This window comes from Arachis hypogaea, chromosome 10, assembly GCF_003086295.3.
Source record: "Arachis hypogaea cultivar Tifrunner chromosome 10, arahy.Tifrunner.gnm2.J5K5, whole genome shotgun sequence".
Lineage (NCBI taxonomy): Eukaryota > Viridiplantae > Streptophyta > Magnoliopsida > Fabales > Fabaceae > Arachis > Arachis hypogaea.
This window is the reverse complement of record NC_092045.1, coordinates 866,360-1,007,487: the sequence shown is the minus strand read 5'-3', so window position 1 is coordinate 1,007,487 and position 141,128 is coordinate 866,360. Positions and strand designations below refer to the sequence as shown.

The 141,128-nt window shown below is 33.5% G+C and overlaps 17 protein-coding genes across 29 annotated transcripts in view; 12 read left to right on the top strand and 5 right to left on the bottom strand.

The window, feature by feature from the left end:
• LOC112714405 (pyridoxal 5'-phosphate synthase subunit PDX1.3) overlaps positions 1-1,706 on the top strand; it is a 2,220-nt gene extending 514 nt beyond the window's left edge. The window contains exon 1 of the mRNA XM_025765993.3: positions 1-1,706. This exon is cut by the window's left edge and continues 514 nt beyond it. Coding sequence (XP_025621778.1) covers positions 455-1,384 — 930 coding nt within the window. The 5' untranslated portion in view covers positions 1-454 and the 3' untranslated portion in view covers positions 1,385-1,706.
• Positions 1,707-8,559: 6,853 nt separating this feature from the next.
• Positions 8,560-10,241, top strand: LOC112714406 (aquaporin NIP1-2). 2 transcript variants are annotated; one of them, XM_025765994.3, is made up of 4 exons: positions 8,560-8,746; positions 8,823-9,245; positions 9,528-9,589; positions 9,815-10,241. In XM_025765994.3, the coding sequence occupies exons 1-4, from the start codon at positions 8,645-8,647 to the stop codon at positions 10,017-10,019; spliced, it is 792 nt and encodes a 263-aa protein (XP_025621779.1). In that variant the 5' UTR covers positions 8,560-8,644; the 3' UTR covers positions 10,020-10,241. The 2 variants fall into 2 exon arrangements, with proteins under 2 accessions (XP_025621779.1, XP_025621780.1); XM_025765995.2 differs by lacking the exon at positions 8,560-8,746 and having other exon boundaries at positions 8,817-9,245.
• A 529-nt stretch (positions 10,242-10,770) lies between these two features.
• On the bottom strand, positions 10,771-13,785 carry LOC112714404 (seipin-2). The gene is made up of 2 exons (XM_025765992.3): positions 12,493-13,785; positions 10,771-11,522 (listed from the first exon to the last, which is right to left on the bottom strand). The coding sequence occupies exons 1-2, from the start codon at positions 13,645-13,647 to the stop codon at positions 11,025-11,027; spliced, it is 1,653 nt and encodes a 550-aa protein (XP_025621777.1). The 5' UTR covers positions 13,648-13,785; the 3' UTR covers positions 10,771-11,024.
• An 897-nt stretch (positions 13,786-14,682) lies between these two features.
• On the top strand, positions 14,683-19,421 carry LOC112714400 (uncharacterized). 2 transcript variants are annotated; one of them, XM_029289500.2, is made up of 9 exons: positions 14,683-15,614; positions 15,869-16,018; positions 16,311-16,451; positions 16,694-16,816; positions 16,929-16,991; positions 17,082-17,159; positions 17,256-17,363; positions 17,653-18,200; positions 18,659-19,421. In XM_029289500.2, the coding sequence occupies exons 1-9, from the start codon at positions 15,050-15,052 to the stop codon at positions 19,268-19,270; spliced, it is 2,388 nt and encodes a 795-aa protein (XP_029145333.1). In that variant the 5' UTR covers positions 14,683-15,049; the 3' UTR covers positions 19,271-19,421. The 2 variants fall into 2 exon arrangements, with proteins under 2 accessions (XP_029145333.1, XP_025621774.1); XM_025765989.3 differs by having other exon boundaries at positions 17,079-17,159.
• A 2,403-nt stretch (positions 19,422-21,824) lies between these two features.
• On the top strand, positions 21,825-27,126 carry LOC112718413 (uncharacterized). 3 transcript variants are annotated; one of them, XM_072205639.1, is made up of 8 exons: positions 21,825-22,505; positions 24,155-24,304; positions 24,900-25,031; positions 25,222-25,269; positions 25,377-25,490; positions 25,600-25,761; positions 25,842-26,191; positions 26,261-27,126. In XM_072205639.1, exons 1-8 carry the CDS (start codon positions 21,962-21,964, stop codon positions 26,876-26,878), a joined length of 2,118 nt encoding a protein of 705 aa, XP_072061740.1. In that variant the 5' UTR covers positions 21,825-21,961; the 3' UTR covers positions 26,879-27,126. The 3 variants fall into 3 exon arrangements, with proteins under 3 accessions (XP_072061740.1, XP_072061739.1, XP_072061741.1); XM_072205638.1 differs by having other exon boundaries at positions 25,839-26,191; XM_072205640.1 differs by lacking the exon at positions 24,155-24,304 and having other exon boundaries at positions 21,826-22,505; positions 25,839-26,191.
• Positions 27,127-27,173: 47 nt separating this feature from the next.
• Positions 27,174-29,852, bottom strand: LOC112714402 (26S proteasome non-ATPase regulatory subunit 14 homolog). The gene is made up of 6 exons (XM_025765991.3): positions 29,238-29,852; positions 28,926-29,103; positions 28,734-28,815; positions 28,016-28,192; positions 27,724-27,891; positions 27,174-27,542 (listed from the first exon to the last, which is right to left on the bottom strand). The coding sequence occupies exons 1-6, from the start codon at positions 29,368-29,370 to the stop codon at positions 27,351-27,353; spliced, it is 930 nt and encodes a 309-aa protein (XP_025621776.1). The 5' UTR covers positions 29,371-29,852; the 3' UTR covers positions 27,174-27,350.
• Positions 29,853-32,617: 2,765 nt separating this feature from the next.
• Positions 32,618-39,516, top strand: LOC112714397 (probable LRR receptor-like serine/threonine-protein kinase RFK1). Of its 5 annotated transcripts, none has more exons than XM_025765983.3 (24): positions 32,618-33,042; positions 33,488-33,662; positions 33,954-34,025; positions 34,133-34,201; positions 34,293-34,364; positions 34,452-34,523; positions 34,606-34,677; positions 34,767-34,838; positions 34,936-35,007; positions 35,093-35,164; positions 35,288-35,359; positions 35,707-35,775; positions 35,984-36,049; positions 36,139-36,201; positions 36,301-36,348; positions 36,423-36,466; positions 36,553-36,941; positions 37,012-37,210; positions 37,515-37,658; positions 37,751-37,869; positions 37,960-38,170; positions 38,279-38,516; positions 38,600-38,750; positions 38,906-39,516. In XM_025765983.3, the coding sequence occupies exons 1-24, from the start codon at positions 32,949-32,951 to the stop codon at positions 39,302-39,304; spliced, it is 3,054 nt and encodes a 1,017-aa protein (XP_025621768.1). In that variant the 5' UTR covers positions 32,618-32,948; the 3' UTR covers positions 39,305-39,516. The 5 variants fall into 5 exon arrangements, with proteins under 5 accessions (XP_025621768.1, XP_025621767.1, XP_072061738.1 ...); XM_025765982.3 differs by having other exon boundaries at positions 32,632-33,042; positions 36,298-36,348; XM_072205637.1 differs by having other exon boundaries at positions 32,637-33,042; positions 34,319-34,364.
• LOC112714401 (dynamin-related protein 4C) lies at positions 39,202-43,392 on the bottom strand. The gene is made up of 2 exons (XM_025765990.3): positions 41,134-43,392; positions 39,202-41,014 (listed from the first exon to the last, which is right to left on the bottom strand). The coding sequence occupies exons 1-2, from the start codon at positions 41,626-41,628 to the stop codon at positions 39,488-39,490; spliced, it is 2,022 nt and encodes a 673-aa protein (XP_025621775.1). The 5' UTR covers positions 41,629-43,392; the 3' UTR covers positions 39,202-39,487.
• Positions 41,797-44,784, bottom strand: LOC112714399 (heat shock 70 kDa protein). The gene is made up of 3 exons (XM_025765986.3): positions 43,987-44,784; positions 43,508-43,911; positions 41,797-43,403 (listed from the first exon to the last, which is right to left on the bottom strand). Exons 1-3 carry the CDS (start codon positions 44,603-44,605, stop codon positions 42,015-42,017), a joined length of 2,412 nt encoding a protein of 803 aa, XP_025621771.1. The 5' UTR covers positions 44,606-44,784; the 3' UTR covers positions 41,797-42,014.
• A 2,104-nt stretch (positions 44,785-46,888) lies between these two features.
• On the top strand, positions 46,889-49,464 carry LOC112714396 (uncharacterized). Of its 2 annotated transcripts, none has more exons than XM_025765980.3 (2): positions 46,889-47,791; positions 49,268-49,464. In XM_025765980.3, the coding sequence occupies exons 1-2, from the start codon at positions 47,039-47,041 to the stop codon at positions 49,319-49,321; spliced, it is 807 nt and encodes a 268-aa protein (XP_025621765.1). In that variant the 5' UTR covers positions 46,889-47,038; the 3' UTR covers positions 49,322-49,464. The 2 variants fall into 2 exon arrangements, with proteins under 2 accessions (XP_025621765.1, XP_025621766.1); XM_025765981.3 differs by having other exon boundaries at positions 46,932-47,815.
• An 8,718-nt stretch (positions 49,465-58,182) lies between these two features.
• On the top strand, positions 58,183-62,487 carry LOC112714395 (MACPF domain-containing protein CAD1). 3 transcript variants are annotated; one of them, XM_025765979.3, is made up of 6 exons: positions 58,183-58,731; positions 59,860-60,098; positions 60,407-60,602; positions 60,798-60,981; positions 61,128-61,282; positions 61,594-62,487. In XM_025765979.3, exons 1-6 carry the CDS (start codon positions 58,441-58,443, stop codon positions 62,233-62,235), a joined length of 1,707 nt encoding a protein of 568 aa, XP_025621764.1. In that variant the 5' UTR covers positions 58,183-58,440; the 3' UTR covers positions 62,236-62,487. The 3 variants fall into 3 exon arrangements, with proteins under 3 accessions (XP_025621764.1, XP_072061736.1, XP_072061735.1); XM_072205635.1 differs by having other exon boundaries at positions 58,204-58,731; positions 59,527-60,098; XM_072205634.1 differs by having other exon boundaries at positions 58,234-58,731; positions 59,517-60,098.
• A 1,564-nt stretch (positions 62,488-64,051) lies between these two features.
• Positions 64,052-73,264, top strand: LOC112714394 (protein NRT1/ PTR FAMILY 4.5). Its single transcript, XM_029289473.2, has 6 exons — positions 64,052-64,191; positions 64,456-64,603; positions 64,863-65,080; positions 66,212-66,655; positions 66,803-66,930; positions 72,137-73,264. Exons 1-6 carry the CDS (start codon positions 64,189-64,191, stop codon positions 73,017-73,019), a joined length of 1,824 nt encoding a protein of 607 aa, XP_029145306.2. The 5' UTR covers positions 64,052-64,188; the 3' UTR covers positions 73,020-73,264.
• A 387-nt stretch (positions 73,265-73,651) lies between these two features.
• LOC112714392 (oil body-associated protein 2A) lies at positions 73,652-74,865 on the top strand. The gene is made up of 4 exons (XM_025765976.2): positions 73,652-73,938; positions 74,021-74,103; positions 74,184-74,298; positions 74,371-74,865. Exons 1-4 carry the CDS (start codon positions 73,677-73,679, stop codon positions 74,625-74,627), a joined length of 717 nt encoding a protein of 238 aa, XP_025621761.1. The 5' UTR covers positions 73,652-73,676; the 3' UTR covers positions 74,628-74,865.
• A 1,181-nt stretch (positions 74,866-76,046) lies between these two features.
• On the top strand, positions 76,047-79,006 carry LOC112718412 (receptor-like protein EIX1). The gene is made up of 2 exons (XM_029289498.2): positions 76,047-77,825; positions 77,897-79,006. The coding sequence occupies exons 1-2, from the start codon at positions 76,047-76,049 to the stop codon at positions 79,004-79,006; spliced, it is 2,889 nt and encodes a 962-aa protein (XP_029145331.2).
• Positions 79,007-82,185: 3,179 nt separating this feature from the next.
• LOC112714391 (serine/threonine-protein kinase 12) lies at positions 82,186-86,903 on the top strand. The gene is made up of 12 exons (XM_025765975.3): positions 82,186-82,837; positions 83,461-83,535; positions 83,631-83,726; positions 84,140-84,225; positions 84,307-84,427; positions 84,555-84,634; positions 85,005-85,067; positions 85,193-85,299; positions 85,479-85,564; positions 85,794-85,915; positions 86,157-86,268; positions 86,465-86,903. Exons 1-12 carry the CDS (start codon positions 82,511-82,513, stop codon positions 86,570-86,572), a joined length of 1,383 nt encoding a protein of 460 aa, XP_025621760.1. The 5' UTR covers positions 82,186-82,510; the 3' UTR covers positions 86,573-86,903.
• A 19,310-nt stretch (positions 86,904-106,213) lies between these two features.
• LOC112714390 (floral homeotic protein AGAMOUS) lies at positions 106,214-113,913 on the top strand. 2 transcript variants are annotated; one of them, XM_072205632.1, is made up of 9 exons: positions 106,214-106,421; positions 106,858-107,121; positions 112,423-112,504; positions 112,592-112,653; positions 112,809-112,908; positions 112,997-113,038; positions 113,221-113,262; positions 113,339-113,550; positions 113,647-113,913. In XM_072205632.1, exons 2-8 carry the CDS (start codon positions 106,883-106,885, stop codon positions 113,546-113,548), a joined length of 777 nt encoding a protein of 258 aa, XP_072061733.1. In that variant the 5' UTR covers positions 106,214-106,421; positions 106,858-106,882; the 3' UTR covers positions 113,549-113,550; positions 113,647-113,913. The 2 variants fall into 2 exon arrangements, with proteins under 2 accessions (XP_072061733.1, XP_072061734.1); XM_072205633.1 differs by having other exon boundaries at positions 106,248-106,387.
• A 25,238-nt stretch (positions 113,914-139,151) lies between these two features.
• The window catches only part of LOC112714387 (GDSL esterase/lipase At5g45670), a 2,037-nt gene continuing 60 nt past the window's right edge, over positions 139,152-141,128 (bottom strand). The window contains exons 1-5 of the mRNA XM_025765971.2: positions 140,864-141,128; positions 140,667-140,791; positions 140,339-140,584; positions 139,925-140,171; positions 139,152-139,668 (exon numbers count right to left, since the gene is read on the bottom strand). The exon at positions 140,864-141,128 is cut by the window's right edge and continues 60 nt beyond it. Coding sequence (XP_025621756.1) covers positions 139,385-139,668; positions 139,925-140,171; positions 140,339-140,584; positions 140,667-140,791; positions 140,864-141,107 — 1,146 coding nt within the window. The 5' untranslated portion in view covers positions 141,108-141,128 and the 3' untranslated portion in view covers positions 139,152-139,384. The remainder of the gene's footprint in view (positions 139,669-139,924; positions 140,172-140,338; positions 140,585-140,666; positions 140,792-140,863) is intronic.

Here is a 141,128-nt window from a genome sequence, read left to right as displayed (position 1 = left end):
AATTTGAATTTAGATCTTTTAAAAAAAATCATTATTATAAATTTATAATTTTTATCATATATAAATTTTATTATCTGAATTAAAAATTTATTATTTTATCAATTTGTTTATTTTAAAAGCGTCAGCGAATTGAGTTCAAACACTGATAATATCCTAATATTTTATAGAATTATAAATGAATATATAAAAGTATATAGTAAAAAAAAAAGGTGATAATTATGATGATCACATATATAGAAGGAGAGGAATGCGTGGCCATGTTTGATTAGGCAGGGTTGAAGGCAAATGAGGCATCGAGATACGTGATTGTTGAAACACTACTTAAACCCCCCAAGGCCCCAACCCCAACCCTTCATTCGTTACCCTTTCAGAAACACACAACACACACACACTAACAAGATAAATTAAAAGAAACACACACAGTCTCTAGCCGTTTGTTATTTCTGCGCAACCAATGGAAGGTTCTGGTGTAGTAACCGTTTACGGTAACGGCGCAATAACGGAGACCAAGAAGTCCCCCTTCTCCGTCAAGGTCGGCCTGGCCCAGATGCTACGTGGCGGCGTCATCATGGACGTCGTTAACGCCGACCAGGCCCGCGTTGCCGAGGAGGCTGGCGCCTGCGCTGTCATGGCCCTTGAGCGTGTGCCCGCTGACATCCGGGCTCAGGGCGGCGTGGCCCGCATGAGTGACCCTCAGTTAATCAAGGAGATCAAGCAGGCCGTCACCATACCCGTCATGGCCAAGGCCCGCATCGGCCACTTTGTCGAGGCCCAGATCCTTGAGGCCATAGGCATCGACTACGTCGACGAGAGTGAGGTTCTCACTCTCGCCGACGAGGACAACCACATCAACAAGCACAACTTCCGCATCCCCTTTGTCTGCGGCTGCCGCAACCTTGGCGAGGCCCTCCGCCGCATCAGGGAAGGCGCCGCCATGATCAGGACCAAGGGAGAGGCTGGAACAGGCAACATCGTCGAGGCCGTACGCCACGTGAGGTCCGTCATGGGCGACATTAGGGTTCTGAGGAACATGGATGATGATGAGGTCTTCACTTTCTCCAAGAAGATTGCTGCCCCCTACGATTTGGTGATGCAGACCAAGCAGCTTGGCAGGCTTCCCGTTGTGCACTTCGCCGCCGGAGGTGTGGCCACGCCGGCTGACGCCGCGCTCATGATGCAGCTGGGATGCGACGGGGTTTTCGTCGGCTCCGGGGTTTTCAAGAGTGGTGACCCGGCCAAGAGGGCGCGGGCTATTGTCCAGGCCGTGACGCATTACAGTGACCCGGAGGTGCTGGCGGAGGTCAGCTGCGGGCTTGGGGAGGCCATGGTGGGCATCAACTTGAACGACGACAAGGTCGAGAGGTTCGCCAACAGGTCGGAATGAAAGTAAGTTAGGGTTTGCTGCAATTGGATCTTTTGAAGAAGAAGAAGAACAAAAAAAAAAGTGTTTTACTTTTTCTTAATTAATCTTTTTCCTAGTGTTGGTAGCTGTTGTTATTCTTAATTGTCATGATAATAAGGTTATTATTGTGTTTGTTATTGGGAATTTGATGTTTGGGACAATTTTAGGGGGGGAAAAAGAATGCAATTTGGGAGTTGTAAGAGGGGATACTTGGTTGGTCTGAACGTTGGATGGTAAGGTGTTTGATCAAGTATGTCTATTTACGTTGCTGCATAAATTATAAGCATTCTTATTTTGAATGTTATCTTTGGTGTTAGCCTTGCTCTGTTTATAAATTATTCTTTATGAACTGAACTGAGCTGATATAGAACTGCTTCATTGGTTAATTTGTGTGGTTGATGAGACTATGAGAGAATGTTTGAACTTTGAACCATATACAAAATGAGTTCATAGTTGAATTGGTTCAGCTAGGGCTTGGCTGGGTTATAATGTGTAAAATTATTGGTTTATTTTAATTTAGAATGGTTAAACTAGGTTGTAAGTGTGTAGGATGGTTGGTATCTCTGGAATTGTGATAGGGAAGTGAAGTTTTCTGTGTGGCGGCTGTGGAGAATGTTGGATGCTGAAAGCTATGCTCCTTAATGACACTTTACTATGTTGTACAATCTGACTAAATTCATGTTTTAACAACCAAATAGGGTGTTTTACCCCAAAACATTTAGCATTTGTATTTTATGATTATAGCTAATTGAAACAAAATACCAGATTCTCTGTTCATACTTCATGGTAGCTTTATTAGAATCATGTTGATCTAATGTTAAGTAATTATAGCTTCTCATCTTCCTAACTTGTATTCTTTTGGTAATGTTGAATTCATCTACCAAATTTTGCTGTCATTTAACCGAATTTGGGAGTTATGGTAAAATATTTGCTAAAGTTTTCTACTCTACCTGTTCATTACAGAAGCTTTTGGAGTTTTGGCTTCTTAATCTCCCTTGCATTTGTTTACTTTTATGTTACTTTTTTATTTGGTCTCTTTATATCTGTTACTTTAATAGTTTAATTGCATTCGATGTTTTTTTTTTAATTATAAATCATAAAAATATTATTATAAAAACATTTTGGGTCATAAGTGCATAACACGTTTCAATCTTAGCCATTAGTTATAACTATAGTGTGCCTTGATTCTGAATTTCTGAGTATACTATAAAATAAATTTATGTGTGCTAAGGGGATTTTTCTGAGTATACTATAAAATAAATGTGTGTGTAGAGTTTTTGCTTGTATCCTACAAAGACAAAGGTTATGAGTCACATAATTAGCTGTGGACAACATCGGCAACTAGACCTACAAATACAATTGGTAGCAAACTTAGCAGCATGAAGATAGAAACCCGGATAAGATCTAGTACCACATGCACAGAGCAAGTAGTGCATCTAAACAAATTGCACACTGACACAAATTATAATTTGTATATATATATATATATATATATATACTTTGTCCAAATATTAACTAAAATAGGCATGTGGGTATTCATAATTGTTACAACATCATTTAGGTGGAATTGAAAAACAGGACAAGGGTATTTTCTGGGAACGATGCAGAAATTTCTGAGAATCGAATTACTTTGAATGTATTTTATTTAGTAAATTTTATGATACTAAATATATTAGATCCTGATAAATTATTATTTTTCTATGGCATCCCAAGTCTTATAAATTTTTATGTCGCATACAAATAATTGAAAAATCCTGCATAATTCATTATTTTTGTTTTTGGTCGATCTGCATAATTTTTTTTTCCTACATGATTTATTATTTATCTGAACCCGTTAAGCTAGTGGTTTAGCTTCTTACTAGAAGCCCAGAATGGTTTGGACTCTTATTAATGCATTGTATATATTATACAGTCTCAGAATTCGACAGAAGGTAGGAAAGATTGGACCTCTTCCAAAGTAGAACTAGGTTGGGTTGGGCCTATTTAATTAGTACCGATGAATCCATTTGGCCCAAAATGATAGCACTTCTTGTACTTCTCCTTTTTTTTTGGTATATTCTTGTACTTCTCCTTTGATACCATTTTTTAAGTCCTAAGCAATACATCACAATGACTCATGCGAAGGCTAATTTTGTTGCATATGAGACCAAGTTTGGTAAAACGCTGGGTTATGAAATTTATGGGAGTTTTACACTGTTGTGACGGCATTTAGGTGATGAAAAAAAATCAGACGGTCCAATTTTTTACAGCTGAGAGGGGACATAAATTAGACCGTCTAATTTGTGGCTGAGTGCAAAGAAATTGGACCCACTAATTTCATGCATGGATGGTAAATTTTTTTGGTCCAATGAAATCGGACTCACCAATTTCTTAGCTGCAAGACAAAAATTTGGCAAGGCACTCAAATTGGACCTAGCGATTTTTGGGTTTTCTTTTTTTGGGCGGGCCGTTCACTAATCGGACAGTCCGATTTTATTGTTAAAAGAAAAATCGAATCACCATAAAAGCGGTCGGACGGTCTAATTTCAATTTGCATCGGACTGAGATATTGAATTGGAAGATTACAAGTGATAGTGAGAAAGAGTTTAAAAGTAACTATGAGGTCGTTGATCCGAGTATATATGAAGATCAAGCTTACAATACTATGGTGGCAGATATGGCGGATGTGGCAAATGCACTAGCAAATTAGCAGTCGTTTGTGGAACCGACTTTCATGCGGTCGTTGGATTTGGAGGCCATGCATGTACCGGAGTTTTCTCAATATGTAAATGCAGCCTTTTGGAATGTGTTAAAATTTAGAAGGTTTAATATTAAATTGTTCGATTTTACTTTTACTTAAACTGTTTTTTAAATTTATATTTTAAATTTAAAAATATTAAATCTATTTAAATGTATTTATTTTAAATTTTTTAAATTAGTGTAATTAAAAGTTATTTAAAAAAGATAAATTTAAAGAATACCTAGTCGTATTGATAAAAAAATTTAAATTTAATAACGTACACTAAAGATTAATATCCTTTCTTCGTTTCGTTGCAATCTTTCTTATTTATTTGGTGGTTTCCATGCTGTATATAATTATCTTATTATTATAAGCTGTATATAGACTCAAAGAGGGCATTATGAGTTCTTTTCTTTTTTTTAATTTTATATATATATATATATATATATATATATATATATATATATATTATATGGATTTTTCTAATAAAATTTTTCTTTGACTATAATAAAATGTAGGTTGTACGTAATCATTAATCTTAGTTATATTATATTGTTCCGAATTGATATTTTGGATCCTATCCAATAAACTAGCTCGAACATTAGTATCAGATTTGGCTATATGATGCAGTAAGCGGGCTAAATTAAAAAGCACGTTACTTTAAGAAATACAGATCAAATAAGAGTAATAATATCTTTTTAAAATTAAAAATGCAAAATTTAATGAATAAAGTGTCATCATATATGATCCCGTTATGTATTAGTTCAGTACTTCAGTTGAACCCTAGTATAATATAAGTTCGCAAATGATTATACTATCAATTTCGGGAGGAACATATTACATATATTTAGTTTCAGGTACATGATCATAACTCTGTATTACAATCCTGATTATTTATGCTTCTGCATGTACTAAATACTAATAATGTTCTCATATGTTAATTCACATCTCTAACTCTATTCAGTATTCACCTCAATTTCGATTAGGAATATAAAAAAAAGATTCCTACCCACAAATATTCGTGATAGAAATAGTAATATAACCCGTAAAATTTTTATAGGAACAGGGTTTTAGGGTTTCGCTCTCGACAAGAGCCAAAATTGAAGCACCTGTAAAATATAATTAGATGTTTGATCACATATTTTTTTAAAGTAATATTCTATTAATTTTAATATTTGTTTATACAAAAAAGACTTAATTACAAAAATTAAAAATAATATAAAGACTCAATTAAAAAAATATAGAAATTTAATAAAATTATAATAACTAATAAAATAATTAAACTTATTTTAATTTATACGTTAAAAATTATATATATATATATATTATGTTAATTTATGTTTGAATTGTGTTTAATTTAATATATTTAGTTAAATTATATTAAATTTTATTATAATTGTGTTAATTTTATTTTAAAAATATTTTATACTTAATATTTACATATACCCCCGAGTATCCACCTCTTTTGGCGAAAAAACAAAAACAAAAATTTGTGAGAAAAATAAAAGGAGGACGAAATATATTTTATTGAATTTAGATTCTTTAAATTTTAAATTTGTATTTTAGAGAGTAAAATGTGATCTTTTATTTTTGAATGATTTTTTTTATATTTATTAATAATTAAGAGCCTTAGCTTTTGGCATACTTTGACTTCTTAGATCATAATTGTTCTTGCTTTGTCAAGTCATATACAAAATAAAACCATATAATAATGATGAAAAATCAATTCAAGATCGAATCCCTTGTCCCTTGATATTAAAGGTGATGAGTGGCCGCTCATGCTACATTAATTTTTAAATGAAAAATGTTAAAACCATTAAAATTTATTATTTTTAGTTATTATTTAATTATTAATTTAACTTTTTTTAATTTAATTTTTTTAATTTAACAATTTAATAATATATTTTATTTTATATTTTTAATTATTAATAATTAAAAATAATAAATTTTGATCATCTCTATTTTTGTTTCTGAATTCGGTAGCTAGAGAAGACGTCAACAATTAAATGCAAACTAACTAGATCCCCAAAATCCATAACTCAAGCTGTTACAACTTACAAATAAAGATTCCGCTCCATTGATATATCTTAATGTTACATAAAAATGTTTATTATCACTCCAATTACATAAATTTAATCTTCCATTATGAATTTATATTTTTTATGGAATGATTATGTAAAATTATTTAGAATATCATTGTATTAAAATTATATTTTATATACTCTTTTTCAATATGGTATGTATTCTAGTGTCTCTGAACATATATATATTTAAAATAAGTAGATATTTTAATAAAAATTTTATAATTGTTTTTATGTAAAAATTCTTTTTTTTAATCATTAGATAAGGAATTAAAAAATTAGATTTTAATATATTATAAAAGTATTATTTTTATTTAAAGCGTGATCAAATAAATAAATTACACTTAAAAAATATTTTTAACAATTTTATTTGAGTAGCTCCCTTTAAAATCTACCTCGTTCAAGTGTGACTGAAAGTTTTTTCGGTCTTAAACATATAAAGTGTAACTATAAAAAGCATTCTCACCCTTAAATCAATAAAAAATATAAATCGGTTTATATGTGAAAAAGAATAAAAATTTTCTACCTCTTGTTTTGTAAATTTCTGTTCATTTTATAGAAAGATTATTTTAGGAATTAACATGTTTTGTAATCAACTCATTTATCTATTATTCGTTATAATTTAGACATACATTTCTGTAATTGTTAATCCGACTATTGCTCAGTAAATCAGTATGAATCTTTGCTAACAAGTATTTTAATGACATTTTTTAAGAATATTAAAATAAAAATTTATATTTTTTATATACTGAATTAGAACTTCGATTTTTTTTTTCAATTACAAAATTGTTCTAATAAAAAAAATTACATTTATATTATTTTTAAAATTATATTAATATTAGGAGAATGGTAAAAAATAATAAAATTACTTAAATATTATATAAATATTACAAATTAAATATCCTGTGATATATGTAAATCAAAAATAATTCCGTCTATACTACACTTGCAGTACATAATCAGTTTTAAATTCAGATAAAAAAATAAGGTTGTGTTAGGCTTTCGACAGTCAACATAAAAACTTAGTCAAATTTTTATGACATGGATCAAAAACGTTATTGCGCTAAAACTAGGTCGTTGCCTGAAAGCAACGCTTTGTATGGCTCGAGTACAATATCAAATGAGCAAGAGCCGCTGCATCGGTGTCTGGGAGTAGTATTAAATGAGTAAGGGTTCTTGTGTTTTCGTGAACGGACGACAGTAAATAAGCTAATTCACAAAAAAAGGTAAAGATAAAAGTCAAAACGACAGAAGGTTAAGATTTAGGATATAAAACATATGCACTCTAACATGAAAATTCATAGAGGTGGTGGATACCACGACAAAGTTATGTTTTATGGTACAGAAGGTTAAGATTTAGGATATAAAATATATGCACTCTAACATGAAAATTCATGGAGGTGGTGGAGATACCACGACAAAGTTATGTTTTATGGTACAGAGTGTTGGGCAGTCAAAGAGGAGCATGAACATAAGTTAAGTGTGGCAGAGATGAAGATATTGAGATGAATGAGTGGTCATACGTGATTAGATAGAATAAGGAACGAAAATATAAGAGAGAAAGTTGGAGTAGCACCTATTATAGAAAAGATGGTAGAATCGCGTCTTAGGTGATTTGGACATGTGAGAAGAAAACTAACAGAATATCCAATCAGAGGGTGGATGAGATGGAAGATAGACAAAGGATGAAAGGCAGAGGAAGACCTAAGAAGACGGAAATGGATCCTTTCCATTTTTTTGTCACTGGAGGGAATAAAGTGTAATCTCCCACCTTTAATTCTATAAGTGGGACCAGAAATAAATGAGAGAGAGAATGCAATGAAGAGTGAGATCTTCCACTGGATATCATCCAATTTTTTTTTTTTTACTGGAGAGGATCCACTCCCTAAAAAAAACTATCCATGAGGTAGTTAAACGAGATTTACATATAAATGCTCTTTTTTGTAGACATGATACATAATAAAAAAACATAATAGAACTCAATAACATCATTTGATCCATGTAATCGACCCTAACTAGTGGGAGAAGGCTTCGTTGATATTGATGTTGTTGTTGCTGTATATGCAAATCAAGAATATTTTTATCTATCATCAGCTATATTACAATAAATTTTTATGGACACATGCAAATAAGTAAAATAACAAATATTTCAATTTAAATAGAAAGAAATAGTTTTAAAGTTGATTGAATCATTAGAGTCGAATCTTGTTTCCATCATATATCCTTTGAAGAAATGGAAAAGCCTAATAATAACAATAATAATAATAATAATAATCTCATTATTTTCTATCAGTACAGTGACTCTGTCCATTGTTCTCTCTAGCACTTTTGTGTTGCTATAAATTGCATTGGCACACACAGCTTCCATTGACGGATAGTGTTGCTTGTTTCTGCCCTTAGCTTAGCTTGTTAGTTCTTCTCTCTTGGCTTTCATTCTCAGTCATGTCAGATAATAATAACAATAATAACAGAGATGTTGTAATGAGTGTTACCAATGATGAAGATGAGTCAGACACCAAGGTCACTGTGCCTCTTCTGCAAAAGGTATGTATGTATGTATGTGTGTGTGTTGTTTATTTATTTGCCTCTTTTGTCTTGAATGGATATGAATATGATGCAGATGGTAGCAGAGGCAGTGGGAACGTTCTTCTTGATATTTGCAGGGTGTGGTTCATTGGTTGTGAACCTCAACAACGACAAGGTGGTGACACTTGCAGGAATCGCAACAGTTTGGGGGCTGCTTGTGATGGTGTTAATATACTCTCTTGGACACATATCTGGTGCTCATTTCAACCCTGCAGTTACCATTGCTCTTGCTTCCATCAACAGGTTCCCTTGGAACCAGGTTCCTGCTTATATCTTCTCTCAAGTTCTTGGATCCACACTTGCAAGTGGTGCTCTCAGACTCTTATTTACGGGCAAGGATAACCAGTTTCCCGGAACCGTTCCATCTGTGACTCACGTTCAAGCTCTCGTTATTGAATTCATAATCACTTTCTTTCTCATGTTCGTCATTTCTGGGGTGGCCACTGATAACCGAGCGGTAACATTTTCTTTCGGTTTGGTTCTAGTTAGTATAATTAATGGTGAAAACTCAGGTGAAGTTGATATCTGAGAGCCGTTAGATAAAAATTTAGTAAAAAATCAGTCAAATCATCTAACGACTCTCAGATATCAACTTCACGTGAAGTCGACTGCAACGGAGTTTCCACCATAATTAATAGAGGTGGTAACTTACCCTGCCAAATTCTCTATCTAAAGGAGTGAGTTATGAGGATTAAACACTAGTATCACAATAATTTCATTTGAGCTTTAAATTTTGCAGATTGGTGAATTGGCTGGACTTGCAGTTGGATCTACTATTCTACTAAATGTGCTCGTTGCAGGGTATTAACTTAAACATTAAGCCTAAGAAAAATTATATAATATAAATTTGAAATAAGACATGTTTCATCTAGAAACAAAAGATAGGTGAAAACTCAACTTCACGTGAAGTTGATAATTGAGAACCGTTAGATTGAAATTTAGTCAAATCATCTAACGGCTCTCAGTCATCAACTTCACGTGAAATGCACTTAAAGTATAAAATTGACTTCAACTATTTTTGAATAGGCCATTAACGGGAGCATCAATGAACCCTGCAAGATCATTGGGACCAGCTATTGTGCACAGTGAATACAGAGGAATATGGGTGTATTTGGTGTCACCCATTGTTGGAGCTGTGGCTGGTGCATGGACCTACAATTTCGTTAGGTACACAAAGAAGCCGGTTCGTGAGATCATCAAGAGTGCCTCTTTCTTCAAGGGGAGTAAATAGAGATCAGATATAAGCAAACATGTTCCTAGTCTTCAACATCACACGTTGTATGGTTTTTCTTAACACAGTTCAGTTTTCTCACGTGGCCTTTCGTTGTACTTATATACACACTTCACTCCCAACTTTCTTCTAAAATATAAAGTTTGTACTTTGCTGTGTATTAACGAGTATGTTATTAAGTCCAACAGAATTGTATTTTATGTTAAAATAATCTTTCCGTTTTTTCTTTCTTCCTTTTTAAATATTTTGTCCACGACCGGAATATGTAATTAATTCTTTGTTAACTTATCGTTAGTTAATAGTTAGGCACTTTAATGACTAGTCCAATCGAATTAAATTAATTAAAAGTACAGTATTGAATAAGAAAGGGAAATGAGCCCAACCATGTGGTCACATGATGAGCTTGGAAGATGACCAATCACTTTCTGACCAGAAAAAAAAAAAAAAGATGACCAAACACTTCAGCTATAGAAGTTCAATAATTTGTTTGGGCCTTAAGCCCTTAACAAAACTCGTAGCAAACCCTGTTTCATATTTTCTATGGGTTTGTAAAAAGGTGTCCAACGACTCCAAACAACAACATCCAAGGTATGACAAAAACAAATAACATCCAAGGTTGAAAAAAAAAAAAAAAAACAAAAACAAAAACCACCTTCATCCACGAGGTAGGTAAATAGGTAATCAGAAGTGTCAAAATTCCTTGAGCACATTGCATACAAGTTTGTCATAATAGTATACAAGTCATACAACATTCCGAAAGGAAGCTGTTTATTGATAAAAGTATACAAATACAATTACATTAAATGAACAGATAATACCCAAAAAATATATGTATATATCAAATGAACAGATACAGGAACGATTAACCATATACCTCATTAACAAATTAACAGGCTACACAAAATTACATTATACATCGCATGTAATTAAAAGACTACATTGTGACTGTAAAGGAATTTAACATTAAAATGAACATTAAAATAAAAAAAAAAAGAAAGGAAAAAGTTAGAATTTAGGATGCCTTGCTAAATTTTGTACCTGATGATTATTTTGGGTTGCAGGTCTGCTAACTCTTTGCCTTGTTCTAGGAATAATTACAGGTCTACAACACAATAGAACAAAAAGTAACTGAATTATGAATACCATCATCGTGATCCATATGAATATGCTCATCTTCCAAACCCAAATAATCCTCTTAAAGAATGGAAGTTGGGACTCAATAACCACAGATGCATCGTATATCTGAGGAATGCCAGCGCCAGGTTGATATTCAGCTCGCTGCTCAAGTGTCACCTTCAGGCACGAAGTAGGTTCATCCCCTTCAATGAAACCTCTCATATGGACGTTCAGAGTCTGGGTTTCGGCCATATAACCAGTTACAAGAGGAGCAATCTTGAGGAAAGTCATGATCAATCGTATAGGCTCACTGCTGAATCTTAACATGCAAGGTTTACTTGAGCTTGCCATGGTTCTACCATCAGCCGATAGGAAATCAACTCTGGCCTAGAAATGAGTCATAGAAGAAACTCAAAAGAAGGCAATAGGAAAACTACGCACTGTAGTTATCATAGTTAGTTCTAACAGTTTTAACAAAGATGCTTCAAGAAATATACAATTAATCCACTTGTCATAGGTAAATAACACGTCAAAGAATCATTTCACCTAAAAGTATGAGCTATTAAGCAAAGGCCTTTGAAAATGTTTTTGATATCTTTACACAAATTTCACGTTAAGTCTACATTGGCTTGAAATAATGAAAAAGATTGCTCGAAGAACTCAACAATACATTTGGAAAAGGGCATCAACAATCAGACTCCACTGATCTCGTCTAAAATTTCAATAGATGTGACTGAGACACTGCAAGAAAAGAGGCCTTTGAACTCCTTTCAAATGAGACACATTCTTAAAAGTCTATGATCACGTTTACAACAAAAAATTCTTCTCCGTTTTTTGATAAATCATTTACCAAAATTTCTTCCAACCACACGCCAACAATACTAAAGTAATACAAATAAGAAACTAATGGGAGTTGGAAAGGGAAAGGTTTAATGAAACTTCAGAGTTTCCACACAAAACAATGTTCAAAGGTGAAAACTCATGACTGCAAATAGTATTACCCCACACCAAAGGTCCTTATTCTTCCATAGTAACATATAATACCTCATTCTTACAGTGTATCCTCTCAACTATAAAAGTGAAACCTATGACAAGATCCACAACTTTAATAATGTAAACAAAGAAGAAAATCAAATTCTGTAGTTATTAATTGAAGAAACTGTAATCAGAGTAAGAAAAATGAAAAAAACAAAAGAAAAAAAAGAATACCCTGCTAAATCACAATCACTTCCCCTATGATTACTAAGCTCAGAGTGTAACAGAACATACAAAACTTGCTTAGAACTAAATCACAATCACCGAAATCACAAAGCAAAACAAAACTTGCAGAAAAGGAATCAGATAGATTTATATGTACCTGAAAGACCCCAAGATCTCTGTTGTATCCTGACTCAGGAACTGTCAACAAGAGAGTGACTTGCACTTTGTGCTTATAAGGTATAAAACGTTGACCCCTCCACTTGGTATTGGTAACACCAACGTCGTTGTTCAAATTCTCAGAATATTTTCCACCAAAAACAGCATCACACGAAATTATGGGCACATAAGCCACAGGGCTATGCTTAGTGAAATCAAAGTTCAAAACTTCCCTCGTCCGAATCGGCTTCTCCACAAAGCACTTCATCAAAAGCCCACTCACCACAAAAGAATTAACCAAGAGCCCAAACAAGACGAAACAAACGTAGATCGACCACAACAAACCCCACCCGCAACGAAGCGCCAAGCTCCAAACTGAATCGTTCTCGTTGAACCAACCCTTGAAGTAATGCCCCACACGACCATAAACAGCGCCACGCACTCTCGCCAAAACTCCTGTCACGAAAGCCTTGCCCTTTTTCGTCGTCCCCAATGGGTCCACGCAAAACATGCAACATTGAAACGCGAACAATAGCGGATACGTCACAAACATCGTGACTAGCTTGATTTCGAATGCGATCGCCTTAATTACAAGCCCTGCAACTAGTTCGAGGAAACTCGAGGACGAGTTGCCGTGTTGAATCGGTGACTCGGCTGAATCCCCCGGCGAGTCGTCTTTCGAAGCTGAGGTAACCGTCGACTCCTCGTTGTTCACATTGTTATCTTCTTTCACGGAACTTGAAACTTGAACTGCGCGAGCGCGTTGACGTTTTGCTTCGTTCGAATCGCATTTCTCGGCAGGACTTTCCTCTTCCTTTGTTGATGTTCGAGGGCCTCTGTGATTTCGGGAGCTGCTTTTAGCGCCATTGGTGAAATCGCTGCTCTCGGAAGTGAGGAAAGAATCGGGAGCTGAAATTTCCGGATCCTTGCCCTGGGAATCACGATTAATTTTCCGGCGGCGGATTCTGGCGGCCGGAGAAGGTCGTTGGGGATGCGAAATTGGAGGTTGTGATGAAAGGGATTGAGGATCCGAAACCGTAGAATTCGAGGTAGAAGGTTCCTCGGCGTTGTGGAAGACGGCGTTGGAAGAGGAGGAGGAGCAGTGATTGAGGCGGACGGCGTCGTTTTTGTGGATTGATGAAGCTGGCGAGTCCATCTCGGAGAGGGAAGACGCTGGAAGATTGGGTTGCCTTTTATTTATTTATTTTTATTTTATTAAAAAATAAGGGTAGAGAATAGAGATGAGTATTGTTCATTTTTAGACATAATCCAACTCGTTTTGCATGAAAGCATTAAAATAATATTAGGAGTACTTGCGTAAGCAAAAGAGAAAAAACCCAAAATAGCTTGATAATTACTTTGAAAAACAACAAGGTTTTTCATAAAAATATATTTTATTTTTATAATATCAATTAATTTTTTTATTAATATTTTTTTATATTAATAGAATAAGTCTATATAAATTAATGAAAAATGTTAGAAGGTGAATAAATTTTATAATTTATAGTCATTAATTAATTATTATTGATGATTTTAATAATGTAAAATTTTATTTAAAAGTGTGTAATTACTCACTTTATTTTTGTCGGTTATGTGCTAACAAAATTTCAATAAAACTGTTGAATCCTAGACTTTTTTTTAAATTAATGTATCTAACAAAAACAATTAAAATTTTGTTGTCTTTTAAATATAGTTATTAAGATCGCTTAATTTTTTATTCTTTTTTTAAAATACATTAACTAAATATATATTGTAAAATTAAAAAATATTAGTAATTTTTAAATTATTTTCATGATAGAAGATATATTAAGAATTAACCTATGCCATACTCTTAAATGTAAATGTGTGTCAGCAAATGAAGAAACATAACATTTGACGTTTGAAGGTTAAACTAAATGATAACAAAGTCCTTTAATTGTATTCTATAATCGTCGTCGTGAAACACGTAGAAAAGATGCAATTTGTGACTTTACTTGGAGAGGAAACTCAGCACAGATACTCACCAAAAGCAACCAATCCATTAGCAACAAATAAAACATTCCAGACTTTTACTGTACCTGTATGTGTTTAGAATTTTTTCTTTTTTTTTTTAAATATATTATAATCAACAGGATTACTCTCAAAGAATTTTCTTTTGGGCAAAAAAACAGTTCCAATTAATATAAAATCCAAATATGTTGGAATCTCTCATACTCAAAAGCAGTAAAATCAGCCTTGTTTCTATTTTCAATTCAGTTTTTCAAAGTTGCTGCCTGCACTTTTTTGCTTCCAACCGAACGAACGCTGTCAGATAAAGAAAAAAAGGAATTGAAGAGACTTAATCGAAATAAAGAGCTGCAGATTGGAGATCCAACAATGGGAACAAACATGAACATCTCCACTTTATATGGTAGGATCGGATAAAGATAACTTCATATCCAAGTAATAAATAAAATAGAAATATATTATTCAAATGCATAAATACACATTCATAAGCTTTGATCAGTTTCACTAATCACTATAAAAAGTGCTGCTGAATGCTGATGATACATAGATTATTGAGTGAGTGAGAAGTAGTTATGGGAAATGATGATGATAATACTGATCATATTGAGAGTGTGACGTGTAATGAGACGATAAAGAAACAAGAGAATACGAAGCAGCTCTTCCAAATCTGCATGGAAGGTAGATGGAAGGAAGTTGTTGAGATCTACGAGAAGGAGAAGAGAGCTCACACGGCAAAGATAACGAGGGGAGGCGAAAGCGCGTTACACCTGGCAGTCATCGACGGCCAAGAGGAGGTGGTTTCAGAGCTTGTGGATCTGATTGTGAAAGAGAAGAGTAAGAAAGAGGCTCTGAGAATCCAGAATAAGAGGAAGAACACGGCATTGCACTTTGCAGCTTCCATGGGGACTAACAACATGGTTCGGGTGATTGCTGATGCTGATCCCGAGCTGGTGAGTTTTCGAAACGTTGATGGCGAGACCCCTCTTTTCCTTGCTGCTTTCCATGGAAGAAAAGAAGCTTTCATGATCCTTCATTATATGTTCCACAAGGAACCAGGGACTCCCGTTAACTACTCTAACTGCAGAAGAAATGATGGTGACACCATTCTTCATTCTACAATTGCTGCCGATAATTTTGGTAAGAGCAATGTTAGGGGGCAGTAAATTTTGTGATTTGTAGCCATCAAATAGCTATCAATGATGGTTTTAATGGTGTGAGATTGGTGTGAGATTTCATCAAATGACTCACTTTTTTTTGCTGGTTATATGCTGGCCAGAATTTAACAAAATTGCTGGTCCCCTAGACTTTTCCTTTTGGTAATGATGATAGAGACATGGATTGGTTTAATTTTATTTCTTGATCTATGTGTGTCTAATTGAGCTGTTTTACAGAATTAGCATTCCAAATAATTCAGTTATATGGAGATCTTGTGAATTGGGTGAATGAAAGGGGAGCCACTCCTCTCCATTTCCTTGCAACCAAGCCTTCTGCTTTTAAAAGTGGCAGTCGTCTTGGCCGAATAGAAACATTTATTTATCACGGTAACTCTTATTAATTATATTCACACATGTGCATGCATACATACATGCTGGAAACTTAGGTGAGTCGACTTTACGTGAAGTTGATACGAAAGAGCTGTTAGATGATTTGACTAATTTGATTAGATTTTTATTTAACGACTCTCAAATATCAACTTCATATGAATTCGACTCCACCTGAGTTTTCACCTACATATATAGCTGATATTATAATTATTTCACAGTATATTATAGTATAATACTTATACCTTTTATCCTCAATTTCATTATTATAACTGTTATATATTTTTGGAAGGTATACGTGTAAAGCAACTGAAAGCTGAAACTAATTACCGGCCACAAACTGAAATGAGAGACAACAGCAAAACTAGATATCCAAAGAATTATCAAGCATGCGTGGACTTTATGACCCTGATGAAAAATGCAGCCTGGGTTGGTATGCAAAATAATCAATCATATCCTCTTCTGTTCTCTCTCGATCTCCTTTGGTAGATTATATAAGTTTGATTTTGATATAGTTTATACTTTACTGTTATTGTAGTTTATTCATCGGTACATATAAATCAAGTCATTGAAGAATTATATTACTTACTATTATTAATTGCAACTGATGTGATTTAATTTGAGTCTATGTACCGCAAAAGGAATGATTTGATTCTATAGTTATGTATCCACCAGCTACCACCAAATTCCCCGTGGTAACCTTTCTGATTGGAAAATGTTCAAGAAAAAATCATAATAAAACTCAACGAAGGGACCTTGAAGCACAAGAAAGAATTGCTTCTCAGACAAACCTCTTAGGTAAGACCATATATAGGGCTGCATTTTAGTGCATGCAGAACAATTACCATATGTTATGATTTGATATAACAATTTTATTTTGTTACAATATTTGAAAATTAAACTACTCTAGGACGGGACTCTAAAGCACAAGAGAAATCTACTGTCAATGAAATTGAGACAGACTCTTCATCAGGTGAGGGATGAACTATTAATTAGTGATACACATACTCACATGTATACTTTTAACTAAAAATGTTGCTTCAATTTTTGTATGTAAAAGTAGTATATCTGAAAACTCAATTAGAACAAGGAGAGGATGGTGAAGCACAAGAGAAAACTAATGCTGACACAAACTCCTTAGGTGATGTCTACATATTATTATTATTATTATAAAATGTATTCGAATATACTCAACATAGATAAGAATCTAATTAGCAAGATGTAAATAATTGTTTAGGGTCGGAATCTGAAGCTTGGTCGCACCCCCTATTTCCAGAAAATTACGAATGCTGTGCTAGCTTCCTCGCTTTTATATACACGGTCATCTTGGTAATCTTTGGAAAAGGTATGTCAAACATATATATAGGGCGTTGTGGATTAAGGAAAAGTCTAGGAAGCCAGCAACTTTATTAAATTCTGGCCAGCATATAACCAGCAAAGAAAAGTAAGTCATTGGATGAAATCTCATACCAATCTCACACTATTAAAATCATTATTGATAGCTATTTGATGGTTACAAATCACAAAAGTTGCTGTCTCCTAGTACTCCTCATAGATTAATTCATGGTTGACATAATTAAGGGATTAGTGTATTTTTTAGTGATAATGTGATATATATGTTGTACTAATAAAAGGGACAAACATATTCAAGAGGATAGGGCGAAAGAAGGAGAAGCACATATGGTCTAATCAAGTAATGAACGAACTTCTGAAGCGAGTGTCCTTGTATGAATATGATGGCAATGGCAGCAGTAGTGGACCTCAAGAGCAAGATCAAGGGACATCTCCATATAATGTTTATAATAATGATGCTTTGGATAGAACCAGAAATGAGCAGCATGGTTCCACCAGCATAGCTACTAAGGAGATGGAGACACCAATATTAATAGCAGCAAGGAATGGGGTAATAGAAATGGTGGAGAGAATCCTGGAAATGTTTCCAGTAGCAGTGCATGACATGGATTGCAACAAGAAGAACATAGTGCTGTTGGCTGTAGAGCACAGGCAACCGCACTTGTATGAGTTCCTGCTGAAGAAAGAAAGCATAAAGGAAAGTCTATTTAGAAAAGTGGACCATGAAGGCAACAGTGCGCTGCACTTGGCGGCCAAGCTTGGTGACTATACGCCTTGGATCATTCCCGGAGCAGCCCTGCAAATGTACTGGGAACTCAAGTGGTATATGGTAAGTACGAAGTCATCATTCAGATACAGTTATCTTCGTATGAAGTTAATATTATATTTAAGAATCAGTAGATGATTTGATAAATTTAACTAAATTTTAAGTGGTGGAAACTCAGTTGACTTCACGTGAAGTTGATAACTAAGAGTCATTAAATGATTTGACTGATTTGACTAAAATTTTATCTAATGCTTCTCAACTATCAACTTCACATGAAGTCGACTGCACCTAAATTTTCACCATCTAAGTAAAAATTTAAGTACAGTCGACTTCATGTGAAGTTGATAACTGAGAGCCGTTAGATGATTTGAATAATTTGACTAAAATTTTATCTAATGCTTCCCAACTATCAACTTCACATGGAGTCGACCGCACTTAAGACAACTACACGTGAGTCTTTATCTTAATTAATTTAGATATTATTATTACAAAAGACTAATTAATATGATGCACACAAACAGTTTGTCAAAGATTCTATGCCACCACGTTTCTTTGGTCGATACAACAAAGACTGCAAAACCCCGAGAGAGGTGTTGGTTGAATCTCACCAGAAGCTCGTCAAAAGCGGCGGGGAATGGCTGAAGCAAACCTCGGAGTCTTGCTCCGTGGTGGCTGCTCTGATTGCGACGGTGGCCTTTGCAACCTCCACCACAGTACCTGGTGGAGTCCAGGAAGACACGGGCGTGCCAACGTTGGAAGGCACGGCGGCATTCAAGGTGTTCGCCATGGCATCACTTGTTGCTCTTGCATGCTCTGTTACCGCGGTGGTGCTGTTCCTGTCCATACTAACATCTCGGTATCAAGAGTATGATTTCGGGAATAATCTTCCTCGGAAGCTTATATTGGGTTTGACAGCATTGTTCATGTCAATTACGTCGATGCTGGTATCTTTCTGTGCTGGCCATTTTCTTGTGCTTCGGAACAAGCTAAGGGATGTTGCACTTCCAATATATGCAGTGACATGCTTGCCAGTCACACTTTTTGCTCTGGCTCAGTTTCCATTATACATTGATCTTATATGGGCTACGTTTCGGAAAGTGCCACAGCGTAGCTACAAAGCCACTAGGCTTTAATTAATTATAACATTTCTTTTTTTTTTTGTGTGTTTTATTTTAGTTACATAAGGTGGTAGAGAAAAGGTTGTTAATATGGGAATTGGTGAATGAAGTGTGTGATTTACGAATTGTACTATATATGGAATGCAAGTTACAGAGTTGAATAGAAGGCAAGCTATTTATAGTAAAAGCAACAGATTCTATGCATAACAAGAAACTATTCTATACATATCACTATACTGTTCAATATATCAGCACCTAATACACATACTCAGCTCCAAGTAACATAATCCTCATTATTCCCCTAGTGAAACGTTTAGTTTAGCTTTAAATTTGTCAAAAGATTGCAGCAGACAGAGGCTTTAGGAAGGATAATAATAATAAAAAAAATATTCTGACTCTCAATCTTTTTACTTTCCAACAATATGATATCTCTGTTAAAAAATTTGTTAAATAGTAATAATTTTTTTGTTGAGATTTTATTTATATTTTGTAGGAGTTTAAAATCTCTCACAATTTTTTTTTAATAATATGACTAATTATAACCACTATTACCACTACTTTTTTTTATCTTCATCATTATTATTTCTACCTCTATAGTTTTTACCATAATTATACTTTATCATCATCCTTATTTCCTCTATCGTCATCATCACCATTCACCAATACCAATATCATTAACATTAATATTCTCTTTCTTTATTTCTTATTCGATGCTATTTGTTCTTCGTACTGCAATTATTTTTTTTTCATCAATAGTTTTTGTCCACTTAATTATCACAAGTGAAGGAATTTTTTTCACTTAACTATTACTAGTAAAAAAAATTTTTAAAAATAAATTTATTAATAGTTTGTGAAAATTTAAAATCCCAAAAATTATAAATAAAACTCATACAAAATTAATTTTTGTTATTATTTAACAAATTTTTTAATAAAAAAATTATATTATTTTAAAATAAAAAGAATTAAAGGTGAAAATGTTTTTTTTTTAAGAAATCATCTCATCCTTAAGAAAAAAATGGACAAAGACTCGGTTGGATATTTACTCCAAATATATTTGCCATTTGTTCTGGTTGTATGAATGTCCTTTTATACAACTTTGGTAGTGAAGCCTCTATATTCGGCTTGGGTACTGAGAGGGATTAATGATTTTATAGAACGTAAGACCTTGGTAGCATAAATGGTGAGATTCTATTAACAGCATATACAACAAACAGCTGGTCTAGTAGTGCAAGCATACTCAAGAGTGACTGTCAACAAGAAATCCAAAAACGCAGAGTCGTACAAGCTTCAATTCTACATAGTACATACACTATATATGGCGAGGGACGGATCCAAAATATTATTATGAGAAGTCAATAACATATATAATATTAAAAAATTATACAAAAAATTATATAATATAAAATGTATTACAAAAATATACTGATAGAAAATATATTTTAAAGTACAAAAAATATTTATGTACTTTTTACTAACGAAGTGGTTGATTTTTTATATCATAAAATTCATGTCGAATTTTTCATCAATTTTTTTTCAATATAATTAAAAGACAATAAATAAGAAATTCATCTTTTATTTTATTTTTGAGTTATTCTTCACAATATTCATAACTGAAAAAAAATCTCTAATAGTTAAAATAGGGAGTTAATATCAAATAAATTAAAAAGAACGGTCACAAAAAGAAAAAGAATCTACTTTATAAAATTTAAAATTTTTTATTTAATTAAAAAATATTAATAATAATATTTTTTTAAAATCTTTTAATATTATTACTTACTTATTAGATATTAAAAATTATTAATATTTAAGTTGGATTTGATTTTTATTTATGTTAAATTAAATAATAAATAATTTTTTTTTAAAATAAATTATACCTAATAATTTATTACTATTTATTAAAAAAAAAAGGTTGGAAGGAGGCCTCCTGTCACGGCCTTGGACACACTCCAACGCTACGGTGTCGGCACTCGGACTTACTCAACCTCTTGAGTTAAGATCAAGTCAGCCTAACCCTCAATACTTAGCAAGAAAGCTAAGAATACAAGAGAACACAAGAGAAATGAAGTTTTGGTGGAAGAATACTTTATTGCTCAAGTGTGGTTACAAATGATTCCCACACATCCACACTAACTCTTACCTCCTATTTATAACCATCCACCTCCTCAATGGATGGTTAGGATTAAATCTAAGTAATGTTCTAGATTAATCATCTAGAACCTTCTTTATAAATATCTATCATACCACTACTTTCTAAATACTTCTAGATTGTTCCATACAACTCTTTATACTTTTATATCAATTCACACTCTTCTAGAATATTCTATGATCTTCTAAAGTCTTCTAGAAACTTCTAGGGTATTCCGGGACCTTCTAGAACATTCTAGAATGTTCCAGAACCATTTAGAGTATTCTCAAATACTCTAAAAAACTATATAAACACTGTTAAATCTAACATTCTAAAAATTTACCGTGACACTCCGCTCCCTCCCCTTATGTCCTTCCCTGTATATAGTTGTGAAAAACGTTAAAAAAGGTGCAACTCATATATGGCTTTGCTTGGATAGGAAATTTAGCACTGATACTCACCAAAAGTAACCAACAAAGACAAGTAACTAATATAATAGGATCGGATAAAGATAACTTCATATCCAAGTTGATCAGTTTCACTATAAAAAGTGGTGCTCAATGCTGAATTGCTGATACATTATGGAGCAAATGAGAAGTGAACAAGTTATGGAAAGTCGTTATGACAGTTCGGCGCGGTGGGATCATGAGACGACAAAGATGTTGTTCGAAATTTGCATGGAAGGCAGATGGAAGGAAGTGGTTGAGATCTATGAGAAGGAGAAGAGAGCTCACACGGCAAAGATAACGAGGGGAGGCGAAAGCGCGTTACACCTGGCAGTCACCGACGGCCAAGAGGAGGTGGTTTTAGAGCTTGTGGATCTGATTATGAAAGCGGAGAGTAAGGAAGAGGCTCTGAGAATCCAGAATAAGAGGAGTAACACGGCATTGCACCTTGCAGCTTCCATGGGGACTATCAGAATGGTTCGGGTCATTGCTCATGCTGATCCCGAGCTGGTGAATTTTCGAAACGTTGATGGCGAGACCCCTCTCTTCCTTGCTGCTTTCCATGGAAGAAAAGAGGCTTTCATGTTTCTTCATTATACAGGGATTCCCAACTACTATAACTGCAGAAGAAGTGATGGTGACACCATTCTTCATTCTACCATTGCTGCCGACAATTTTGGTAACATAAACTCTTTATTTTGAGAAGAGCAATGTTAGAGTCATCAATATTTGTGATTGGTAGCCATCAATTAGCCATTAATAATGATTTGATGGTGTGAGATTGGTGTGAGATTTCATCCAATAGCTCACATTTCTCTTGCTGATTATATGTTGGTCAAAATGCAATAAAATTGTTGGCCTTAAACTTTTCCTTTTGAGAAAGTTTTGTGCCTTATTAAAATTTAGTCAATATTTAATTATTAAAAAATATATAATTTTATATTATTAAATATAATTTTATATCATTAAAAATATTAATAATTACTAATTGATGATTTTATAAAAAATGTTAGTCTTCTAATACAGTTGGGTTAAAACTGAGGTGTAATTAATTTTATGTGTAATTAATAGTTAAAAACAGTTAAATAATAATTTAGTTAAATCTGTTAAATTATTTAATAATTTTTATCTATCAACTTCAAATAAAATTAAATACACATGAATTTTTATAAAAAATTTTAACTATTACTGAACTGAACTGAACTCTTATGAAATCATTTGAAAAAATTTTAAAGAAATATATTTATTATAAAAACTAATTTTAGTGATAGCTGTAAGTATGTTCATCAAGAGTATGTGCAAGTATGCTCGTATAAATTTCGCTTTGTTGCTTTGGCATAAATATTCACTCACTTGCTTACTTTTCTTAATTTTGCTTATATATATTATTAATTGAAAATTTTTACATAAATATTTAATTATATTCATTATTTAAATAGATATTTTAATACCATGTATGATATATTAATTAATAATAGTAATTAGTCAATTTTATCATATTAGTGCATTAAAATTTTGGTGAATACTATAGTGTCTAAAAGGTAGTGTTTATTTACTAAAAAAAATAAAAAATAATATTTAATTTAAAAATATAACAATAAATAATTTTTAAAAAATCAAAACTTACTACAAAAAGTAAGTTAGACAAAATTTAGACACCAACTCATAGGCACCATAAAATTGGCTTAAAATTTTATTCATTATATATCTAAACACACACCTATGGCAAGCAGCTTTTTTTCCTTCTTAAAAAAGTAAAGTTTAAACATATGTATATTATATACATAAGAATTTAATTTTAATGTCCTTTCAGTATAAAATTATTTTATACATACATCTATCACATAACGTTATATTATACGAAAATAATTATTTTTTATATTGACTACATGAATAATTATTTTAAATAACGAATATAATTATACAACTATATAAAATATTTTTTACTATTAATATATTAAAATTAAACCATATATATATTTATCTCTCTTTTTTTATAAATACTTTAATTTACTTTTGAATTATATGTGTTCTCCCATTGTGAGATATATATATATATATATATATATATATATATATATATATATATATATTACGAATTTAACAGGATATATATGTATATATCTTCAACCATATTAAGTATACATTTAAATTAGCAATTTATATAAATATATAATAAAATATAAAATATGAATTATAATTTAAATTATATATACATATTTATATACAAATACATAGCAATAACGTTGACATAGTATTTTTTATATATGATTCTAAATTTAGTTTCTTGTTATCTCTAATGAGCTACTTATTAAATTTGTTTGGCAGAATTAGCACTGATAATAATTCACCTTTATGAAGATCTTGGGAATTCGAAGAATAAAGAGGGAGCCACACCTCTCCATATACTTGCCTCTAATTCTTCTGTTTTCAAAAGTGGTAGTAGATTTGGCCTAATAGAAAAACTAATTTATCAAGGTATATCATATTAATTAATCCACGCATACATATATATAGCGGATATTATAATTAATTGATGTTATTTTTATAAAAAAAATATTTAAAAGATAATAAAAATTAATTCAAAGTAGTCTAAATTTTTTTATCTTGTACTCTCTAATTATTATTAAAATAAATAAATAAATAATTTTAGATCTAATAAATACTCTATACATAAAATTATTCATGTTAAATCAAATAAAATAACTTTAAATAATTATTTCTTTAACATTACTTAATTAAAATGGTAGCCGATTAGAATAAAAAGGAGATTACATCCTAGTATAGTACTTATATAGCCTTTATCCTCAGTTTCATTATTGGTAGAAGAAGTATAGGGAGTCAATGAAGTATATGTACAATATGTACAATGGGGTTTATGGATGTTCGATTTAGTAGGATATCAGATGTTTATTTTGGATAATATGATGTATTGTGTTTGAGAAATTAGTAGTATTTTATTCTGGATGTTCATTTTTTAACTCATATTAGACCAAATAAACAGCCTATTGTTGGCTCCCTAGAGGAATTCTATTTATTATTATTATGTTAACAATTGCATTATTTTTGGAAGGTATAAGCGTAAGGAAACTCGAAGCAGATGAAAGTGATTATCTGCCTCCCTATGAAACGATTGGCAAAACTAAATATCCAAAAAATTATCAGTCATGCATGGATTTTATGAAACTGATGACAGTCTCATCCGGTATGCAAACTAAAAGGAATCGTAACCTCTCTCTCTCTCTCTCTCTCTCTCTCTCTCTCTCTCTCTCTCTCTCTCTCTCTCTCTCTCTCTCTCTCTCTCTCTCTCTCTCTCTCTCTCTCTCTCTCTCTCTCTCTCTCTCTCTCTCTCGGAAAACATGTTAAGTTTAATTTTGATATATATTTACTTTTAGGGAACCTAGAAGCACAAGAAAGAATTGCTTCCGGGACAAACTTTTTAGGTGAGGCTGCATTTTAGTGCATGCAGAAAAAATACCATATATTATGATACTAATCTGTAGATAAATTTTGATGATTTTGTAATATGGATCTATAATTAATTTTTTAGGACAAGAAGCCGAAGCTTGGACGCTTCCGTCGTTATTTCCCGCCAATTACAAATGCTTTGCTGATTTTCTCAAGTTGGTATTTATGATTATGCTGGTGATAGTATTTGGAAAAGGTTGGTCCTCGTCGTAAACATCTTTGATCTTCAATATTATTTGAGCTTACTAAATTTACGGATTCCCATATTTTACTGAATTATTATTTAAAACTACACATGTATAAAGGTACACTCGAAGTGATACGTGAAAAGAAGAAAAAACATTTGTGGTCCGTTCAAATAATGAATGAACTTTTGAAGCGATTCTCTATGTATGAGTATGATAATATCCAAGTGACAACAGACCCATGGGACCAACTGATAGAACAAGATCAACGGATACATGAGGGTATATTGTAACAAGATTCCTGTTAGGCCACTTAATTGTTTAGTTTTTTGGCATTAACATATTATCTGAAATGTTAGAAGAACGGAAGGTGGAGATGGAGAAGACGGAGGCAGTGATAATAACAGCAGCAAAGAATGGGGTAACAGAAATGGTAGATAAAATCCTGGAAATGTTTCCGACGGCTATTCATGAGTTGGATTCTGAAGGGAAAAACATAGTACTATTGGCCATAGAGAATAGGCATATCCACTTGTATCAGCTCCTTCTCAAGAGAAATATGGTGAAGGACAGCCTACTGGCAAAATTGGATTACCGAGGAAACACTGCCCTGCACTTGGCAGCCAAGTTGGGAGCTCCAGGCTATACTGATCTCTCTCGCCGCAATCCCATCGCCGCTCTGCAAATGCACTGGGAAATCAAATGGTACAAGGTAACAAACTCTTATTCTACATGTTTTCCAAAACATGTCATGTAAAATCCTGATCATGATGTGATGCAGTTTATTTTAAGATCCGGGCCGCCACGCTTCTTTCTTAGATACAACAATGCTAAGCAAACTCCAGCACAGATCTTCGCCGAAACTCACCGGGAGCTTGGCTGGGTAGGTTGTGACTGGCTGCAGATAACCTCTGGATCTTGCTCCCTTTTGGCATCGCTGATTGCCACGGTGGCCTTTGCCACTTCTACCACCGTTCCAGGTGGTGTGGGCGATGGAGAGGATGCTGGAATTCCAAACTTTATAGACAGGACAGCGTACAAGGTCTTTTCCATCTCATCACTCATTGCTCTTGGCAGTTCTATCAACTCACTCGTCTTGTTCCTTTCAATACTTGCATCTCGATGTCATCCGTCTGATTTCGAAAAGAGTCTGCCCAGGAAACTTATCTTGGGTTTGACATCCATGTTCTTGTCCATTATTTCCATGCTGGCTTCTTTTTGTGCTGCCCATTTCCTTGGAACCAGCAGCAAACTCAGGAATATTACTGTTCCTATATATGCCCTGTCATGTCTTCCTCTGACATATTTTGCCTTGTCTCACTTTCCACTATACATCAAACTTTTCTGGTCTACCATTCATGACGAACCACAGGATACGTTCGACTACGCTCCACTTTAGTTGTGAACAAGTGTGCCCTCAATCTACCAAGCTTTAGCCCTTCATGGTTCATGTTCCTGTTTCAAGCTTTAAGAATTAAGATCATATGATATAATCAGTGAATAAACTTCATACCTTGCACTTTTGCTTAGTAAGAAACTACTGATCTTGGTGGATGCTTGAGTATATCGTACATGTAATATTAAACGTTTTTTTTCCTAACAATAGCAATCTTTCCTTTATGTAACAATGATGATTGATGAGTTCAGGTATCGTAACTCCAAGGACACACAGTAAATAGTAATGCTATGGGGGGTCACCAGAAAAAATATGAACTGTTTTAATTTCTTGACCTCTTCAGCTCGTCCAAGGAATACATCTGTCTTCAAATATGGTTTTGGGATAATTGTAAAACTACTAGTGAATAAATTACCAGTTTTCTAACTAATTAGTAATCACAATAGAGAAATTGAAAGATCCGAAAATAACAACTCTAGAAGACAACGGTATCAAGCATCATTCCTAGAGTTTGAATGATGTTGGAAGACATCAAATTCGAGACATGCTCTTCAAGGTGCTTCTTCGCATCTTGTCTTCCCACATTTGCTATCGCAAGCTTTTCCGGGGGCAGCTCATCTTCCTCTTGGACTGCCTTGTTGTATTTCACGGCAAGGTTCAGCATCTCCTGCAATTCCAAATTAGTTGAGATATATCACCATCTAAATCTAATCTAAAAAATAAACCGGACTGGCTTTCAAATCTTAGAAAGTTTAAACAGCAGCATAATTGCAAAATCAAACACTTTATTTGAGTAAAATAAAACCCGGGCGGCATTCAACCTTACACGCTGAATTCCTTGAATTTACCTGAACAGTCTGCTCATTAGTCTTAGAATGTGTATCAAAGTGCTGAAGTGTCAAACCATCGGTCCATTTCTTCTTGTGAAGATTTAGCAACATCTTCTCCTCAAGTTCATTCTTCCTGTAGTTAATGGCTATGGAATAGTAATGCCTGTTCAATCCATGGATCAACGCCTAAAGAGGGCAAATATTAGTCAGAAGCTGCTACCACGAGTTGGGAGAAAAAAAAGACAGTGATCACATTGATGGCAAAAATAAAAATGAAGAATAGAAAAATGAGAGGCATTGAATAACGCACTTGAATGGATGGTTTGTTCAGGTGCCCCAGATTGGAAGTCGTCTGCCTCGGTTCTTGGCCAAGCATCATAGTCTGTGGATTGATCAATCTGAAAGCGTCGATCACTACTTTTCCTTTAACACTTTGTATTGGATCTACGACAACGGCCACGGCACGCTGATTCAAAGCCTCAAAACTCTGCAAAACACCAAATTCAAGAGCAAAGTTATCCAATAGCAAATGTCTGCAGCACCATACTAATAAGAATTGATAATAGTTAGTACAATTACTGCACTTAATTGTTATGCTGGGATACATCCTGAACTAAAATCATCAGCAACTCAAATTTCACATTTAATAAAATAGACAATAGTTGGCACTTGGCAGTGCAGTCCACCACAGTATTTCAATCACAAGAAAATAGTCTGCTTCCATTGATAATCTAGAAATATTCTATCTCAAAATGAAGAGTACCCTTCTCAGGGAATCTGAAAAACAGAAACATTAACTTTATTCACCCCAACATAACATCATGAACCAATCAACCAGCCTAAATGAAAGTAGGGCATCCAACTTTAGTCCACAATTTCCCAGGTGATTAAAACTATAATAACTTGGTTAACTGCAACATTAATCCTCTGGATAAGCTAGTATACTCAGAAACATGGTATTAAAACACAAGGATGAACCAATGCACGATCCAGACAAAAATAACCGAAGAAAAAAGATAAACTTGAACCTGTTGTGTATTGATGTCCACACCAGAAAGCCAACATCCAAATCCAGGATGTGAATGGTACCACCCAACAACCATCTCTGGTCTGCCAACACAAACAAACTAACTGACATTGATGAATTCATTCATTCATGAATTAAACCCAACACAAATAGTTAAAAAAGTTTTTTTTTTTTCAAAATATATATTAAATACCGTCCAGTCTGTTTGAGCATATCAAGCATGTTAGTTTGGAAGACATGATCAACAGCTTCAACACTAACACCAGTTCCACTCTGTGGCATCGCAAACACATCAACAACGCGTACGGTATACTCATCCACGAATTCCCCAAGCATCAAACCCATCACTTCCATTGGAACCCCAGCTCTTCCTATAGTAAATAGCACCCGAATTCAGCTAAAATAATATTTTTCTTAAGAAAAAAAAAACCTAACTTTGAAATTGAGCTGAAACAAAAAAAGGAAAAGCAGAGATTTGATTGGGTTAAAGGTTGAAACTTTTTACCGTGCTTGAGCATCTTGAGGAGGGCGAGCGAAGAGATATAGACCTGCTCGGAAGAATCGAGTGTGGGGGAATCTGGTGGTGGGTGCCCTAGCGCCCCTCCTGCACCTGCAAACATTCTCTGAAGCCGCTCCATGATTCTCAACTCTCTCGAGATTCTCTCTTCTTTTCAGATCTCAATTGATTTGGACTTGAAAGCTTGTGTTTTAAGTCTTTGATCTCAGCGAAAGTTGAAGTCTTGAAGCTGAATTTGTAGCTTAGCACAGGAATGCCATGAAATTTTATCCTTTTAACCACAGATTATCACCCTTTTAAGAATAATATTTTTTAAATTACGAGTAAATTGTAAATTTTTATTAAGTAACAATATCTAATCATTTATATAATAAAAAAAAAACTAATTATTTATCATTATTAAATAATTTTATTCTGTAGCGGTGTCATGCTATTTTTATTTTCAAATTTAGGCTTTCCTCAACTTCTTTCTCCTGCCACTTTCATTTTTGGAACTCTCAAATTCGGTTCAAAATAGTATCTATTTAGTTCTGTGAGCAAATAAGAAACTCAACTTTGACCTTCGTTTCCAAGCTAGATCATGGGTCTTAGGATATAGAATTTAAAGGATTTGATATATCATGAGTTATAGTATAAGAAAAAGGGTCAAATTTTTAAAGTTTAGATATATTGATCTTTAATTTTTTATGTTTATTTGGGTCAATCAGATTTAATAGATAATTAAATATAGTTTTTATTATATTGATTTAATCATTACAGATACATACTTGTGGAAGAATTTTTAATTTGTGTCAAATTAGACGAATCTGTTTAAATTTTAAAAAAGTTAAAAATTTAAATGTATTTTTAAATTTTTAAAGACTTAAAATATTTGTAGACTAAAAAATTAGGTATTAATTTATCCTTTTTCATAGTATAATTTATAAATTTGTTTGTAAGGATTTGTTTGGACATCATTTTCGAAAAAAATATTTTTTAATAATATTTTTTAAAAAGATCTTTTATAAAAATAAAAGTGATTTTATATTTAGATATCTCATGTAAACAAATCTTTTTATTTATCAATTATGTTTAGATAAAATAAGATAAAAGTATTTTTTGGTTCATTTATTATGTGAAAAAATTTTTTTATTTTTTTTAAAAGATATAAATTATAATTTTTCAAAAAAAATATTTTTTATTTATTTTTTAATATTTTTATTTCTATTATTAAAAATTTGTCAAACATACTAAAAAGTAAAAAAAAAAAGATTTTTTTACCTAAACAAAGATTACCTATAATAAATATGATTAAGTAGATATTAGTTAAAAGCATATGAAACAATGTTTAAGCACAATTTTATTTTAAAAGAAAAAGAAAAAACTAAATGAGTCGTACAATATAATCTCTCTATGAATATGGAACACAAATTTTTACAAACTCAATCTCCAAATGTGGTATAAGAAGAGCTCTGTTTAACCTAGACAACAATCATACACGCATTTCTCTTATATTTATGAGATAGTGGTTGTTTCGAATTTTGTTTGATAGTGATACTTCCATTCATGACACATTTTTAGCCTTAATTTGATGGATTTGCACATACAGAATGGGTTTAAGAAATATTCTAACCTTAATTATTATTTTATTTCACTTGAGAAATATTGTTACCTGAAAAATCTAGCACATACAGTAGTTCAAATCATCCACGTCGAAATTAATTAAAATATTGACTTAGGAGAACAAAGTGATGACAAGGGCTGTCAACCTGAGGAGACATTTTTGGCATTGTGAGAATGAATCAATGAAAAAAAATAATCGTTAGGGGTGGCAAAGCGGACCGTCCCGCCTAGATCCGTCTCATAAACGGGACGGACCAAGTAAAATGGGTTCAAAATGTTAGTCCGCCCCATTTTATGGCGGGTTGGCGGGCTAGCTCCCTTGACTCTTTTTTTTTTTGAAAAATAAAATTCATTAAAATTAATAAAAAAATAATAATTAAAAAATAAAATACAAATAAAAAATAATCAAATTATAATATAATTTATTTATTATTTTTTTAATTTTTAACTTCAATAAAATTGTTCAAAATAATATTTGTCAATAAAATCATCTTTATTTTAAAAAATAAGTCACATAATTTGAGCATATATACGAAATTGTAAAATAAAATAAATAAAGTTAATAACTAAAAGAAGAATAAAAATAAAAAATGAAAAAAAAGTGTTTAAAATTTTTATAATTATTAATTTTATAATAGTAACCACTATTTTATTTAATAAAAAAAAGAAAAATATAAAGCTTCGGCCCGACGGACCGGCCCGCCCCGCCTCGCCAAAACCCGCCAATTTGGCGGTGCGGGTTTGGCGAATTTTTTTAATTTGGCGGGCTCGAAATCCTAGCCTGACTCGCATTTTTTAGCGAGTTTTGCAGATCGGCCCAACGGGCTCGACCCGTTTTGCCACCCCTAATAATCGTTTTATTGTATCAACATAGCTACCCAAATAAAAACGCTTAAAACATTTTTTTTAAAGATATTTTTTAATAATTAAAATTCAATATATATAATCGATTAAATCATGTTGTTTTTATTAAAATTAGATCAGATAAATTAATTTGGCCGAAAAATTAGTAAACTAAATTTTGAACCGGTCTAAATTAATATTTTTTTATAAAAAATGACTACAATAATCTTATTATAAAAAATAACTAAAATACTCTTATTCTTATTATTTTATATATATTGAAAACTCTAAATACTAATCCTTCTCTTCTCTCTACACTCTGCAGTGTCATAGAATTAGAATTTATTAGAAATCTCAAATTTTATATATAAAATAATAAGAATAAGAGTATTTTAGTTATTTTTTATAATAAATATATTATAGTAATTTTTATAAAAATATTAATTTAAATCGGTTTAAAGTGTAGTTCACCAATTTTTTAGCTAAATCAATTTATCTAATCTAATTTTGATAAAAATAACACAATTTAATCAATTATATGTATTGAATTTTAATTATTAAAAATATTTAAAAAAATATTTTAAATGTCTTTATCTAAATAGTTTTCTTGTATAAATTAATTGTAAAATTTAATTTAGGAATCTTTGTAAACTTGCCTGAATTATTATTGTTATTAGTTTATTACTATTATAGATAAGACTAAAGTAAGTCCACTAATATACTAATACCTTAAAGGGGAGTCTTTGACCACAACACACTAACGCAATGTATGCATATGCAAATTGACCGAAACTTTACGTGCTCATAGTATGAATATTTTTCCATTGTTTCAGCTTTATTTATTTTAAACTATACACAGGTATGACATTAATGTAAAATAATAGTATGACATTAATCTACCTGCTGCCTTAAAAGTCTAAACTGACAGCAGAAATGTTTGTTAAACAAGCAATAATATAAAATTCTGCAAAGAAATTCAACTATTCTCATTCAGAGGGTTTCTGGATCTCACTATCTAGTTAATCCAATTTTCATGTTTGTCACATTCATTGTGTCCCTTATTATTGTACCGTGCAATAATGCAATAAAAATTGTCACTGTTTGGTATTTGACCATAGCAGTGCAATATGCATAATCTCTATTATTCACTAATCTAGGTTCCTGCAAGGCAAACACTATTAAGTTGATGATACTTTGAAACCAAACTCAGCTTTGTAGCAAAGATCAGAGTTTCTTAATACTTGTCAGAGCAACATGCAACTTCTCAACTTCTTTGGCTTCTTACTTGTTACACTTTGTTGCTTCCAGTTGCTGAGAATATCCGAATCAAAATTGCCAAAAGAAGAAGGTAACTCTGAAACTCATCTTTCCAGGTGATGAAATTCTTAGTTCAAAACATTTCATTAATTGTGGGTTTTAGTGACCTAGCTCCTCATTTCCTTAGCTTCCCTTTGAGAGATTTCTGGGAAGAAAATGACCAAAATGAAAAACAAATGAAATTGATGTTGTCTCATTCAATTTGGAAACTCCAGTATTTGAAATTATAGAGAGTACATCAGGATCTTGGCAGACCCTACAGACTTATAATTTTTTTTTTTTTGATTATTTTCTACTTGCTTTCACTTGCCTAATTAATAGTTATGTGACATATAGAGGAATTCTTTTAATGATAGCCATCAAGTTGATATTGGACTCACTTGTAGTGGGTAAAGCTTCAAATTTCTTTAGTTACTGAAATGAGCATTCTAATATTTTAGAATGATTGCCTTAACATGATTATGATTTCTATTCAGTTGAAGCTCTCAAAGAAATTACCAGTACAATGGGGGCGGTCTATTGGGAGTTCGATAATGATTCCTGTGACATTATAAGGGTTGGACTAACGCAAGAACCTCCTGACGAATCGGAGAGAAGCATTGTTTGTGACTGCAGTTTTGAAAATAGTACTGTCTGTCATGTTACTAAGATGTATGACTACATAATTACCCTTTTTTTTTAGTTCCTTGAAGCTGTATTTGGTGTCTCATGATGGAAATGCAGAGTTGTGTCTCATGAAAATTGGGCAGATTTTATCCAAGACAGACATTTTATGTGGTTTCTTCTCTGAACAAGTTTGTGTTTCTGGTTTCTTTGTATTTCTATCCTGAGATCAAATGTGGCTTAAGATTTTTTGTGTGCTTGGCCACATTTTCTACAAAAATCTTATCAGCATTTTATGCATCCTCAGTAAGAACACTGAGCATTGTCTCTATGCTTTAGAACCCTCAAGCGCCTTAGTCTACCTGGAGCACTCCCACCTCAACTGGTCAAGCTACCTTTTCTTCAAGATATGTATGAGCAGCTTAACTTCTTTGCTTTGTTCCTTTTATATTCTTTCTAAATGTTCTATGCTTCTTGACTTTCATTTTTTTTACTGATAGTTTTCCTTCTATCAACAGAGATTTTGCATACAATTGTTTAAATGGCACAATTCCAAAGGAATGGGCTTCAATGAATTTAACTTCCATGTGAGTCACCTTGAACTACTGAATCTCTGAACATAATTTGTCATTATATTGTTCTTATATTTGATTACATATTTCATATAACATGATGCAGCTCTCTTCTTGTGAATCGCTTGTCAGGGGAAATTCCAAAGCATCTAGGAAATATTACTACTCTCACATACCTGTATGTTTTGAGCTTTTAAGTCTATTCATTCATATAGTGTGCCTTTTTCAATATTCACTGAAATGGTAGTTTTGAAACATTAATTAGGATGCTGGAAGCAAACAATTTTTCTGGAGTTGTTCCACCTGAACTTGGGAAGCTGATCAACTTGCAGACCTTGTAAGACTACTTTTTAATGATATGATTTTTTCTTGATTTTAATTATTTCTTAAAATATATTTCTGAAATATTACCATTGAAGGGTACTGTCATCAAATCAGTTGACCGAGAACTTACCATCGGCACTTGCTGGGCTGCAAAATTTAACAGACTTGTGAGCTTTTCTGTTGTTTCTTCTCATCAGAACTCAAATACTAATGATACTGCCATACTGATGTTTGCCATTGTTTTGTAACAATGCAGTAGGATAAGTAGTAACAACTTTACAGGAACCATACCTGATTTCATAAAGAACTGGCAATTTCTCCAAAGACTGTGAGATTCTAATTCCTTTCCTTGCTAATATATTCACAATACTAAATATTTATATTGTTTTCTAATTCTATATTCTTATCAATGTAAATTAATTAAGAGAAATGCATGGAAGTGGACTAGAAGGACCGATTCCTTCGAGTATATCTCTATTGAAGAACTTACTTCAGTTGTGAGTATAACTATCTTTCTATAAAACATTTGATGATATTTTACTTCAATTTTGTCTGTCCTCATGGTAGCACATCTTTCTACAGAAGAATCAGTGATATAAAAAGTCCTAGCCAGGTTTTTCCTTCACTGCAGAGCATGACAGCACTAACTACATTGTATGTAGGCTGCTACTATTGAGAATATAATAGTTCCTTTTATTATTTTTGTGAAATATGATTCACTTGATTTCTTCGAATTGTTTTCCATAAGTTTAATGTGATTCAGTTTTTGCACTCAAGGGTTTTAAGGAACTGTAACCTGTCTGGGGAGATACCTTCATACATATGGACCTTGACAAATCTAGCAACTTTGTAAGTTAAGCATGCTCTGCATCTGTATTAATAATAATCAATTTATACACTTGAAATTGTTTACTATGAAAATGTTAAAAGAAATGCTTTCTTTGGATTTTTGTACATGAGAAAGTTAAGAGCTTTAGATTACATCAATAAATATGATAAGCCTTACTTGTCAGTGAAGAAGTTATGAATTACCTTTGTATTAAGCTTTACTTCATCTGATATGAGTCATTATACTATTCTATTTATTGACTTCCTTTGGTTTTACAATATGCTTAAACGATCGTACGATTTGTTTCTGTTAAAACAACATTGTAAGTTTAAACAATGAAGTTCTTTGTTTTTGAAAATTTTGTCAGGGATGTCAGTTTTAACAAGCTAGTTGGGAAAATTCCCGAAGTCATTAATGTAAAGCGTATGAGATACATGTAAGTATCTTACTCTACATTGCTTTTTGACACTTTGATTTGACACAAGAGATAGCATATTTACACAAATGAAATCAAATAGTTCTGCTGAAGTAAGATAATATGCAACTAATTTTATGATTAGGCAAGTTATGTGAACATTGAATAAATGCTTCTACATTCAAGTATTAACACCATGAATTAAACAATTTGGCATTGTTTTTGCTAGCTACCTAACAGGTAACATGCTCAGTGGAAATGTACCAAAGTCAATACTGAAGGATGGAAGTAGCATGTAAGTTGCTTCTTTTATGAACATCTTTGGATTCATCTGCGATTTGTTTCTGTTACAACTTACAACTACCCTGGCATTTTTTGATACAGTGATCTCTCTTACAACAACTTTACTTGGCAAGGGCCTGAGCAACCTGCTTGTCAGGAAGACATGTGAGAAACTGAGATTATCATTCCTTTATTATTAGTGGAGTACTTTTTTATTCTCTTCCCTTAAAACTAAAATATTTTTCATGCTGATTCACTTAGTAGGAACTTAAATGTGAATTTGTTCAGAAGCTCAATGATGAAGAATAAGTTGTAAGATCCTCATCTCTAATTTCTTGAGTTAGAAACAAGCAGAAAACTGAAAGTTGCACCTTTGCTTTTGACAGAGAGGAATATGTGCCTTGCCAAATTAACTTCAATTGTCCACGATGTAAGTATATACTACTCTAAAGGAAAATGTTTCTCATTACACAAACTCACTTGAGAGAAACTCATCCATCTTCTTAAATTCTTCAGATTCAAGTTGCTTACATGTCAATTGTGGTGGAAAGGATATACAAGTAAAAGATAATAAAGGAAACAGCCTCTATTTTGGAGATGGAGAAGTTGCAGGTGGTACTGCAACATATTTCTATAGCTCCAGTGGTCAATGGGGATTTAGTAGCACTGGGGACTTTCTGGATGATTTCGAAGCTCAGAACATACGTTACACTGTATCTCTATCATCTTCAAATATGTCTGAATTGTACACAACAGCACGCATATCTCCAATTTCACTCACTTACTTCCATAATTGCATGGAAAATGGGAACTATACTGTAAATCTTCACTTTGCTGAAATACAGTTTTCAAATGATAACACATATAAAAGCCTTGGGAAGCGTATATTTGATATCTATGTTCAGGTAAATGGTCAAAATCATGAATTTAGCTCTTCTTTCTGCATTGTGAACTAATGCAGTGATTTTGTCTCAGGAAAAATTGATTAGAAAGGATTTTGATATAGAAAATGAGACACATGCTGCTGTAAAACCACTGGTAGTGCCTATATACAATGTCAGCATCACAAATAATGTTTTGGAGATTAGATTCTACTGGGCCGGGAAAGGAACAACTCGAATACCTGATTATGGAGTTTATGGTCCCCTTGTATCAGCATTGTCTGTTGTTTCTGGTGAGTACTTTCATCTAACATTCTTCATTTATCTCCATGTAAATCAGCTGACAATTAAAAAATGGTTGACCTAAAGAAAAAGAACCTCATGTAATAATACTTTTGTACTCGATTCTGTTGTGGTACAGTTCACTAGGATTCTTTCTAAGGCTTTCTCAATCTTATCAATAAGATGAAGTGCAGTGTCTGTTCTCATCACATGCAAACTAGTTGTTAAAAGAAGGGATGTTATTTTCAACACTAATCTGCATGATGTCCAGTACTGTCATAAACATAATATGATATCTATCTGTGGTTTGAACAGACTCTAGAACTTGCTCAAACGATGGAAAGAAGGTTCCTGTTTCTGTAATAATTGCAAGTGTAGCTGGGGCTCTATGCTTCATTCTTCTTTTGTTTGGATTCATTTGGTGGAAAGGCTTTTTCAGAAGAAAATTGCGACGGAAAGGTGGTGAACCCAGTCTCTTAATCTTAAAACTTCAAAAGTTGCAACAATCTCAAACTAATATGCTTATAAATTTATCTTGCTCCAATTGATAGGTACAAAAGGTGGAGATATTCAGTCAGGAACTTTTAGCTTAGAGCAGCTGAGAGCAGCCACTGATGACTTTTCTTCTGTTAACAAGATTGGAGAAGGCGGTTTCGGTCCTGTATACAAGGTTTTTAGATAACTTCTAGATGCTTATTTTGTCAAAATGAAATCTGCTTATATGTTTGATATAAGTGGTTTCTGACAATTTGAATGTCAGGGTCAACTGCCTGATGGTACTGTTATAGCAGTTAAGCAACTATCATCAAAGTCAAGGCAAGGAAATCGCGAATTCTTAAATGAAATAGGCTTGATATCTTGTTTGCAACATCCCAACCTTGTAAAGCTTTATGGATACTGCACAGAAGGGGAACAACTTCTATTAGTATATGAGTACCTGGAAAATAATAGTCTTTCCCGTGCTTTATTTGGTGAGTATGACTTTGCCATGAATTTAAAGAACTAAATTAGAGATTGAACATGTTAGGCTTCTGATTCATTCATTTGTCTTAGAAGTGTTTAAAATTATTGATTTGTAGGTAGTGAAACCAATCATCTTAAGATAGACTGGCCAACAAGGTTTAGGATCTGCATTGGCATAGCAAAGGGTCTGGCATTTCTCCATGAAGAATCAAGATTCAAGATAGTTCACAGAGATATCAAGGCTTCTAATGTGTTACTTGATGGTGAACTAAATCCTAAGATATCTGACTTTGGATTGGCTAAGCTTCATGAAGATGAGAAGACACATATAAGTACCCGAGTTGCCGGCACTATGTACGTTGTCTTTGCATTATCATAAAGATCTAAATGATATTAGTTTACCTGGGTCTAGATATAATTCTCTTTTTTCTTTGCAGTGGATATATGGCACCAGAATATGCACTATGGGGCTATCTTACATACAAAGCTGATGTTTACAGCTTTGGGGTTGTGGCCTTAGAAATTGTTAGCGGAAAAAGCAACAACAATTATTTACCAGATGATGAAAGCGTTTGCCTTTTGGATTGGGTATGTTCAAATCTCCTAGTTTTGTTATTCAATTATAAATAATGCTTCATTTTTGTTTAATTACTTATCTCATAGTTAAACACAATTATGCAGTATAATTATTTAGTCACTTTGTCCTTAAAACAAGTAAACAACAACAACTATTCATATTGTAGGCTTGCCAATTGCACAAAAAACAGAACTTGGTTAAACTGATTGATGAAAGCTTGGGGCCAGAGGACATTATAACAGAAGCAGAAATGGTGGTAAAAGTATCACTACTATGCACAAATGCATCACCATCACTCAGACCTACAATGTCTGAGGTTGTGAATATGCTTGAAGGTCGTGCAGCTATTCCGGATATGGTTCCAGATCCAAGTTCCTGCAATGAGGATTTGAGGTTTAAAGCTTTAAGAGACTTCCATCAACATAAACCAAAACTGGGTTTGAGTGTAAACCAGACCCCAAATTCAGCAACACCACATACATTCAGCTCAATATCTGGTGATAATAATTACACAAGTTCTATTGAGGAATTAGCTCATTCTGAGATTTCCCCTTTATCAAGTTAAATATTCATCCTTAGTTGATTAGTCTTAGCAAATAGCATAGTGGTACAATACATAAATTTGTGTACAAAAGCATTTTTGTATCTAAAGATTGGGATTCACATAGACGTAGACACTGTACAAATAGAATTTTTGTACTGTAAGTAACACAAATTCACAGACATCAAACCAGACTTGCTGCAAATTCTAATCTGCATCAGCAGAAATTCTATCCATGATTCGAGCCACAACATCCTTGCTTTCCCTGAGCACTTCTACACTCTTTTTAAGCCTTTCACGCTTACTCGCAATCGACGGACTTTCCTCCAACAACCTCTCAATTCCACCAGCATATGGATTCACCATCTCATTCACAATTTTCTCTCCAAGATCTTTGTTCACAAGGCTGTTAATATTGAACTGCAAATGCAATGCAGTGCTATCAATAATCCTTCTCAGCACGATCTTCCAATAGGAAATTAGCCTCATTCTCAAGTCAAAAGCCTGAGAAATCAAACATGGATACTGCCTCAGATGACTAACTTCAACTTCTCCAAAACCTTCAAGATTCACCCAACATGGGTTTTTAGTATTACCCTTGCAATGCAAAACATCTTCTGTGAATTCAATCTCATTAGCCATGAGCTTCTTGTAATCGCGAATGTATTCGGGGTTACAAGTGTAATCTGTTATCTTTTCCATTTCAACAACCTCCATCACATGCTTCATAGACTTATCCTTCATGCTGGAAATAACATTCTGCACTGATCTTCGCACAGCCACTTGAAGTTGGTGATAGTGTTCTGAATGGTTTACCAAAACAGTAACCACCACTTCTTGTAGGTAGTCCCAAACCCTCTCAATGAACTCAACCGGGATTCTTGATATTGCCTTCACTCTGTTTTGTAGCAGAGTAAGAAAAGTGCTGCGTGGCACGAAGTTTGGGAGTCCAATCCATTTGGCTTCTTCCAGCACCTTGATTTCCTCCATCAAGAAGTTCTTCTTGGTTGAATCACTTTCCTGATAGTTGTGGAGATCATTTGAATACTGATCAAGCATCTGAACCAGCCGAGCAGTGCAATGCATGCGTTTGTCATCAGGGTATTCGTCGAATTCTCCTCTTAGGAGAATCTTCCTTAGCGACTCTTTGGCTGATCCAATAATATGCATGAATGCAGACATAGCTTCAGCCACAGATGTCAAACTCTTGGGAAGTTTCTCCAGTTCAGAGACATGAGAACTGAGTTTGTCATTGATCTTCTTAACAATCTCGGGGAATAATTTGGAAATGCTATTGGCTTGGATTTGAACCAGCTTCTGTGCCAAAACTGGGACACCAACTATGGACTTATCAATATTGGATAGCAATGGATGAGTTCGGAACAGTGTTTCTTCTGCCATTCTTGCTTCTTCATAGGACTCATTGCCAATGCGGTTTCTGACACAAACATAGCCAAGACCAATGTTGACATCATCAGCCATAACCTTCTCTAGAAGACCTTCTGGAGCCTTATCAACCTTTGTGACCACAGCAAGAGTCCTGACTCCTTTCTTGTCAACACTCTGTGACATCCTAATGGATTCACAAGTAGAAAAATCAACAGTTGCAGACAAGACATTGAGGATGATGGATTCCTCTGGTCTTATATACTCCATTATGATGTTCACTATCTGGTCATAGATATTCTCAGGTTGGCCATGAACCGGGACCCGAGTTATACCAGGAAGATCAACCTATGTTGAACAATCATAGTCAAAATTTTGAGATTAGAATAACCTTTACATGCATTTAATACACAAACAATAATCATATGTGACTAAAATTGAAGTGTTTATGCATCAAAGAGACCAACCATTGTGAGATCAGGAACACCGTTCTTCTTGACCAGCAAAGTTAATGGAGAATTGGAAATCCCTTTGCCTTCACCTGCAAGCACATCAGTGGCTATTCTAATAGCGTCGGAGACACGGGACTCATCCGTGGAAACACTTTTCCCATTGTACTCCAGCACAAGCTCTGGTTTTGGGAGTGGATGGTGTTGGAGCCTCATGATCAAGGGTACTCTAGTGCAGATACCTTGTCCACGGGGCAAGGTAATTTCGGCAAGAGATTCAAGGACACTAGACTTGCCGGAAGATTGGTCGCCAACGACGACAATGGTTGGGAGTTGTATGCCTTGTTTGGTGATGTTGAGACGCCTTAGGTCCTCAAAAGCATCAAGAATTGGACGAATTCGATCATTGTAAGAGGAAACGAGAGGCGCACGGAAGTTAGCATCATGAGCTCCTGCTTCAACTGAGATGGTTTTGTAATCATTGTTGTGAGGAATGTGGTTTTCATCTCCCATTTTCCAGCAAGTGCGGTAACTTTCTATGTGGATGAATGATTGTTTTTAATGCATGATGAGAAAAAATCAATAGAATTAAAAAGAGGGAGTGAAGTGTTGGAGACTCATACTTGACTTGAGACAGTTAAGTAGGGTAACTGATTCTCATAGATAGGATCTCTTCGTTGCTTTGTTATTGAGGAACTTTGCACTTTTCCATAAATGCAAATAATTCATAAACATTTGATAACATCAACCAAGGTATATACACATTTTTAGAAGCATATAAAGTGGAGAGAATCCTATGTTACATTCTTCCAACTCACTCGACACTAACTTTGTTCTTAAAATATATATTATTCGTTTCTTTTTTCTTCAGGAAACAAGACAAGAAGAAGAAAATTATGCTAACGGGCATGAACACCACGTTGTAAAGGAACACCAGCAACATCATCATTAAGAATGTCAATAACAGCAGTGGGTGCCTCCATGAATCGCTTCACACTAAGACCCGAATCCAAAGTGAGTCCCAAATGAGCCATTTTATCAGCAGCACGATTAGATTCTCTAAGTATATGAGAGAATTCCACCAACCAATCCCTTCTCACAAGTGCATTAATCTCAGAAACCAACCCAAATGCAGGATCATTAGCCACAGGACAATTCCTCACCAATGCAAGAGCATTTCCAGAATCAATATCCACCTTCACTTTTCTACACCCAAGATCCCAAGCCAGATTGAGTCCATGAACAACACCCCACAACTCTGCCATTGTAACTGACGTGGCATGATCTAGCTTAACAGAAAAACCACCTAGGAAACTACCCGAGGAATCTCGAACTAGACCCCCACATGCTGCTTTGTTGTTATTGTTTCTGTTCTGAAACACTGAACCATCGGTGTTGAGACAAACCCAACCACTTGGTGGAACCCTCCAAGTACACCATATTGGAACCTTGGACTCATCAGGGTTTGGAACAACATTAGATACAAAATCTGATTTCAGATCATCTTCCAGTTCTTGCTTCCTGAAATCAAATTCCTCTGCTTCTGCTAACTGGTTCCTCTCTAACCATTCTATTGCCTCCTCAATTTTCTTCTCTAGATTCTTCAATTTTTGCTTCATTTCATATGCATAGTTTTCAAGCGAGTTCTTTGCCTTCTCCTTCTTCTTTACTTCCTCATCATCTTCCTTAAACTTCTCTGCATCTCTCACCATTCTCTTCAACTCGTCTGGCCTCAACCTTCCATTCCTGTGGTTGATCTTGATCGTTTTCTTCACCCTCGAACTTTTGTCTTCAGCCGTGACCTCAAGAATGCCATCGATGTTTATATCGAAGCAAACATTGATCTGTGAGGTTCCTCTTGGTGCTTGGAGCTCAAGCTTCCCGAGGAAGACATTATCTTTTGTTTTTGGTTCTTCTCCTTCAAACACTTTGATCATAACACTGCTTTGATCCTCATATGAAGGATAAAAAACCCTCTCTTTTTTGGTGGGAATCATGGTATTCTTAGGAATCAAAACCGACATGGCTCCACCGGAAGCTTCAATTCCAAGGCTTAGCGGCAACACATCAAGCAACAAGAGCTCCTCCACGTTCTTGTCTCTTTCACCACTCAATATGGCTGCCTGAACCGCAGCACCATACGCCACGGCCTCATCGGCATTGATGCTTTTGCAAAGCTCTTTAACCATACCATTGACACAGAACATCTCCTTCAAGAGTTGCTGAACTTTCGGAATTCTAGTAGAGCCACCAACAAGAACAATCTCGTGTACTTGGCTTTTGTCAACCTTGTATGTTGCACAAAAACATGAACATATAAGTATTAGAAAAACATACAAAACTTTGTGATAAGATTAGTCAGAAACTTAAATTATTTGTTCAATGATAGTACCTTAGCCTCAATTAGGCATTTTTCCACTGTCTCCATGCACTTCTTGAACAAGTCCTTGTTCAATTCCTCAAATGCAGCTCTAGTAACAGTGAGGTAAAGATCAATCCCTTCGTGCAAAGCATCGATTTCGATTCTTGTTTGTGAAATGGAAGAGAGATTCCTCTTGGCCCTCTCACAATGTGACCTTAACCTCCTCAAAGCTTTCGCATTCCCACTAATGTCCTTCTTGTACCTTCCTTTCACCAATTCAACACAATGGTTCACCATTTTGTTATCAAAATCTTCACCTCCCAAATGTGTGTCTCCCAAAGTGGCCTTCACCTTGAACATCCCTTCATCAATTGTTACCAATGAAACATCGAAAGTGCCACCACCAAGATCAAACACAAGCACATTCTTCTCACCTATGATCCACAAAAACAAGCATCATATTCCATAAGAAAGAAAATCATAACAATTCTTGCATTGTAGCCACTCACCTTCCCTCCAACTCTTCTTGTCGAAGCCATAAGCAATGGCAGCAGCAGTAGGCTCGTTTATGATCCTCATAACGTTAAGGCCCGCGATTTTTCCGGCGTCTTTGGTGGCTTGTCTCTGAGAGTTGTTGAAGTAAGCAGGGACAGTGATGACTGCATTCTTCACAGAATGGCCTAAGTAAGCTTCAGCAACCTCCTTCATCTTGAAGAGCACCATGGAAGACACCTCTTCAGGTGCAAGGTATCTCTCTTCACACTTATAGTTAACAAGAATGAGTGGTTTGTTGTTGTTGTTAGGATCAGGGACAACCTTAAAAGGCCACAGCTTCATGTCCTCTTGAACTGAGTGGTCGTTGAACCTGCGACCGATCAAGCGTTTGGCATCGAAGACAGTGTTGAGTGGATTCAAGGAGAGTTGGTTAATGGCGGCATCGCCTAGTAATCTTTGAGTGTCAGTGAATGAAACGCAAGAAGGAGTGGTGCGGTTGCCTTGTTCGTTTGGAATGACGTCAACGTGGTTGTTTTGCCACACTGCAACACAGCTGTAGGTTGTGCCAAGATCAATTCCTATGGCTTTGCCATTGTTGCTTGATCTTGAACTTGAACTTGAACTTGTTGCCATTGATAAACACTCAAGTAGTGTGGCTGAGACGCGTTATGTGTTTATATATAACGTGAAATTGTGAGAATATTGGAAACTTAAGAATGGTTGATGTGATTTTCAGCGTTTTGGGGAAGCTGCGAGGTAGCAACCATGAAGCTGATTGGTTTGGTGTCGGTAACTTCCTCCATAACCAAGTTGGGTTGACTTTTAGACTAATTTTTGTTGTTATGGAAGTAGGAGTGGTGATATACTTTAACATTATAATTTTTGGCGTTTTTTAAATATGTGGAAGTATATAAATCGGAGGGTCCAATTTCTGTACTTCAAATTTTTTAATTTTTTTTAAACACAAATCGGACGGTCCAAGTACAGAAATCAGACGGTCCAATTTGTGTACCTAAAAATTGGACGATCCGATTTCTGTACCTATTAAAAATCGGACGGTCCGATTTATACTCCGTACATTAAATCATCCCACATTTTAAAAAAATATAACAATTGATCATAATTTAAAAAAATATCATTATTAATCCAATATTAAAAATAAAAAAGTGTGACTTTTACAAACAAAGCAAAATTCACTCACTAGTGAATTCAATGATTCATTCCAATATTATTTTCTAGTTAATACTTAATAATAGGCAAACTAATTTTTAATGGTTAAAATATATTTAGAAATATTTCGAATTGATTTTATATTATTTGACTTTTGTTATTTGACTCTCACTTAATTATCCAGTGTTAGTATCTATTTTAAGTTTGGATGAGTAAAAAATAAAAGCCCACAATTTAATATATAAAAGTAATTAATTATCTAATTTTAGTTTACAAATAATATGAGCCTCTTCTACTAGGCTTTTGATATTAGCTTTTCAGCGGCTCCTTCATAGCTAAGGACTCTCACTTATTGGCTGTTTTCTTTTCTTTTTCTTTTTTTTTTTAATCTCTTGTCGGATGTTTGAATGCTAACATTACGCATGCCATTTTTAAGTGGATTTTTTATTTTTATAAATAAAATAAATGTAATATTTACTAAAATAAATATTTTTTAAAGAAATTATCGATTTGAATTTTATTATTATATCTTGTTTATAATGTAAACCAGATGGCAATGCGCATATCTCATTTATAATTATGATACGTTAGCGTGACACGTGTATATCTCGGTGTAAAGGAGATATGCGCATTGTCATTTCGTTTACACTCTAAGCAAGATATAGCTGGTACGTCCCTATATATAGAAGTTGTTTACAGAAGATTTTCAGACCCCAGTTTCACTTTTTCAACGTCTTTCTCCGATCTTTTAATTTTTTCTGACCATACTTTTGACTCAAGCGGTGATGGCGCGCCAAATGGAGAATGACTGGGATATAAACAAGTTGAATGAGACGACACATTACGCCGGGACGGCCGACTTTGAGGTTAGTTTCGTTATGGTTGTTAAATTTAATGATGTTGCCATTGTTAGAGTAGTCATGTAGATCTAGGAGTTAGGTCTGTAGGCTTAATTTAGAACTCTATTCGCTTGTGCTAGGTTCGTATGACATAAATGTTATCAGTTTGGAACTCTGTTATTCCCGTCCTATGTTGTTAGGGTTTATAAATTTAATGCGCCGCCGGCTGAGTACGAAACAATATCAAATCCTGACACTCAAATGTCATTCCGTTGTCGCCATTTCTCATACGATAATTGTGAAGAATACTAAGAGTTACATATCCTTTTATAGATGCTGAGTATTTACCTTATCTATATCTCATTTATAGTATAAATGAGATATACATGTGTTAGCCATACTTGCTATATCTCGTTAAAACTATAAAAAAAATACGTGAAAAATAATCTCGTTCAAAATGTAAACGAAATATAGTACAGTTATTTAAATCAGTAAATATTGATACAAATATTTATTTTAGTAACTACTATAATTATTTTATTTATTAAAATAAAAAATCTATTTTTCACTCGGAGTAAAAGTAGGTTTTGTTTTAACAATGTTATATACAAAATTTTTTGGTTAATTAAATTTAATTAAATTAATTTATTATAATAAAAATTATTTATAATTAATATTTTTTTAATTTTATTATTTAATTTAATTAGACTTAATTTATAAAAAATTTAGGTGTATAACATTTTTATTTTTGGTATAAAAAGTAAGAGTAGTGTTACTTTTATTATCTGTGCTGGGCCTCTGCTGCCAGCTCTCATTATTTTTATCTTACTAAAATTGTTTTGACTATTTTGGATATTGGGTGACCCAAATCATTTTCAGCTTCTGGGCCGAAACATTCCTACACAATCAAGGCCCATAAAATATTTAATTATACTTTACTAATCATGCCTATAAAATTCACCAGTCACCACATCACTGCCAATACAGTCCACAGAGTGAACCTAACTCAAACCCTAATCCTAAATTCACACTTTCCTTCCTGAATCTCCGACTTTCCATGGCGAAGCAGAAGCATGTGGCTCCTCTTGAAGACTCTGACCATGAAGAAGAAGAAGAAGATAGCAGCGAGGGAGAGGATGAAGTTGCTTTATCCAACGAAGACGAAGACACAGATGAAGATGAAGGCGAAGATGAACGTGACAAGCACGTGCTGCTTCCCAGGAAGCCTCAACCGCAAACGGTTTCCAAACCCTCGTCTTCTTCATCTGAAGTCGAGTCGGATTCGGAGCCCGAACCCGAGCCTGAGCCTGAGTCTCTACTGGAAAACGCTAAAGCCTCTTCAAAGTTGAAGTCTCAATGTTCGTCTGCTGTCAGTGAAGCCAAATCTGGGTCAAAGCGCGCAGCCAAGAACAGTATCAACCACTCGAACCAACCAAAGCGTGGGAAGAAGGCACAGGACGATGACGTCGCCGGCTCCGATGAAGAGGATCCAAATAAATCACGTGACGAGTCCAAATCCATCTTTGAGAAGGTTTTCAGTGAGAAAGATGAGAAGGCTGGGAAGAGTACCCCGAAGAAGGCACTAGTGCCTCATTCAAATGAAGGTTTAGCTTTGACTAAAATGTTGAGGTACGATGGGACTTTTGGTGAGCCTTACGGTGAAGGTTATATTAGAAAGGGAATAGAGTTGCTTGGAGTCTCAAAGAGGGAAGAGATCGAGGCTAGGTGGAGGAAGTTCGAAGATGCTGAAAAAAAATTGCATGCGGAGATAGCTGAATTCTATGCAGAACAGGCTCAGTTAATATATCAAGTAAATAGCTCCTTATCCTCCTAGGTATATTATATCTTGGATTCTGGCATTTTGATTTTATTTTGGTACGTTTAGGTTCATGGCATTTTAGTATTTTATGATATATATTTATCTCCATTCATTCAAAAATTGTGTGTTTAAGGGAAGCAAAATGGAGGGCTTTTAGTAAAGATTTAGGCTGCAAACCTTTCTTCCACACTTGTTCACCAAAACCCAACTCACAAAAAACCAATTTGACAATCTTTCAATTTTGATTTCCCTTCAGCTTAGTTTCAGTTGCTCTAAGTTTAAATGTTAATTGTTAGTTTGGCTTGTTCAATATTAAGATTATAGGCAATTTTAACAAAAATTATATATATAGCTATAGCTTTTAAGTTTCAAGTATTTGGCCTACTTTTATTTGGGCCCTTTTTTGTGGAGGGTAGGACTAGTTGTATATATTGCTCTCATTCTTCATTTAAAAAAAATAAAACTCGTTCTTCATTCTATTCGGCTATTCCTATAATTTCTTTGTTTGAGAATTTATTCTATACAAATTGAAAAGAAAAATGATAGATAAACAACTCAGTCAATTTTAAACAATTTTAATTAATAATAATTAATTAGTATCGAGTGCAGTTTAAAAATATTTTATTAATTTTAAAGCAAAAATATTTTTCTAACGCATTGTTGCTGTCTCAATTTATTAAAATCTAGATTTAGACCTCGGCAATGCGCGAAACTTAAATGCATATTTAAATTGGAAAAATAATAATGCCAGTTTTATTTTTAATAATCATTCCTTACATAATTTGTTTACATTATATTTTATATGAATTTGTAGAAAAAGAGTGATAACATCATCTCTCTATAAATTAAAATAAAATTTAATACCATCACAGAAAATAAAAAAACTAAATGATTTCAGCAATCTTGTTGGATGAGTTTTGAATATTATGTAATTAATTTTGGCGTCTTTTTGCTCTTGTTTTGGATGAATGTGTGTAAGTAATTGTAAATCTAAAAATACTGGGAAAAGTTACAACTCGCATTGGAATTAAAGGTCATCATCATCATCATTGAGAAATTTTCAATTTATATATAGAACATACATGTCCCTCATTTCATTAATTTTATGTTGCTATATCTGATTGTTTATGATCATTTAAATTCTGTTGATTGGCTTTAAAAATGAATTAATTATGGTTCTGTTTATGAGCTGCTTTGATTCTGCTTATGAGCTGTTAATCAAATGACTTCTGCTTTGGTTCTTCTTATCATTTACTTGCTTACTCTCTCTGTGCATATATTGATAGATTGATTGATAGATAAATATATTGTAGATGAATAATGAATTGTAATTAACTAATAACTATGAACCTAAGGGAGTTGAATAATGAATTGTAGTTCCTTCATGGTTTATGTTTATAATTTTTTATAATCTATATTATGTTTATGTTTATAATCTATATTGATTTTTTTTGTTTTATTTTGTAGAAATTGCACCAACTGGGGAAAGATGATGATGAGTCTGGTGTTGATTCAAATTAAGCATGGTGGCTGTTTGGTTTTTATTTGTTTTAAAGTGACTGTTTCGGTTTAAAGTGTGTTTATTTTTGTTGTTTTGTTAGACATTTTTAATTGCCTTTGTTTTATGTTTAATTAAGATGAATTTATATTGAATTTGGATGCGATATACTCTTGTTATTTTAGTTTATTTAGTTTATTTTTGTTTATTGACGGTTTTAAACTTCATTTTATTGTAATTTAAATTCTGATTATTAGGTGTAAAAAACCGAAAAAATCGACTGAACCAAACTACTGTTGGTTTGGTTTGGTTCGGTTTGGTTGTTTAAACAGCAGCCAACCGAATAGTTGATATCATTGTAGAATTGATCAGGTCGGTTCGGTTGATTTTTGGTCTAAAATCGAACCAAACCGAATCAATTACATCCCTAGATAAAAGCCAAAAAAAATGGCAACAAGATACGTTTTAGTGTTTTTAAAATTGGCTCTGCTAGGTAAATAATGTGAATAATAAACTAGAAATTTAGCCGAACAAAGTTTAAAAAAAAAACACTCCATCCAAATTATTCAACCAAAAAATCTCATTCAATAATTTAAAAATGTTAATCATTCATTATACTCTAATTTATCAAAGCATCAATTTTTTTCCCAAATCTTCTATTGTCGCTGTTGGGCTCCTCTTTGCCATCGTTGCTTGGCTTGCCACACACCATCACTGGCATCGCCACACACCGTTATTGGTGTCGCTCACTCCTAGTGAAAATAATCATCCACTTAAGGATAAAAATAATCATTCGCATACCTAGTTAATTGAACATCTACTATATTTTAATTATATATAACTAAATTCAACTCGATCAAATAACCATCCATATAAGAATTAAAATAATCATCTGCATATCTATTAAAATGACCATTTCATAAATATTTATAATAAAATATAATAAATTTACAATATCTCATAATTTTATTAATAATAAAAATTATTTATATATTTAATTGTATTTTAACAGATCTAAACAGATTTGATAAACCAAAAAAATTAATTAGTAAATTTGAATATGACTTATTAACATATTAAAATTTTTATAAAAATCTGAATTTGTATATATTTTATAACAAGACTAAAACAAATTAAGCTAAACATAAATCAAATTATAGCCTCTAACCGTCTGGTCTTTTTTCACTTCTAATCATAAGGCTACTATTGTTGTGCCCTACATGATGGTGCGGAAGCCGGAAGCCACACCTTCATGACATATTCATCACATTCATTTACTCTTCTCATAGTACAAACTTTAGTAAAAAATTTTAAACTAACGTTGTAAATCCTCATAGCGGGATAATAGAAGTAGGGGTGGCAAAACGAATCGAATCCATCGGGTCAAACTGCCAAAATCGACAAAAAATGGGTCGGAGCGAAATTTTGAGCCTGCTAAATTTTAAAAATCAGCCTAAACCGCACCGTTAAAACCGCGGGCCAAAACAGAGCGGGGCAGGCTGCCCAGCGAACTATCATTTTTTTAAAGGGTACTTTTGTAAATTTACGTATAATATAAATAGCTTTCCGTTTTCCTTCCCAGTCCCACCAACAACAGTCAACAGTCGGCCCTAACCCAAGAACCCTTCCCTGATCCTGAGACCCTGACCCTCGGCTTCAGCCTTCAGCAGCTTATCGTCGTCGCCCGTCGGTCTCCCCGTCACTGGTCCTTGTCTCATCTCGATTCTCGTCAGTCCTCACCAAATCGAAGTTCCGGCGTCGCTGTTTGGTCTTGCCTCTACTCTGCCCTCTGCTCATCTCTCCTTATTTGCCTCTCGGACCTCGGCGATTCTGTGTCCGGCAGATTTCCGGCGTGCTCCACAAACTGAATTTATTTAAGAATACGTAGTGTCTACGGAAAAATTCTCAACCAGAGTAGTCTTCACAAACTGGATTGAAAACATTAGCTTTAAATGATAAGAGGTGATTTCATAACAAAGGATTAGATGATCCAAATAACATTTAAATTATTAAATAATTTTAGTAACAAAATTTATTTTTTAAATTTTTAATAATTACCAAATAATAGTTTTTAAATTTTATTTATTAATAAACTCTTTATATATTATTTTATCATTTATTCTCTGTCTTATTTTCACAACTATATCATTAACAATTAGAAGTTGTAAAGAAGTAAAATGGTGACGTTAATTCTAATCTATGAATACGATTATGAGGTTGATGTAAACAATTTCAATTAATTTGATTTCTAAAATTCAAATTTTGTTAAATTAAAATTTAACATTTATTGTTCTTTTGAATTGAAGAATAAGGAAAAACAATGTGAATCAATGAATTTTCATGTTTGATCTGTTTGTTATTTTAATCTCGTGTAAACCATTGAAAAATTGTGTTTGTTGTTAATCTAATTAGTTTAATTTAACAACAATCAAATAGTATATAACTATTTTGGGTCAAATAATTCTAATTGAAAACTCGTAACAATCAATTGTATAGATAAATAAATGTGAATGAGTTATAATTTAAATGGCATAATCTTCTCATACTTATCTGAGAAGTTGCAGATTCGAATCTCCTTATGGTCTGGAACAGTTGCCCCCAGAGTGAGAGAGCGTTCTTGCTCAATCTCATTGCTCAGAAGGATTCGTCTTGTCGTGAGTCTGCCATGGAGTGCCGTTCGACTTATCTAGCCAAGGTCGGCGAACCGGGCCGAGTTTTTGACCGTTTTGGGGGCCACTCTTTTAGGTTTGGATGTTTCTCGTGTCTATCGAAAATGGGATGACGAGGTCTCATGTTTTGCAGCCAAGATCGGGGGTTCGCACATGTCTAGGTCGCTTGGTAGTCGCGTTTCTTCTAAAGGATTTTTGTCCGTTGTAGTTCCCAAGGCGTCATAGCGAGGCTTAGTGAGAAGATAAAAATTTCCTTGTTTTTTCCTTTTTACCCTCCACCCTTTCGTATTTTTTTTAAACGCCGGAGGTTTTATTTTTCATTTGTAATTGTTTCTTTTCCTTTTTCTTCTTTCACTTTCTTAAAAACGGTCTCCACGAATTTCTTTGGTATTGTGCTCTGCTTGAACATTCGGTGGGCTTTTGGTGTTGTGCCTCTTTGCTCATTGTTGTTTCATTTCTTTCACTCGCTTTCTGAGAACCAGGTTGGTGTGTTCTGTCACTTTGATCGCTTTATTTTTCTTCTGCATTTTTGTTTTGTTTACTATTTCTATGTTTTTGCATGCTTCTGTGCTTATCAATGGAGAAATGTTGATTGGTGGTATTGTGTTTGGTGTAGTTTTAAGGATTTTGGTAGGATGCTTCGATTGTGGTTTTAGTATGGTTTAGGAACTCCTTGTATGTTTGCGTTTTTGGGTAGTGGGCTGACAGTGAAAATTTCTATTTGGATATAGGTATGGTGCGATAGAGGGGAGCTTAGGGGAACATGGGTCCTATCTTTGCAGTGGGGGGTGTGTCAAATCATTACCATTGGGTAACTTCGAGGCGAGGGGGGCAGTACAAGTTGGTGCTTGCTGACGAAAATGAGAGGGTTTGTTATCTCAACTTACATTCTCCTCATGTCCCGGACTGGATTTGGGTGCACGAATCTCTATTTACTAAGTTAGGAGTTCGGCTACCTTTTTTTTTTGAATTCCAGATGGTTCTTCTGAACCGGATTTCGGCAGTGCCATTTCAACTGCACCTGAACAGATGGGCGGCTATTCGAACCTTTGAGTTGGTTTGTGAGATTTTAGAGTTGCCGGCTCGAATCGAACTCTTCTTGTTTACCATTCTGCATAAGGAGGGAAAACATCAGAAAATGATACATTTCTTTCCAAGCTCAGACGAATCGTTGACTCTTCGACTTGTTCGAAGATTCATTTCATGGTTTCAAGGAGGAGTATTTCAAAGTTCGTCCCGTCAAGGGTTGTCATCCCTTTTGGCTTTTGCCTGAGGGGGATCGCCGGATTTTCCTACATTAGAACGTTGGGGCCAGGGATTCTTATATGAGAGAGTGACTTATAAGGGAATCTCTTCCGAGAATAGGAAAATTGCCGACGTCTTGTTGGCACTTTTCGGAGACCGACCTTTGAATCATCACGACGTGATGGGGGATCCCAAGGCGAGCAGGTCTTCTGTTGGTAGATCTTATAACTTGTTATTTCTCCTGTCTTCTTTGCTTTTATAGTTGGCATGGCTGATGGATTGTCGACTCTGTAGCATTCGAAGGCTGCTTTTGTCGCACTCCAGAAGTTGGTGGTCTCAATAAACTCCTCTGGCGACCTCTATCCCTAGTTCGCAAATGGTCTCACAGGAGATCATCCAACAAAGGGGTCGCCATGGATGATGACCTCCGGGAGATCCCTATTTCCGAGACTGATAGCAAGTGCAAGCGGGTGAAGGCGCTAGTCAGGGGGGAGTTAGCATAAGGGTGGTCACTCCCTGTGTGATGGGCCGCTCTTTTGATGCTCCCGACTTTATTGACCGGCACCTGCTGCCTGAGACTAATGAGTTTTTCAAGGACTGTGGTTTTTCTGGCCAAGCTAAGTCGGTGTACGGTGCCCTCCTGTGCTCTACTGCCATCATCTGAAAAGCCTAGCCTGCGCTTTCGCAAACTTTTCATTTGGAAGGGAAGCTGAAGTAGGCTCAGGAAGATTTGGGCATTTTGAAGGGACAGTTGGAGGCGGCTGAGGTTGCCAGGATAAAGGCGGCCAAGGATGCCAAGTTTTGGTGTCGGGATCATGAGATTGTCAGAGCGGGAGACTGAGCTGTCAATCCAGGCGGCTAAGGCCCAAAAACTGGCTGCTGATGTTGAGAATGCCGCTGCCGCTGCCCGTGCTGAGGCGAAGGCTGAGGTGGAGAATTTAAAGAAGAATGTCATAGCCCAAAATGAGTCATGACCGACGCTCAGGAAAATAATCCTATAGCAAGCCTAACATAGTCAAATATAAGTTGAATAAGCAAGTTACAAATATTTTACAAGTTCTAAAATAAATAGTTATATATATTTAACAAAAATTAAAATAACTAAGAATGGTTGGATCCTGCCTGTGACATATGGAGCATACACTTCTAGGAATTCGACAAAGAATAAGTACTCATTGCAGACCGTTATTCTTGAATAGAAAGTCTCACATAGTCAAATATTTGTTCCTGAAAAATATTTTTAGAAAAAAAGGGGTGAGTTTTGCAACTCAGTGACTAGACAATACATCTATAATTGACATGAGACTATACAAACATTATCATCAAAATAATTTTAATTAGAAAACAATAGTTGATTATAATAAGTGAATCAATAAAGGAGTTCTCATACAAAAATCAAATCAAAAGTCTACACTTGGGCGGCTCCACCTCTATGGGTAGTCTTTTCCTCTTGTGTGTCCTAACAGAATAACAGATCTAACGTGTGGCCTACACGTTAGGCTAGCAACACCCCTGCTCGTTGGAGTCTGAGTTAGATGCATCTAAGTTAACGTCATAACCGCCGTTAACTACGATTTTCTAATACGAGCCTCCCAAACCAATTCAAAACATATAATTTCAAATACAACAAATATTTTATCTTTCAAATATATAAGATATCGAATCAAATCAAATTAGATAATACTTTCTCATCAGAAATCTTTTTCAATCATAAGAGATTTCAAATATATTTCACAATTTTTAAAGTAAGTGAGTACCAACAAATACTTCAAAAACAGATATTCAAGTAAAATCAAACATTTTGAAATAATGCAAAACTTCATCAAAAATATATATAGTCTCATGTATAGTTCCGAAAGTATAAACTTCATAAAACTGAATTATTTAATTTTAATAAATTAATTATTCTAATCAATTTAAAATCGTTCAAAGCAAATATAATGAGTATAATTCAAAGATCATAATAGATATATGTCAAAATAATTATAGATGCACAATCAAACAATTATAAATTTAAAGCCTACTCACAACGTGGTCCCAAGGGACCGAAGATACCAAGCCCAGAGTGCCAAATTCAAGGTAAAGAGGATTGAAGTGGAATGGAACGAATAAGCGTAGAATTTGGACCAGAGTAGCGATAAGATGGAGCTGGCGATAGTTCTCGATTGTTGAAACTATAATCCAAACGCGTCAATGGAACTTTTCCTCTCAACCCGAAACAGCAGCAGCCGCAACCTCAACTCCAAACCACTTTCTCAGCAACCACAAACGACTCGGACTTAAGGGAAACAAGTAGCAGCAGCACCGGTGGTGGTTCCGGCAACAACAGCGCCATACCCATTAACCAGAAACCCCGGCAGCGGCGAGGCAGAAGAATGGCGACCTCAATGTGACTTCCCGGCGGCCAGAGGCAGCGGTGAGCCACTCCAGCAATCCCTTGTGCAAGCTCTCTTCCTCCGGCAGCGACCCAAACGACGATGACTCTCCACGGACAGCGACGGGCCTTAGCCGGCGGTGAGCTCGTCGCAGCAGCTCCACAACAACCAGCCCTTTAGCACGATGACAACAACACAAAGGCTTCCCTCTCACTCCTCGTGTTCGCCTCTTTCTCTCTCCTCCATCGTTGTTGACGACGGCGGCAATTGGCAACGAGGTATGGTGGGTTCGGCGGATCGGTGGGGAGGGCAGTGGCAGGACACGTAGTGGCGGTCCTCTCTCTTCTCCCTCGCAGCGCAGCTCTCCCTCCATTCTTCTCTTCTTTGTTCATGTGATTTGTATGTGTGTTGTGAGTTTGTGTCCGTGTGTGAGTGAGGAAGGGGGTTTGGGGAGGGTGACGGCTAGTGAGGGACTGAATGTTGAGAGAGAGTGTTTGTGTGTGATTAGGGTTAGGGAAAAAAAAGAAAAAGAAGAGTGGCCTACAATTTTGTTTTATTTATTTGCATATCTTTCTCTTTTTTTTAGTTATTACAAAGTAAAATGTCATCCTTCTGGCTGATGCTTGGGAAGCCGTTGCAACTACCGAGGAGGCTTTGAAAGCCCAAGTCTAGGTTCTGTCCTTGGATGTGGATGTGTCTGTAATGGAAGCATTCCAGACCGTGAAGGATGGTCAAATCGTGGATTTGGAGTAGTTTGTTGCTATTTCTTATTTCATTTTATAAGTTTGTAAGCCGTCTGTTCATCATTTCATACTGTTACTTTATGGAACAATTTATCTTATGAAATTTGTAAGCCGTTTTTCGGCTCGTTGAACTGCTTTTTGGTGATCTGATTTAGTGTGCCGTTTTGTATGAATAGCGGGCCCTTGGTGGGCCGTTTTAAGTACATCTGTTTATTTGTGGATATCCGTTTGTTGGATTTGGGGGTGATCGGGCCTTGGGTTAGCCGTCTAGTTTATTCTGTTTGTACTGCTTGCTTGGTTAGAACGCGAATGAAATGTTTTTTTGTTCGTACTGTTTTGTTTGGGTAGAAATTATTTACAATAGAAAAAATGACTTTTATTGAAGGGTAAACCTCATTAAAATCTTTCGTTGTTATCCGGATAGAAAAGAGTGCTCGAAAAAATAGAAATATATACAAAAATAAAAGAAAAAGGAACATTAAAGAACTAAGAAAGACTTTGTAAAACTACTAAACAAAAACTTTTGACAAAATTACCAAATCAATAGAGCTTTTTTATGGTTAGAAACGCCGTATAAGTCGTACTTGTTAAGTTGTTCTAACTTGTAGACTCTTTTTTCAATTACCAATTTGAAAAAAGTCTAATATAATTTTACATATTATTTAATTGTTAAATTTAATTCTTATATTTATATCTATTATAATATTTTTAAATTTTAAAAATTATTTTATTAAGTATAATTATTGTCATTATAATTATTGAAATTATTTTTAATTTAATTTATTAAATATAGATGGTATAATTTTTAGAAACCTATCTCTTAATTATTTATTGATCTGCACTCAACTCTTTGCTTGTGTAAGTCAATACTTGTTATTAAACACATGGAAATATTTTTGGTTACTATAAGATAAAAATATAACCCCTTGTTATTTTTGTTTTGTTGATTAAATGATATTAGTATGACTAGTCAAATTCATTTTCCTTTTATTGCGTGTAGTACATCCCAACTTCATGTATAAGATATAGAGATAAGAGAAGGGATTAAAATCAACGAGGAATATTAAAATCATACTCGAATGGTCAGCTACATTCTCCATTTTTATGTACGAGTTGGAAACTTGGAATCAATCATTTTTCTAATGCTTTATTTCATTTTTATTGTTGAAAAATCAAGCGGTCAAATAATACTACTTTATGTAAAAACATAATCGCATCCAAAGATATTTTTAAATTAAAAAAGTATAGGGACCAACATATTATCAATCAATTTATTATTAATAATAATTAATTATTATATTTTAAATATATATATATAAAGAGATATATTCAGAAAATATATTTATAAAGATATTTTTATTAAATATAATTATAAAAAAGATATTTTTATTAGACACATTTACAAAAATACTTTTATTAAACACAGTTATAAATAAAGTTGCAGATGTTAACAGAAATATTGTTAGTAACGTAACGAGATTGTTCCAAATTTTAGAAAGTGATGTTATGTTATTGCCTTATTCAAAGCCTAGTAATAAAAAAAATCAACCAACTTGGATTGGTCGAGTAGTCAGTTCATTCGTCTGTTTAAGCAAGTGTCCAAGGTTCGAATTCTGCTTTGTGCATGTAACAATCCATTGGCTAGCAAAAGACCCTTAAATAAAGTTCAGATCCGCGACAAATTAATCCTTAACCTGTCGAATTATGAGATGCCGTAGGCAAAAAAAAATCACCATTTTAAGAGTGAAAATATCTAATAACATAAAGTCATAAACCAAAAAAATAGTCAACTCAGAATCTAAAAGTGAAAAAAAAAAAATAGGCAAAGGGAAAGGATGGAAAAAAAAAACGCGTTTTCAGACAGTAGATGATTAACAGTCAAACTCAAACAGTTTTCTTTTAGAAGAAAGAACAACCTTCGAAGCTCACCAACAACAACTACAAGGTCCAACCTTCAAAGAAAAAAACAAAGCCATGTTCTTCTTCTTCTTCTTGTGAGCACATAACATCAAATGCTGTTGTTATTGCTCATATTCTTCTACTACTTCATCATCATCACCGCTTCACCAATTCCAACACCTCCTTCTTTCTCTTCTTATGTTCTTTGACCATGATGATGGAAGACCCATCGGTTTCATTGAGGAGCTCTGATTCACTGGCAGCCACACTTGCAAATTCAATCCAAGCTTTGGGTCGTGGCTTTGATGTAACATCTGATATTAGGCTTCTATACTGCAAAGGGGCACCAGGGTCGAGGCTTGTTCATCTTGATGAGGGGAATACAAGGGATCTTGCTGTTTCCCATGGTGTTCTTGTTCCCAATGTTTCTGTGGACATTGATTGCTCCTATGGGAATGGCAAGGGTGATATAAACAAGACCCCTGTGTGTAGCTTCCATGAGGTGAATTATTTTTATATGGTTTCTAGATTTTGATTTTGATTTGTTTTGCTTCTGGGGAATTTCTTCTTAGAAATGAAGGAAAAGGGCAACCTGGGCATATAAGAATTTCCCCTTTTTTTGGCTCATTTTTCCCTGTTCTCTATTGTTACTGTTTTTTGGTTGGTTGGTGGGTTGGTCAATGTGTTGGACTGTGTTTTCTTGATTCGTTACCCAACTCAATCTAATATGGAATCTTCTGTTCCTTGCTGCATTTGCTGGATATATCACTTGGAATAGGGTGGGGGTTTATGACATATGAAGATGTGGTTTGTAGCAATTAAAGTGGCTCTATGTCATTGATTTCCTGAAATAAGAACCGGATAGTTAAAGTGAAATCTTTATGTGGCCTCCCAAGTTGCATTTTTTATTCTTGCCAAATGATGGACCTGAAGCAATACACTTATTTGAATTAGACCCTATCATCTTAAGTTGGTTGGCACTTGACAACTGTAAATTGTTTTTCTCAAGCTCTGACAAAACTTCATTTTGTCTTACAAGCATTGCAAATTTATAGCAAAATTTCTACCAAATATGGTTCTGTTGTTTGTCCTAATCTCGAACCAGTATATCGGCCTGAGAGGATGTAGAAATTTGTTTGAATATTATTCTGGGAGTAGAATGTTGAATTCTTTTAAGGATTGAAAAATTGGATTTATTTATAAGTATCCATGAATCTGGCAAATGGAGCAGCAAGTTCCCAAATTCTTTAGAAGTATTGAAGTGTAGTAGTTCATAATATGTAACAGGAATTTGCAGGCCCTGGTAAGATGTGGAATCCAAGTGTGATGCCAAACAAAAAGGGGAAGAGGGACCTGAAAAAGACATGGCATGAGACTATGATACATTAATGTGCACGAGTGATGATAATAATGAGGAACTTTGTTTTGACAAGTGATGGTTGAGACTGTTTTGTTACATTGTCCTGATAATATAATCTTTCCATATAAATAGAAAATAATGCCTAGTTATCGTAATGTATTATTTTTCCTATAACAATTGTTCTTGTTTTCTTAGAAATGAAAGATGCAGGCTTGTTGTATAACCAATTTAGAAGTTGTGGTGGCCTTATTTGATGACTGAATTTTTCAGATGGCGAAATATTTCAATGAGAAATCAGGCGTTAAAGGACAAATTCCACTTGGAAGTTTTAATTCCATGTTCAATTTTACTGGCTCCTGGACGGTTGATGCTGCAGCCACCAAATCCCTTGCCATGATTGGATATTTCATTCCACTGGTTGAAGTTAAATTAACCAAACTAAGTTTGGATTTGAATGATCAAGTCAAACGCGCTGTTCCTTACTCTTGGGATCCAGCTTCCTTGGCAAGGTAAACCAAACTCTTATCTTTTCCTGTAGATAAAATCTAGTTACTTTTGCTCTAGGCAATGGTTTTGGCTTGTTAGGTCTGACAATGACAAAATGTTGTATGCCGCGGATGTCGTCCCATTATATTGTACAAAAGGCAGTGGAATTTTTCTTGGTTGCAGTATTATGACAGTAGATATTACAAGGCATTTTTGTCATGACTTAAATTTATTGTCCAAAATACTTGGTTCCTTTTCCCTCAAAAATCCAAAAAGGAAGAGTTATATATTCAAGTTCTAATCAGAAACCTCTGCCCTTTATTCTTCTCAGTTTTATTGAGAATTATGGTACCCACATTGTTACATCTGCAACAGTTGGCGGAAGAGACGTAGTGTATATCAGGCAGCACCATTCATCTAGTTTGTCTGCCTCAGACATTGAGAACTACTTAAATGACATTGGAAATGATAGGTTTCTTGATGTCAAAAACACATCTGGTTCTGGTCCTTTAAAGTACAAGGAGAAGGTTAGTTTTAAGAAATGCCATGTTCCCATTATTACTCACATTTTTCTTATGCAAATACATTGCTGCCTAGCTTTGTTGCACTAATTTTGTTATTTTCTTCCTATTTCATTCTCCCTTTGAAAATCATTGAGTCACTGATGTAATGTAGAAAATATAGGAATCTGAGTGAAGTGATCTTTCATTTTGTTGCTACAGGATGTTACTGTGATTTTTAGGAGGAGAGGAGGTGATGATCTTGAGCAAAGTCACACTAAATGGGTGGAGACTGTTAAATCGGCACCCGATATCATTAACATGACATTTACTCCAATTGTTTCCCTTCTTGAAGGAGTGCCCGGTGTAAAGCATTTGAGCCGTGCTATTGATCTATATCTTGAGTGTAAGTCTTAATCAAATTATTGATACAATGATTACTCTGTTGTTAAATGCATTGGTTATGGACAGTTTGCTCGACAAGTGTGATTAGCAGTACTTAGAAGTAGAACCATATGTTATTGTAATTCACCACTCTTCTATATCCACCAGACAAACCACCCATTGAAGATCTACAGTATTTCTTGGATTTCCAAATTACTCGCGCTTGGGCACCGGAGCAGAACAATCTACAAAGAAAGGAGCCCGTCTGTCCGACCCTCCATTTCAGCTTGATGGGACCAAAGCTTTATGTCAGTCCAGATCAGGTATTGTTAATGTTTACTAAAATCCTACTTGATTGAACATCGCAATCAAATTATGACGAAAAGGATCATGCACATTTTAAGAACATAGGATAGGTGCTAAAACTGTCATTTTATTCTGTATTGCTAACTACCTTATTCATGTTCTTTTGGATAGATGTATCAGCATTAATCTTTAATATGTTGCAACCAAGTTATAAAACTGTTGAACTAAGCTTATGATTCCACAATCACATTGTTGGTGGCATTGTAAATTATACATCACAAACCTTTGGTATATTTCTTCCTAGCCAATAACAAGACTTGGTGTGCAGGTAACTGTTGGACGAAAACCTGTCACTGGGCTAAGACTTAGCTTAGAAGGCACCAAACTGAATCGTCTCGCGATTCATTTGCAGCATTTAGTCTCGCTCCCGAAAAACCTTCAACCTCATTGGGACACACACATGGCCATAGGTGCTCCCAAGTGGCATGGTCCTGAAGAGCAGGACAGCCGGTGGTTTGAGCCAATTAAATGGAAGAACTTCTCCCACGTAAGCACCGCTCCAATCGAGTACACTGAGACTAGCATTGGCGACCTCTCTGGTGTCCACATTGTCACAGGAGCACAGCTTGGTGTTTGGGACTTTGGTGCCAAAAATGTTTTGCACCTCAAGCTCCTCTTCTCCAAGGTTCCAGGATGCACGATACGGCGATCTGTATGGGATCATAACCCCTCTACTCCCGCAGCACAAAGATCCGATGGCGCATCATCATCAGTAGCAAAGAAAGCCTCTGAAGATAAGAAGGAAGATAGTTCAATTCATATTGGAAAATTAGCCAAAATTGTGGACATGACAGAAATGTCAAAAGGGCCCCAAGATATTCCTGGTCATTGGTTAGTTACTGGTGCTAAGCTTGGAGTTGACAAAGGAAAAATTGTACTGAGGATAAAGTACTCTTTGCTAAACTACTGATTCATATCCCCCACCCCCTCTTCTCCCCAAAAATGTGTTATTTTTTATTTTTTTTTTCCCTTCACACTAGAAACAATAGTCAAGGTCAAGCATTCTTTGCACAGGAAACCGGTTGAGATATTTTTTTGGTGTACTTTTGCCTTATTAGTTTAGATGATGATGGTCATGCAAATCATTGATTATGCTAATGATTTTGAATTCAATTTTGTTTACAGCGACATCATTACATAAAGACAGTTACCATTTGTTTTATATTCAACATTTGCATCTAGAGATAAACTCAAGATTATTTTAGTTAACTAACAGTGACAGGATTCAACAATCAAGCTATGTTTACACACCAATATACTTATCTTGAGGAATTCGGATTTCACAATTCACATGGAACCATAAACTAAAATAAGAAATGTAACTCTCTTTGCTACATCAGTTTATTCATTTTTCTATACTATTTGAAAAGGTGAAGGAGAGTAAATTGAATCAAAATGAACTCAACAACTCAACCCAGCCCCAACAAAAATGATTATACAGTTGTTACTTGAAATTTTCTATCAGATAATTTGAGACATTTGCTGAGTCAAGTTGATGAGAGACAGAAGTAGAAGCAACCAGGAGTACAATAATGCATCATATCATATCATATATAGTACAATTTTCTCCATCATCTTAACTTATATGTGTATATTATGGTGTGAACCGTTGACATAATTAATATGGAAAGGAAAACATAACAACAAAATGCTCTTTTCAGTGACATTTTTTTAGTACTTCATTGACTGTATTATTCAGTTTATTTAATTCTTACCACTAAAAGATATCATTTCTCAAGATTTCTAAAGAGATGCTTTGGATACATATTGCACTCATAGTGTGACAACAATAATAATAGCTAAGGCTGCGTTTGTTTTTGAGAAGAGGACAAGATAAAACACTCAAAATAAGATACAAAGGACAAAAACACAAAATTTTGTGTTCTTATATTCTGTTTAATGGTAATCTAGAACAAATTATGAACATCTAATTTATTCTTTTTTTTTATTCAACAAATTTGAGAAAAAAATATAATAATAAAAAATATAATTATAAAAAATTAACAAGAATAATGAAAAAAATATAAAAAAATAAGTTGTATCTCTTGTTAGTGTTTCTGTGTCCTTCCTATGAGGATGAACACAAAATACACTAATTCAGTGTCCTGAACACAATATTTCTGTCCATGTCTCATCTGTTAAACACGATTTTGTATTTCCGTGTCCTTGTCTCAGTCCCGTCTCTGGAAACAAAGGCAGCCTAAAATCCATATTAGTCTCTCATTATTTTCCATGGCTAATGTTAAGCTAATTGATTATACTTCTCTATTAACATTTTCGAACAAACACCACGATAATTATTAATAAACCTCGTAAAATCAAACAATAAAAAACAAAAAGAACGTAACTTGGTATATCCCAAACAGGCTGGTTTTGTTGTTGTTACAAATCCACGAGAATTTTTCTAGAGAATAACTAAGCGAGATTGTGATCATATCGTTAGCTAAATGCTCATAAACTAAGGCATGGGATTAAATTAAAAATATATGAAAGAAGAGGAAACTAAACTAAGGATATTGTGACGGATGTAACCATGTAGAACCGCCACTAAATATATAGCTATTATATTGTAAAGTCGGCTTTTTCAATGTAATGCAATTTGCTACCAACCAAGAAGAGTGTACATTCTGACTTGAAGAATCAGCTACAACCTTGTCCATCTTTGTCGAGTGAGGCACTTGATGTGCTCGTTATTATTGTCTATTAAAGGGAATCATTATATTATCTTTATGATTAAGAAATATACTTTTTGATAAGCATTTTTCACATTATATAAGGAGAGGGAGTTGGTCTTGCTTGCTGCGTTTCTAAATTTGTATCTTCATTCTGCACAAGTTCAGCATATTCATTATTTGTATTGGAAATGGTATCTTTTATATTGGCTAGAAAGAACTCATCAGTTAATAAGTTTTCTAGTTTTGACTTTGGTGGAAACTTAAGTGCAGTCGACTTCACGTGAAGTTAATAATTGAGAGTCATTAGATAATTTGATTAATTTGACTCAATTTTCATCTAACGGCTTTCAACTATCAACTTCACCGTGAAATTGAATGCACTTGAGTTTTCACCTTTGACTTTTTTCTTGTTACTTGTTATATACACATTCATTCGTTACCATATATACATGCAGGAAACTTCTGAAGTGGTTGATGGGAATTGGAAGGTGGAGGCGGTGGAGCTGGAGCAGCTGGTGGCGGTAGATGGAAAGGTTGATTGGAAAGGGAGAAGAGCTCTCAAAAATAAACATGGTGGAATGATAGCTGCAATCCCCATGCTAGGTACATCCTAAGATTTTAGGGTTAAGTATCTGTATGTCACCTAATTATTTCAGTTCATATCCGGTTATTTTTATATAAAATTAATAGTTAAAATTTATTAAATAATAATTTAATTAAATATATCAAATTATTTAATAATTTTTAATAAATAATTTTATATAAAAATAATTATTCGTGAATTTTCACCGACTATTATTGGTGAATAGTAAAATGAATTTGATATGGTTACGTGGGATATGCATGGAATGGATGGATGCAGTGACGCTTGGTTTCGAGAACTTGGCGACATTCTCGCTGGCGGTGAACGGGGTGCCATACTTCAACGGAGAAATGCACTATGATCTGGCAGATGCGGCTAACATGCTCACCACCTATCTGGGTGTAAGCTACATCCTCGCCCTTTTGGTCGCCGTCGTTGCTGACACCTGGCTTGGCAGATACAAATCCGTTCTTATTTCTGGCTCCCTCGACTTTCTGGTACAGTGAGTTAAATTAGCACCTATACATTACGTTTTCGTATTATACAAAATATATGTATTTATGTCTAAAAATACAGTGATAGTTTAAAAAGAATATTTCATTATTATGATATTGAAATTTAACCCTAAATAATAACCACACTCAAATTAGCCACAAATTATAGAGTTCATATAGTGTTTGTTTTCAGGTACTGAGACAGAGACCGAGAGACTGAGACTCAATATCGTGTTTGTTAGTTCAGAGACTGGTACTAAAATTTCTGTTTCTGTCTCCAAAATTTCAGTATTTCAGTACCTCCAAAAAGTAGGGACAAAGAGGACTGAAATTTTTAGAGATGAAAACTGAAACTTTAATAACATTTTATACCTAAAATACTTTCATTTCAATTAATTAATTCTAATTTTACCTTTTGTGCAAATTAAATTAGAGTTTAATTCTTGTTTCAATTCCTGTCTCCCATTTTGCACCAAACAGAATACTGAAATTTGTTTCAATCCTTGTCTCCTAGTCTCTGTCTCTTAGTCTCAGTCTTTCTGTCTCTATCTCTCCACCAAACGCTACCATATAGACAGAATAGACTCAAGTTAGCTTAATTAAACTTCCTCTCGCCTTTAATTATATATATATATATATATACACATAAGCACTTGATTATCAATTTATCATTGTGGTCAAACATAATTATGGATATATATAGTTATTAGTATTTTTTAAAATTAACATAGTTTTATGTGTAGATCAGCAAAATTGGGTGTGTCTGTACTCTCAATGTAGTTTTTTTATCCTCAGACACAGACGCGCAAAATCATATTAAAATTTAAAACAAGCTGACCAAATTGTACATTTGGATTGTAGACAACAAATTTATTGCCATATACTGTATTTTATAGCATCACATAATTAAACCTTTATCCTCGTGGTTATATATTTTAATTTTTCTTATAACGAATAGAATTTTATCTTTAATTCACTTTTTTCCAAAAAAAGAAAAAAACAAATAAGCATATATTTTCTAGTTTATGATAACATGTACGGTAGTAACTATGAGTCTATGACTATCAACTGCTTGTAATAATGTCTGAATGAAAAGTTGAGGTGATATTATGAAATGTGAACTATGTTATGCAGGGACTTGCATTGATCACGGTACAAGCGCACTATTCTAGCCTTAAGCCGCCCCCTTGCAATGTGTTTGATCCAAGATTCCACTGTGAGAAACTCAAAAGAGGCCAAGAAGCATTTCTCTACATTGGCTTATACTTGTTGGCATTTGGAAGTGCAGGGGTCAAAGCTTCTTTGCCATCACATGGTGCTGACCAGTTTGATGAAACAGACCCAAAAGAATCAAGGCTGATGTCAACATTCTTCAACACACTCTTGCTTGCAGTGTGCCTTGGTGGTGCTGTCAGCTTAACCTTCATTGTGTGGATACAAATCCATAAAGGATGGGATTGGGGATTTGGGATTGGCACCATTGCTATGTTACTTGGCATCATTATCTTTGCTGTTGCATTGCCACTATACAGAATTCATCCTGCTAAAGGAACAAGTGCTTTACTTGAGATCGTGCAGGTATCTGTTGTATACATGCCTCAGTGGTGTTGGTTTTAACTTAATCAGTATTACTCTCGAATTTCGATAAGCTTAATACCCCAGACGATGACGTCTATAATAGTTGCAAACTCCTTATTGTACTTATTCATGTGTTTTAATTTCCAGGTCTATGTTGCTGCAATCCGGAATAGAAGACTTACCCTTCCTGAAGATCCTGCAGAACTATATGAGATTGAGCAGGACAAGGAAGCTGCTTTGGAAACAGAGTTTCTACCTCATAGAGATATTTACAGGTTCAATTTTCCTTCTTGTAACTGTTAAAGCACACATATAGTTCTATTGCATGCCTCTTTGCCATAATAAAGAAGTAAAATTGATACAAGGCTAGAGTAAAAGGTCTAATAATATCTATATTTTGTAAATTAATTAAAACATGTGGATTTGGATAGTCTACACTTTGATGAACCCTAAAAGATCTTGGCTATGAAAAATGTGCCATATTGGTCAAAGAACTCAGCATTTGCAATTAGTATATGTTAGGTACCAGACAAATGACACAGCAAAATATAGAGATGAAAAATTAGAAATTTGTATAAAATATGGAAACAATTGAATAACTTTCTTTGAGAATTACTACTTCTCTCTCTCACAAGGAGACTACAATAACACTCTCTCTTGACAAAAGGAGAACACACTTCTCTCTATATATATAGAAGAAAACTACTCAAAGAAATATTATGTTATTCTCTTTGGATGACTTGATTGAAATGAATTAAAGAAAAACTCAATTTATAGGTGAGTCTCTTCAATATGAACCATCCATCAATTAGAGGTATATAATTCTTTTCTTTTTCAACCATTAAAATCCTAAGGTTATAAACTAGGATTGTTTATTACCTTTCATTTTATTTAGTTATTATTTATTTATTTATTTATTTTCTAAAATTAGCTTTACTAATTTTCACAATCTCCCACTTAAAGCTAATTTTGATAAATTTTCAAAATTCATGTTGCTTATGTATTCCATAGGCCGTATGAGGATCTACACCATTCAAACTTTTCTGTGTTGATTGGTTTTGTCATGGCATCTGCTAGGTTGTCTTTAGTGTGAATCTTCTGCATATCAATACTTCCTTCTTCTACTACTTCCCGAACAAAGTGATATTGTACTCCAATGTGTTTTGTTCTTGAATGAAAGGCAGGATTCCTTGCAATGTGCAAGGCACTCTGACTGTCACAATACACAGAAATCTTCTGTTGTTTGTGCCCGAGTTCGTCTATCAACCTTTGGATCCAAATAGCTTCCTTGCATGCTTGTGTAGCTGCCATATATTCAGCTTCTGTAGTAGATAAAGCCACAACAGTCTGTAATTTAGATAGCCAGCTTACAGCTCCTCCTGCAAGTGTAAACACATAGCCTGTAGTAGATTTTCGTTTATCAAGATCACCTGCAAAGTCTGAATCGACATATCCATTGACAATGAATTCTGATCCTCCAAAACATAATGCAACATTCGAGGTTCCTTTGATGTATCTCAAGATCCTCTTAACAACATTCCAATGCTCTTTACCTGGATCTGCCATAAATTGACTTACTACCGCAACTGCTTGAGCAATATCTGGTCTTGTACAGATCATGGCATACATAAGGCTTCCCACCGCTGATGCATACGGTACTCGAGACATTTCCATCCTCTCTGCTTCACTACTAGGGCACATACTTGAGGATAATTTGAAATTCATAGGAAGTGGGGTTGAAATTGGCTTACATTCTTGCATATTGAAGCGTTGCAATATTTTCTTCAAATAATTCTTTTGCGATAGCCAAATCTTCCTATCTTTTTTGTCTCGGTGAATTTGCATCCCTAAAATCTTGTTTGCTGGTCCCAAGTCTTTCATATCAAACTCCCTAGCCAACTGTGCCTTCAATTCTTGGATTTGATCTTTGTTGGGACCTACCACCAACATGTCATCCACATACAACAGCAGAATGATGAAATCATTATCACCAGACCTCTTGTAATAAGTACAATGATCTGAACTAAGTCTGTTGTATCCAAGGCTAATAATGAAAGAATCAAATCTCTTGTACCAACACCTTGGCGCCTGCTTTAGACCGTACAGAGATTTAGTTAACCTGCAAACCAAGTTTTCTTTTCCTTGTTCTTCAAAACCTTCTGGTTGGAGCATATATATCTCTTCTTCAAGTTCTCCATGAAGAAAAGCAGTCTTTACATCTAATTGCTCTAGATGTAAATCAAATGCAGCACACATAGCCAAAACTACTCTAATAGTAGTTAGTCTCACCACCGGAGAAAATATTTCATTGAAGTCAATACCTTCTTTCTGAGCATATCCCTTGACAACCAATCTCGCACGATATCGTTCCACCTGATCATTACTATCTCGTTTGATCTTGTAAACCCATTTGTTACCAATGGCTTTCCGACCTGCTGGAAGTTCAACAAGTTTCCAGGTATGGTTCCTATATAATGCCTCAATTTCTTCTTGCATTGCTGTCATCCACATAGAAGCGTCTGGATTGCGCATAGCCTCCATAAAAGTTGTTGGCTCTCCATCTTCTGTCAAAAGACAATATGCATCATGGTTTGTCAAAACATAATTTGAGTGCCATGATGGTGTTCTTCTTTGTCGAGTGGATCGACGAACTTCTATGTCATTAGCCTCTGCTTCTTGTTCTTCGTGCTGTGGTTCTGCTTCAGAAAGATCACCTTCTCTGCATTTTTCATCTATTTGAACAGTGGTTATCTCTTTAATAGTGCTGTCATTTTCTTGTTCTTTTTGCAATTCATCTTCTGCAAATATCACATCTCTACTGACAACTACCTTGCGGGCAGTGGGATCCCACAGGCGATACCCCTTAACTCCGTCAGTATAACCCAAGAATATACATTTTCTAGACTTTGGGTCCAGCTTTGTTCTTTCCTGGGAATTGTACATTACGTACACAGGACAACCAAATATATGTAAAGAAGAATAATTAGGTGGCTTACCTTGCCACATCTCCATTGGTGTCTTCAACCCAATTGCAGTTGATGGTGACCGATTTATCACATAACAGGCAGTTTTAACAGCTTCTGCCCAAAAAGACTTAGCTAAACCTGTAGTTTGCAACATAGCTCGTGCTCTTTCTAGGAGAGTCCGATTCATTCGCTCTGCTACACCATTTTGCTGAGGCGTATATGCAACTGTGAATTGCCGTTGAATACCTGCTTGCTTGCAAAATGTTAGAAAATCGCCATCGACATATTCTCCTCCATTATCTGTCCTTAAACACTTGATCTTCTTTCCAGATTCAAGTTCTAACTTTGCTTTAAACTCTTTGAACATCGCAAACACGTCTGACTTCTTCTTGATCGGGAACACCCATAGCCTCCTAGAGTAATCATCAATAAATGATACAAGATATTTTGCTCCTCCTAGGGACATCTCCGGCGATTCCCACACATCAGAATGAATCAACTCCAATATGTGCTTGCTCCGAGCAGTTGATCTACCAAACGTCAATCTATGTTGTTTGCTTGTAACGCAGTGCTTACAAAACGGTAAGTTTACCGATTTGAGCCCGGGAATGAGATTACGTTCTACAAGAATCTTCAAACCTCGTTCTGACATGTGGCCTAGTTTGCAATGCCATATCATCGTCATTTCTTCTTGGCTTGTTGAAGCAACTGATGCCTCTGCTTCTTGCAAAGTATCTCCCACAAGCATATATAGATTTGCTGCAATCTTTTCTGCTTTTATTACCACAAGAGCTCCTTTAACAACTTTCAAGATCCCACCTTCAATATGGGTCTTGCAGCCAAGTTCATCCAGTTGCCCAATCGACAACAAGTTCTTCTTCAAGCCCTTCACATGTCTTACCCCTTGAAGTGAACGAATAGAACCATCAAACATTTTTATTTTGACAGTACCTATTCCAACAATTTCTAAGGCATGATCGTTTCCCATAAACACAGATCCTTCTAAGACAGGTTCATATGTACAAAACCAATCACGATGAGGAGTCATGTGCCATGTTGCTCCTGAATCAACAATCCAAACATCAGTGAGCTGTTTGCTGCCTTTAGAACCAATTGTTGCTTCGCCATACAGGATTTCTCCATCATCAGAGGTACTTGCAACACATCCTTGAGAACTTGATCCTTCTGTAACCTTCTCTATACTCTTCTTATTCCAACAATCTTTCTTGAAGTGCCCTCTCTTACCACAATTGTAGCATTTGATCTGCTTCTTACTTTGTGACTTTGGTCTACTTTGACTCCCACTGGAACCACGCTCCATTGATCTTCCTCTTGTCATCAACAAAGCCTCTGCTTGTTTTGAGCTCTCTAATCTATCTTCCTTATTCTTGCGCCTAGATTCTTCTTCAAGAACCGTAGCAGCCATGTCATCAAAAGAAAGATAATCAGTCAAAACATTATTAGTTAAGTTAATGATTAGCTGATCATATGAATCTGGTAGACTTTGAAGTAAGAGCTCTGCACGTTCATTTTCCGCTATGGTATATTCCAACGATGAGAGTTGGGAAAATAGCGTATTTAGATTGTTGATGTGATCCGTTGCCGATGTGGACTCACTCATTCGAAGAGTATAAAGTCTTCTCTTCAAGAATATCTTGTTGTGAAGTGACTTGACTTCATATAATTTTGTGAGAGCATCCCAAATTTCCTTTGCTGTCTTTTTCTCTGCTACACTTGATAAAACTGAGTCAGCTAGTGCCAAGTGTAAGTTTGCAACAGCATTGTTGTCCATCTCCTTCCATTTTTCATCTGTAATTCCAGTGGGTCTACCTTCAATTGCTGTCACGCAATTGTCTTTTCTCATAATGGCTTTTATCTTCAATTTCCATATGGAAAAATTACTCCCACTGAATTTTGGAATTTCATACTTTGCTGCCATTTTTTTTTTTTAGACGGTAACTCGCAGCGGAAAAAAAAATCTTAATCAGCAACCTTTGGCTCTGATACCACTGTTAGGTACCAGACAAATGACACAGCAAAATATAGAGATGAAAAATTAGAAATTTGTATAAAATATGGAAACAATTGAATAACTTTCTTTGAGAATTACTACTTCTCTCTCTCACAAGGAGACTACAATAACACTCTCTCTTGACAAAAGGAGAACACACTTCTCTCTATATATATAGAAGAAAACTACTCAAAGAAATATTATGTTATTCTCTTTGGATGACTTGATTGAAATGAATTAAAGAAAAACTCAATTTATAGGTGAGTCTCTTCAATATGAACCATCCATCAATTAGAGGTATATAATTCTTTTCTTTTTCAACCATTAAAATCCTAAGGTTATAAACTAGGATTGTTTATTACCTTTCATTTTATTTAGTTATTATTTATTTATTTATTTATTTTCTAAAATTAGCTTTACTAATTTTCACAGTATATATCATTCCAATTCCAATTCCAATGTCTTTGGTTTTGTAGTTCTGAACAGAAGCTTCTTTTTTCACAGGTTTTTGGACAAAGCAGCCATCCAAACAAAACCTAATGATCAATCTGAGAAACCACAGGCTCAAAGCCCATGGAAGCTTTGCAGAGTTACACAAGTAGAAAATGCAAAAATCCTTCTTAGCATGGTCCCGATTTTCTGCTGCACAATCATAATGACCCTTTGCCTGGCTCAACTCCAAACATTTTCTATCCAACAAGGCTATACAATGGACACCAGATTCATCAATAATTTCCACATCCCACCAGCATCCCTCCCAATCATCCCAGTCACGTTCTTAATCATAATTGTTCCAATCTACGACCGCATCTTTGTGCCTCTTCTGCGCAGATTCACCGGTATTCCCACTGGAGTCACGCACTTGCAGCGCATAGGAGTAGGTCTAGTACTCTCTTGCATATCAATGGCAGCGGCTTCAATAATGGAAGTGAAGAGAAAACAAGTCGCAAGAGACCATAACATGCTTGATGCTATACCAGTACTTCAGCCATTGCCAATAAGCACATTCTGGCTTTCTTTTCAATACTTCATATTTGGCATAGCTGACATGTTTACCTATGTGGGGTTGCTTCAGTTTTTCTATTCAGAAGCACCAAAAGGGCTTAAATCTACATCAACATGCTTCCTCTGGACTTCAATGGCACTCGGGTATTTTCTAAGTACTATTGTGGTGAAATGTGTGAATGGTGCAACCAAGCATCACACTAATAGTAGGGGATGGTTAGCAGGGAACAACATTAACAGAAACCATCTAAACCTTTTCTACTTGTTCCTATCTGTGGTGAGCTTCATCAACTTCATAATCTATTTGTTTGTTTCAAAGATGTACAAGTACCGGCCTCAACAACCTATAGTGCCAGATGACAATGCAAAATCAAAGGAATGATTATTGTTTTCAAGGAAGAAGAAAAAAAAAGTAATAAAGATGGGTTATCATAAGGAGTAAATAATTGTTGGTTGCTTTCTGAGCCTCTTTCTATTCCTCACAATTTGGAGGCTTTTTGTCTCAAGATTTTCACAATCCACATATGGATCTTACTATCCACTCCATACCTTTTGAGAGAAATTAATCTCCATTCTAATCTTTTTTCTATCTACATTCAGTGTTTTTTTGTTATGATTTTGTCTTCATATTATGTATATATTATTCATTTTGAAATTTGTGAAAGTTAATTTTTTTTTATAAATCACATACTTAAACCTATTGGTAAAGAGAAAAAAAAAACTATTGACAAGTGTAAGTAAAAATATTAGATGATATTTAGTGTTAAATCTAATTTTTTATTATTTCTTTTATATTTATTTTTGATCCTATTTATAAAATTAAAGATAAAAGAATGAGACACTTTATTTTCAAAGTTGATAAAGTTTTTTGTGGTTATGTAAAGGTCTCCAAGTTCCCAAAGCTTCACAAATGGCAACATAACCTGACAAGTAATTAACAAGTCTAAGCCACGTAATGCACCTTGCATGCCTACCACGTCCCCTTCTCCTTCCTCTATATCACTTCCAATTCACTCTCATCTCTTCCAACACAACAATAATGGCTTCGGCGGACAAGTCAGCGGGCCCCACACCACCGGGGCAATCCATGAGCGTGGGACAGCACATGTTAGACAAGGGCGCCATGATGCTTCAGTCCCTCAAACCCGTGAAACAGTTCAGCCAGCATGTCTGCTCCTTCGCCATCTACAGCCACGACATGTCTCGCCAGATCGAGACTCACCACTACTGCTCCCGCCTCAACCAGGACTTCCTCCAGTGCGCCGTCTACGACTCCGACGACGCCAACGCCCGCCTCCTTGGTCTAATTATTCCCTCACTTCCCATGCGTGTTTCTTCTTGTTATTAAAACTAACTCGCTCACTCCATATGAATTTGTGCCAGGTGTGGAGTACATTATTTCTGATAGAATCTTTGAAGATCTGCCTGACGAGGAAAAGAAGCTTTGGCACTCTCATGCTTATGAGGTTTTTCACTTTATTCTCTGTTTTTTTTTTTTTTTCTTGTGTCATAAATATTTTATCTTAGACTGATTTGGATGGTGCAGGTCAAGTTGGGTCTATTAATAAGCCCAAGAGTTCCAGAGATGATTGCCATGCCTGAGCTTGAAAACCTTGCTAAATCCTATGGAAAATTCTGGTGTACTTGGCAGGCCGATAGAGGTTAACAATCTTTGTGTTATTATATTGTTGGAGTTTAATTAAGCTTAGTTTTATGTGTTATTATTGGTGCAGGAGATAGGGTTCCACTGGGTGCACCAGCACTAATGATGTCACCACAAGGGGTGAGGCCTGGGCTGGTGAGGCCAGATCTGGTGCATCAGAGGGATGCAAAGTATCATGTTGCCTCAGACAGCTATAAGACCTCAAGGCTTGAGATCCCTGAGCCTGAGATGATTAGCCCTTTCGCTGATTATTGGAAGCAGCATGGCAAAGGGTTTGCCATTGACATTGTGGATACTGAGATGATACTCAGGGCACCTTTTCCTTGATGAGGGAACAAATCTAAAGTGATGAAATGTAATAGTGGATTGTCTCAAGTGTTTAGCTATTATCTAAGTGCTTGTCAATTAATAATTACGTTAGGAGTGAGTTGGGTTCTGTTCATGTAAAATGAATTTGTTGTATTGATTCCTCATATGACACCTGAATCCTCATAGTAAATATAGCCGTTAATTTAATCTATCGTCAATCAGCATTATATATAATATGAATGATTTTAATTCTGAAGTTTGAGTTTGAATTTCACATTAGAGAGTAAAGTATGAATTTTAACCATTAATTTCATAGGTGAGTCTAATAATAAATATGAAAGAGAAATTATTCAAGGTAAAAGATTATATCTAAAGTGAAATTCAAACTTTAGAAGATTCAAATCCAACAGAGAACTTACTATTGCTTATTCAATAGAATAGAATGAGAGATCACATATTGCTTTAGTTACAATTAATAGTATAAATAGCTAGCTTCAACTAAGAGTGCCAACTTGCTATAAACATCTAGTAGCCACCAACTATCACTAACTGCGATAACTGAATCCGATTTATTACAATAATACCCTGCAATAGTCATTGTTGAGCTTATTGTATATTTTTACACACAATATTAAAAAATGTTTGGGAGTCAAAATAGTCATGATTTGTCTTTTTGACTTTTATTTGTATTTATTAATTATCGCTAGAATAAATACATCGGATTAGATGTAATAAGATTTTAATTATAGATGTTAGTAATTTTGAATTAGGAAATTGTCCTTTATAATTTACAAGTAAGTCTTTGGTTCTTTCCCTGTATTTTCACTCCAGGTCGGAGACAATTTATTTGAAGCTGCTGCTTTAATTAATTGCAGAGAAGGAACCATGAAGATGAGCTTGAAAGAGACGCGAAGGAAGGTAATGGATAATTATATGATAATTTGATGAATGATCAATTTTATACTAATATGTCATATTGAGAGATCAATTTATAATGGATTCACTGCATTACTCAGTCAAGGACCCGCATTGTCAATAACAGGTATGCACCATTGTCACACTCACATTACTAATCAAGTGCTTATAATATATTTGTTTACAAATTAATTAGGACATAAATATTTTAAAAAGAGCAAGTAGTCCAACGCAAATCCATGCAGTGTAGCTTATAGAAAATTGCATGGACTTCAGCAGTAGCAGCTGACATCTTCAAACTTGTTAATACCTTATATAATAATTGTTTCTATTTCAATTTTCAAGTGTTAGCATAAGCATTATCCAGATTTTGACTTGGTGAACTCCCCAGAAGATGGTGTATATCAATTTTTAAAATATCTTTAATCTGACTATGTTATCAAGATACATATTCTGTTCTATATAGCTCTAGTTCATCAAACGGAGCTCACAGCCTCACACAGTTAAATTTGGAAACGTATGATGTCCGGTTTTAGGAGGATGGCAAGCACAAAAATCATCTTTGAATATGCTACCTTTTCTATTCTCCTGCTTATATCATTATCCTATGTAGCTACAAGCCTTAATGTTAGCACTCTTTGCATCAAGGAAGAGAGAATTGTCCTCCTCAAAATCAGGAAAGATCTTAAAGATCCTGGCAATTGCCTTTCTTCATGGATTGGGAAAGAGTGCTGTAATTGGAAGGGTATAGAATGTGACAATCAAACTGGTCACATCCTAAGGCTTAACCTTCAGAACTCACACATCTGTGGCATGGAATGGTCTCCCTTAAGTGGTCAGTTAAATCCTTCATTTACATACCTAAAACGTCTGATTCACTTGGACCTTAGTCATAATAATTTCCAAGGAGTCCCCATTCCAAAATTTATAGGATCTCTTGGTATGTTGAGTTACCTTGACCTATCTTGGGCAAACTTTTCTGGAATGGTCCCTTCTCAAGTTGGAAATTTGTCAAATTTGCATTATTTAGATATCTCAAGTCTAACAGCATCATCAATATGGGTTAGAGATATAAGCTGGCTTTCTCTTTTGTCTAACCTTCAATATCTAAACATGAATTTTGTTAACATTAGCTCCCCATCAACTGAGTTGTTTCGAGCTGTAAATATGATTCCGTCGCTGCTAGAGTTACATTTGTCTTTTTGCAATCTTGATACTCTCCCTCCATCACTTCCATTTCAAAACATTACATCACTTTCCATTCTTGACCTCTCTTTCAATGATTTCAGTTCCACAATAATACCTTCTTGGTTGTTTAATATAAGCACACTCACAGAAATAAATCTTTATTTTTCATATCTCAGTGGCCCCCTTAGTAGTAAGTTTGGGAGAGGGAAACTCTGCAAACTTCAGCAGATACAACTGTCAAACAATTACCAGCTTACTGGGGATATATCTGAATTGTTGGAGGCCTTGTCTTGTAGCAACCAAACTCTAGAGTGGCTCTTACTGAGTTCAAATCAACTAACTGGGAAATTGCCTAATTCTTTATGGCAGTTTAACTCTCTGTTGGAACTTGATCTGTCAAACAACTCACTTTCAGGTCCAATACCAGCATCTGTAGGCAATATATCCAGTCTAGGTTCACTGAACCTGCAAGGCAACATGATGAATGGTGAAATTCCAGAAAGTATTGGTCAACTAACCAAGTTGTCAACTCTAAATCTGCTCCAAAACTTTTGGGAAGGTACAATGACCAATATTCATTTCCATAATCTGACAAATCTCATATCTTTCTCTGTATCATCCAAAAATAAGTCACTGGCTTTGAAAGTGACGCATGACTGGGTTCCCCGTTTTCACCACTTACATGATGTAGAAATTCATGACTGTCAAGTTGGCCCAGCATTTCCTAACTGGCTCAGAAACCTGAAGTCCCTGTTTAATGACATAGTTTTAGTCCTAGAAAATGTTGGAATTTCGGAGGAGATACCCCTTTGGCTTTTCAACATATCCTCCCAAATTTGGCAGCTTGATCTTTCTCACAACAATATATTTGGTTACCTTCCCAAAGCATTGAACTTCTCTTCCTCATATTCACCCACTGTTAACTTAGCTTTCAACCAGTTGAAGGGTTCTCTCCCACTTTGGTCTGGTGTGTCTGCACTCTACCTAAGGAACAATTTCCTTTCCGGAGAAATACCAGTTGATATTGGCAAAGAGATGTCACAATTGACAGAGTTGGACCTCTCAAATAACTACTTGAGTGGGAGCATTCCTCTATTATTAATAAGATGCAAAGTCTTAGTTATCTTGATCTGTCCAACAACCATTTGGTGGGAGAAATACCCATATTTTGGATGGGTTTGCAGAGGTTGGGAATTATTGATCTATCCAATAACAGTTTCTCAGGTGGAATTCCAACCTCAATATGCTCACTGCCTTCACTTTTTATCTTAGACTTGAGCAACAATAACCTCTCCGCAGATTTGTCTTCAGCTTTTCAAAATTGTAGTAACCTGAAAACTCTTGTGCTAAAATACAATAGGTTTTTTGGGTCCATTCCGAAAGATGTCACCAAAAATCTTCCTTTACTTGCGGAGTTACTATTACGAGGTAACACACTAACTGGAAACATCCCTGAAGACCTATGTCATCTACCTTTTCTTCATTTGTTAGATCTTGCAGAAAACAGAATATCAGGTTCTATTCCTGCATGTTTAGGAGATGTGCACGGTTACAAACTGCCTCAAACATCTTTCAAATATCTGATGTATTCATTTGTTTTTGAAGACCATGTACCATACACGAGGCATATAGAGTTGGTCTTCGATGGCAGAATAGTGGACTATATCAACCAGATGGTAGTGCATTCAACCATTGATCTTTCTAAAAATGATCTTACTGGAGAGATACCAGAAAAGTTGAGTGAGCTAGTTCACTTGGGTGCCTTGAATTTGTCATGGAATCATCTCACTGGTAACATACCAAGCAACATTGGATCATTGACTGACTTGGAAAGCCTTGATCTTTCCCACAACCATCTTTCAGGTTCAATCCCACCAAGCATGACTTCAATGACTTTCTTGAGTCATTTGAACTTGTCATACAACAACTTCTCAGGACAGATTCCTGTAGCTAATCAATTTGGGACATTCACTGATCCATCAATTTATGAGGGCAACCCACATCTTTGTGGAACACCACTGCCAACTAACTGCTCCTCATTAATGTTGCCACCAAGAGATGAAGAAGAAGATGCAAATGAAAGTGAAGACAAGCGTGAAAGGTTCTGGTTATATGGAAGCATTGCTTTTGGGTACATCACGGGCTTCTGGGTGGTATGCGGCAGTTTGATATTGAAGAGGTCTTGGAGACACGCCTATTTTAATTTTGTCTATGACATGAGAGATAAGTTACTGGTCTTTATTGCTGTTAATATGGTTCGTGCGAAACGCAGGTTTGGATTGGAAACAAACTGAGACGACAACCATAAAGTGTGTACCATAGTAATTAGTTTTCCCTTTTTTTTCTTCTTCTTGTGTATGTTGTTTTAAGTTGTGTTTGTATGCGTTGTTCAGGGATGGCAACACTATCCAAATTTGTCAGTACTCACTCCATTCCTACCTGTTTGGGGTAGGTATTTAGCGGGACGGAATGGGACGAGGTTGGATTTTGGTACTATTCGCTCCGGTATATATATAATATATTATTCTAATATATAATATGTCTAATATATATAAAATAATTAGTAAAATTATTGATAATATTATATTATATTTAAAATTTTACTTTAATTTATATTATATATACGATGATAGTTATATAAATTTTAAAATTTAATTTTATTTATTAAATTTTAATAATTATAAGGGCGGGTAAGACGGACGGATTATGGTTCAACTTTTTTCTATTCACAGTAGAAGCGGGTCGAATTTTATGTAGATTATTGTAGACTGAAACGGGTTGGGTATAGCAAAAATTCGTCCATACCCGCTAGGTTGCCACCCCGAGCGTTGTTGAAACAGCAATAGGCGTAAAATATGTAATGTTATCTAGTGTTCATCATGGAGAAATGGTGATTAGGTGTGTTTGCATCTCTAGAATAAAATGATAAAGAGCCATAGATAACTAGATATTATTATTATTATTATTATTATTATTATTATTATTACAAAGTATTGGAGCTGTATTAACGATGAGAGCCGGGAGGGATGCGGCGCGGTGGAGGAGGAGAACGCAAATAAAGAGGAGGACCACGATAGGGTCCTGACCGGAATGTCCTAAAATGTGAAGATGGTGGGTGTGGCTGTGAAGGGTCATCATAGAAAGGATAACGAATAGAGAGAGAAGGAGGGAGTGAGCTTAAGACAAGAAGAACGCATAAGAGTAGTAGTGTTGTCACTTTCGACCTTGTTTCACACATTTTTGCCATCTCTCTATTCTCTTCTCTCATTCTGCCTCTTCCCAAGCTCCCAAGCTCTGCCCTTTATAATTGAGTCCTCAATAGTCAATACCAATTACATTAGATATATATTAAAATTATTTATTAAATTTAATAATTAATGTATAATACATATTAGATATTACAATTAATCATATTAAATATATATTAAAATTAATTATTAATATAAAATATATATTAAAATATAAAACATACATTAGAAATAAATTAAATAACACTATATTTATACATAATTATATAATGATTAATTTTAATATATAAATAATATTTTTGTATTAAAATATAAAATATATAATTATATATATTTATAGAAATATTGATTGATTGATTTTACTATTAAAATAACATTTTTATTTAAAAAAGACATTAAATGTAAAATTAACACTAATTATTAATGCCTTGTTTTTGGGAAATTTAACACAAAAGGATTTATTAAGGAGAGAGATTAAATAAAAGTATTTGAGAGATAATAAAAATTAATTTTGAAATAAGTAAAAAAAATTTATATTTATTTATTATTATTAAAATAATAAATAATTTTAGATATAATAAATATATAATGATAGGATTTTTTTCAATAATAAAATAAAAAAATTATTATTTCTCCAAACATAATTTTTGAACATTAATTTCTCAAATACGATTTTTTTTTTGCATTTAAGTAAGTTCGCCTGCCCTGACGAACTCTATAAAAATTAGCAAGTTCACCTTACTTCCGGCGAACTCTATAAATTGCCTAACCCGGCGAACTACACTCAAGTTTTTTGAAACACACACTTCTAATCTATATCATTGTCTAGAAAATAGTATATAGATCTACAAATAGTATATATGAGTGCACAAAAATAAACGGACAACAAGCATGACTTCTTCAAAGATTTTTTTATTTATAAATTAAAAAAATAAGTCATATTTAATAATGGCAACCATTATTATCATCTCTAAAAATACATAGGTACACTGGAATAAGCTATATTTAACAAAAAAAATTAATTATAATTTAAAAAAATAACTATTTTCCAAAAATAATCCACTTCAAATATATCAGATTAAAAAGTTAACAATGGTAACCATTATCATAGTTTCCAAAGTACACAAGAGTACACAAAAATACACAGAAATAACAATCCTTGTTATTTTTGGAAAATAATTTTTTTTTTAATTTGTAATTAAAAAAATTGTTGTTAAATATAATTTATTCTGGTGTATCTATGTATTTTTGTGTATTCTTATATACTGTTTGTAGATTAATATTCTATTTCCTAGACGATAATATAGATTAAAAATGCGTATTTCAAAAAACTTGAATGGAGTTCGTCACTTTATAAAATTTATAGAGTTCCCGGATGTAAGGCGAGCTTGTCAATTTTTATAGAATTCGCTAGGTCTGGTAAACTTGTGTAAATGCAAAAATCATGTTTGGAGAAATAATTTTTTTTTTATTTTTTTATAGAAAAAAATCCTATAATTATATATATTATATTAAAAATTTTAAATGTTAATTAAATAAACTAATTTTATATTATTATTATTATTATTATCTTTTAACATTACTCAATTAAAATAGTATTATAAGTAAGTGGCACTCCATATTTAAAAAAAAAAGAAGTTAGTGACACTTAAATAGTTAAATTTTTAAACTTCTTTAATAAATTTGTCGTGTTAATATTAAGTTTAACTCTTAGCAATATAAAAAATAATATTTATTTATATAATATTTTTATAATAATATAATATCATAGAAAATAATATATATAACCAACATAAGATTACTTTTATTATTTTTTACGTCAAATTTTTTAATTATATAAAAATAATCATACGATAAAAAAATTAATTCATATAAAATATTTAATTTTAATATTAGGTGAAACTCAAGTGAAGTCGACTTTATATGAAGTTGATATCAAAGAACTGTTAGATAAAAATTTAGTCAAATTAATCAAATTATCTAACAATTGTCAGTATTAACTTCGTGACTGAATTTCCACCTTAATATTATATATGTCCTATTTAATGAATAAATTTGATTTTATGAAAATATAAAAATTACATAAAAAACTAAATTCTTAAAATTATGAGTTATTGATCCGTAGATTTTTGGACATGTAAAAACAATCATACACACGGTGACATGGACACGGTACGATGTCGGCGCGGCAAGCAATATCTATTTGCATTTGGGCGCACGTTAGTGAACTGTATGTTATCGACTTATCGTGCGCCACCTTCCTTCCACTGGCTCAACTTGCGCTGGCGTCTCAGGAGACGCGTCACGCGCTTAGCTCAACGCGTAGATCCACCCTCTTCTTCCTCCTTCTCCGAACATCATAGACATGTCAACGGTGGACTCCGCTTAAACTTCAACCACCTCATCACAAACTCCCCAAAAATAAATTTCTAAACTTTAGTCCTCCACGGTTCAATTCTCCACTACCCATTAAACAAAATCGCATCTTTTTCAGCTCATTGATCTTCACTTTCAGCATTTCAAGCTTGAGCCTTTCTCTTCTTTTTGACTATGGAGACGAAAAACCCTTCGAGGTTTACGCTGATGAAGCAGTCATCATTGGCACCAGAACACCGCAGAGAAGAAGGATCAGAGCTCCACAACGATGGTAATGGCGAGGAAGGTATCCATCCGGGTGTGAGGTTGATGTATTCGGCGAACGAGAACGATCTTGAGGGTATTCGTGAAGTTTTGGATTCGGGTGTGAGCGTCAATTTCAGAGACATTGATGACCGCACTGCACTTCACGTTGCTGCGTGTCAGGGATTAACCGATGTGGTTTCTTTGTTGCTCGAGAAAGGAGCTGAAGTCGACGCCAAAGATCGCTGGGGGAGCACGGTAACTAACTATAACTAACTAACTAACTAAAATGACTCTGGTTTCCATGATTGATCTGGGTGTTTATGCATGATGCAACTTAGTTTTGTAGGTTTTAAGTGTGAACTATCTTTTGGCCTGAAACTGAATATAGCATCAACAGAAGCTGCGCATTTTCATAACGAAATTATTGTGTATTAGAAAATGGCAATGACAATAGTATTATAAGTTTTAGTTAGCTTCAAAAGACCAAAATTCAGATTTAGGGTTTTTTTTAGCTAGACTGGTTTTGGATTGCTTGACTAATCAAATCACAAATGCTTTACTTTGTAGCATATATCCATTCTGTTTGGCACTCATACTAGAAGCCCGGATACATGATTGATATGTAGTGTCATTCAAGGCCTGAGTTTGTTGGATCAAGTTCTTGTTAAGATTCTTTGTTTTTTTCCACTGCTTTTGTTAGGCATTAGCTAAGTATTGGCCTGCTTTTACAATGGGAGGAAACATAAGAGGGTGTAAGTAATGAGAAACAGTGGAAATACAGTTAAATCTCTGGGTCTTCTATATGGATTGCATCTTAGAATTAAGTTTCTCGTCTTAGTATAATTGCTGGACTAATTAACCTCATATCTTCCAAACAGCCACTTGCAGATGCTATATTTTATAAAAACAATGATGTGATCAAACTATTGGAGCAGAATGGAGCAAAGCCTCTGGTATGTGTTAATTGAGGATTGTATTTGTCCTGGTCTTTAATGTATATTTGGTATTCTACTCACCGTTGCTTATACATATAATTATACTGTCTCAGATGGCCCCTATGCATGTTCATCATGCACGTGAAGTACCAGAATATGAAATCAATCCTAAAGAACTTGATTTTACCAATAGTGTGGAGATAACAAAGGTAAAGTCATTATGATTTACTGCTTTCTGATCAACAGTCAATTTGTTTCATCATCCCCCCCCCCCCCTTCCGGCGCCCCCGCCCCGCCAAACAAAAAACCCCTTCCCCCAAGTGACCAAAACTGGTACTAAATAATAATATTTTGTTACATCTCTTTTATTAAGCTTTAGCTAATGTTTTTCTTCAGTATTCAAATAGCTGTAAGCTGCAATTAGCAGTAATGAACTTTTATGATAATTTTGTTTATCTGTAGCCATGTTCTTGGAACAGAACTTTTAAGAAACTAGTTAGTCTATGTTTCTTAAGAAATGCTGTTTTCTTAAGAAATCCTGGGTATGCACTACCTAAGAGCACAAGGCTTCAATTAACATGTAAATAATTATTGCATCTCACAATCTAGTCTTAAATGGCAGGGCACTTTCTGTAGTGCATTCTGGCGTGGGACAGAGGTTGCAGTAAAAAAACTTGGGGAGGACGTAATTACTGATGAGGAGAAAGTGTGAGTTGCTCAAAAACCTTGAATCTTTTTTTCCCCTTCTTTCTTATTTTCACCGTAGTTAATATGCTTGGATTTTTACAGGAAGGCCTTTAGAGACGAGCTTGCACTATTCCTGAAGATCCGGCATCCAAATGTAGTTCAGTTTCTGGGTGCTGTGACACAGAGTAGCCCGATGATGATCGTGACAGAATATCTTCCCAAGGTCTTTTATCCTTCAATTGTTTGAAAATGATTTCTTGAGCGGTTTTTGGTGTTGTTTGATGAAGGCTAAAACTTATGTGGAATTAAATATACATTTGGTGATCTTACGTTCTGTATGTATTGGTCAGGGAGATCTCCGTGCATTCTTGGGAAGAAAAGGAGCTTTGAAACCTTCAACAGCTGTGAAATTTGCACTTGATATTGCCAGGTATTTGACACTCATGTGGCTTGATATTGGTTCTAGAGAGGGGGCTGGTACTCTGTGGTTTGATTTTGGGTGGTGCTTATATGTTATTATTTCTAGTTATATGGACAAAGCATTCATAGACCTTAGGACATTTTTCAAATTATGAGTTTTCTCAATATTTTGTCCTAATTTTCTTCTCTTATATATTTGCGTGAGCACTGAAAAGTTGTATACTTTTAAGGCTTTTACATTATCATTCATTGTCCAATACTTGCCATAGAAAAGTTAAGTTACCTGTTAAATGAATAATGATATCTCCATTCACTGTATTTGCCCTTTGGCCTGTTAAAAGTGTTACTTGCTACATTTTTATTTTTCCTTGAATATGCAGGGGAGTGGGTTATTTACATGAGAATAAGCCGTCACCAATCATTCACCGTGATCTAGAGCCTTCGTGAGTTTCTTTTTCCAATTATTTTCATCTTAACCTCTGTTCTTTTATGTGATGTCCATGTGTCTGGTTTAATAGTCTGATATAGTCTACACTTTTTATAATGTTGTTTATGAGTAAGCTAACAGTAACATATTGCGGGATGATTCGGGACACCTAAAAGTTGCAGACTTTGGGGTTAGCAAGTTGCTGGCAGTTAAAGAAGACAGACCTCTAACTTGCCAAGATACATCTTGTGGGTGCTGCTTTTCTTCAGAATTGATATTAGTGCACACATGAACTATCTATATATGAAAAATGCTATATTTCTTATTCTTAGCACATAAGAAAATAATGCCATGCTTTATATATTTTTGGTAAACATAGACATTCCCTTTCATGGACTCATTAGGAATTTGTTGATTTTGTTGGTAGGCCGCTATGTTGCTCCTGAAGTTTTCAAACAAGAAGAATATGACACCAAAGTAGATGTATTCTCATTTGCATTAATCCTGCAAGAGGTATCTATTTTTAAATACTTCAAAAACTATTCCTTGTGAAAGTTGAAAGTGTTGAACTGACCTCAAGTAATCATCTGCCTAAGTATCATTTTAAACTACATTGTTCTTCTCATAAATCAGCTTTGAAATCTTTCAAAATCATTTAGTTGGATAATTTCACTTCCTTCTAGTCAAATTCCTACAATTTCACATCCTACTGTCATGATATTTCTTATTTGCTATGCATTAGATGATTGAAGGTTGTCCACCATTTTCTGCAAAGAAAGAAGACGAAGTTCCTAAGGTATATGCCGCAAAAGAGCGTCCACCTTTTCGAGCTCCAGCCAAGCGTTATGCCCATGGGATAAGAGAGTAAGTCTTCAATGTGTATTGATGATATTCTTTTCTGTTGCTAATAAATTAGTTTTTAAATCAGGTTCAAGAAATTTTTCCCAGACAAATTTGAAAATTGTTAAATATGTTGATGTATGTAACTTAATCTAACTATTGTTCATAGCCTATAATATGCTTTGTATATTACTAATCTTCAAAGTTTGCATGTTTCATGGTGTTACTTATATTTGCTGAAGTTTACAATGGAATTTGTTTATAGATTGATTGAAGATTGCTGGAATGAAAATCCAGCAAAGAGACCAACATTTAGACAAATAATACCAAGGCTGGAATCCATCTACAACACTATTGGTCAAAAAGGACGTTGGAAGGTATTTGCCACCTCGCGTTTCCGGTTATCTACTAGTTTCTAGAAGTAAAAAAGATACCAAAAGAAACTAGTTTTTATTATTGGATTTTATGACATCGTTTAATCCACGTAACCGAACGGACTGTAATTGGTAAAAATATAAGGCTCTAGTTCACCAATCGACTACATTGATATTGTAATGCTGACACTATTTCCAGGTTAAACCGTTGAAATGCTTCCAGAATCTGGAGGCCTTGTTGAAGAGGGATCGTTCGAATTTTAGCAGCCGAGGCAGTTCATCGCGTTCAAGGTCCAGCCGGATATGAACAACACAAGTCCTGTGATGCAAATTACATTAGCTTAAAGATTAAGATAGCAAGCAGATTCATTTGGCTACTTTTGATGTGTTCATTACCAGTTTGGCTATTATGTTTTCAGATTTTCTAAGATTCTTGATTAGTTCTTAAAGATTTATTTATTTCCAACTGCATTATTTGCGGCAATAGAATTGCATCTAAGATGTAACATAAGATTAGATTTGCTCCTTTGTCATGTACATTATGTATGTAATTTGTATCAAAACTGTTTTTCTTTTTCTTTTAAATTTAGATTAAGAACTTTAACGAATTAAATTGAAAAGTCTACTATTTTATAAAATTCAGCATCTATTCTTTTGTTTCTTTCCGGGTCAGCTTTCTTTTTTTTTTTTTTTTGAGTTATGAACTTATGATTATCTTTATTTTATTTGGGATCGGATATAAGAGAATTTCAATAGGAATAATAATGAAGCCTGTTACGCATGAATGGGCTAAGGCCCAACGTGAAGTTTACATTTTACGCGTGAATGGGCTAAGGCCCAACGTGAAGTTTACATTTTGCAAAAATATTAGATATCCAAATTTTGTATTTTGGGGGGGAAAAAATCATGCTAGATCTTCCCAATCCCAAGTGATGTGAATCTTTCATAACTAACTCTCCTAAATGATTTGCCTAGTTTCGGTTTTGTTATAAAATTAATATTTTTATAAAAAGGTAATAATCAACCAAAAAAAGTAGTGAATGAAATGAATACAACTAGCGGTGGAGGCGGATCGGATATGGCAAAAATTTCAATTGGATTCGCACTAAAATTATCGGATCGGATTCAATATCCACATTTTGTATGCTTGGATTCGATCTAGTTTGCACATTTGTGGATCGGATCAGATATCAGATGCAAAACACAAAAAATATTTTTTGAAAATTTATTTTTATTAAAAAATATCAATAAAATTCATTTTTTCGATTCTTTTAAATATGTTTACTCTTAAAATAATATTAAACATATTTTTCTTAAAAAATAAATTAAAATAATACAACATATATGATCATTATTGGTTGAAATAAAACACACAAAGAATATTTACTTATTTTTTTTTTTATTTTTGCAAATACGCGGATATGCGGATATGTAGATACCTATACAAAATTCTCAATCTGATCCTATTAGTGTGCGAATCGGATCTAGCAATTTTCGGATCGAATTCGGATAAACACCGCGGATATGCGGATCTGATTCCATCCATGAACACCGCTAAATACAAGTTAAGGAATTAAAAAAAAAAAGAGAATTTTTTTTAAAAAAGAAAAAAGTTTAACAATTCAGACAAAATAGCTAAACTAGAGGAATTTGGATAGTATACATAACGTAACGTAACGATCTGACAAGTTCAAAGTAGAGGTATATAGGTAAATTTGATGCCTATATAATGAGTGATTTCATAGTAGCTGAATTATCTTTACATAATTTCAGTTTAAGTATCTTTGTGGTCCTTATGAATATTGCTAAGTTTATTTTGGTGCCTACAAAATAGATAAAGTTCAAATCCATATTTCTAGTTAGTCCTATGGTCAAGAGAAACCCCTTTAATATTCTAAGCTCAAGATGGTTAAGCAAATGTTTAATATTTGTTTGAAGAGATAACAGAATGTGTGTGTGTGTAGAAGCAACGTTTCCCTTATTGGAGAGTTTGGAATGCGGCAACAAATTATGGCGGTTCTACCTTTTTTCTTGTTTTAGAACACACCGTGTGCCATAAGGCATTGGGCACAGAACACAAAAATTTCATACATATAGAGAACCTTTTAATAATTCTAAACTAGTATATAGCTTAAACAGCACACAAAATTTGGGTGTTGTTAACATGAATTTGCCAATTAGTGTTGAACCATATCAACCTTAGACTACAATTCTACCATGTTATTTTGAGAAAGATTTACATAAAATAATAATGGATGAGAAAAGCTTTCACTTCCATCTTATTAGTGTTTTTTTTTCAGCTTCCAATTTTTTACTCTTGGAATTGGTATATACTATATATATAGGTAGCTTTCTAGTATTCGTACGGAAACATTATTATTTGACAGCCTGCTATGTTGAAATTGAAGAACATGGGAGCATGTTGAATTTAATTTGTTTATTTAGTGTCGAATAACTCTTAATAATTCACCTGCTTTTTTAATGATTATACATCGTACTTACACCTGCAAATTGTGACCGGGAATTACACTATTCATATTTCTTTTTCTTTTTTGTTTTTTCTTTTTTTGCTTTTCATTTTATTGTATTTTAATCTTCTAACAAATAATTGTCTTCAGGCTAATAATGATGACTATAAATTGTTGATGTTGAAATTTGACCTTGCAAATTCAGGATAAGTTTCTTTTTATTTGTTTATTTTGGTTACATCACATCACTTGCTTCCTTGTTTGTTGTCACATATCTCTCGTTTTGGAGTTTACAATTTAATGAGTTGAATTACATACTCCTATGGCCTAACTCCTATGGCCTAATCTCAGATAAATATTTCTTGAGTTATCATATTTATATTAAGATTTTTATTATAGGGTAAAGCATTAATTTAGTCCTTGAGTGTAATTCTATTTTAATTCTTAAGATTTAAAGTATTTTATTTGATTTAAAAAAAATTATTTAGCTTCAATTTAGTCCCGCTGTGTTAAATAATTAACGAAATGTCTTACATCACAGCAATACAAGAACAAAATTGATAATTTGGAGAATAAATACAAATTCAAAAGGCACAAAATCAACTATGGATGCATCAATACATTTATTTAATATTCTTCTTAGTTCTATAGAAAATATTTTATTTAAATTGTAAGAAGAATGATAATAAATAAATATATTAAAGCATCCATGGTTGATTTTGTGTCTTTGGAGCTTGTGCTTGTTTTCCATATTATCGACATTGTTCGTGTACTGTTGTGATGTATGACATTTTGTTAATTATTTAACTTTAACCTCACGATGGAACTAAATTGAAACTAAATGAAACTTTTTTTAATTCAAATAAGATATTTTAAACTTTAAAGACCAAAACAGGGTTATGCCCAAACGTAGAAGATCAATTTAATACTTTACTCCTTATTATATTTTTTTATCATATAAGATTTTTGTTAGATTAGTATCATATTTTGCAAAATATAAACATGGAGCATAATGTTATTATTTTTTAAAATAAATAGTATTTTTATAAATAAAAAAGCAAATATTGAAAGTTCAAGTACTACATATTTGAAATTTATATTAACTTATAATTATTCCTTTTATTGTTTTGCTAATTTATCTGCTTTTTGTTATATCATTTGCATAATCTATATATAAAAAAATAATAGGTACATATTAACAATCAGTCCATTTTTTAAATTGGACAAATTTTGTGCGTATGTTATATCCTTTGTATTTCAATAAAGTTAGTCAAACTTCACCTATTATTTGATACGATAAAAATTTAGTCAATATTAAAATTAGGTAGAAAAATATAGCTAATATAATGATTTTAAAACGAATTAAATCATGTTCTTTAAAATATGATCGACTGGATTAGTGTAAGTCATATACTAACAAAATATAGTATTTGGTGCGAAAAGATATCATTTCTATCCATACGGCCGCAAATTATTTTTGAGTAAAGTATTATTTTTGTTTTTAATATTTGAGATAAGTTTTATTTGTATTTTTAATGTTTAAATTATTTTATTTGTATTTTTAATGTTTGTAAAAGTGATTTAATATTATCTTGCCGTTAATTACACATCATGAATTTTAATTGGAGTTTTAAAAATCTCTTTTTGAAGTTAGAATATAAATGTTTGGGTCAGAATCGATGATCTATTTTGGTTAATATTAAAACTAATCCTTGCAACATTTACATAATTTAATTTTTTAGAGACATAATTAAACCTGAACACAATGTACAATATTAAAATCGAACACATTTAAATGAGACCTAATTAAGAATAAATACATTCAAATGAGAATAATTAAAAAAAATACAATTTGATCTATTCATATAATTAATAGTAGGATAATATTAAATCACTTTTATAAACGTTAAAGATACAAATAGAGAAATTTAAATGTTAAGAACACAAATAGAACTTACCCCAAACGTTCGGAATAAAAATGATACTTTACTCTGTTTTTTATATTAGGGTGAAAATAATATTTTTTAGGATCATGAATTATAAGGGTGTTATTTTCAAATGTAAAATTTTTTTATTTAAAATGTAAAAATCAGACCTCCAATTTTTTAGAACAAAAATCGAACCATCCAATTTATTAGGACAAAAAATTGAATCATCCGATTCATGAATTTTAAAAAAATCACAACAAAGTGATATTAAATAAATTTTAAAAATTAACTTGCAAAGTAATCGATAGATTTAATTACTAATTCTCATACTAAAATAAAAACACATGTATAACTAATAGAATCGAATTGCACACATTTTTCTTCCATAATAAAAAGAAAAAATTTCACTCCCCTCTCATCATAAGAAATAATAAAATGACACTTCTCTCCTCTCTATTTGTAAAATATATATGCTTCTTCTTTATAGCTTTTAAAAAACTTCTTCTTTAATCCATTTTAAATTTTTTGTGTTAAGTGTTAATTAATGTTAACTTTATTCATTTTTCAAAAAAAATACATTATTTTTTACAAAAATATCCTTTAATAAAAATTTTATTTGTTGTCATTAAATTTTACTTATCAAAATATCTTTTAATAAATGATTTTTTATTGATTAAATTGTAGTTTTACTAAAATATTAAAAAAATTAATAATTAAATAATTTTTTAAAGATACTTTTCAATAATTTTTTAATTATTAAATTATGATTTTACCAAAATTTTCGTTAATATAGTTATATTTTATTATTAATTTTTTGATATCAATATATATTATTTTAACATTAAATAAAAAAATCTTGGTAAGATTATTTTTTAATATCAATATATATTAATTTTTATACATATTAATAGTGGTAAGATTTTTTTATTTAATGTTAAAATAATATATCTTGATATAAAAAATTAATAATAAAATATAAAAATAATTGTTAATAAAAAATTTGGTAAAATTATAATTTAATTATTAATTTTTTAAAAAATATTTTGATAAAAGTACAATTTAACCAATAAAAAATTTTTATTAAAGGATATTTAATTTTGGTAAGCAAAATTTAATGATAAAAAAATAAATTTTTTGTTAAAATATATTTTTGTAAAAAATAATTTATTTATTTTTAAAAAATGAATAAAGTTAATATTAATTAACATAAAAAATTTAAAATAAATTTAAAAAATTATAAAAATTATAAAAAAATAATATACATTTTACAAATAAAAAAATATTATTTTAACATTTAAAAAAAAAAGTAAAATTTTCTGCAATAAAAAATTTTAGCCCCATATGGCTGTTCTTAATAACTCCATGAGACACTTATTTTAAAACAAGAAGAGTATATATCAAAGCCAAATTTAATTTAAGTGTCAAGAGTAATATACTTAGAAATAGTTTCTGTTATTATTTTGATGGAAACTACCCGTCTCTCTCTCTCTCTCTCTCTGTTCGACTTAACCCAAAAGTCCCATCAAACTTTTGGGGTAGGCATTAATTTCATTAATCAATAAAAAATTATTGTTTACAAAATCTAATAGCATAAGGTTTGTAAAATAAAAGTATATTTAATGCTTAGAATCCCATCAAGGGAATGGTGCATACACACATCAGCACTCATATTTGACTGATTTGATTATATATTTTGCTTCAAACATCGTTCCTTAGTTTCCTCCGATCACTAAATTTCTGTCACTTCACACGTACGTACCTTTATTTCTGTCAATCAATCCAAATTCCAAGTCAAAAGCTGTTTGTTGGTGATGACACAATATTTCATTCGATCAAACTCCAGTACTTAAAATGTTCAGTTAATTAATTACCTGACATTTCTAAGCACTTTTATTGTGTCACTCCTTATTTTCAATTTTATCCTTTGCCTAATAAGTAATCATTTCTCTTCTCTAATATAATTCATTTTAAGTGACATTTTTTTCTTCAACGTTTCATGTTATCTAGCTTAGAGAATATTATAAATTATGTTAAAATTGGCTTCACGTAAAGTTAATATTTTTAGATAAAAATTTAGTCAAATTAATCAAATCATCTAACGATTCTTAAGTATTAACTTTAAGTAAAGTCGAATAACACAAATTTATCTTCTAAGAAACGATCGAGCCTAGTTTTGTTATGAAAATATCTTAAGAACTTTTTATAATATGATATGATGACAAAATTTTATATATTTTGAATTTATTTTTTGACTTTAAATATTATATACGTTAATAAAAATTTAAAATGTATCTTAAGAATATATTATTTTATTAGATTGTTGTGATGATTTTTTTAATAAATATTTAAAGTAGATTATCAATAATGTAACATTTAAGCACAAACAGTTCTAAATATAAAAGATTTAAATTAACTCTATGTCTATTAAAATAGATAATTTATTGAGTTGTTTTATTAAATATTTTACATAATTTTGTCACACTAACTAAATTAATTTACGTTTTTTCATGACTAAAATTACAAATGCTTTAACCTTTTTAGTTAAAAATAGAAATTTATTCAAATACCTTTCGTAAATATTGACATAGAAACATGCTTTATTTTTCTAGATCGATTGATGTTGAAAGTTGAAACTAATTAAAATTTAAAGAAAAAATATTTATAGAAGTTCTAGGGGTGCAGGCCTGCAGGCACATGGTGAAGTTACTGCTACGATTTCCTGTGATTATTGAAGAATGGGGATGTGATGGGGAAGTCTAGGTCTAATCCTAAATAAGAGGGTCTTATGTTAGAGAATCAATGCACATTTTGTAACCACATTTAGTCTTTGAGTTGTATTCAAATGTTGTTGATAAGATTGCCCTACTCAGTGAATTTATTTTGTAAAGATCAAAATGGCAATGTTAATAGTTACACATTTGTTTGGGCCCCCCAAATGGTTGTTGTTGTTGAGGGCATTCTTGGAATACTACTATGCCTATAACATGAACCATTATCTTGCTGTAGGAAAAAAAAAAAAAACACAAATATTATTCGTACACTAAAATTAGTCATTAAAATTAGTTATTAATATATTTATGAATAAATATATATGTAGTTGAATTTATTTTTAATTATATTGATATTTTAACATGTACCATTTTATATGGTGAAAACTCAGGTGTAGTTGACTTCACGTGAAGTTGATAGCTGAGAGTTGTTAGATAAAAATTTAGTCAAATCAGTCAAATCATCTAACAGTTCCCACTTATCAATTTCACGTGAAGTCGACTACACCTGAGTTTCCATCATTTTCTATTAATAACTGATTATGGTAGCTGATTTTGAGAAAACTGAGAAAAAGTATTATTCATTATGTACATTCTTTAGGTTTATATATATATATATATATGCCAGCATAATATAAACATAATGATTTTATGTCAGCAAGAAAAGGGATCTAGCAATTTATTTTCCAATTTGATTTCATTCCCATGTTGAAGTTTCAACACCACTTAGGGTTTATTTGAGGGTGGGATTGGGTGTTCCTTCAGATGGTAATTGTATATGGAAAAAATGGTTATAACAGGTACCAACTTCCAACTGCCTTGTGCTTTTTATTCCCAGGACATCACTACTCCACTGTAGATAGATTATTATTATTATTAATCAATGTGAAAATAAATATGTCATATATAAATAACAAAAATTATATTCAGCTCCATGTGACTACAAAGACAAAAGTTTGTTTGGCATCATCAATCCAATGGGAGAGAAAAAAAGAGAAAGGAGGCTCAACCATCAGAGTGGTTTTGTGAGAATGAGTGGAACCTTTAACAAAAAGGTACACTTTATACACCCCATATCAAAAGGAGTTATCAATACTATTCATATCTATCACTAGTTTTTGTCCATCAAAATTCACAAATTTAAATTTCATAACAAATTATTTTGTATTATTGTAACAATTTTCTTAATACTTTAGGTTAGTGATATAATTATGGAAAAGTATAGGTAGACAATCAAAATACTAAACAATGTGAACAATAAATATATCGCATGTTTATTTCACTAGGTGTGTGGATGTTTATTCTAATATTAAGATTTAGGTCGATAATTTAGAGGTGTAGTGTGTTTTGATTTGATTGGTGGTTATTCATGTTGTTTAAAAAAATTATTGATTACCTAACATAACCCTATAATTATTTATGTTGTCTTCTTTTATCAGGTTAAATTTTTTAGATGAGTGGTTTCATGATATAGTATCAAAACTCTATATCCAACCCTTTCCTATCAGTTCAAAATTTTAGTACGAGTGATTTTATGGCACTTTATACGTAAAAAATCTTATAAGTTTAAACATATTATCAAGTACTTATACTAATTTTTTTGACATATTATAATAATATTATTTAGTAATTACTTATATATATTTTTTAGATATTAAAATAATAAATTTCTATTAGTAAATATAAATATATTTCACCTAATTAAATGTTTCATAAAAACTGTCCTTTATAATGAGTCTCCGGACACAAGAAAAGCATCACTAGAACAAAAAAAAATATTTTCATCAAGGTAATTAAATTGATGAATACTTATGTATGTTGTATATTTATTAAAAAAAAAAAAACTTGAAGTAAATTAGTTTTGTTAAAGGTTAGAAGCACTTTGGAAACTTTACAGAAAAGCATAATAGCATAGGTAAGTATCAGATTGCAAATACTAGTATAAACTTTTCATTCATAGGAGAAAGAAGTACTAAATTTTTTCTTATTCTGTTGATCTAACCGGACATTGGTGGCAGAGGACCCTCAATTTATATCTTGTACATATTTTGGGGGAGTGAATTTGGACCCATCAAACTCAATTTTATAAGCTCATGGAAAAAGGGAGCAAAGGTAACAAAGAAACAAGGGGTGGGAAAATTGACTACAGATTTATACTTTAATTGGGAATTACAAGCATCAAAGAAATTACCATTGTGGGTTCTCTTTAGCAAAAGGAAGGGTTGGGACCAAACATCAGTCACCCTTAAAGTAGAGAGAGATGAGAACTTAAAGATATTACCTAATATGGCTTTGAGTATTTTTTGTTGGTTGATCTTCAATGTTCTCAAAGCATTAGTGGAAAGTAAGGCCTATTTGACTTTTTTTTTTATAAGAGTGCCAAAGACACTAATATGTAATAATGCTTACTTTTGTTATACAAGTGGTATGACATTTTCATAAGTTGGTTTTGCACAAACTAATTATCATCACTCTTGGAATCGGATACAAACAACATACACTTCAATTCACTTTAACTCAAATTAAAGGATGATGACTATATATTCCACCGCTATTCATTACTCCCATTACACTCATTCTCATCCAATATAATATAATTAATGAGTTCTTATTACGCTTAACTTAACAACATTCTTAATGGAGTATGAATTCCAATTCATTGGTAGTTTTTGTTTTTCCAAAACAGGTTTTGATATTTTTATAAGGAGAAAGTATAAGGAGCCAATAGAATATTTATACAATGTATACAATAGAGGTTTATGGAGTATTAGAGATATAACTATTAGTGTTACATTTTTCCATCAGCTGAAGTTTTTAGAATGAGTGGTATCATGACATGGTATTAGAGCGCTAGATTCGAAAGGTCAAGAATTCGATTCTTGGTGAAGATAGTTATTCTAAATAGTATGAAAGATGTTCATTTTGTAACTCAATAGTCCATTATCTTCCTAACGGGATCCTTTTATAAGTTTATAAAATAATTAAGTGATTTACTTTAAATTATGGACCTTACTATATATTATTAGGATCAAAACATTATTTTTAAATTTATGCCTGATTTGAGATACCTATTTTATAAAGGGTTTATGTTGATTTCATCGGTTTTCATAATATATTTTGTTGATTATTAAAATGCCCTAATACTACTAGGAAGACTGATTGTGTACCCATTATTTTGATAGTGGAAGATTTTACTGGACTAAATTTTTTTAGGAATTTTTTCACGTTAAAATTTTAATGTCTGATTATTTAATATCTGTCATTTATATTTACTGGTTTGAGTATATTTGGTATTGTCTATTTAATTGCACAAATTGTGAAAAATTATTTTTAATGACAGATTCTTATTGAACCTTAATTTTTCTAACAGATAAGATAAAATAATAATAATGTAAGAATTTTGTGTGACATGATAAATACATGGTATAAAAAAATATCAATATTCTTTACATGACATGGCCACCTCTAATGCTCTAAAAGACAAGACAGATCGTATATTCCCAAATACCAAACTCGTATAGATATGTATGTACGCTACCCCAATACTGAGATTATCCGATCCATTAATTCTAAACATTAAGTATGCATTCTTAATTTATTATTCCTGGTATGAAATCTTAGCATTTGATACCTAATTAATTGATGGCATGAAGTGATGTACATGTGATGTAACAAATTATATGAACCATCTGGACGAGGAATTCAAAATGGATGATGTTGGGATTAATTAATGTGCAAAAAATGAAATGTGTTGGAAAAATGAAGTTGTAATAGTAAGCATGTGGGTAGTGAAAGCAAAGTACTTGGCTTGAAAGGGTTGGGGGGTGATAGAGAATAGCTTTGCGACAAAGAAGGTGAGATTGTGACAACCCTACATACTATGCATTTATGAGATTAGGTCTTTGCATTCAAGAACTCCAACTTAACGCGTAGCATCATTTCAATCCCCATTTCAGAATCATCATCTAATTGCTTTGTGCGTGGTCCCCTTCCATTCCATTCTCTCTTCTCCAAATTCAATATTATATACATATTATTATATTCTTCCTCAAATTAAAGCAATTTCTTAGCTTTTACTTTGCTTCCCTTACAATTTTATCCTCTCAAATTCGCTATTCAATTTTAATTTTTTACGATATCGTCAGTCCGACAAATTTACTGTATATAAAAAAATTTGGCAAATTAAAAACTAATTCATCACAAATTAGAATTCTATTTAAGAATTTGGTATTAGTCAATGAATTGCTGCATATATAAGGCAGAATTCGAACTCTACCACTTATTTAAGCGGACTAGCTAATAAGCTAACTATTAAACTAAACCTACTTAGTTGTCAAAGACTAATTCAACACGAATCGAAACTCTATTAAAGGAGGAAGTATAAGTATTCGTACAAAGTGTACAATGGGGGTTTAGGAATGTTCGATTCAGTAAGATATCAGATGTTTATTATCCCTGATACCCGGATGGTTATTCTGGATAGTATGAGTGTATTGTGTTTAAGAAATTAGTATTATTTTAACCTAGATATTCATTTTTTAACTCATATTGGACCAAATTCATCACGAATCAGAGTTTTATTTAAGAATTTGTCGCTACCCAATAAATTGCTGCATATATAAAGCAGAATTCGAAGTCTATCACTTGTTTAAGCGGACTAGCTAGTGAGCTAACTATTAGACTAACTCTACTTAATTTTCAAAGACTAATTCAACACGAATCGAAACTCTATTAAAAGAGGAAGTATAGAGAGTCAATAAAGTATCTGTACAACGTGTACAATGGGGTTTAGGGATGCTCGATTCAGTAGGATATCAAATGTTTATTATCTCTAGTACTCGGATGGTTATTCTAAATAGTATGGGTGTATTGTGTTTGAGAAATTAGTATTATTTTAACCTAGATATTCATTTTTTAACTCATATTGGACCAAATAAACAGCCTATTGTACACATTGTACAGATACTCCATTGACTCCCTAGCGGAATTCCTATTAAAGAGTTTGTCGCCAACTAATAAGTTGCTCTGCATGTACAAAACAAGATTTAAACCCGACTACTTATTTAAGCAGACTAACTAGTGAGTTAATTACTAAACTAACCCAACTTAGTTTAACTCTAGTGTTGGATTAAAATTAAGAGGTAGGGTTATAGACTTATAGTACATTTCGAGACTATATAATAAAGGGGGGGGGGGGGGACTCCTCCCTTGTCTTCCATTTCCTGTTCGACCCAAACACGGCCTTAATAAGAGAGTTGTTATGGAGCACTAAGCCTGAAAATTAAATTGATATTTATAGATTCCAGCAGGGCAGGGGAGGGGAAGCCACTTGTATTGCATAAACATTTGAAAACCATGCATAAGCAATAATTGAGAGGTGAATATAAGTCGATAGATGACACATGCAATTCTCAACTTTAGCATTTGGATGGTTGAAGCAAGAGGCATGTGGTACCACTTCCATACCCTATCTCTCTTCCCTGTGGTCCTCATTGCAGATATGGCCAAGATTTTCTTGTTCTTAAATATAACCAGTTTGACCCATCACAATATCCCTCTTCTCTCTCTCTCCCTCCACTATCACACATTAATTTCACAACCATAATTAGCATAATTCGTATTAAACCTGTTTCAATTTGATTTTATCGTCAATGTATTAAGAGTTATATTTCAGTTTGAAGATGTGTCGTCCAAAAGTTAGAAAAAGATTAAGCCATATCATATTTAATTAGCTAATACAAACAATAGAACTTCTAATTTTTTTATTTAAAAATATTAAGAACATAATCATTAATTTTTTTCTCTCAGATTAAGCTTTTAAAATAAGTGGTTTAAAAAAATGTGAAAACTCAGGTGCAGTCGACTTCACGTAAAGTTGATAACTGAGAGTTGTTAGATGATTTGACTGACTAAATTTTCATCTAACAGCTCTCAATTATCAACTTCACGTGAAGTCGATTGCACTTGAGTTTTTACCTAAAAAAACTTATACAAATATCAGTTTAAACTTTTAGAAGGAGTGATTTTACAAAAAAAAAAAAAAAGATGAGTAGTAATATATATAACGTGGATGAGAGGGAAATCTTGAGAAGGATTTGTGGAATGGTGTCATGGTGATGATGGTAGCTTTGAATCCTAAGAAGGTAGCTAGAAACAGAGGCCTTGCATGGAACATTCTACCACTACCATGAGGTAATTGGTGAACATTTGTTAGTCCCATGTACTAGCTAGTGTAATAACCTTGAGAACATGAGATCAGAGGCAAAATCTTCCCTTCAAAATCACATTCCATTTTTGTTTTATTCATAAGGGGTTGTATTGTGAGCAAATTGATTGATAAATAAGTTTGATCAATGGCAAATTTAATTTATTATATTTTTTTCAAATTTTAAAGGACTATTTTGTCCTTTTTTATTTATTTATTTATTTTTTGTCCAATATTGTTGACAATTTCCTTTGTGCTTGATCTAGATTCAGATCACTTTTGCATATATTAGATTTAGTCCGTACTTTCTATCAAGACTTGACCAAAAAGATTGATTTTAGGAGAAAGGCAGAGTGTAACTAATCAATCATTGATCATGCATGAAACCCTTTGTCATAATGATCAATAAGGAAGAGATAATACATTTGCCTTTTATTTTTTTATTTGATAAATAAACTATTATTATTATTATTATTATTATTATTATTATTATTATTATTATTATTATTATTTATGAGACTACAAGTGAAGGTGGCAATGGGGCGGGCCGGGTAGGAGCAGGTTATTGTCCTATTCGACTCCGTCCCACCTCACAATAATTTGCATAGAATCTGTTCCACTCTTATTCGTGAATAATAAAAAGTTGAATCCTAACTCGTTCCTGCAGATATCTGCTTTGTCTCTATAGTTATTAAAATTCAAAATTAAAATAAAATTTTAAAATTTATATAACTATCATCATATACATAACATAAATTAAGATACAAATTTAAATGTGATATAATATTATTAATTATTTTACATATATTATATATATTATATATTAAAATTTTATATATTATATATACACCGGAGACAGGTAGGAACATGTATTACTTAAACCCAACTTAATTTCGCTCCGCTCAAGATTTTGCCCCGCTGAAAATGTGCTCCGATCCGCACCGTAACAACTAACAAATAATTATCCACTTCAAACGGATAGAAACAGAATAGATACCCGTAGGTTCGAGTAATATTGTCACCTCTACTGTAGAAATACTTGTAGATTGCAGGTTCGAGTAGTATTGTCACCTTTCCAATAAAAAATAAAGGATTTGTGTAAACATAAAATAGGCATAGCTAGCTAGTGAAAACGACTAGCTAGTATCAAATAAAAGATTCATAAAGATGCAAATTAAAAAAGAGGATATATAAAAACATAAAGAAAAGTTTTGTCCAAGGTTCTCTTGAAATAATGTATGAGTTCCGGAGAGGAGAGAAAAGAAAGGGAAACACAATATAATTAAGAAGCCGTTGTAATAGTGCAACTTATCAAGCCACCATCAATATACTGCTAGTTTACCAAACCAGCCCCCCACTAGCTACTTTTAATCTCAAATGAAAATGCTTCTAAAATGTCACAGCCGTCAAACTTCTAATTTATTACAAATTTATAAACCTTCTATCAACAATATCATCAAACTCGTCAAAATATATGGTATTTTTAGTTCTTTATTCAGAAGTAGTTTTAAATCCAAGAATGGTTTAACTTTAAACATTTTTTCTTATATAAAAAATATTATATTCTTTGTTAATTAAATAAATTTTAATTCTTTATTTATTATATTTTTGTTGAAAGATTTCAATAACTAAACTATTATGTTCTTCAATAATTTTATATCAATAATTTATATTTAGAATTTAGAATTTAGAATTTAGAATGCGTTGTATTCTTGACTTTTTCTAAAAAATAATGATATTCATTATTATAAATTAAAATAATATTCAAAATTTATAAATTTTGTCAAATCAGATCAAATTAATCGAATATGTGTTAATAGGATTATTTAGTCATTTAGATAGTGATGGTTAAGCATAAGTAGATTGCTTTCATAATCAGAATTTTTTTTTGGGTAATATTACGTGTACACTAAAATTAGTCACCAAAGTCAGTCATCAGTATAAAATCTATATTGAAATATAAATACATATTGAAAATAAATTAAACCACATATGTATTTATACATAAATACATTGATAGTTGGTTTTAGTGGCTGATTTTGGTATACAAATAGCATTTTTCATTTTTTAAGAAGTGAAGGTGAAAACTTAAGTGCAATCAACTTCACGTAAAATTGATAGTTGAAAATCGTTAAATAATTTAATTAATTTGACTAAATTTTTATTTATCGATTTTCACTCATCAACTTTACGTGCAGTTGAGTTTCCACCTTTTGTTATTTTGTTTTCAAAGTTTGAAATTTGATTTGGGCCAATCATGAGGTAGAGATAGATGTTGATGACTATTTTGAGTTGTGCCAAAAGCCAAAAATACAGCACCTAATAGATGGAGTAGCTGCTTATATATTCCCCTGCATCCACAAGCTATGGGCTTATATATCTGCATCTACGATTTGTTGGTACCTACCAAGGCAATCTTCCTGTTCATCAATTAATACACCTTAGATCTTAGTTACCAACTTACCATACTGTGTACACCATTTTTTAGACTAAAACTCAGGTGTAGTCGACTTCACGTGAAGTTGATAGTTGAGAGTCGTTAGATAAAAATTTAATCAAATCAGTCAAATCATCTAACGGCTCTCAACTATCAACTTCACGTGAAGTCGACTGTACTGGAGTTTCCACTTTGCTTAATTATATGACTATTCAAATAGTAATAGTTAAAGTATAATGATAATAATTGGTGTAACAATTTTTAATTGGATAATAATATCAATTTTTTTTTTCCTAATATAACAAGAAGTGTCTATTAAGGTTTACTTGTATTATTCATTTTATTATACCGTAAATAAAAAGGTTACTCTATTAGAAATTTTATAATTTAATACCATATTCATGACTGAATGACTATATGCACCAAACACTCTTAATACTTGTACAAAAATATAATTATTACTAATTAGTTATATATTTAAATTATTTTTTAACTAAAAAAGTAAAAGAATTCATGTATGATTATTAAAAAAATACTGATAAATATACATAGTAGTAGAATAGCTACAAATTAAACATATTAGTATTAATAGTATGTTAAATTAACAAATAAGTTCTATATAATTGTGAGGATAATTAAAGTCAACAGCTTGAATTAAGATTAATCATATTTTAGATGTGTATTAAATATTAATACAATGAGATTAACTTACTCTAGAGATAATAACTCAAAGTTACTGTTTTTCAATTTAACATCTATAATTATATGTATATAATATCTATATTTATATATTTATTATATCTAATATTATCTAATTATTTTAATAAGAATTAAAAAATATAAAATAAAATAATTTAAGCTACTTTAAACTGATGATTTTCTATTATTTTTTAATTTTTTACTTAATTTATTTTTATTTTGTGATTAATAATTGAGCTCACATCATAAAACAACCTAATTAATAGTTATTTCTTCATGTTTTATTTGAATTTAGAGCGTTATGTTCAATAATTCCCCCTCCTCTCATAAATATACCCTAGGAATAACTTGTTTTCTCAATATTTTCGTAATAAAGAAAAAATACAAAAAAAAATTATATAAAACTCAATATAAACTAGTAAGCGTTCAATATATTAGTATAACTAATTAATGACGTAATATGCGTGTTTTATTTATTTATTTATTTATTTATTTATGGTTGTCAAAGTCATATCCCAACTTGAATACCGATAATAGGAGTTTCGTGTTATTGATTTGACATGCGTGTGTATATAAGTCACAAAATGAAAAGAAATGTTAAAATTTCACAGTTTATTAGCTTTTTGAGAAAAGAAATTAAAGAAAGGTTCCTTATTATGCTTTAGTTTCCGTGGTTAAGAATAACCTAGTAACGATCTCATATACATTGATGATTATATTCAAGGTCACATGGGGTTGTCTCGTTAATTAGTTGAATTTCCAAAATTGTGATGTTTAATACTATCCATTTACTCAATTTTCCTCTCATGAGTTTCATCTTCAACTACAATTTGAGGTGACCGTAATCATTAATAAGAACTTGTTATTATCATCTTATGCGCCGTAATTTAATAAATCCCTTGAACACTACCAACCAAGACCAATCACTCTAAGCCTAGACTATACCTTAGATTGACCTAAAAAAGCAAATAAAGTATTAGCAAGAAAAAACACACCAAGGCGATAAATAATAAGAAAATTTGACCACATAGATAGACATGATATATGTACTTTTAAGTTAAGTAATAAGTGGAATAATGTGTAACAAAATTTCTTGCTATAGAAGGACCTGTCAACGCTATGCTTAACATGTATTGCTAAGGTAGGCATGGATACTTGACATGTCCTACACATACCTTAATGAGTGATAAGCCACAATCCATGAATAGAACAAATTGTACCCACTCGACAATTTCCTCATTGCTCCGTCCAATCAATCTTAATTTACATACCTTACCAATTCGACATGCATGCATGGTAAATGTAAGTAATCCTTCTTATTTCACATGGTAATTTTTGTTTTACCCAAAACTCTATCCATTCAAAGTAAAGCTCTTACAACAAGTCAATATCATATGTTTGGTTTTATGACTTTATAGAACTTGGTTATAATTTTATGGTCAAATCATCATCACTTGTCTTTTGTCCACTCTCTAGTTCTGGATATGAAAACTATTTTGGACTCAGACAATTTCACTACTCATTCTTATAAAATCAATATGTATTATTTGTGTGGTGATGACTTGAGTTTAGAAATTCTCATTTTGACTTCAACTCTTAGTTTTTGGTCCAATAATTGTTTCAAGTATTTAGCTAAGACCAAGTTATATATATAGTATTAGACTTTGCTTCATAAGTTCTTATACTCTCTTTTTTTCTAGAAAAAAAAAAATAATCATGAAAAAAGGAATAATTAATAATTGTTATAATAAATAAATGGATGCATGTCACATGGCACTCGCTAGTAGCCTTCAATTTTGGGTCACCACTTAATAGTTAATAACAGTTACATTATTTATATTTATAAATAAATAAATATGGTGTCAATGATAGAAGGAAGTCCCCACAGTGATGGAATCCCACACAAACAAAATGCTAACAGTTAAAAAGAAATATGAAATAGGCACTGTGATCATGATTGATGGACATAGCTAAACAATACCATTTGACTGTTTAGTTATTTATCAATTTCATGGGTTAATTGTTGTACAAAAAATATATATTATAGTAAGAAAGGACCACTATTACTGATTAATTAATTTGATTAACCTGTATTGTTTAATGCCTATTGTCACTATGTAAGAAAAGCTAGTACAATTAAGGAAAAAATGCTATTTGCTTGAATGCCTAAGATGGAAAATTTATTAGAAAATTAAATGCCTAAGATGAATAACTCTAGTTGATGATCTACTCTTCCAATTGTCAATGGCAGTTGAGTTAAATTAAAACTACAGAGGTCCCTCTAAAATGATGTTACTGTGAAAAATTACTTGAACCTAAATAATCAGTTAGCCAAAATTTGTGTTAGATTATTAATTAATGAATCTTAATTTCAAGTTTTATAAGTGATGTAATTGAATTAAAATAAAGAGAGAAAATTCTATTGTCAAATATTTTATATAATTTGAATATAATTATCTCCAACAAAATAATATAGATTTTTTTTAAAACAAAAAAGAATTGGTTCCTATTTTCTGAATTTTTGCAAGTAAATTTATTGTCCTTTTCATTCCATTAATATGGTTTTCTGAGCATTCTCTCTCTCCTATGGCTAAACACACATGTCCTTCTTTGAAGAGTATTTAGAATCTTAATTTAAATTTTAAATTTTTTTAATACTATAATTTTAAATTAATTAATCGATTTTATAAAATTTTTATTAGATATAGCAATTTTATTATTTAAAGAATTTTGTCAGATAGACAATGACTTTTGTAAATAATGTGAACAATGAGTTTTAGAATTGACTTAATAAAATAAAAAAAACACTCTATCCCAAATTACCTCCTAAACTCTAACATTAAGATAACAATATGTATATCTAGTGAATTGAATACACAGTCATTGTTAACTGTGCATGAGTAAATCGAATAAAAAACATAACCATCAAATTAAGAATTAACATAATCAACCATTCGCATACCTATTAAATTGAACATCCGACATATTCATTGTTTACATTATTTAATATTTTCATTATTTACTTATACTTTTCCTTATTTAAAATCTCAATTTAAATCTTAAATTTTTTTATATCACAATTTTAAATTAGTTAATCAATTTTACAAAATTTATATTAGCTACAGAAATTTTATTATTTAAATTTTGCTACAATTTTATATTTTATATATCTAATTTATTATTTTGATTTCAAATAAAAATTCAATTTTGTTCTATGTTGTGTTTTTCTGTCACTTGTATTTTATTTTTTTTAAATGCCCCAAAAAAAAGAAAAAAAGGTTGCTAATGAGGCATAACTTAAATAATCTTCTAGATATATCCCTTTTTTTTCTTTGAATCTGATTTCATCTGAAACACATGGCACTAGAGAGGGGAAAAAAATAAATAAATAAAATATATTAGAGATGGCATATATATGAGTATGTTTATGATATAGAGTTTTTGATGCATAATCATAAACCATGATGGATGAAAGGTGGTTTTATCACTTTATAAATACCCATCTCTTCATCCATGTCACTTTGTTTCTGAAATTATATATATAAAGCTATCTCCTTCCTCTTCTTCTTCTAAGAACAAACAAGCCAAGAAAGATCAAAGCCAAAAGAAAATCAAGGGCAAGAGCTCAGAACCTCTGTTGTGTCTTAATTTGTATATTCTCCCCCTTATTATTATTATTTTTATTTATTTTTCTAATCACCCAGGTTAGTTAGCAAAATACTGAAACATCATTTGAAATTCCCATTTTTAATGCTTCAACTCTTTTGGACTTAATTAAACTTTTTTCTTCTTTTTCCTTTTGCTTTCACTTCAAGCCCTCAGATTTGGCAAAACAAGCTTTGACATAGAGTGCATACTATGCTATAATATTAGAAGCAAATGAAACTATTTTAGAAGCTAACAATATAAATGTTGTGAACTAAGTTGAAAAAGTATGCTGTAATGAGATAAGATAGATTCCCCAAAAGTTTCAGTATTTCATTGTCTTTTTCTTTTCAGATTTTTCCCTAACACAAACACCATCTGGAAGCTGATCAAGACCAGAATTTTTCTTCATATTGTTGAGAAGATTTTTGTGATTTTTCAGGGTAGGTATAGGTGAAATAAAGAAGATGGCTTTTCCAGGAGCAAATGAATCCATGTCAGGAGCAAGTTCACCACAGAGAAAGATGGGAAGGGGTAAGATTGAGATCAAGAGGATTGAGAACACTACAAATCGCCAAGTAACCTTTTGCAAGCGCAGAAATGGTCTTCTCAAGAAAGCTTATGAGTTATCTGTGCTTTGTGATGCTGAGGTTGCTCTTATAGTTTTCTCCAGCCGTGGTCGTCTTTATGAATATGCTAATAACAGGTAGAGATTAATTTTTTTTGTGACATTTTTTCTTCCAAAGTTTCTTTTTTTTTTTTTTTGTTCAGCTAAAAATTATGATTCTGGGGTTCTTAGATTTTTGCTCCTGCAAATAGATCTTGTGAAGGATTTGATTTTGGAGAACAAGAAAAATCACAATCATATTTTTTTTTTGTGATTCAGTTCTAGAGATATAAGAGGTTTTCTTTTTCCTCTTTGTATCTCTGTTGTTCTGCAAACAAGAAGTTCCACTTGTCTTTCTTTACTTCTGATTTTGACTTTTTCCTTTCTATATGAGCCTTTTTTTTTTTAATTTATGTTTATATATTTTGTTTCTGCTTATGATAATTTTTCTTAGCTCTTGGTTTGTTAGATACATAGATCTGGTGCAATAGATAGAAATAGAAGCCAATTGGGGTTGTTGTAAGGATTTTCAGGCCTGTGAGATCAGCCACTTCCAACACCCCCCTAACTCCCTCTTCCATTCTTGTTCATTTTTTTCTGTTTCCTTTTTTCCTCTTTCTTTCTTTCCCCTTCCATTATTATTATTCTACTCTACTCTCTCTTTAATTTTTCTCTCTCTTTCTTTCTTTCTTTCTTTCTTTCTTTCTTTCTCTTACACATATCTATAAGGCTATGGAGCTATGAAGAAGGCCTAAGAAGGAAAACAAAACAAAAACAAAAACAAAAAAGAAGAAAAGGAAAAGGTGTCATGCTTCAATAAGCCCAAACCCTTCTTTCTCTTTGACACTTCCTTAATAACACGTCAGTTAGATATCAAGAAAAAGTATAGTACAGTTCTCAATTTTTATTTTTTTGTCAATATGTCAAATTGAAATAAATAAACAACAATTTAAAAATTAATTTTGTTTTAGGAAAATAAGAAAGGAAAGGAAAGGAAAGTAAAGGATCTTTAGGGTTTGTAAAAGCCCAAAGCTAGGTTTTATGTTAGACTCTGCAGAAATCTTCTCTTTTGAAGCCCACTTCTGCTGAATCAGCTCAGAAACATTAAAACCCAGATAAAGATTTTCCAATCCAAATACTTGAGCTGAGTTTTCCCCAAATCTTACTTGCACCCACGTGCCAGATCTCATGTTAGGTCAAATATAACCCTAGTGTAAAGATTAGGGTTTTATTAGCAATTGAGTGATTTGGGTAATCATGCTTAAGAAATCGAAGTAAAAAAATGAACTTTTTCTGTTGTTTTGAGGCAATGGGGAAGTTGGGAACTAGACAATAGTCAAAAGGGCGTGAAAGTTGAAAGTGTTTTGGGGTCGATTTTGGGAAATTGGGGCGGGGTGGGTAGTGATCCTGGTTAGGGTTCAAAGGACTAGTCCATAGGATTTGTCTCGGTTGAAAGAATCTTTGGTCACGTCACACACATGATTTTTCAGTTCTTGACTTCTGACAAAAGAGTTTTATGTCATGATTCCCATACTTGGTTGATTTTCACTCTTCCATCTGAACCCTAAAATTTTATCTGCTATAGTGCAAACAGGCCCAAATTTCTTTTCTTTCCCCTTTGTTTATTTCCCAGTAAAAATTCTTTTATATTAGCTTGAGAAGAGAAAAAAGACAGCGAAGAGATTGATAAGCCAATAAGAGTAGCTTATCATAATTTCACACACTGTTGGGTATCCCAGACTGGGTTTTGCATTTTCTCAAGATCTTTGCATTGATATATTGGTGAAAGTTATGGACTCATCCATCAGAAGTGAATACTGAATCCAATAAAATAAGATAAAGAAAAGAAAGTTAAAGGCTTTCCTAGGGAAGAGATTGAAATGAGTGAGTAGTGAGTGTGATGATTTTTGTAGCAGAGACAACGTACGACAATTGAAGTAGCCAATGAGGGAAGAGTTCTGAGTAATTACTAATTTGGCTTCTTCCATGCAAAATGGACGGCTGAGATCTTCTCACTCAATAAAATAATGTTATTGAATGGGGGTTGGTAACCTCCTAGTTATTGCTACTTAGGATTTTGGAAGAGTGGTGTGAGTCTTATGTTGTTGGGTTCACCGAGGTGGATATATGGATGGGGTTGAGGGTATTAACCGTTGAGCAAATGGTTTTGCCTCCAAGTGGCAGAGGAATTAGCCCTAGAAATGGTTGAACCAATCATAAAGTGGCAACCTGTGCCAGCGTGGCTCGAGGAAATTAAGGTATCTGAAGAACATGGTCAAACAAATTCTTACTATTTTATTTTAATAATAATTTATTTTGCATCACATCCAATCGGATGACTGACTAATGAGATCATTTGATGTTGCTTTTTAAAGAAGTTGCGTTTAAGGTTCAGTTTACTGAGGCAGCTGCATGATTTGACCACCAATTAAATGTTCAATTTCATCTTTCAATTTCATAACTATGATTCAATTCAACCCCAACTGCATGCACTTTACTGTGTTTTCTGTTAGAAAAAGTATAGGATACCAACATATTATCCGCCAACTTCTGCCAACTCTTATTTATATTTGTATTTCTTGAAAGTGTGTTCGTAGATGTGTCTAATAATTAATATATTTTAAATACATATATAAAAAGACACATCTAGAAAATATATCTATAAAGAAACTTCTATTAAACACAGTTATAAAAAGACATTTTTATTAGACACATCCACAAACACACTTCTATGAAACACAATTATAAATAAGAGTTGGTAGAAGTTGGCAGATATGCTATTGGTAACGTAGCGAAACCGTTTCTATTAACCCCTCTATGTCCTAAATAACAAGGTTACATATATGTTGGATTTGCCATTTTTTTTCCTTTAGTTTTTCCCCCTCAAAGTAGTCCCTTTTTTCCTATATATTCAAAAATTAATATTTTTAGATACATTTTTGTTTTAAATGCATTATTATTTTTAATAAAATTAAAAAATAAAAGAGACAATTAATTTATTTATGTTTATATAATGTCTAACCTAGTGATTGATTTTTTGTAGGTACTTAACATTTTTATGATTTTTTATATTAGTTCTAATAGAATTTTATTAATATTAAATAAAAAGTTAATATGTTTGATATCGATGAGAAAAAAAATGTTTACTATATTCTTATTTTATACTTAAAAAGGTATTTGAAATTAAAATTTGACAAAAAAATTTAGAAATTCTTCTATTTTTTACTTTTTTTAATTGCCATATTTTAAATGAGAGATTGTGGAAGATGCTAGCTTCATTCATAATTAACAATTAAAGATAAAAATGACACCCCCTCCAAAATAAATAAATATGAGCTAGGAAAACTTAATTACCATATTTTAAACTGTTTTAAATGCATTATTTTAATTACCATATTTTAATAACACACTTTTCAAATAAACTAAATGAGCTAGGGAAACTTCAATCTCAAGATTTTCAACATAATTAACATGTAACACAGACTCATTCTCAAAGTATATGTAATTACTCCTCAGTAATATGGAATAGACTCAATTCAGGGTCTCAACTACAAGGAGTTGATGTGACTTTTGAGTTGTATACATAATGCTATAGCAAAGTTTTTAAGTATATTAGTATTCTGTTGTTTAAGTGATTTATAACTGTTAATTATATATATTATATATATTATATATAATTAACAGTTATATATATTATATATAACTGTTAATCTTAATTATATATATTATATATATTTTTTATAATTAAAATCAATAGTTAAAAATTATTAAAATACTAGTATATCGATACATTTTAAAAAAAATTTAATATTATATTTTTATGGAACTGACTTTGAATGCTTCCCTGCATTGTTTTCAGGCTCATATTTCAATGCTTGTTAATTATACTTAGCTTCACAAGTTTAAGGAAAATGAAAAAGTTTTTTTTTTCTGGTTTAGTATTCATTTCTGGGCAATATGCTCTTCTTTGCGTATGAAATGTTGCAACATTCTAGAGGTGACATGCATGCTGACCTCACCATGGCATTAAATCTGATTTGAAACCTCCAATTTGGTTTATTATATACTCCTCCTAGAGTTTTGAACCACTCCTTCTCCCCTTTTTCTAATTAGATCCTTACTTGGTTGTTAGACTAAAAGCAATAGCTTGAATAACCATATAAAAAATAATTTGAAAATTTTAATGGAGAGATAAGAAGATGAGAGTTTTGCAATGTATAATTCATCTTATCCAATATCCATATGCCCTAACCTATATAATTCACCAATTGTTTCATCTTTGAAATCAGTTATGATAGATATGAATTGAAGAAAATTTAGTTCTTTACCTCTATGTTTGTGCACTATTTGATTTTTTTTTTTTTTGATAAACTTCAGTTGATTTGATTAATGATCACTCGGAACCCACATATATTAAGCATATACCATTCCCATATATGCCTTATTAGTTGTGCTGATTACTCAAAATAAAAGCTGATTGATTTGCCATTTCTGACGATTATGATTTGATTTGTGAGGCTTATACAGCTGAAAGTCACTAATAATTAAGAGGATAAAGTATACTTTTTATTTTTAATATTTATAATTGTTTTTAAAAAATATTTTTAATATTTAATTAGATTTAATTTAATTTAAATTTTTTATTTATTTAATTTTATTCTTAATATTTTTTATATGTGTAAAATTTATTTTTAGATATTTTTTAATTTTATTTCTAATATTTTAGATGGAATAAATATTTAGAGATAATTTTGATATAAATAAAAAATATTAAAAACTAACTTGAATCAAATCAAATATTAAAAGTATTTTTAAAAAAATCATAAACATTGGAAACAAAAACCATTTTTTATTCTAATTAATATTTTTAAAATGTTATTAGAAAAATATAGCTTGAGGTCCAATCTATCCCAATATTTTCATTCTTCCAAAACCCTATATTTAAGTACTATATATGTCATTGAAATTAGGCTTTCATTTTTGTCCACTATGAAATGGTGATGATTTTGGGACTCACATAAAGCTTGTATCAGAACAAACTTATCATGGTATATATTTCAAGAAATGTTATGATCTCAACAGTTAAGCAATTGAAGAATTTATATTAACATACATATATAATGAAATGCATGTTCTTGTGCTTTAGTTAGTGTTTTGGCTTTTCAGTTACAAGTGTTTACAATAACACTCTCAAAAGAAAAATAGTAAATACATACCTAGTTGTAGAATTCCTTATATGATTTGAGTAATTAATTCTCATATATTTGATTTGATTAGTAGGATGCAGATAATGTGTAAGTCATGCCCTTCTTATTAGTTGATAATTATTTATTAGATTTTAGAATGCTGATATTCAAGAATGTACATCAATTAATCAAATAATACTATTATAAATTGCAGTGTCAAAGCAACTATTGATAGGTATAAAAAAGCATGTTCAGATTCATCTGGTGCTAGATCTGCTTTCGAGATTAATGCTCAGGTATATGTATAGAACATATTATTTTATATATATTCAATGATAACCATAATTATCATTATATTAATTAAATTACATTATATTTTGCAGTATTACCAGCAAGAAGCAGAAAAACTGCGTGCCCAAATTAGTAACCTGCAGAATAACAACAGGTAATTAATTAAGTTGAACTGTTTTGTGGTACAAGAGAGTTTGAAGGGATTAAAATTTCAAGGCATTTAGTTGTTTGGAATCTGTATTGTTCAATTTGAGCATCCATACCCATATATATATTATGAAAAGAAAATTGAATTGAATTGAATTGTAGGCAAATTCTAGGTGAGTCATTGAGCAGTATGAATGTGAGGGACCTCAAAAACCTGGAGAATAAATTAGAGAAAGGAATCAGCAAGATTCGTTCCAAAAAGGTATTATAATGTTTTTAATAAATTGAATATGGTCTTAATTTTTTCATTGTTAATTATGTTGCTAATAACCTTTATTTACATACAACAGAACGAGCTGCTGTTTGCTGAAATTGAATACATGCAAAAGAGGGTAAATTTCTCCTTTTGTTCTTCAGTTGAAAGTGGCTTTTGACTAAACATTTTCTTTTTAGAAACTAGAGGGTTAGTTTTGGAATGAAGACACATAGATTGAAGAACTTTTGAATTATATTTATCCACATAATTAAAGATGACATTCACTTGAATCCTCTAACTTAATGTTAACTGGTGCAGGAGATAGACTTGCACAACAACAACCAGCTTCTTCGAGCTAAGGTTTCTTTTTCTATCTCTATATATCATGTGTCTTTGATTAATTTCATCTAATTATATATGGTGTTGATGTTGGTAGATAGCAGAAAGTGAGAGGAACAACATGAGTGTGTTGCCAACTGCTGGACCCACAAACTATGAATCAATGCATCAATCTCATGAACAACATCAGCATCAGCATCAGCATCAGCAGCAGCAATTTGATTCTCGTGGCTACTTTCAAGTCACTGGTTTACAACCCAATAGTCAGTATGCACGCCAAGACCAAATGTCCCTTCAATTAGTCTAAGAGTAAGTACTAGTAACATTCATTCATTCATTAATTATATGGAATCAACTAATTAATAACTAATCTAACTAACTATATATTCTTCTTTGTTTGTGCAGTTGATGTCATTGTGATTGTGATTGTCACCCTAGCTACCTAATTATTACCAACTGGCTAGTACGTAATATAAGCAGCAAAATATATGAGGATGCATTGCATGGGATTTAACCATTAATTAATATATATATGTAGTTGCCATCTTAGGCTTTCATCACTCATAAGACTACCCTGTATCTATATATTCTCAACTGCTTCATCTCTATTATGTTTATATTAATTAGTATGTGTACTAAGATTATCAACAAGACACTACTTTAATTTCTTGACATATATATGCATATTTATTTGCCAAATAAATAGGATTAGATCTAAGAGATGAGTTTAATTTATATGTATATTACAAGTTGAATTACTGAGGGAGGTTATTTATTACAGCCCCAGATAAGAGAGAGAACAGAAGAAAAATAAGTTTTAGTAGCGATGACTTGGTTGACAATCATTCTCTAAGAATCCTAAAGTAATTAACTAAACTTGAACAATCAATTATGTAGCTTCATATATACTATAACAGAAAGATAGTCATTGATTGGTTGCAACGTAACAAATGAATATTAATTATTATGATCATATTATTATTAGAGAAAGTTTTAGGAGCTAGCAATTTCATTAAAATATATAATTTAATTTTTTTAAATTTTATCAACATATAATACAGTATACAGGACTAAATATAGGACTAAATATATAACTAAGGATAATATATCAAAGTGTTTATATTTAAACTAAATTTGTCAATTTCTTTTTATTTTTCAATCATTATAAATTTATAATTATAGACTTATTTAAAATTTAACTGTTCGGTTGCTCGGGTCCAAAATGGATCTAGTCTAATAGATGTTGAGGATTGGTGGGTTATTGGATGCTTGGCCTGGACGAGTTCCAAGGTGAGACGGACAAGGTTCTTTGGAGCTGGCGAAGCGTGATCGAGGGGGGAGGGGGGAGGGGGGAGGAGGAGCCACCTACAAGAACTCCAACGTTCAAGTTAGTGTCCATATAAGAAGCGGCTATTAGGGTTAAAGTCGATGACGTATCTCGGGGAGAGGTAGCGCCCTCACCTTATATAGTCTCTGTACTAGAGTAAGACCCACAGAAACAGACCCTCTTTCTTGAAAACTTTCTTCCAGCTGTCCAGGTGCTGTAATCAGGCAAGAAATGAGGGGATTCGCGGGTCGGAAGACCTGTCGGGTCGTTGACTCGGTATCCAGGCCCGACTTGCTAGTGGGCTGGGGCAGAACAATGCCTCCAACGCGCTGATCGCAAGCCCAGGTGGTGATCGGCACGTTTTAGCTACTCGCCCTTTCCCTGGTTGATTTCTCCTTAGGTTGAGAGTCCGTCGGCGGGGATAATGACCCCGTGCGCATGTATTGCCCCTATACGCAGCATGGTGCGTTGTTTCGAACTTCGCGTTGGGTATTTAATGCTCATTATGATTAATTTGAAAACTCAGAAAAAAAAGACTATTATGAATTGGGAGAATTCAGTTAGCTTTCCCTCACGAATACATTGCTCTAAGGCGTCTTTCAGGTAAATAGTCCTGAGTATTGTGGCCAAAGCTTTTGTGGTAGTCTCAGTACAAGCTCTTGTTCCCGCCTGTCCTGTCCTTCAACTGCCGGGGCTTTGATATGATCTCCTTGTCCGCGATTTGTTGGTACACCTCCGTTATAGGGGTTGTGAGGAAAGGGGTATAATTCGTGAACTTTCCCACCTGAGGAAATAGTTTTAGCTGTTTTGTCGGTGCCCCTTCCCTGGGGGCCTCTCTTTGTTTTTCCGAGTAGGCGGGTTGGCGAGGAGGAGAGTTGGTCGGCTGCCATTTGTTGGCTGCCATTACTTGACTAACTTCCTCGTCATTGATGTATTCTCTCGTTACATTCTGAATTTATTGCATTGTCCAAACGGGCTTAGTGGTGAGGTGGTTCCTAAAATCCTTATTTAGCATACCGTTTGTCAAACACAGGCTGGCTACTGAATTTGTCAGGCCGTCAATCTCTAGACACTCATCATTAAACCTATCCAAGAACTTCCTGGTCAGTTCGCGGCCCTTTGTGTGACCCCTAGCAGGTTAATCGGGTGGCCTTGGCGATGCATGTGGTAAATCGCGCTAAGAAGCTGCGCCAAATGTTCGCAAAAGCCATGATAGACTCTTGTGGCAGTGCATTGAACCAACGGATCACCGGGCCCGCTAGTGTTATCGGGAAAGCTCGGCATCTCACAGCGTCACCACCCCCTCGAGGTTCATTCTGGCCTCAAAAGCCGTCAGATGTTCTTGAGGGTCCTTGGTCCGTCGTACTTCATGTCCGTTGGTTTGTCGAAGTGTTTTGGCAACCGGACGTGAAGGATGGAGGGGTGGAAAGGGGTTACTCCCATAATGACTGGGTCCCCGTTTTTTCCTTCCTTCGTTTCCCCAGGTTTCCCCATGGCCCTCTGTTCTCTCGGGAGTGCGGGAGCGAGTTCGAGCGTTGGTTTTAGTTCGCCCGTCGTTTCTCTCACGGTTTCTCTTGCGACCTTCCGACCTCCTAGTGGGGGAACGGGTGTGGGACAAGCTCGGGTGCATGTCCCTGCTTCGGGAGGGGAGGTATCAGTCTTGTGCCGCTTGTTCCCGTTTAAGATTCTACACCCTGTGCCTGAGTTCCTGCATGATCTTTGAGTTGTCATCTCCCGTTCTCCCAAAAGGACGCCTTTCAGGAGATCGGAAGTGTTAGTTTTCTATTTGCGTCACGGGTCTCGACAGCTCACAGGAGGCGCCTGCAGAGCTCACCCTGCTCCTCAGGCGGGCTCCTCATTCTTTGCAGAGCTCGTCCGAGTGCGGGAACAACGCCGTCATGTTCAATCCAGATTCCTACAGACGAAGCTAATGTTCAGTTGCTCGGGCTTGAAACGGGTCTGGTCCAATGGATGTTGAGGATTGGTGGGTCGTTGGAAGTTTGGCCCGAATGAGCTCTGGGGTGAGACAGACAAGACTCTTCGGAGCTGACGAAGTGTGATAGAGTGAGGGGAGCCACCTGCAAGGACTCCAACGCTTAAGTTAGTGTCCATACAAAAGACAGCTATTAGGGTTAGAGAAGGTAATGTACCTGTGGAGGGGTAGGGCTCTACCCGGTCCTTATATAGTGTGTACTAGGGCGAAACCCACAGGAGCAGACCCTCTTTTTTAAAAACTTCCTTCCACCTGTCCTGTAATCAGGCAAGAAAGGAGGGGATTCGCGAATCAGAGGACCCATCGAATCGTCGACCCAGTATCCAGACCCAACTCGCTAGTGGGCTGGACCGGAACACTAACAATAATTTTTTATTTGATTCTATGATACCACTTATTTTATCATGTAATATATTTTAACAATGAGATAGAATATTAAAAATAGACTTATTTTAATAAAAGTTATATATATTACTTGTCTAGTAAATAATGTGAAATTAGTTTAACTATTTTATAGTTTAGTTAAAAAATAATTTTTTATTATAAAATTACTAAAATAATATGAAATCCTTTATAGTTGAATTTTATTTAATAAAATTATTATAATTTTTCTTTTGGCGACTAAAATCATTATAATTTAAAATAACTAATTTGGCCTTCTAATTATAAACATAAAAAATATTGTCTATAATTATAATATGAAATAAATATATAAACAAATAAAAATAAAAATAGATAAAATTGAAAGAAAAAAAATAATTATAGAATTGTATGTATCCAAAACTATATATATATTTTGACAGTGGGCCTATTTAATTATTAGAAAAATTTCTAACTCGAAAGCATATACTTCCAAAGAACCAAGAACCTTCCTTCGTCGATCATCTTCCATCTGAGGTTGATTTTTTGGCTTCTCTATGTTTCTTCCATTGCTTCAACAAAGATCATCTTTCAAAATATTTTTGTGCTCTACAGCTTTCCGATTCATCCCAAATTAACGTCCAATTCTTCCATTGCCTATTTCATCGTTTCTTTCAAGTTAATATTGCTTTCTTTACTTCCATTCTTTATTTGTTTCTTTCATGAGGCCACTTAGATAAAGACGTCTAAAATGTCTTTTTTTAAAGATGTTTTCATGTTGTGTTTTAATTGGTTTTTGTATAATTTATTCGGTATTCCTCATCACATATTATTAAATTTCTCAAAAGATTTTCTTTCCAAAAACAATAAAAAATATTTAATTTAGATTAAAACAAAAAAATAATAGATTAACTATTAGATTTTTTTTAAAAGATTATTTACATAAAAAAATATATCACATTCATTAATATATATATATATATATATATATATATATATATATATATATATAAAACAAGCTCAAGTCTTTTAAAATTTTTATAAATAAAAAAATAATTAATTTATATTCGTACGATATATAAAATAGTTACTATATTATTATTATATTATAGATTAAGATTCATTAATTTAAATTTTTTTATTTTTAATATAAGTATTAGAAATAAATAAAATTTTTATAACTAAATATAGTGTAACAAAATATATATATCTTAATTAGTTGTTAAAAAATTATAAAAAAATAGTTTCTTTCATTTTCGTAAAATAACTATTTATTAAAGTAGATAAATTAATTATTTTTTTTTCATATACAGTTTTTTTAAGACATAAAAATAATTAATTAGGACATTGGTTAAGATAATTAAAGTCACTATTTCATTAAATTTTTAATTTAAAAAAAATCCTAGTTAATTTTGGTATAGAAATTTCGAATTTGAAAACATTGATAAGAATTATGTTGAATTTTGATTTATTTGATTCTCATTTAAATTAATCACTACATAAGTTAAAGTTTTGTTTTGAAGTTATATTCGAGCTTTAACCTGATTTTTAAAGTTTCAATTTACTTAGTTTGATTTTTTAACTTAGGTATCCGTGACTCATATTAGGGTTTTAAGTGTTTAGTTGAAAAAAAATAAGGTAAAAAATTTCAATTGTCACATCAAATAGTCGCTAGAATGTATAATGTAGCAGTCGTTAGTCCATCTCAGCATGTCGTTTACGATTTTGTGAGACAGTGACAAAAATAAGATTAGAAACCAATGTGAGTCATAACTATTAAGTTGGGAGACTAAATTGAGTAAATCAAAATTTTTGAAATTAGATTGAAACATAGTTGTTAGAACTGAACCAGTGATCAAGCCGGTCAAGCTACTGGTTCACTGGTTTATTGGTTCAACCGATAACTCACTGGTTGAACCGATAAAACCGGTCTCACGTAAATATAAAATATAAAATAGTTAAAAACTTAAAATTAAAATTTGAAATACATATCTTCACTAACATTTTGTGAAGAATCAAGTCTCAACTTCTAAAAATAACTATTATAAAAAAACCATAAAATTTTAATACTACAATAGTATCTTATTTTGACACAATAAAAAAATAATTAATTCACAAAGCCTATCATCTAACTATAATATCAGTAGATTTTAACACTAATATCAAAACAAATAATCTTAATCACAATACTAGCAATAAAATAGATCAAGTAAATTAATAAATTTTTAGTGAAATTTATATTTATATTAATAATGGTATATAATTAAAATATAATTAATTTTAAAAATAGAAAAAATAAAAATTAAATTAAATTAGATATTTATGTATATTATATAATTAGTATTTGTCAAATATAATACTTAGAAGTGCAATGGCTAAGTGGCAAGTAGAGGTTGCTTTTGCTCCAAGGTTCTTAGTTTGAGACCTTGTGGAGACAATTTAAAAATTTTTTCAAGCAGACCAGTTCGGTTAGACCGATTTGCACCGGTTCTTATTGGTTCACACCGATTTTATTCCTTAAACGGTCCAAATAGTAAATCGAACCGGACTAAAGTCCAGTTCTAGTCCGGTTCACTAGTTTTCGGTCGAACCAATCGATCCAGTTCGGTTTTTACAACTATGGATTGAAATACGAACATAATTTCAGAGACCAATGAGTATTATCTCTTTGTTGACAATTAAATTGTTTTAATGGTAATTAAGATCTAATAATGGTTTATAATAAAAGAAGCATTCTTTTGCAACAATGAACCTATAGTAGTAGTTAGGGGTGTTCATAGATTAGATCATATCCATATAAATTTATAGTATTTATCCGTATTTGATCTGTAAGATGATTGGATTGGATCGAATCGGATCCACACTATAATCAGATAGAAGTAAATATGTTTAAAAAAGTAAACAAAAGAATTATTGACTTTTTTTATAAAAATAAAAGTTTTTAATATTTTTTATTTTAAGGATATATTTGATATCTGATCCAAATATAAAAAGTGCAAATATTGAATTTGATCTAATGAATTTAGTGCACATTGGATCGAAATTTCAGTCATATCCCATCTATAAACACACATAGCAATAATAACTAAAAAATTATAATGATTATATTTTTAACTAAGAGGAAGTGCAAAAAAAAGTACTAAATACAAGAACATTTAATCAAATATTAAAAAAAATTTTACTTTAAAATAGTTGGATTTTTTTTGCTCATATATATATATATATATATATATATATATATATATATATATATATATATATATATATATATATATATATATATATATATATATATATATATATATAATGTAATAATATATCACACAAATATAAATGTTTTTTTTCTATGATCTTAAGAAAAGTTTTGTAAGTCCCTAACCTTGTTATCGATTTTTGTAGTGTTAGCCCTCATATTATCAATTTGATTCATATATAATTCGGATGATAAATTATTTGGTGACGTGCTTCCTTTTTTACTGTGATATACTTGTTTATTATTATTATTATTATTATTATTATTATTATTATTATTATTATTATTATTATCATAAAGGTAGACAAAATCGCGATTCAACTCGCTGAATCGCACGATTTTGCGACTTTATCTCTTCCTCTCGTCTCGATTCTAGTCTTCATTCTAGAAAGTAGTCGTTCATGCAGAATCGCCGAACAAAAATGCCGGCTTTGCTAGAATCGTAGATTTCTTGTCGTGTAGCATCTAAGGAAGCAGACTGAGGAGAAGCATGATTTCTTAGCTCAATTAGTGGTGAAAAATGATGAAATCCTAGGTGTCATTTTTGTCTCTTTTAGATTCCTGAAATTTTAATCGTGGGAGGTTTTTTTTTTGTTTTCGCTCAATCTCTGGATGACTCAATCTCTTCCTTCTCTTTTGTTCTCGCCAAAGCTTGCTGCTTGTCACCGTCAATGTTGTTCCAGTGAATGCTTCTGTCTTTTTAGTCCCCACTAAGTCTCGCCGAATCACCGTTTGCTAATTCTGTCGTTGTATTGTTTTCTACTTTTATGCTCTGTTTTTATATGTGGTGTTCTTAGTTACTCAGGAGGTCATACCTCATGATTGTTCTTCTGCGTTACTACTCTAATGTTTTAAAAATGTTATATTAAATTCTCTTTTGGTTGATATATTAAAATTATATTCTTGTATTCATGTCCATATATATTAAATTCTCTTTTGGATGATTTAATAATGCATTTGATGTTATACACGATGTACATAACATATATACTCAAACTTTGTTTTCGATGATTAATTCTGTTTCTGCATACAATGCTTTATGATAAATTGGCCATATTCATGTCCTGATAAACATATTATGATATGTTCATATATATAATATATTGAATTAATCTTAAATTAATTTTATAGTATAACTTTTTATATATATATTTGTATAATTTACAAGTTATATTTACGTTTCGTCTTACGATTCTACAAATTACGATTTTATGCCAGCCATCGAGTCGAAGTAAAAACTACGAGTTTACTACCTTGATTATTATTATTATTATTATTATTATTATTATTATTATTATTATTATTATTATTATTAAAAAATAACAGCCAAATTATTGCCATAACATAATAGAAGTATGGAAGTTTATCATTCTTCTCTAATAGAGGAAACAAAATTCTTTTCAATAGTTTATTTAACGTTTAGTAGAATAAAAATAAATTTTATTAGAATAAATTTTAGTATGAGTTTAATATTTTTATTCATCATAAAATATTTATAGAATTACTCGTAGATAAATTTTGAAAAAAAGAAAAAAAACATGATTTTTAATTTTATTTTTAAATAAACTTAATTTTTAATTGTAAAATAAATTTTAATTTTATTTTCTAATAATATTAATTTTTTACCATATATAATTATTCAATTATTTTTTAATCATGTATAAATAAATTACTCTTAATAAGATTTTTTGTGTTATTCAATTGTATTTTTTAAAAAATAATTAATTATTAAAATAATTAAATTTTTCACAACAAAAATAAAAAAATTATGAATGAAAAAAAATTAACCATCCTGATAATTTTTTGTAGTTTTATTCATATTTAATTATAAACATAAATATAATTTAATTATATTATTTATGAAATGTGACTATAGATGTAGATAAAATTTAGTTATATTACTTATATATAGTTTTATTGTATTGTATTGTTTATAAAGTTAGATTATAATTATGACAATAGAATTGTTCTTGTATTTTTATATGTGTGACTAATTGGTGGTGTTAAAACATTACTCTTAATTATAAATAAGGTTTATAATTTAAAAAATCAAAAACTCAATTAAAAAGATATGGAAAAAATGATGTTAAAATATTCTAACTCTTTAAAATAAAAATATTTGAAATTTAATTAAAAATTATTTAAAATTTAAACTCAATAAAAATTTATATTCAATGTGTTTTGTATTAAATATATTTAATAACCTATTATATCATATTGGTTGAAATTAGTTTTTATAATGTTAATTTTTTAATAACACTTTATTAGAAAAAAAACCATCTTTTTAGAATTTTTTAAAAACTAATTAATATTATATATATTTTGTTACATTACATCTTGTTATAAAAAATTTATTTATTTTTAATGCTTATATTAAAAATAAAAACAAAATTTAAATTAGTAAATTTTAATCTATAATATAATAATAATATAGTAATTGTTTTATATATTATACGAATAAAAATTAATTATTTTTTTATTTATAAAAATTTTAAGAGCTTGTTTTATATATATATATATATATATATATATATATATTTTGATGAATGTGATATATTTTTTTTATGTAAATAATCTTTTAAAAAATCTAATAGTTAATCTATTATCTTTTTTATTTTAGTCCAAATTAAATATTTTTTATTGTTTTTGGAAAGAAAATCTTTTGAGGAATTTAATAATATGTGATAAACAACACCGAATAAATTATACAGAAACTAACTAAAATACAATATAAAAATATATCTTTAAAAAAAGACGTTTTAGGCGTCTTTATTTAAGTGGCCTCCTATTTTCATTGCTTAAACAAAGATACCAAATTCATCATTATTTATATTTCCTTTGTTTTTCAAGAAGATATCTAAAAATGAGCAGCCAACAGAACGCTAAGTTTGTGTTCTTTTTTCATCCAAGGAGGAGCCGAATTGTAAAGAAACCTTCTCAACATACCATAGCCCATCCCTGGTTCATCAATGTACCATGGAAACATTGCACAAATTTTAAAGAAGCCTCCTCAACACGGTAAAGAACCATAAAAATAAGTGGTATAGATTATTTTTTGTTATTATTTGAATTATCTAGCATAGTAGAAATATGAATTTTTTAAAATAAAATATCTGATGTTATTAATAACCGTTGGCAGTATGTTAATGCACTTATAAATTAATGGAATGTAATAAAAGAGAAAAAATACGATGGATATAGGTAAGGATGGAGAAAGTTAATGGAATATGGTATTGGTGGGTATGAAAATATATATATTTTTATCTATAATAATTTTGTTGTTGGTGGTTACCTTTAAGATTTTCATGGTATGAAAAAGTATTTTATAAGAGAGAATGTTATTGAAAATTCTGGTGAAATTATTATTACAAGTCTGCAATATTTTTTTGGAGGAATTACCGGCCAAAGAAAAAGACGTTATAATCTTGATTGACAACAAGAGTATAGTAAAATGGCTAAATGAGGAGGAAAATAAGTCTTAGAAGTAATGAAAATTAAGAAATAAAGTTTATGGAATAAAGCATTTGATATAAAATATTGGAGTAAAATATAGGAACATTAGGAATTTTAAAGTAAGAAAAGAATGGAAGTGTGTGACGGGAATAAACAATAACTATTGGATGAAATAGATCATATAAATATAAGTGCATGGCAATAAAAATGAGATGAATGAAGTGAGTCAATAAAATTAGAATGATACAAATAGTTAACATAGTGAAATCATTTAAAAGAAAATTAAAACAAGGCAAATATAATATTTAAAATACTCAAACAACAGCCATGAATAGATTTATTCCTATTTTGTTATTATTATATATTTTGTCCTGATGAGGTGGTTAACGTATAAACAGTTTTTTTATAAATATAATACATGATAAAACTTAATAATATTATTTGATTCATGTAGTTTATCTATCTAAAACAAAATTTTATTGTTATTATAATTTATTTAATAATTAATTTTAATATACATTTAATACAATAAATTCATCCATGAAGGATGATCACATCATAAAATTCAAATGTATCATTAGATTATTATATTCTTTGATATATGATGTACAAAAAGTTTTTACATTGTTCATACCCTGGCCCAATATAAAGGCCCAGGTCCAACTAAAAGGCCTAATCTAAAGGATTAGAGCCTAGCTAAGTACCGGCCTTCACATAAGAAGTCGGTATCAACCACGACTTGGTCAGAAGAGGTCGGATGCGAGATTAGCTGGCAGATAAACACTCATTCAAATGAGTAACCGCCCCTAAAATCTCTCTAACCGTCTCATAAAGCCATATCTTAACCTCCCCAAGATAATAGGGACGGTTACTACCCTAAAGATATGGCACTACACCAACGGTGGTTATTGGCTCGCCTCTATAAATACCCTGACACCCCTTCAGGTATCTCTAAGTTCCAATACATTCTAAACCTGCTTAACCCCATGCTGACTTAGGCATCGGAGTGTCTTTGCAGGTACCACCCCCCATTCACACGCGAGCACAAGTCGGACGGAGCCTCCCGAGTTGCGGACCTTTCCGGAGTTCTCCTCCATCATACACTTGGGCCGCCAAACGCCATTCTTATTATTAATCTCCGGTTACCTACCGTAACATTGGCGCCGTTGCCGGGGACCCGAGAGATCACTCAACGATGGCGGATAGATCCCACGAAGAAGGCCATGTGGAAACAGATTCTGAACAAGAGAATCTAGACATGGGTAATGGCAATGAAGACAATGATCAACACAGAGAGGGCACCTCCGGAGTAAAGAATCCGAAGGTAAATTCCTCAGATGGACGTGAATCAGAAAAGGGCGGACCACCTCATGTAACTGAACTAATGGGATTGGTCCACAGCCGCTTGGAGCAATTGGAACAAGAGCGGGAGAGGCAAAAGGAAACCGAAAGGTACCTTAAAGAGGAGATGGAACGGCGGAAAGAGTTAGAAAGAAAACTCTTGCAGCTAGAATCCTCCCTCAAGAACTCCCGCGATGAAAGAGAAAACCAACTCCCAGGCGGAGAAGATCCCTTCAGCGAGGACATAATGAGGGCAAAAGTTCCAAGGAACTTCAAAAGCCCTGATATGGACCTCTATGATGGAACTACGGATCCAAAGCATCATCTTAGCAACTTCAAAAGTCGGATGTATCTAGCGGATGCCTCCGACGCTACGAGATGCAAGGCTTTCCCGACCACTTTATCAAAAGCAGCGATGAAGTGGTTCGATAGCCTCCCCCCGAGATCCATCACTAGTTTTGAAGACCTCTCGAGGAAATTCTTGATGAGGTTCTCAATCCAAAAGGATAAAGTAAAACATGCACCGAGCCTCCTGGGAATAAAACAGGAGGTCGGAGAATCTTTACGAGCCTATATGGAAAGGTTCAATAAGGCATGTTTAGAGATTCAAGATCTGCCGACGGAGGCAGTAATAATGGGGTTAGTCAATGGACTTAGAGAAGGTCCCTTCTCACAGTCCATATCTAAAAGACACCCCGTTTCTCTAAGTGATGTACAAGAAAGGGCCGAAAAGTACATCAATATGGAAGAGAATGCAAGACTAAGAAACTTGAGTTCGCGGCCTGGACCTACTTCCTCCTCTAGGGAAAGAGAAAGGGAAGTCAGGAAAAAGGAAGAACCCGGTCTCGAAAGGCCCAGAAAATATCACTCTTATACTCCTCTAAAGACTTCTATAGTGGATGTATACAGAGAGATTTGCAACACTGAAAGGCTGCCACCCCCAAGACCTATTAAAAATAAAAAAGGGGGAAGTCGCAGTGAGTATTGCGAGTACCATAAAATATATGGTCACTCCACCAACGACTGTTACGACCTCAAAAATGTGATAGAAAAGCTGGCTAGAGAAGGTCGGCTTGATAGATATCTCATGGAGAGGTCGGACACCCAGGGAAAGAGAAAGCGAGATGATATGGACAGGAGAGATCCTCCACCACAGACCCCTGAGAGGCACATCCACATGATCTCAGGAGGATTTGCGGGAGGTGGAATCACCAAATCTTCTCGCAAAAGACATCTCAAAAGAGTCTTTCAGGTTGGGGATGAGACACCCGACCTCCCCACTATATCATTCACAAAAGAGGATGGGCAAGGGATAATCCCCGGGCATGACGATCCCGTGGTGATAACCATGATCTTAGCCAACGCCCATCTCCACAGAACCCTAGTAGACCAAGGAAGCTCGGCGGACATCCTTTTCAAGCCCGCCTTCGACAAGCTAGGGTTAGATGAAAAAGAGTTGAGAGCTTACCCCGACACCCTATATGGGTTAGGGGATACGCCAATAAAACCACTGGGATTTTTGCCCCTTCACACAACTTTCGGAAAAGGGGAAAAATCAAGGACTCTGAGCATAGACTTCATAGTCATCGATGAAGGGTCAGCCTACAATGCCCTAATTGGCAGGACTACCCTTAATCGTCTTGGAGCAGTGGTATCAACTCCCCACCTTTGCATGAAATTCCCGACTCCAGGAGGAATAGCAACGGTAAGGGGAGATCAAAAATTGGCAAGGAAGTGCTACAACGAAAGCCTAAATCTGAGAGGGAAGGGCAAAGAAGTCCACACCATAGAACTAGGCGGCGCAAGAACCAGAGAAGAGCTACGACCCCAGCCGGGGGGAAAAACCGAGGAGATACAAGTCGGAGAGGAGGAAGGAAAAAACACTCACATAGGAGCCAACCTAGGGGAAACCCTGAAACAAAGGTTGGGTGAACTCCTAAGAGCTAATTCCGACCTCTTCGCCTGGAAGGCTTCCGACATGCCCGGGATTGATCCCGAGCTCATGTCTCACAGGCTCTCGGTTTACCCAGGATCCCGACCTGTACAGCAAAGAAGACGCAAGCTCGGCCCAGAAAGGGCCTCCATAGTAGAAGAGCAAGTGCAGGCGCTCCTAGAAGCCGGCTTTATCAGAGAGGTCAAATACCCAACATGGCTAGCCAATGTAGTGCTAGTCAAAAAACAAAATGGTAAATGGAGAATGTGCGTCGACTATACCGACTTGAATAAGGCATGTCCTAAGGACCCTTATCCCCTACCGAGTATTGATACCCTGGTGGACTCCAGCTCAGGGTACCAATACCTATCGTTCATGGATGCCTATTCGGGATATAATCAAATCCCGATGCATGAACCCGACCAGGAAAAAACATCGTTCATCACACCAAAAGCCAATTACTGCTACGTGGTCATGCCATTCGGACTGAAGAATGCAGGAGCCACGTACCAAAGGCTGATGAACAAAGTGTTTTCCCCCCATCTAGGAAGCCTAATGGAGGTATACGTCGACGACATGTTAGTAAAAACCAAGCAAGAAGTCGACCTCTTAACCGACCTCTCACAAGTCCTCGACACTATAAGGTTGCATGGGATGAGACTAAATCCCGCAAAATGCGCCTTCGCAGTAGAGGCAGGAAAATTTCTAGGGTTCATGCTAACACAAAGAGGGATTGAGGCCAATCCCGACAAATGCAGAGCCATCCTAGAAATGAAAAGCCCGACTTGTTTGAGAGAGGTTCAACAGCTCAATGGCCGACTTGCAGCCCTCTCCAGATTTTTGGCAGGATCGGCACTAAAATCCCTTCCACTGTTCTCCCTATTAAGGAAGGGATGCCAGTTCGAATGGACTCCGGAATGTGAGGAGGTGTTCCAAGAGTTCAAAAGCTTCTTAAGCCAACCTCCTATCTTAACCCGACCGGAACCAGGAAAAGACCTCGTCCTATACCTATCCGTCGCAAACAGAGCTGTCGCATCAGCCCTGATTAGAGAAGATGAGGTCGGGCAACACCCGGTCTATTTCACCAGTAAGGTTCTACAAGGTCCGGAGCTAAGGTACCACAAACTAGAGAAGTTTGCTTACTCCTTAGTGATAGCCTCAAGAAGGCTACGACCTTACTTCCAGGCTCACACAATAAGAGTCCGTACGAACCAGCCCATGAAGCAAATCCTTCAAAAGACGGATGTTGCAGGGAGAATGGTTCAATGGGCGATAGAGCTTTCTGAGTTCGATTTGAGATACGAAACTCGGACTGCAATTAAAGCCCAGTGCCTCGCCGACTTCATTGCAGAATGCGCAGGTGAGCAAGAGGAAAAACCGACTACATGGGAACTCTATGTAGACGGATCCTCCAACAAAACAGGGAGCGGCGCAGGCATAATATTGGTAGATGGAAAAGGAACCCAGATAGAGGTTTCCTTAAAATTTGAATTTCCGGCTTCAAACAATCAGGCAGAATATGAAGCCTTGATTGCAGGATTAAAGTTAGCAGAAGAAGTTGGCGCCACAAAGGTGACGATCTACAGCGACTCACAAGTGGTGACTTCCCAAATAAATGGGGAATATCAGGCAAAGGACCCCAATATGAAGAAATACTTGGAAAAAACCTTGGAACACCTAGGGCTCTTTGCGGAAACCGAGGTCAAACATATAACTCGGGATCTAAAAAGCAGAGCTGACGCCCTATCCAAGTTAGCAAGTACCAAACCCGGAGGGAACAACAGAAGCCTGATTCAAGAAACCCTCCAAGAGCCCTCGGTATCAAAAGCAGAAGATGAACGAGAGGTACTTGAAGTAGTCGGCCTAAACCTCGGATGGATGAATCCCTTAGTCGAATACCTAAAATTCGACATCCTCCCTAAAGGGGAGAAAGAAGCTAAAAAGATCCGAAGGGAAGCACAACATTATACTTTGGTGAGAAATGTCCTTTACAAAAGAGGGATATCAACACCATTGCTGAAGTGCGTACCGACCTCAAGAACCACCGAGGTCTTGGAGGAAGTACATAGTGGGATTTGCGGAAACCATCTCGGAGCAAGGTCGCTGGCCAGAAAAGTAATCCGAGCAGGATTCTACTGGCCGACCTTGCAGAAAGATGTAACAGACTTTGTGAAAAAATGCCAGCCATGCCAGATGCATGCAAATTTCCACGTGGCTCCACCAGAAGAGCTCATTAGTATAACTTCCCCCTGGCCTTTCGCAAAATGGGGGATGGATCTGTTAGGTCCTTTTCCCCAAGCACCAGGGCAAGTTAAATACTTAATCGTGGGAATAGATTACTTCACAAAGTGGATAGAAGCAGAACCGTTAGCCACTATCACCGCTCAAAGAAGTCGCAGGTTCCTCTACAAAAACATCATCACAAGGTATGGGATACCTTATTCCATCACCACAGATAATGGAACCCAATTCACCGACGCCACCTTCAGAAACCTGGTAGCCAGTATGAAAATCAAACATCAATTCACCTCGGTAGAGCACCCACAAGCCAATGGGCAAGCCGAGGCAGCTAACAAGGTCATACTGGCAGGTTTGAAGAAAAGATTACAGGAAGCGAAGGGAGCTTGGGCTGAAGAGCTCCCTCAAGTGCTGTGGGCTTATAGGACAACACCCCAATCCGCCACAGGAGAAACACCCTTCCGACTGGTATACGGCGTAGAAGCCATGATTCCTATAGAAATCAGTGAGCAAAGCCCAAGGGTAATTCTTCATGATGAGGTCGGAAATGTACAGGGGCACAAAGAGGAGCTCGACTTGCTCCCCGAAGTCCGAGAGAACGCCCAGATAAGAGAAGCGGCATTAAAGCAAAGGATGACTACCAGATACAACAAGAAAGTCATTCGAAGAACATTTGCCGTAGATGACTTGGTCCTAATCAGAAACAACATTGGAGTCAACAAGTCAGGAGATGGAAAGCTCGCCGCAAATTGGAAAGGGCCATACAAAATCAAGGAAGTGTTAGGGAAAGGTTATTATAAAGTAACCGACCTAGATAGCACTGAGTTTCCAAGGTCGTGGCATGCATGTAATATGAAAAGGTACTACAGCTAGAAGCGAACTCTACTCCCTGATGTACTCTTTTCCCAGCTTCATGATTTTTTCCCAAAAAAGGGTTTTTTCTGGAGAGGGGTTTTTAACGAGGCATCATAGTAGAGGCTAAGGGAAAATACACTGTCAAGACCCTTAGTAGCAAAAAGGTACCTTCCCGATTAATAAAGATCTTTCTTATCACTATATTTCTCTTAAAATATCCTCCTTTATTTCTTATAAGTCTTTCTACGAAACGCGCCGACTTAAGCTCGACAAAGCGTGAAAATCCCATGAATTGACCTAACATGGTCGTCAGGATAAAACGACGAGGTACAAGTCGGTGTAAAGAGGTTATACAAGTTGATCGTATTAAACTCGGAAACTATCCGACTCTTAAGTCGAAAGGAAATCCGAGTAAAACAAACTCGAAAGAGCTCCGAGTAAAAGAAAACCGAGCTCCGAGTAGATGAAAAACGCATCACAAAAATAACCTAAGTCATAAAAGCTCACTAAAGCAAAGTTGAGTATAAAGGATAACAAATAGGGGTGGCAGAAGAACCCGAACCCGCGGGTACCCGACCCGCCCCTACCCGGTCGGGGCGGGTTTAAACCCGACCCGAAGCGGGGCGGGTTCATATCGGGGCGGGTAGTTGAACGGGGCGGGGCGGGGTCGGGTTCATGATAAACCCGCCCCTACCCGCCCCGGAGTGCACATATATAAATACATAATTTTTGGGATTAGGGTTCAGTTCTCACCCACCGCCACTTTCCTTTAGTTCCCAAATCCCAACCCTCAACTCACACAGTCATACCTCTTCAGACTTCATCTCTTCTCCAAGGACGCCGCCCTCTTCAGCTCTTCCCCAAGGCCGACCACCTCTGCTCAGCTGCACCATACCTCCAGTCAGTCTCCGTCAAAGCTCGTCCGTCGCTGTAGCCGGTCGGCGTCGCTCCCACTTTTCTCCTCAGCGTCACTGTTCTCACCGTCACTGTCCTCGCCGGCTCGCCTCTCCAGTCTGCGATCTCTGGTCTCTGCTCGCCTCTCCGTCATCGTCTTTCTGCTAACTGGTAAGCACTCCTCTCCGACTCTCTTCTTCAGTTTTTTTTAAGTTAATTTTTATGATTTATTTTTTATGTTAAAATAGTTAAACTAGACCCAATATTATTTATGATTGTTGTTGATAGTTGATAATCTGATTTTGTGGTGTTAATGGTTGATTTTGTGATGTTAATTGTTGATGCTTTGAATTTTGATTTTGTGTTGTTGATGTTTTAAATTTGTAAATCTGATTTTTTATTTTGTGTTGTTGATGTTTTAAATCTATAAATCTGTAAATCTGATGTTTTAAATCTATAAAACTGTAAATGATTTTTTATTCATTTCATCTGCAACAATTTTCTTTTTGAATGCAACATGCAGTTATGGATTATGCTGCTTTTCAGTTATAAATGAATAGGGAAAAACATATGGTGCTAAAGCTTTTTTTCATTTTCATAAGAAATATTACTTTGAAACTACACTCCTAACAGATTCCTTCAATGCTTTCCTGATCAAACTCCCATTTTTTTAATTTAATTCTGTGTATTATTTTTATGATTATGTCTTGTTCATTATTTGTCTCATTCAATTGTTTTGATTTTCATTCCTTGCTTCGGCTTTATTTTTTTCTGTCACTAGTTTGATTTGTCCGTATTATTCCTATTATATCTCGTGATCTGATTAGCTTGTATTCAGCATATTGTGTGAAAAATTGGATTATCATTATTAAAAAAATATTGGAAGTTCTCTGTTCTTATTATGAATTTGATGTAAATGGATTTTCATTGTTAAAACACATTGGAAGGACCTATTTTTTTATTGTTTAAGAGAGCATGTAGTTTTCTTATTTGAAACACTGAACATTTAGTTTTTGAGTTGGAGCTGAAATGTGTCAGTATAATAATTGAAACTAATAAATTATTTGTTGGATGTTAATTATAACTGAGATTTTTATTTTGAATGAATGGCAGAGATAGGTGAGGAGGTGAAAGCAATTGTTCCTAAGTCTGTGCTTAAGAAGCAGAAGAGGGAGGAGGAATGGGCCTTGAAGAAAAAGGAGGAGTTTAATGCTGCAAAGAAGAAGAGAGTTGAGAGCCGCAAGCTCATTTACAGCAGGGCAAAGCAATATGCAAAGGAATACCAGGAGCAGGTTGCATTTCACCTTAATCTATTTTCCTTTTTCTCTGATTTAATGTTTGTTTCTGTTTCCTTTATTACTTAATATTTATTTATGTTAATTTTTTACATAATACTAATTAATTTATTAATTTCTACCTCTTTTGATTTTTAGGTTTGAATCTTGACCTTCAAACCTTTAATGATGATGAAGATATGAAAAGTGATCAAGAATAATGATTGAAGACTCTTTTGATGCAATTTCTTTATTATACTATTAAATTTATAGTGATGAAACTTTTTTTTTTAATTTCAAGTTATTTGACACTGTTGCTTCTGTTTGTATCTTAATTTATATATAAATGTGTAAAAATTAAAATATTATTTAATTTTTACAGGGGCGGGTAGGGACGGGGCGGGTACCCGTGGGGGCGGGTTAGGGTAGGGCAGGCTACTACCCGCGGGTAGGGGTGGGGCGGGTAGTAGTGGAGTGCAAGGAGGGCGGGGCGGGGTCGGGTAGGGCAAAAACCCGCCCCTACCCGCCCCACTGCCACCCCTAATAACAAAAGAGATATGAAAACCTGAAAAGTTTAAAGTTTGCATACAAGTCTTTGCACGAAAAAGGCTCGAGAAAACAATGCAAGCTAACAAAAGGGTTTTCCGAAAAAGATCAAACATATTCAAAACGGAAAAGCATGTACACGCGCAAAGTAACTTAAACCCTTATCCAAAAAGGGGCACCTACTTTGATTAGAAAACCCTTATCCAAAAAAGGGCATTTATTTTGTTTAAAACCCTTATCCAAAAAAGGGCACCAAACAGAATATTTTGTTTACGGCCTTAAAAGGCCAGAAGGAAATTGTTCACAACCACCAACAAATAAATAAGTTCAAAAAAGGGGGGACCCACAGGCCGGGCCCCCATATAGCCATAAAAATAAAAAGTCATTTTTTGGACGGAGTAGAGGAATCACCACCACCAGGAGGAACACCACCAGGACCGGGAGGAGGAGCCAAAGAGGAAGTCGGGGAAAGGATTGAAGAACCCGGAGCATCGCTGGGACGAGGAGGAGACTCTATAATCCTCTGCCCCCGAGTCTTTAGGTCTGACTCGGAAATGACCTCGGGGACAGGAGGGTCAACAATAGCGCCGTCGATAACTACCTTGTCAGGATGTAAAGGAGAAAGGTCCAAGTCGGGAGCAATAACTCTGACTTGTTCCAAGAAAATTCTCCAAGACTCCTCGGCGCCCTCGGCGATAGAATCCTCCAACTCGGCGTATGCGTTCCGGGAATTCAGCAAGTCCTTCCTCACAGCAACAATATCTTGAAACAAACTGTGGTAGCTCTCTTGCGCTGTTTTCCTCAAATTTGCCTCCAAGGTGCATTGAGCCCGCAGCTTACCCTCCTCCTCCTTAAGGTGATCCCTCTCCTTCCTCAGTCTATCTCTCTCCTCCTTCAACTCTTTTTCATGTTTTTCATAAATAAGAAGTCTCCCCTCCAGCTCCTCAACCTTCGAGGATGCCCCCAAAGAGCTGAGGGGAGCCTTCTCAAAAATGTCCAAGAGTTTGCTACAAACACCCGCTGTCCTAAAACTCTCCTCAGCCATGGCGGTAAGGTGGTTTCGAACAGAAACATCATCCATACTTATAAAAGGATAGATGTTCTTTCGAACGAATGTCAAAGCATCCGCCTTAACCCCGCCATCAAAAGAAGAAGAGCCAGACTCTGAAGTCTTGCGCTTCTTCTTCTCGGGCTCAGAGAGAGTTTGGGCAAAAGGGGGTGGTCGGGGCAAACTCGAGGAAGAAATGACAAGAGGTTGAGAGGGAGTAACCACATTCTTAGGAGGAGGAGGAGGTGGCGGAGAGATGACCGTCTTGGCCCTAGCCCGGGACTTCGCCTTAGCCTCCTGGACCCTTTGGTAGGCCTCCTGAGCGTTCTTTTTTGCCATATCTATAAAAGAAACAACCAAGTTACAAGTCGGTAGAATACAAGTCGGCATAAACAACTCGGAAATAAAAAATGCATGCGCTACCTATGCAAGATTGAACGAAAGTCGACGTCCCCTGAAGGATTTTCCTCGTATCTAAGTATGGGGCCCTCCCCCATGCTTCTCGGAAAAACCCCACAATGGCCGCCTCCACCTCGTCTAGGTCATCTAGACCAATCTTTTCGCAAGGGGAGGCCGGCAACCAGTAAAGGGGAAAGCGGGGGGAGGAATGCTCGTCCAGAAAAAAGGGGTGGTGACCCCCTACAGCTTGAACCTTGAAAAAGAAGTTTTTGAAGTCGTGGAAAGATTCGTCGAAAAGGGTGAAAATCCTCCGACCTTGAATAGCTCTGAAGGATACCCATTGTTGTTTGTTGTTTAGCCCACTGAAGGGCTTAGTCATATGAAAGAGAAAGAAAAAAATCCTTAAAGAGGTCGGGAAGTCCAGAGCATGGCTTATAAACTGATAGATCTTCAAAAAACCCCAAGAATTGGGGTGGAGTTGAGTAGGGGCAACCTTACAGTGGTGCAAAACGGACATTTCGAAATCAGAGAAAGGAAGAAAAACACCCAAACGGGTGATCATACATTCATACATGAAGAAAAAATGAGGGGCCGCCTCATTAGCTCTCCCAAAACAGACCCGGTCTTCAGGACCCGGGATTATCAGTTCGTATTTGGGCTCATCCTCGTCCGAAGTACAGAGCCTGTGATGAGTACGAAGGTGGGTGATAAACTCAGCGTCAACCAACGGTTCCTCCCCAAGGACCGTATCGTCAACCCACTGAGAAAGAATGTCTACAGAAGCCATTTTTTATATAAAGAAGAAAGTGGCAGAAAACTTACAAAAAGGAAAAAGAAAAAGAAAATCAAAAAATACGGCCACTAAAGAAGAGAGATTCGAAACCAGAATCTACAGGTCAACCTATCTACTCGCAAAACAAAACATGCAAACATAAAGCATGACATGGAAAAAGCAAAACTAACCTTTATCCGAAAATGGAGGTTGGAGAAGAACAGAAGTCTTCGAACACAAAGATGCAGTATGTACAAGATAAGGAGAAAGTTTGAAAGATTGCAGAAACGGAAAATGGAAAGAGAGGGCAAATATTTATAAGAAGGGCTAAGGGGCATAATGGTAAAAAGCGAGGCAGTCATTAATGAGACTGCACCGTTACCAAAGCCCTCAATCCCTAAATGATCCCTCAACGGACACGACGCTTGAATTGACGTAACTGTCAGAAACTAAAGGTCGCGAAAATCACGTCGGTTTCCAAGATCCGTACTCTTTCAAACAAGTCGACTGCGAGCCCGAGTTGAATACTTGAACCCAAACTTTAAAGAAAATTTGGGCTCAAGTAGGGGCACTGTTCATACCCTGCCCCAATATAAAGGCCCAGGTCCAACTAAAAGGCCTAATCTAAAGGATTAGAGCCTAGCTAAGTACCGGCCTTCACATAAGAAGTCGGTATCAACCACGACTTGGTCAGAAGAGGTCGGATGCGAGATTAGCTGGCAGATAAACACTCATTCAAATGAGTAACCGCCCCTAAAATCTCTCTAACCGTCTCATAAAGCCATATCTTAACCTCCCCAAGATAATAGGGACGGTTACTACCCTAAAGATATGGCACTACACCAACGGTGGTTATTGGCTCGCCTCTATAAATACCCTGACACCCCTTCAGGTATCTCTAAGTTCCAATACATTCTAAACCTGCTTAACCCCATGCTGACTTAGGCATCGGAGTGTCTTTGCAGGTACCACCCCCCATTCACACGCGAGCACAAGTCGGACGGAGCCTCCCGAGTTGCGGACCTTTCCGGAGTTCTCCTCCATCATACACTTGGGCCGCCAAACGCCATTCTTATTATTAATCTCCGGTTACCTACCGTAACATACATGTATAAATACGTTAGTGTTTGCTTTAACTCCAAAGCTTTTGTAGTCCGCCAATCAAGTTATAATATCTTAGAAATTTTACAAATAATTAAAAATAGCTGAGATGGATCATACTTCTTTTTTTGTTTATATTATTTTATAAGCTAAATATATTTTATAACGGTTTATTCGTTATGATATTTTATAATAATGAATATAAATTTTTTTATCGGTTATGTATTAATTATATAATAGTTTCAATATCCGAATTATATAACGATTACGATTGAATTATAATGAATTTAGCTAGTGTTAAATATAAAAAGATAATATTGAAAAACTAAACTGCGACACATATAGGGTTAGTAATAAATAGAATAGAGTAGGATTTGGACTGTAATCTAATTTTATTTTCAGAGTTAAAAATTTTTTTAAAATTTTATTCTATTTTGTTTGTGGGTTAAAATTTTTTTAACATTAATCTTATCTACATCCTAAAATTCTAAGGGGATACTCTCATAAAGATGCAAAAAATGTCTTTTATTTAAAAGATATTTTTTAATAAGGAAAAGAATATGAAACTAAAAAGTTATTAACCAAAAACTAAACAAAATCACATTAATTTATATTAATAATTAATTTTAAATTTTTTAAATTTAAAATTTAAAATTGATTAAGTAAACCTAATTAAAACATATAAAAACCTTCCTCTTTTCTCTCACATTAACCTACTCACCTCCAACAATCACACAGACCTCTCTCTCACCGTCAGCACTAACACTCCCCAGATGCAATATCACCTTAAACCAGTGGCATAGTATCTAAGTTGTTCAAATTCATTCCAACAAAACAGTCTTTCAAGAAATGACGCTTCTAAGAATTAATGTGAAAGTTGTTGTCTGTTATGTTACTACCTTTTGTTATGTTGGAGGAAAAAGACTTTATGTTGTTTAAAATGGTTTCGTTTAGTTTATGTTGAAGAAAATAAACCTTCTTTTGACTTGATTTGGTTTGTATTGCTATTGAAGCCAAATATTTGTGTGGTTAATATGTTTGGTTTCTCATCTTTATGTTACCATTTTGATAAATGAACAGACCAATGTCAATGTATTTTTAAGTTTTGCGTTGAAGTAAATATAGCTTCTTTTAACATCACAAAATATAGGTAAAATAGGTCCTTTAAAATACTATTATAAGGCAAATAGGTCCCCCACATAAAAATAGCGTCGTTTGCATTCTCTGTCTAAGTGGGGACGAATTTGTCCTCCTCGAAACGACGTCGTTTTGCCCCCTGGTTCCAATACGACGTCGTTTTGTCCAGCGTGGATGGGGACCAAAATGTCATGGAGGTGACATGTCGCAGTTAACCTGACACGTCACCATTTTAACCGGATCAAATGGTTTGGGGACGTATTTGGTGGATATCTGAGAACCTCAGGATCGAAATCTTAGTAAATTTTGTAGAGGACAAAACTGTCGGATGGTAAATTTTTTGGAGATCTATTTGGGGTATTACTCAAAATTAATAAAAAGATCTTCACCACTTGTTTATTCGTTGTGAGTTTATTTAGCAGATGTGGTATGCGTGGTTGTTTGATTATGATAAATTATGAGATATTTCAGGGACAATTAAACAATACTTTAAGAGTTAGACAGAAATAACAGTAAAAAAGGAGAAGCATAATAGATGACTAATTGATTTTGAGTCCCGCTAGGGAAACAATGAGGTATCTATACAATATGTACAATGGGATGTTTATTTGACCCAATATGTATTAATAATGTAAATTAAACATCATTATCCCTAATTTCTAGGTGCCGCGAGCTCGACTCACACAATATGTGCGTCCTCCCTACGTACGGTGGCTTGTGCGGATGATGGCGCCAGTCGGAAAAGTGTCGGCGCGATGTTCGACGATGGCTGGTAACAGTGGTGGTACTGTACCGACTTTTACTTCGAGGAGAAAGTGAGAGAAAAAGTCGCCATAATTAATGAGTATCATAATTTAATTTAAATTTTTAATTGAAAACTACTCAAAATTAATTAATTATCTCTAATTTAATTTTAATTTCAATTTACTCTTTATTATACACCTTGTATAAAATATACATTGGCTCCTCATACTTTTTTATTGATTTTTTTTTGCTATTATTTAGCACATATGAATGAAAAAGAACAACAAAAATTTTCAAAAGTCAAAAAGTAAAAATTGTGAAAGTTATTAACTGATCGTTTATAAGCTACAAAATATAAAAGTAGAGTTGATCCTAATAGTTATCGATGACAATATAAAAAATGGCTATAAATTAATTTTTGCATTTACTGACTTTCTTATATAGATTCATTAGTTAGTAAAATTTATTGTACAATATATTGTGACGACTAAAAATTTATTCATATCTTTGAACTGCAAAATTAATCTTTATAATAGTAATTGAAATTAAACTCATTATATATAGATATAGTTAGATGGTGTATCGACTAAATTGATATATAACCATATTATTTATACATAAAAATTAGTCACTAAAATATTAATATATAATATATATTAAATAATAAAATATTTATTAAAAATATGTGAAACAAAACATACACAGATATAAACGAACACATATATTAAGGGTTAATACTTTTTTATTTTATGAATTAAAAAGTGAAAAGAAAATTTTTAATTAACTAATATTAACTAATTTTAGTATTTAGGTTTAGAATTTAAGTTAAGAATATATAATTTAAAGTCTAGAATTTAATATAAACAAACTAATTGAAAAAACGGCAATATTTAATAAAAAAATTAACCAAAATAGTCATAATTGACATTTAAATAATAATTAATGAATATTAAATAAGATAAATTCTGTTTATTTTTTATTTTTTTAATATTACTGTTAAAAAAATTAATTTATTAACATTATTCTTATTAATATTAACTAACATGTTGGATTAACATTTTATTTTTATATTATTAAAATTTATGATTTAAAATTTAATATTTAATGTTCGTCTAAATTTTGTCGGTCAGGTAATATTATTCTTATATAATAAGTTTAGTATTATTCGTAACCTTTTTTTTTTTGATAAAAAAAAAAAAAACAAATTTCATCTATTTTAAAATGAATTCATTCATGTATATATATAGATTAATGGTTATTTTTATTCAATCACTAAACAGAGGTACATACTCTCTCACATTTATTAATTTATTTTATATATAAAAACACCGCCTATACGAGATAGTAGCTAATAAACAAGGTACTCTAATCTCCCGTCTCCACAATTTAACTTGTCCATTTATTCTCCTCGATTAACACTAATGAGGATTCATCGGATCATATAAGTACCTTACTTATTTTTTTATTATTTAATTTTAAAGGGCACTAGTAGTAGTGAGGTGTGATTTGAAGTGGTGTGGAAATTCCGGTAGCATAATATTGACTTGTTGGTCAACAAGTTGCTTGATATCCATAGGATGCACGAATGATGGATTGGTAGCAGCATATGCATTTATTGCATTTATTTGATTCCATGCTTCTGTGGGATGAAAATCATCCCAAAACACGTACTCTTTCCTATTATAGCATGGTTTTTCATTTTCAATACACTCTCCACTCGACCCCGTAACACAGCAACCAACTGTTGAAACCGTAAAGCCTACAGATATACGTACAATACATGAGTCCATACAGTATCTTATAAAAAAAATGAGTTATGCTAAATGTATATTAAAATCAGCCACTAAAGTCAGCTACTAAAATCAGCTACTAGTATAAAATATATGCTGGAATATAGATACATATTGAAAATAAATTAAATTACACATATATTTATACACAAATATATTGGTGACTGATTTTAGTGACTGATTTTAATGTACAAATAACATTTTTAAAAATATAATATTACGTACCAGGTGCATTGGTATTTGCATTGGCAACTGCTGTAGAGTTTATAAAGATGGATTTGGAATAAGGAGAGAGGTTGAAATTGAGAGAATCCACCAGTGATACTAGCTTGCTATTGAAAATGGATACAGCTTCATTTCCCTCTTCATAACAAGATCCGTTTGTTCCAAAAGTTTTGATGGAATTTGGAATGCAACCTACAAGGCCCAACCCAACTATCACCAACTTTCTTGCCCCAACATCAATCAGATCCTACACCAAACAAACAATAATAGTTAATCGTTGATCTTAATTATATATATTTTTTATATTTAAGATCAATGGTTAAAAATTACTGAAATACCGGTTCACTTGAAAATTTTTTCATATAAGATATAACATAACATATAAATTAAAATAGAGTTGGTTTGAATGAATACCAGTAAATTGTGTTCGAAGTGTTGAATGAGAAGTTGTGCATATTGATGAGGGGTATAGATTTGGCTTGTTGGGTACAATTGTGACAGGAAATAATTGTTTATGTAATCATTGTTGCCAATGTTCACATAATACAAGCATTTGCTAAGATATTCCTGAGCTTTGTTCATACTTCCCAGTGTGCTGGCGATTCTGGAAACAATTACTCTGTGATGTGCTATCTGTAGTCCTAGAATGATCACAGCACCCTACCACCCAATGTATATATAGTTACTAAACTATTTATTAATTTAAAGTTGAAGAAATAATAAAAGAAAAGAAATTAATTACTGTATGAGAGCCACTCTCCACAAGAATTCCAGCAGCACCAGATGCATAGTTAACACCTTTAAGAATGTCATAGCCACTTGTGTTTGCAAAGGGTGGGATGAATTCCTCAAATCCCAGTTGCTGACCTGAAATAATAATTAGTTAATGATTATTACTAATTGAAGTTTAAAGAGAAGAGAAGTGTTAGTAATTGTTACCAATTATATCAATTGTGGTTAGGCCATTGGTGAATCTTCCGGTTGGGCCAAAAGGGAAGTCAATGCCATATGGTTTGAAATTGGCTTTGGCAACGGTTGCAAGATCGTTGTTGTTTCCACTATCAGAAAGTGAGTCACCGAAGATGAAAAGGCATGGCACTTGGGGTGCTCCCTTCACAAATACCACCATAAGAAGATGCAGAACCAACCACAGGATCTTCTTCCTTTCACATGCCATTGCCATGTCTCTTAGTTACACACAATA

Bases quoted from the DNA above. Each gene is read 5' to 3' on its own strand.
- LOC112714394 (XM_029289473.2), top strand. The intron at 66,656-66,802 runs GTATCTGTTGTA...TTTAATTTCCAG, and splicing joins CTTTACTTGAGATCGTGCAG to GTCTATGTTGCTGCAATCCG. The intron at 66,931-72,136 runs GTTCAATTTTCC...CTTTTTTCACAG, and splicing joins CCTCATAGAGATATTTACAG to GTTTTTGGACAAAGCAGCCA.
- LOC112714399 (XM_025765986.3), bottom strand. From the start codon at position 44,605: ATGGCAACAAGTTCAAGTTCAAGTTCAAGATCAAGCAACAATGGCAAA. The intron at 43,912-43,986 runs GTGAGTGGCTAC...TGTGGATCATAG, and splicing joins CAAGAAGAGTTGGAGGGAAG to GTGAGAAGAATGTGCTTGTG. The intron at 43,404-43,507 runs GTACTATCATTG...GCAACATACAAG, and splicing joins AATGCCTAATTGAGGCTAAG to GTTGACAAAAGCCAAGTACA.
- LOC112714396 (XM_025765980.3), top strand. From the start codon at position 47,039: ATGGCGAAGCAGAAGCATGTGGCTCCTCTTGAAGACTCTGACCATGAA. The intron at 47,792-49,267 runs GTAAATAGCTCC...TTTATTTTGTAG, and splicing joins AGGCTCAGTTAATATATCAA to AAATTGCACCAACTGGGGAA.
- LOC112714392 (XM_025765976.2), top strand. From the start codon at position 73,677: ATGGCTTCGGCGGACAAGTCAGCGGGCCCCACACCACCGGGGCAATCC. The intron at 73,939-74,020 runs GTCTAATTATTC...AATTTGTGCCAG, and splicing joins CGCCAACGCCCGCCTCCTTG to GTGTGGAGTACATTATTTCT. The intron at 74,104-74,183 runs GTTTTTCACTTT...TGGATGGTGCAG, and splicing joins GGCACTCTCATGCTTATGAG to GTCAAGTTGGGTCTATTAAT.
- LOC112714402 (XM_025765991.3), bottom strand. From the start codon at position 29,370: ATGGAGCGGCTTCAGAGAATGTTTGCAGGTGCAGGAGGGGCGCTAGGG. The intron at 28,816-28,925 runs GTATTTAATATA...TTGTGTTGGCAG, and splicing joins ATGCTCAAACAGACTGGACG to ACCAGAGATGGTTGTTGGGT. The intron at 27,892-28,015 runs GTGCGTTATTCA...TGCCCTCTTTAG, and splicing joins TGAACAAACCATCCATTCAA to GCGTTGATCCATGGATTGAA.
- LOC112714397 (XM_025765982.3), top strand. From the start codon at position 32,949: ATGCAACTTCTCAACTTCTTTGGCTTCTTACTTGTTACACTTTGTTGC. The intron at 33,663-33,953 runs GTATGACTACAT...TCTATGCTTTAG, and splicing joins GTCTGTCATGTTACTAAGAT to AACCCTCAAGCGCCTTAGTC. The intron at 34,026-34,132 runs GTATGAGCAGCT...TTCTATCAACAG, and splicing joins CTACCTTTTCTTCAAGATAT to AGATTTTGCATACAATTGTT.
- LOC112714390 (XM_072205632.1), top strand. From the start codon at position 106,883: ATGGCTTTTCCAGGAGCAAATGAATCCATGTCAGGAGCAAGTTCACCA. The intron at 112,654-112,808 runs GTAATTAATTAA...ATTGAATTGTAG, and splicing joins AACCTGCAGAATAACAACAG to GCAAATTCTAGGTGAGTCAT. The intron at 112,909-112,996 runs GTATTATAATGT...TACATACAACAG, and splicing joins GCAAGATTCGTTCCAAAAAG to AACGAGCTGCTGTTTGCTGA.
- LOC112714406 (XM_025765994.3), top strand. From the start codon at position 8,645: ATGTCAGATAATAATAACAATAATAACAGAGATGTTGTAATGAGTGTT. The intron at 8,747-8,822 runs GTATGTATGTAT...AATATGATGCAG, and splicing joins CTGTGCCTCTTCTGCAAAAG to ATGGTAGCAGAGGCAGTGGG. The intron at 9,246-9,527 runs GTAACATTTTCT...TAAATTTTGCAG, and splicing joins TGGCCACTGATAACCGAGCG to ATTGGTGAATTGGCTGGACT.
- LOC112714400 (XM_025765989.3), top strand. From the start codon at position 15,050: ATGGGAAATGATGATGATAATACTGATCATATTGAGAGTGTGACGTGT. The intron at 16,019-16,310 runs GTAACTCTTATT...TATTTTTGGAAG, and splicing joins AGAAACATTTATTTATCACG to GTATACGTGTAAAGCAACTG. The intron at 16,817-16,928 runs GTAAGACCATAT...AAACTACTCTAG, and splicing joins TTCTCAGACAAACCTCTTAG to GACGGGACTCTAAAGCACAA.
- LOC112714401 (XM_025765990.3), bottom strand. From the start codon at position 41,628: ATGGGAGATGAAAACCACATTCCTCACAACAATGATTACAAAACCATC. The intron at 41,015-41,133 runs GTTGGTCTCTTT...TGTTCAACATAG, and splicing joins GTGTTCCTGATCTCACAATG to GTTGATCTTCCTGGTATAAC.
- LOC112714391 (XM_025765975.3), top strand. From the start codon at position 82,511: ATGGAGACGAAAAACCCTTCGAGGTTTACGCTGATGAAGCAGTCATCA. The intron at 84,226-84,306 runs GTGAGTTGCTCA...GGATTTTTACAG, and splicing joins ATTACTGATGAGGAGAAAGT to GAAGGCCTTTAGAGACGAGC. The intron at 84,635-85,004 runs GTATTTGACACT...TTGAATATGCAG, and splicing joins TTTGCACTTGATATTGCCAG to GGGAGTGGGTTATTTACATG.
- LOC112718413 (XM_072205638.1), top strand. From the start codon at position 21,962: ATGGAGCAAATGAGAAGTGAACAAGTTATGGAAAGTCGTTATGACAGT. The intron at 22,506-24,154 runs GTAACATAAACT...TTTGTTTGGCAG, and splicing joins CATTGCTGCCGACAATTTTG to AATTAGCACTGATAATAATT. The intron at 25,032-25,221 runs GTATGCAAACTA...ATTTACTTTTAG, and splicing joins ACTGATGACAGTCTCATCCG to GGAACCTAGAAGCACAAGAA.
- LOC112718412 (XM_029289498.2), top strand. From the start codon at position 76,047: ATGTCCGGTTTTAGGAGGATGGCAAGCACAAAAATCATCTTTGAATAT. The intron at 77,826-77,896 runs GTCTTAGTTATC...ATGGGTTTGCAG, and splicing joins TATTATTAATAAGATGCAAA to AGGTTGGGAATTATTGATCT.
- LOC112714395 (XM_025765979.3), top strand. From the start codon at position 58,441: ATGATGATGGAAGACCCATCGGTTTCATTGAGGAGCTCTGATTCACTG. The intron at 58,732-59,859 runs GTGAATTATTTT...TGAATTTTTCAG, and splicing joins CTGTGTGTAGCTTCCATGAG to ATGGCGAAATATTTCAATGA. The intron at 60,099-60,406 runs GTAAACCAAACT...TATTCTTCTCAG, and splicing joins GATCCAGCTTCCTTGGCAAG to TTTTATTGAGAATTATGGTA.
- LOC112714404 (XM_025765992.3), bottom strand. From the start codon at position 13,647: ATGGACTCGCCAGCTTCATCAATCCACAAAAACGACGCCGTCCGCCTC. The intron at 11,523-12,492 runs GTACATATAAAT...ACTCATTTCTAG, and splicing joins GAGATCTTGGGGTCTTTCAG to GCCAGAGTTGATTTCCTATC.